Source organism: Phocoena phocoena, chromosome 7 (genome assembly GCF_963924675.1).
Source record: "Phocoena phocoena chromosome 7, mPhoPho1.1, whole genome shotgun sequence".
Lineage (NCBI taxonomy): Eukaryota > Metazoa > Chordata > Mammalia > Artiodactyla > Phocoenidae > Phocoena > Phocoena phocoena.
Window position 1 is genome coordinate 96038068 of NC_089225.1, and position 122971 is coordinate 96161038.

General features: G+C 41.6%; 3 protein-coding genes and 1 pseudogene across 7 annotated transcripts in view; 3 read left to right on the plus strand and 1 right to left on the minus strand.

Moving 5' to 3' along the window:
- CTDSP1 (CTD small phosphatase 1) overlaps positions 1-208 on the plus strand; it is a 7091-nt gene extending 6883 nt beyond the window's left edge. For all 5 annotated transcript variants that reach the window (XM_065880478.1, XM_065880475.1, XM_065880476.1 and 2 more), the window contains one exon: positions 80-208. In XM_065880478.1, the coding sequence (XP_065736550.1) occupies positions 80-208 (129 nt within the window). The remainder of the gene's footprint in view (positions 1-79) is intronic.
- An 8325-nt stretch (positions 209-8533) lies between these two features.
- VIL1 (villin 1) lies at positions 8534-34904 on the plus strand. The gene is made up of 20 exons (XM_065881092.1): positions 8534-8579; positions 13431-13516; positions 13852-13926; positions 14878-15074; positions 16473-16581; positions 16755-16865; positions 18652-18854; positions 18970-19048; positions 19271-19369; positions 20117-20270; positions 20838-20938; positions 21030-21167; positions 21770-21928; positions 22934-23113; positions 23699-23844; positions 24502-24646; positions 25078-25266; positions 26810-26878; positions 28214-28354; positions 33846-34904. The coding sequence occupies exons 2-20, from the start codon at positions 13442-13444 to the stop codon at positions 33957-33959; spliced, it is 2484 nt and encodes an 827-aa protein (XP_065737164.1). The 5' UTR covers positions 8534-8579; positions 13431-13441; the 3' UTR covers positions 33960-34904.
- A 4440-nt stretch (positions 34905-39344) lies between these two features.
- Positions 39345-117234, minus strand: USP37 (ubiquitin specific peptidase 37). Its single transcript, XM_065880301.1, has 23 exons — positions 117079-117234; positions 112211-112382; positions 107577-107677; positions 104729-104907; positions 104312-104389; positions 95822-95919; positions 94211-94295; positions 88259-88420; positions 83507-83638; positions 83224-83347; positions 77078-77268; positions 68232-68349; positions 66868-66947; positions 65281-65445; positions 63571-63636; positions 60666-60807; positions 59580-59835; positions 51420-51586; positions 48821-48881; positions 42345-42460; positions 40785-40854; positions 39949-40087; positions 39345-39432 (listed from the first exon to the last, which is right to left on the minus strand). Exons 1-23 carry the CDS (start codon positions 117232-117234, stop codon positions 39345-39347), a joined length of 2946 nt encoding a protein of 981 aa, XP_065736373.1.
- Positions 46164-47894, plus strand: LOC136125962 (ornithine aminotransferase, mitochondrial-like; annotated as a pseudogene).
- Positions 117235-122971: the final 5737 nt, after the last annotated feature.

Consider the following 122971-nt stretch of genomic DNA (forward strand, 5'->3'; position numbering starts at 1 on the left):
GTGGGTGCTCAGGACTGATCTGCACCTCCTGTGCTCAGGGCCGCCTGCCCCCCTCACCGCCCTACACCCATCTGCTTAGGTACCGGTGGCTTCGTGGTTTGACAACATGAGTGACACAGAGCTCCACGACCTCCTGCCTTTCTTCGAGCAGCTCAGCCGTGTGGATGACGTGTACTCAGTGCTCAGGCAGCCTCGGCCTGGCAGCTAGTGAGGTGCCATGGGGCCAGGACCTGCCCCTGACCGCACCTTCACCCCTCACACGCGGACTCTTCCTAAAGAAAACTCAGCGCCACGGGGAAGTGGGCGTCTCCCCCGCCAGCCCGGCCAGGCTGTGCAGGGGGCGGCAGGCTGCACCGAGGGCGACGAGTCCTGGGTCCCTGTGTCAGTGCCTTAGAACCTCCTCCTTCCTGGGGGGACCTGTGGGGCCCTGCGTGCCGCCTCCCTCCTTTCTCTCTCTCCTTTCTCTCTCTCTCTCTCTCTCTCTCTCTCTCTCTCTCTCTCTCTCTCTCTCTCTCTCTCTGCATGGCCATGTTTCTCTGCTGCCAAATTGGGTCCCTCGGGCCCTTCCAGTTCTGCCTGGGGGAGGGGCAGAGTTTTGCTGCCCCATGCCTTGGGCCCCCAGCCTGGGAACAGTGGACACCAAGTGCCTTGCATAGAGCCCTCTTCTCGGCCCAGTTTTCCCAGGGCCACGATCTGGGTCAGCTCTGCCTGGAACAGCCATCAGGTTGCAGCCATCTAGGCTGGTGGCAGAGGACCCAGTCTCCCCACCGCCTACCTTGGGACTGCTATAGCCTCCACCAATCTCTGCCTAGCAGGGCGGGGAGGGTAGAAGGTCTGTTACCACTTGTGAAGGGAGCAGGGTTCTGTCCTTCAAGACCCTAGAATCCAGCTTCTCCGGGCTCATCAGCACCTGAGGGCTGCTTCCCACATGGCCCAGGCTCCAACCTCTCACCTTGGCCCTGACCACCCCGAGGCCCTGGGGTTCGGTGCCCCAGCTCCAAGTGTGGAGGCATAGGCAGGATCCCTTTGCGGTGCCATATAAATATGTATATGTGTATATAGATTTTTAGGGGAAGGGGAGAGGGAAGGGTTGGGGTGGAGACACCCCTCCCTCACCCCTTTCCTGGACCCATAAACTGGGGGGAGGAGGGAAAGGATTTCTACATTTTTTAAACTGCTATTTTCTGAATGAAACGGGCTGGGCCAAAGGGCCCCAGGCCCTGTCCCTTGTCCCTCACACCCTTTTCAGCTCCGTTTATTCATACATTCAAAAAACATTTGTTGAGCACCTTTTCTGTGCCCAGCGCTATGCTAGGCCCACCACGGCGTGTGCGTGTGTGGGTCTCTACACCACCTAAGGGGTGCCTCCCCCACCCACCCCATACTTCACCGGTGCCTTTAGGGGATCTGTAGGAGGTGGGACCCTTCTTGCGGAGTTTGGGGGGCTCCAGGAAGCCTGGCCAAGCTGTCCCCCTCCCCTGTGCCAACCCACCCCTGCAGCCCTCTGCCTCGCGCCCTGCTGGCTGGGGGCAGCTCCCAGGATGTGCTGCCTTCCAGCTCTGAGTCCTTTGTCTGGAACCCCTCCCCCAAATGCTGGGTCTGGAGGTCAAGGCCTTGGGCTCTCCCCAGGGCCTGTCGGTTAAGGGGACCCACATACCAGTGCCAAGGGGGATGTCAGGTGGAGATGTCGTTACCCTTCCGCCCCCCCCCCCAGAGAGCTGGGGGTGGGAGGGAGGACAAGGTTGGTCTGAATCAGGTGACCTTCCCATCTAAGTGCCTTCTCTGTAACGGAGAGCCCCAAAGTGATGAGAACTAAAGAGAAAGCCAGACCCCCCTATCCTGACTCTGTGGTTATTGCGGGGGGGGGGGCGTGGATGTGCGGGGAGTCCCTTGAAGCCACACCTCGCTTCAGCAAACCCTTAGGAGCGACTGCAGTAGTAGTGGAGGGAAGGGCTGCCCTAAGCCCCCTGGGGCTTCAATGAAAGTGCGAGCTTTGAATGGATCTGAGTGCATCCGGCTGTGCTATTTAATTCTACCTCTTGGCCTCAGTTATCTAATCTGCAAAATGGAGACAGGCCCTCTACAGAATTGATTAAACGCCTGCACAGGGAGGACTCAGTATTATTAGCTCTAAAGCAAGCTGAAATGCGTCCCTAGGAGAGGCCCCTGGAAGGTATTCGGAGACGGGAGGGGTGTGATCTCCGCTCTGGAGCGGAGGGGAGGGGCTCATGAGGCCCCAGAGTGGGGAGGTGGGGTGCGGGACGAGTTAGGGGGAAGCCAAGTTCAGCTCCAAACGGAAGAACTTAGAACGCGGTTGATCCAGGCCGCGTGCGGGCGACCGAGGCGTCGCGGGCTGAGCCGCGCCGCCAGACGTGCTGGCAGGCTGAGGCGTCTGGGGAGGATGGGTGGGGTCGCGGGCTCGGTCTCGTTCACCTCCGCACCCACTCCGACCGCGGCCTCTCGCTACCCGCCGGCCGCACCCTCGCACGAGCCTCTGGCCCACTTCCTGCCTCCGCCCCTCCGGCCCTGGCAGCACTTCCTTTGCAAAACTGGGCAGCCCCAGGCCCTGGCAGGAAGTGCCTTCCCGGCCCGCCCTCTCCTGCTTCCCACGGTGGCCGCTAGAGGCCTCTCTCCTCGCGGACGCCCGGGGTCCCCAGGCCCGGGCCTCAGCTGCTCGCCCTCTGGGCGCACACACCCAGCCCTCTCCCCTACCCCGCCCGTGGCTGGAAAGATGAGGGCGGGCTTCATTCCCCCCTTTCCCGGGAGTGGGTAGCTTCTGGCTCCATCCCGCCCGCCCGGACAAACCCACTGGGGGGAAGGAAGGTCTGCCCCTCCCAAAGGTTGATCCCTGTTCCCGCAGCTCCACCTCCCCTACCCCTCCCACCCCCTCACACCCTTACCTTACCTTGTGGATCCCGCCTCAAGGCTGCCTGCTGGTGGCCCAGATGCTGATCTGCCCCCCAAGTCTCTGAGGGGATCTGCAGTGTGATACTGCCCCCTCCCCGCTGCTTTTCCCTGGCAGGAAAGTGTCACGAAGCATCCACCTGGGAAGAGAAGCCGCAGTACCCTCGCTCAGTGCCATCAGCTCCAGTTCCAGTCTGAGCGGAAGCCCCGGAGCCCTTGGCAGGGTGAATACAGAGTCCTCCCTGCCTCTGCCCTGACCCTGCTTGGGGTCCTGCACTATTTCCTGCTCTTCATGCAAACACTAGTCCCTACAGATTTGCATCCCACCAGAGAGTCGCCACAGCTCCCAACTTTGAACGAGACCACAGCCAGCCTTCCCCCGTCCCGCACCCCACACACTTCACCCACAGAGTTCAACACAGCTGCGTGTATCAGAGCTTACTTTGTACCAGGCACAGTGCCATCACTAGGCTGTGCCGCCGCTCTCAAAGAACTCACACCTTAGTGTGGAGAAAGACACCTGAACGGCCTGTCCAACACTGAAAGGCTGCAAATGCAGTGCAAGAGATAACACGGAGGGCAGGGGGCACAGGGGACACCTAGCCCCTCTGCGGCGGCCATGGCGGGGACTGGAAATCCTTCCCGCGGGAGTGAGGCTCAGAGGATTTGGGAAGGAGACGAGGTTCGGGTGAAGGTGGTCTGTGCGTGGAGGTACACCAGGAAAGGAAGCCAGAGCTTCAGATGGGCCACAGTAGGGAGCGTGGGAAGTGACAATTTTGGAATTGCACACAGTGGGGGAAGGATAGGAAATGACGCCGCAGAAAGCGGGAGCGAGGTATCGCAGATCTGTAGGCAGACCGAGGGAGTGGCCTTTGCATTGCGGGCAGTGGGTGCCATTGAGGGACACTGGGGGACACTGAACAAGAGAGGGGCCGACTCAAACCTGGCAGCTGCGCGTTGAAAGCTAAATCAGGGGTATGGGGACATAAGACTCTCCCTGAGGGGAGACCACAGCCGTGGTTCTGAAGACAGACGATGAAGACCTGAACTGAAGCTGAGGCAGAATGAAGAGAGAAGGACGAAGCGATGGATGTGACACAGGAGATGAACTTGGCAGGAAGCTGTGGCTTGTTGGCTCTGGGAGCATGGGTGGAGGGGAGGGAAGAAGGCAACCTGACTTCTGGCTTTGGAAACTTCAGCTGTGAGAATGTCTCTCACTGAGCCTGATGTGGGGCTCAGTTATTCACTATTTGCTTGTTACGCACACAGAGAACAGAAGGAACAGGCAGCATTTTTTGCACTTTTAGGAATTTCTGTGGTAGGTAAAATGTATATGCATATAACTTTGTATGCATATGTGTATTAATTTCATCCTTGTTGGTAATAGCAAAGCACTTGAAATAACTTCAGTGTCCAAAAATAAGGGACTAGTTAAATAAATGCCGCTGTATCTATAGCAGAGAATACTATATAGTGATGAAAAACAATGAGGTGAAACTATCCAAGCAGATATAGAATGATCGCCAAGGTAAACCAGTCAATGAAACAAAGCAAGATTCATAGCAATGGTGATGGTGTTTTCCCACTAACGAGAAATATAAAAGTAGACACAAATATATGTATATAATTTTGTATACTTCCATAGGGTACACAAGAAATGGGAATTGTGGCTAATTGTGGGGAGCAGAGCTGGGGGACTGGGTGGAGTCATTTAAGATGGGAGGGACACGGTTTATTATATATCTTTATATTTTGAATTATTTTACCAGGTACATTTATTAGTTTTTAAAAATCAAAATCGATTTAAATTAAAAACAGCTTTCTAAATATATTATCAAAGATAGAAATCACAAATTCCATTTCTTTCCTTCAAACAGTCATTGCATGCCTGCTCTGTACCAGGCACTAGGGTACAGCAGTGAGCAAAACAGACACTGTGGGAAAAACAGACATTAACAAAGTAATTACAAAATAATATCACAAAAGGAGAGGTAGAAAGTGGTAAATAATCTGAAACTTTTGTTCTGCCAGTGCCTGGAGATGACTTCTAATTGCCCCAAGATTACCCTAATATGACCTCTAATTGTAAGGAGGAAATGTGCCTTTAAGGTGGCAATATCTGGCAATCACCACCGTAATCAAGGGATCAGACTTCGCCATCACTCATGCTGAGACAACTTGACGTTATATACCTCCTGATGCCAGACAGTGTGAAGTACACAGCAACACTTTTGACCACGCTGCACAAAGTGTGGTCCACCGAATGGAACATCAGCACCATCTGGGAGCTTGATAGTAATGCAGAGTCTCAGGCCCCACTCCAGACCTATAGAATCAGAATCCGCACTTCAAATAGATTCCCCAGTGATTCTTAAGATGTTACAGTTGGAGAAACACTGTCCTTTTTCACATATTCTTGAAAAACTTGTTTAACCAGGACCTACCAAGCCTGTAGAGGTACTTTCAGTTTGTGGGAAATACAGGAGGAAGAGAAACAAATTTAAAAATACACAAAGAGGGGCTTCCCTGATGGCGCAGCGGTTGAGAATCCGCCTGCCAATGCAGGGGACATGGGTTCGAGCCCTGGTCTGGGAAGATCCCACATGCCGCGGAGCAACTAAGCCCGTGCGCCACAACTACTGAGCCCACATGCCACAACTACTGAAGTCTGCGCACCTAGAGCCCATGCTCTGCAACAAGGGAAGCCCGCGCACCGCAATGAAGACCCAACACAGCCAAAAATAAATAAATAAATTAATTAAATAAATTTTTAAAAAAATACACAAAGAAAGACAAATCCCAGTGTGAACACTACAAGACACTGCCCTTGACTCAGGTAAGCCCATGTCATAGAAAAAAGTAGCAGGACTCTTCTAGATTAAAAGATACTGAAGAGACATAACAATCAAAGGAAATGCATGATCTTGATTTGATCAAGAATCAATGAAACCAGGTGTTACAGTCCTCCTGTGGACAACTGGAGAAATCTGATTATGTATTTCATGGAAGATGATATTAGAAATAATTGTTAATGTTCTCAGTTGCAAAAATCGTATTACAATTATGAAGGAGATTGTTCTACTTCTTAAGAGATGTACGACAAATATTTTGAGCTGAAGTATAATAATATCTCCAACTTCCAAATATATCTATATAGCAAATGTTAATTCTTGAGTCCATGGGTGTTTATTATTATACTACCATACTATTATTTCTACTTTTCTATATGTTTGACATTTATCAAAATTAAGAAATTGGAAATAATTTTTAAAAACATATGTTCTCCTGACTTCCCTTGTGGTCCAGTGGTTGAGATTCCATGCCTGCACTGCAGGGAATGGAGTTCAATCCCCGGTTCAATCCTTGGTCGGGGAACTAAGATCCCGCATGCCAAAAAAAAAAAGTTCTACCCCAAAATTCTAAGGCTAAGTTAAAAGGCAAGCAATAAATTAGAGAAAACTATACCATAAATTGCAAGCAGGTTACCAACCTTAATACATTAAATATATAAACAACTCCAACAAATCAGTTAAAAATCCACAGAAGACATAACCTGTATATACATATTTAAGCTGTATCACTCGGCCTGCGGGATCTTAGTTCCCTGACCAGGGATTGAACCTGGCCCCAGCAGTGGAATCACCAAGTCCCAACCACTGGACCGCCAGTGAGTTCCCCAATAAATATATTATTTAATGGTCTATCTCACTGGTAATCAAAGAAATATAAATCGACACAAAGACAATTTTCTTTTGGACATTCAAACTGACAGAAATTTTCTTAAAAGCTGGAGTCCAGTACTGGGCAAACAGGCAAATGCCCGTAGTGCTGGTGCGACTATAAATTAATGCGATTTTTCTGGAAGGCAACTCGCCTGTTCACATCTTCAACCCAGCAATCCCACTTTTAGGAGTTTATCCTAAATAAATAATAATGGATACAATCTATTGGCAAAGATTTAGGAATAAGAATACTTATCACAGCATTCTTAGTAGTATCAAGTAATTGGATATAATTCGAAAGTCCAATGATGAGCTATTGCTTACATAAGCTATGCTATCTATCTAATGGGTTATCATGAGACAATTAAAGTGACACTGCCAATTAGCATGTAACATGTCACAGTAAAAAGGATATATATGAAGACCGATAGATGATAGATAGATATTATATACATATAGTACACACACAGCATATGTACTGGGCAATAACTTGAAAGAAATACTCCAAAATAAATTACCCAGATTTATCTCTGTAGTGGAATTATAAATGAGTTTTTCTTTTCCTTTTTGCCTGTCTGTATAATTGAGTGAACATATACTTTTTATTCACGCAAAAATGTGTTTTGTTGTGTTTTTCTGCGGTACAAGGGCCTCTCACTGTTGTGGCCTCTCCCGTTCCGGAGCACAGGCTCCGCTCTGGACGCGCGGAGCACAGGCTCCGGACGCGCAGGCTCAGCCGCCACGGCTCACGGGCCCAGCCGCTCCGCGGCATGTGGGATCTTCTCGGACTGGGGCACGAACCCGTGTCCCCTGCATCGGCAGGTGGACGCTCAACCAGTGCGTCACCAGGGAAGCCCTGTTTTTTAGAAACAAAATAGCACCTGCAGTGTGTTTATTCCTCTTATCAAACTGTGCGTGAGCTCACATACACACCTGCACTGGAAAAGAAAACTAAAGGAGAAAGCAGGGACACGAGGGGAGGGTGAGAAGCAGCATGGGTGGGGGGGGGGTGGCCAGGGCCAGTGAACAGTGTGCACACAAATGTACATTTGGTCTCTAGAACTCTTGGGAAGGTGTGGTCAGAGGAAGCAGCTGCCCTCACCCAGCCCACTTCTGCGCACCCTCATAAGGACCACAGTTCAGAGGTGACAGGAGAACTTCTGCAGCAGTGGAGGTTGGAGGCAGCTGCCCAGGGTGCTGAGTCGGTGGCAACACCGACCTTTGAGTGAGACCTGCTTCCTGAGGGGGCTGCGCTCCTTTCCCCTTCTGAGTGAGAAGCCCCCCAGGATCAGGTTCAGAAATGGAAGCTGTGGCTCCTGGGAGAGAGCAGCAGAGCAGAGTCCAAAGGCAACGGTTTATGGCGGCTCATAAAAACTCCAGGTGGAGCCAGCGCGTCTGAAGAGGGAGGCAAGAAGAGCACTGTGCCCCTCTGAGCGCGCGACCTCTAGGGGAGCCAGTGTCCCATATGTCCTGCAAGGGCCCTAAGTCTGAACACCTGGCCCTGAATCCCTGGGTCCAGGGCTCCTCCACCCCAGGGCCACTCCCCCAGGGAAGGAGGGAGGACGGCAGTGCCGGCTCCTCTGGGTGGAAGGCAGGAAGTGTCCAGGTGCCCCTATCTTTCCTGGCAGATGCTGTCCACCTGCATCCCATCCTGCCTGGGCCCTGGGCAGAAACGCATCCCATCCCTGGACACCTGCTCAGGAGCCAAGGGTGGGGCACCTTGGCTCTGGGCGTCAGGCGGTCGCTGGGCTCCTGGCTCCCAGGGACCTGGCGGGCACCTGCCTCCCCACCCCCTCACCCATCCTCTCTCTCTCTCTCTCTCTCTGTCTTCCCTTATATGGTGAAGGCAGTTCCTGGGGTGTGTGGGGGGGAAGGGACAAAGGTCGCTCTCCTGCAACCAGCCTGCCACAGCTCCCTGAGGTCTCCCAGGTGGCAGCTGCCTCCTCCAGACAGGTAAGGCCACCCTGTGGGGACACACGGGACCACAGGTGGTGGGAGAGGACAGAACGGGGTCCCCTGCTCCTGGCGGGTAGCCTGGGGCCTCCTGCAGCTCCTTGGCGCGGGTGTGAGGGAGGCTTCGTTCCCTGGAGAGTCTGGGAAGGGCAGGGAGCCCAGTGTGGCTTCCGGGGCCTCCAAGGGAAGAATTGTGCAGCTTCACCCCAGACAACTGCTCTTTCCGATCCCCACTTGCCTCCAGTCCCCACCCCACCTCAGGTGTCACCCATCCCCGCCCGACTGCCCTGGACTGAGGAGTATCTGGGGACTTCTAGATGTAAAACCCTCCAGTCCTGGGCAAACCGGGACTAGCTGGTCACCCTGACCTCACGCTCCCCCTAACCCCCGCGCCCACTGTCTCTTTGCTCATTTCTTCCTCATCTGAAACGGTTTCTTTCTCCGTGTCCCCATTCCCTTGACACTCCTGGGCCCTCAGGGCTCTCGTCTCCTGGATACTAGGGTGTGAACAACAGCCATCAGGGATTGAATGGGCAAAGGCAGAGAGGCGGCAGGGGACTGGGGGCAACAGGACCCTGGGCCCTGGTCCAGGCTCAGCCACCCTCGCATGCACCTCTGCCCCATCTCTCCTCCACCAGGACCCGTCCCGTTAGCCTCACCAGGCACTGTGGCTCCATTCAGCTAAAATGGGGTGGGGGGAGGTGGGAGCCAAGTCCAGGTCAGGATCTTGGGATGTACTGACCACCCACTTCCCAGGAAGCCTGTTCAGGCTCAGGGAGAGGCAGAGTGAGCAGGCTGGGGGCTGGGATATGTCCACTTCCTCTGCTCTCACGGGCCTAACAAAGCAGGAGGGTGTCCTTTGTTTGGGAACTGCCACATCTCTGTCCCGCTGAGAACTGCATGACTAAGAATGAGGAGCAGTGACAGCACTCTGGGGCTCTCTGGAGCCCCAACTCTGAGGACAACAAGGCAGCAGTTACTAAAGGAAAGATGGGACCTGGGGGCAGCAGGAGCCCTAACTCCCTCCACGGTCCCAAGAAGGGCCATCCCTTCTATTCTGCGGTTCAGTCTTTCAGCTTCAAGAGTATTTATTGAGCACCTACTATGTGCTAGGATCTGGGGGCTACAGACAAATGTGTCTAGGTCCTTGACCTTGGGGACCTCAGACTTATAAACAGATCCTCTCGTCATCATGTGGTCAGGGGTCCAAGAGAGGCATCCGGCCAGGATGCCTTGGAGTCCCTGAGGAGGGCTCTAGTCTAGCTTGAGGATTCCGGGAAGGTATCTTGGAAGAAATGAGACCTAAATTGAGTCAAGAAGAGCATGTGAGTGTTGGCCAAGTGAAGACAGGCGGCGAGGGCACTGGAAAAGAAAACTAAAGGAGGGACATGAGGGGAGGGTGAGAAGCAGCATGGGTGGGTGGGGGGTGGCCAGGGCCAGTGGACAGTGTGGTGTTACTAGAAGCAGAGAGAGGTGGGGGGGTGTTGAGGGCAGACTGGAAAGGCGTTCAGGTGGACAGAAGGGCCAGAGAGGGAGGGCTCCAGGCTGCTGCACCAATGGATGGCTTTGGGGTCTGAGAGTGTTGGTGCCCTTCCTCGAGGTGGGGACAGAGGAGAGAGGGGACCAGGAGTGAGGGGGGAGCCAGTGAATTCAAGCTGAGAGAGAAGACATCACATATCCAAACCCAGGGCTGTGCTGTCGGCATTGGGGCAGCATGGGACCCATATTCCTCCCAGCAGTTCAGGAGAGACTGGAGGCTGGGGAGGACCAGGGGGGTGGGCCAGAGGCATCTGCCCTGACCAACGTCGACAGGGCAGGAGCAGTTGGCAGGTGCCCTTGGAGCATGAGTCCCCCTCTCGGAGCTGCCCTCCCCAGAATGCCCTTCCTCACCCCTTCCCTACCCCTTCCCTGTTCAAGCTGCTGGAGGTTCCCAGTCCTGATTTTTCTCTAGGGAGGGAGAGCCCCAGCTTTTTCAAGCCCCTGCTTGCCAGAGTCTGCTTTGACGGACAAGAAGAGCCTCATCTTGTCTACCCTCTATTCCTCTTGCTGTTTCCTCCTAGACTCAGAGCATGTCTCTGTGGGACTTTAAATATTTATTTATTTATTTATTTAGTTGCACCGGGTCTTGGTTGAAGCAGGCTGGCTCCTTAGTTGTGGCTCCCGGGCTCCTTAGTTGTGGCACGTGAACTCTTAGTTGCGGCATGCATGTGGAATCTAGCTCCCTGACCAGGGATCTAATCCAGGCCCCCTGCATTGGGAGCATGGAGTCTTATCCATTGCACCACCAGGGAAGTCCCCCTGGTGGGACTTTAGAGATCACCTAGTTGTCGACCGCCCACCTCACAGATGAAGAAACACAACCATGTCTGTACAGCTAGTGAGGGTCAGTCTGTTTTGGTGAAAATAGGGATGTTGACGAAGGTGGTGGTTGAAATAAAACAGAAAACATTTTCCTCCTTTGTACCCAAATTGGTTCAACTGAACCAGGAGTCCTGGGAGCCCTGGGGTCTCTGTGGGTTGAGAAATACCTCATGGAAGAGGCCCTGGCCGACAGGAACATCAGACAGGACCCAGGCAGAAGGGCTCCTACATGTGCAGTGCTGGCTGTTGGCAGGTGGCCCTGATCTGCTGGAGGGGACGCTAATCAAAGGCTGGGCAGGGAGACCTTGCCCCCAGATTCCACAATGCCAGGGAGAGGGGGTCACCCTTCAGGACTTGGAAGAGGGAGTCTACCAGCAGTAAAAGACCAGGTCATTTTTCCAAGGGGTGACTCAGACTCCAGGTGCAAGGAGAGATTAGATAGATTCCAGCTGTCAGTGCACGGAGGTGGGGGCCACATGACCTTTCATTTATATTCACTGATTCAAGAAGCATTCATGGAGGGCAACTCCATGCAGGACTGGGTGGTAGGTTCGGTGGGGAATGGGGTGGCCTCCAGCCTGGGAGGGAGGGGCATGAAACCAGGGACAAAAACAACCGGGGACAAGTGGCTCTACTCCTTAGCTCATCAGTATCACTGGGGAGTTTTAAAAGCACCTATGCCCCGCCTCCCAAAAGGCAGAAAATAAAGTACCCAAGACTGGGCCCCACCCAGTCCTAATTAAATTAGAATCCCTGGGGATATGGATACATCCTAAGCATCGGAGCATCAGTGTTGTTTAAAATCTCCCTAGGGAGAACGGAGCGAGAAGCGTGCTTCTCAGGGACGAGACTGGCTTGCCAGCGCACTGATTCTTCTGAACTAACTTAAGATTTGCAATGCAGTGGGCGAACGTCCCGGTGTTTTTTGTTGTTGTTGTTTAGGTTCTAATTTGTCCCCTCTCCGGTCCTGATTACTGTACTCAGCAGATTTAGATGGCGTGGACTTGAAATAAAGCACCTTTGTGTTTAAAAAAAAAAAGCTCCCTAGGTGATTCTGATAAGCAGCTGGAGTGGAGAACACAGCTACAGGTCAAAGGAATAGAGCCACAACAGGTACCATAAAAGGAGACTGGGAGAGATTTCTTGCTGCTCAGTGGGTGGTTCACATTGGAAGGATTCACTCATTCATTCATCCATCCATCCACTCAATCACTTTAACCCACACGCCCAACCAACCACCCGACTACCCGCCCATTCATCCGTCTGCCCACGCACCCGCTCGGCAAAGTGTCAGCGGTGCTACATGCTGGTGACACAGTACCGAACAAACAGACACGGTCCCGCCCCATTTCGTGTGGGCTACCGGAACGGTAACTGCGGGGTGTCTGGAGCTAGCAAGAAACAGGAAGCTGCTGCATACACTTTTCTTTTCTTGTGGTAAAATACACAGAACATAAGATTTACCATTTTAACCACTTTAAAACATACAATTCAGTGACATTCAACACATTCACGGTGCTGCACAACCGCTACCACTATCTAGTTCCGGAATGTTTTCATCGTCCCAAATGGAAACGCCACGCCCACTAGGAGTCGCTCCCCATTCCTCCCTTCCTCCCAGCCCCTGACAACCACCAATCGCTCGCTGTCTCTATGGATTTGCCTGTTCTGGACATTTCATATAAATTCAATCATACAGAACCTGGCCTTTTGTGTCTGACTTTTTTCACTGGGCCTAAAGTATTCAAGGTTCATCCACGCTGTAGTGTGTATCATTTTTTTTCAGCTGAATACCATTCCATTGTGTGGATAGACCACCTTTTGTTGATCTGTTCATATGGACATTTGGATTGTTTCCACCTTTTGGCTATTGTGAATAGAGCAGCTGTGAATTTCGTGTACAGGTTTTTTTTGAACACCTGTTTTTTTCAGTTCTTTTGGGTGCGTACTGTTTGGGGCTAGATCAAGAAAGGCCTTGATTGCCAGGCTAAGGAGTGGGGGGAGACTTTTTGCAGCAGGTGACGCGGGCAGGTATTTAAACAAGAATGACAAGATCAGAGCTGGGTGAGAAGGCTGGAGGATGGGCCCCTGGCCAGTCAGGGCCCAGGGTGGGGAACCTCCCCCAGGTCCCTAAGCCCTGGCCTTGGGGCACTGTCGGGCTGGGCTGGAAGAGCAGCACTGAAACCGATGCAAGCCCAGGCCTTCTTTTTTTTTTTTTAATATTTATTTATTTATTTTTGGCTGCGTTGGATCTTCGTTGTGGTGCGTTGGCTTCTCCTCGCGGTGGCTTCTCTTGTTGCAGAGCACGGGCTCTAGGCACATGGGCTTCAGTAGTTGTGGCTCATGGGCTTAGTTGCTCCGCAGTATGTGGGATCTTCCCAGACCAGAACTTGAACCCGTGTGCCCAGCACTGGCAGGCGGATTCTTAACCACTGCGCCACCAGGGAAGCCCCCATGTCCTCTTCTTACTCTGACACCACTTCTCCCCAGGCTCATCCGCCATGACCAAACTGAGCACCCAGGTCAAAGGCTCCCTCAATGTCACCACGCCCGGGGTGAAGATATGGAGGATAGAGGTGAGGACCTGCCTGGGCACAAAGGGGGCTCTGCAGGACTGGGATGGACCAAGAGAAGGGAGAGCCCTGGGATTACTGACTGTCCTCCATCCTGCCCTGCTGGCATGCGAGCTGCTGGTGCCTGTCCCCACGTGCCATCCCCACCCCCTCCTCAGGCATCGGGCACATCCTCTTGCTCCTTTTCCTCCCCACCCTCCTCACATCCATTCACCTTGTCAGTTTCCTCATGCCCTCTTCCTCCTGGCCTTCCTTTCCTAACTCTCCATTTGGTTAAGGGAGGCAGGGAAGCTGGGGGTCCTCGGTGGTTGACCCTCTGACCTCCCTTCCCTCCCTAGGCCATGCAGATGGTGCCTGTTCCTTCCAGCACCTTCGGCAGCTTCTTCGATGGTGACTGCTACGTAGTCCTGGCTGTGAGTGGGGGATGGGCAGGGGAGGGGGCCGAGCAGAGAGCAAAGCTCACAGTAGCAACACAGAGAAAATTTGAGGCTGGGGGCAATGGGAACTGCCGCCTAACTTCACCCCAGGACAGCGTTCACTGGGTGTTCCCAGCCTAGAGGTAGCTCTGCAGGGTCAGAGATGTAAGAGGCTCTCCCTGCCCTTGGGCTGTGAGCTCCCAGCTGGGGTGACCATCTGTGGATTTACAGTCTTGGGGGATCTTCTGAACTGGTGGGATGTCACCCTACCTTGAGCCCATGTTCCCAAAATCCGTAGTCAACTTCATTTCACCTTCTCGGTTTCCTCCACATCCTGTATTGTTAACGCATTTGTACTTTTCCTTATATTGATTCACTTTTAAAATTTAAATCCATTTATTTAAAAACTTAATATCATTATCATGAATGGAACACAGTGTCCCGTGTCACAAACAGAAAGTAGCTATAAAATATTTCCATAATCAGGGACTTCCCTGTCGGTCCAGTGGTTAAGACTCTGCGCTTTCACTGCAGGGGGCGTGGGTTCGATCCCTGATCTGGGAACTAAGATCCTGCATGCCCGGTGGTGTGGCCAAAAAAAAAAAATTCCATAATCATTTCATATATACATTTCATTGTATACCACGCAATCACCTATCAGACCTCTGATGGCCTGTGCACATCACTTTGGGAAATGCTGTAGTCCAACCAAGTTATTTCCAAGGTGAGATGAGGAAGGCCCGGGTCGGGGAAGCCACTTGCCCCATGTCTCAGAGAGTCTGACAGAACTGGGGCCACGATGCAGGGCTGCTGACCACCAGTCCCATGAACTTCCCCCATGCCAAGCTCCCCTGTGGCCCAGGCCCCAAGAGCTTGTGAAGCAGGGAGGCACGGAGAGGGCTGTGGGAGCCCAGGGCCTCAGGTACACTGGATATGCCCTCTCCCTAGATCCACAAGACAGGCAGCAACCTGTCCTATGACATTCATTACTGGATCGGCCAGGACTCGTCCCAGGATGAGCAAGGGGCAGCTGCCATCTACACCACACAGATGGATGACTTTCTGAAGGGCCGGGCTGTCCAGCACCGCGAGGTCCAGGGCAACGAGAGCGAGACCTTCCGAGGCTACTTCAAGCAGGGCATTGTGTACGGAGGGGCGCGCTACAGGCTTGGGAATGGAATCAGGGCTGGGGAGGGACACCAAGGCTGGGGGGCAGACCTGGGGCTGGAAAGGGAGACTGAGGCTGTGTGGGGAGCCCATGAGAGAAATTTTTGTTCACCTTCCTAATCTTCCACCCCCATTTCTGCTGCTTCCCTGTCCTTGGTCTTCATCTCTCTGAGTGTGTCATTGGCTGCCCCGGAGGCCATTCTGAAATTCTGTAACTCTGCATACCATGAAGTTTTGTAAATCAACCCCTATTTGAATGTCCTGGAGAGCTCAGCACTAAAGGAGGCCCTCCAGGGCATCATATCAAGTCTCCCCACTGGCCAATGAGCATATGACTGCTCCTTCTTTCTCTGAAGAATTCTTTCACACTAAAATCCAGATTTCCAGCTTTTCTTGAAAAATCTGAAGTTCTGAACTCCCGGCTTTTCCCATGGAAACACACAGTCAGGAGCCAAGTTGCTACTGACCTGTAGGATAGGCCAGGATTTCTCCAGTTAGCCAGTCCCCACCCTTCCCTTTTGTCTTGCTCTCCTTCTTTCTACACTCACAGCAGCAGTCCACTCCTTTGAGCACTTGAGGTGGTACCTCTCCTGGCTTAAGTCTGCTTGGGCTGCCATAGCAAGATACAAAAAATACAAAAACCAAAAAATAGACTGGGTGGCTTAAACAAAAGAAATTAGTTTTCTCACAGTTCTAGAAGTTGGAAAGTCCAAGATGAAGGTGTCGGCTGATTTGATTGCTGGCGAGGGCTCTCTCCCTGGTTTGCAGATGGCCACCCTCTCACTGTGTCCTCACATGATGGAGTGTGAGCAAGCTCTCTAGTGTCACTTCTTATAAGGGCACTAACCAATCATGAGGTTCCCACCCTTATGACTTCACCTAGACCTCATCTAATCTATTACATCCCAAAGGCTCTGTCTCCAAATACCGTCACATCGAGGGCTAGGGCTTCAACATACGAGTTGGGAGGGGACACAATTCAGTCCATAGCATCTCCCCTCTTTCCTTCACTTCAGTCCCCTGTCCTTAGAGTCCTATCTGGTCCTTCCACATTACCACATTACCATGCACCCATCTTCGCAGGGCTCTCAACAGGGCAAAGACTAGGGTGAGGTGAGCGAGGCATCTAGGGTACAAACTCCAAAGAGGCACTCACTGCCAGGGTCATGCAAATTGAGGCAATAGACCGACCTTGCATGACCCTGAGAGTGAGTGCCTCCTTGGAGTCTGTGCCCGAGGTGCCTCCTGCACCTCCCTAGTCCCAGCCCCAGCCCTCAAATGTCCCCTGTGGCAACCAGGGACCCAAGATCTGGGAGGACGGAGACTGATCACACCTCCCAGCCCACTCCCTTGGGTCAGTTCACCCCTCTTCACAGGATCCGGAAAGGGGGTGTGGCTTCTGGCATGAAACAAGTGGAGACCAACTCCTATGACATCCAGCGGCTGCTACATGTCAAGGGCAAGAGGAATGTGGTGGCCAGAGAGGTGGGCATCAACCAGGGCCCTGGGCGTGGCCTCCTCCCCCTGCTCCCAGCCTGGGTGGAAAGCAGAGGCTGAGGAGGGGTGAGGGGCAGAGAAGGGGTGGGGAAGAGATGATGGGGGATGGGGGTGATGGATGGGGTCTGAGTGGGGTCTGCGCCTGTCCCATGGCTCTCCAGGTGGAGATGTCCTGGAAGAGTTTCAACTGTGGGGATGTTTTCCTCCTGGACCTCGGGAAGCTTATCATCCAGTGGAACGGGCCAGAGAGTAACCGCATGGAGAGACTCAGGGTAACCCTGCTGGTGCACCACCCCTCCCCACAAATCCCACCCTGCCCCGACCTGCTCCTGCACCCAGCACCCAGCCTCCCTCCCAGTCAAACTTGCCAGACCGCTGCCACACCCCAAGCAGCCCCCATTTCCCCAGGCATCTCTCCCCTGACTGTCCAGGTTACTGTGTTTGAAGGTGGATCTGAGTCTTCACGTGTATGGGGAGAGCTATGCATGTTGGAGTTCGCGTGTTTGTACCCTGACTGACCCACTCAGGCCTAATGAGTCCCTGCTGTGTGGCAGACCCTGTGCCAAGCATTGGGCATCTGGTGGTGAATGAAATGGGCAGCACCCTGCCCTGGCTCTGGCCTCCAGCTGGCTGTCCAGTGGAGAAGACAGACATGGGGGGCAATATTGGAGAAGTGAGGGGTGGGGAGTGTGGCGCTGGGGTCTCTGAGAGTTCTAAGAAGGCTTCTAGAGGGAGGCAGGAGAGAAGTGGCTGGCAGGGAACCTCCTAGCTCAGCCAGAGCACAAAATGAGGGCTTTGGGGGGCTTGGAGCAGAGGATGGGTGGGTCTCATAGGACATGTTATGTGGTCAGATGTCTGTGTCAGAGGGTTGAGTTTTGTTCTGAGTGTCCGGAAGGCCGTTGAAGGTCACCCTGACTATTTATTTTTTTGCGGTACGCGGGCCTCTCACTGTTGTGGCTTCTCCCGTTGCGGAGCACAGGCTCCGGACGCACAGGCCCAGCGGCCATGGCTCACGGGCTCAGGCGCTCCGCGGCATGTGGGATCCTCCCGGACCGGGGCACGAACCCATGTCCCCTGCATCGGCAGGCAGACTCTCAACCACTGCGCCACCAGAGAAGCCCCACCCTGACTTTTGAGAAGCGAGAGGGGGTGGAGGGTTTGAGGGCACACAGGGAGCCCCTCTGGCTGTCTGGGTGAGGAGCACAGCTGGGAAGGTGGAATCACGGGACTTGCGTGTCAGATTGGGGGTGACGAGAGGGGGCGAGGCAGACGTCAAAGGATGTGCTTTCTGTGGGGATGGATGAAGTCCCACTTCCTGAGATGGGAAGATCAAGAAGCAACAGAGTTGGGGAGAAAATCAAGAGTTCGGTTTGGGACATCTTAAAATGGGGCTATCATGGGAGTTGGAGAAATAGGATGAAAACAGAGGGCTGGGCAGGAGACAGATATGGACCTGAGTGCAGAAGCCTTGGGACTGGGAGAGAGGGCCTGATGGGGAGTGGAGAGAGAAGGGGACCTGGGTGGAAAGGCCAGTAACTGAGTAGTAGACGTTGGGCAGAGGAGGGTAAGCCAGCCCTGTGTGTGAGTGTGTGTTTGGACATCTGTGTGAACACGTGAGAGACTGCTGTGTGTGTGTGTGTGAGTGTGGATGTTTGGGCATATGTGTGAGTGCATACATGAGCCTGTGTGTGTGTGTGTGTGTGTGTGCACGGCTTTGGGGCAAAGAGACTGGGACTGTGATCTTCAGGGCTCACCTCTCATGCAAAACTGTGAAGTAAAATCACAAATTTCAAACAATGTCAAAAACGAAGGTCCCAGCAAGTCCCCTCCAGACCCTCTCCTGCCCAAGAGGAAACCTGCTCTTCCTGGGGTTTTTGCCTGGTTTCCTCACATGCACCTAAAAAGCCTGGTCCCCCATCAAAAGGGAAGGGCCGGGCAGGTGCCTCCCCCTTGGGGCTGCTGTAGGGGATGGGCTCTCCAAGTGTGGTTTGGGGTGGCAGACACTGCCCTGTCCCCTGCCCCCCGCCAGCCTTCACGGGTCCCGGGGCCTCCCTGCAGGGCATGACCCTGGCCAAGGAGATCCGAGACCAGGAGCGGGGTGGACGCACCTACGTGGGCATAGTGGACGGGGAGGATGAGAAGGCCTCGCCGCAGTTGATGGAGATCATGAACCACGTGCTGGGCCAGCGGAAGGAGCTGAAGGCCGCCATGCCTGACGCGGTGGTGGAGCCGGCACTCAAGGCCGCCCTCAAGTTGTACCAGTGAGTGCCCGGCTGCCTCTGGGCTCCTCTTGACCCTGGGGGGACTTCCTTGGGGAGGATTCCCCAGGCGAGGGCCCGGGACCCCCCTTGTCTATGCCGCACTTTTGTCCTGCAGTGTGTCTGACTCAGGGGGAAACGTGGTGGTCAGAGAAGTCGCCACATGGCCGCTCACGCAGGACCTGCTCAGTCACGAGGTGAGAGGGTCTGGAGGCCGCCCCCAGACCCAACTCCCATCACCCCCCTGCCTGCCGCCTGCCCACTCTCCCCCAAGTAGGAGAGGCGCCAGGGGCCTGGGGCGACTGTGGAGGAGGGGGTGGCGTGTGAGGGAAGGTGACCTCGTGTGCCTGCCGCTCCCCCAGCCCAGCACCGAGGGCGCCCTCAGGCTCTCACCCTGCGTCCTTCTCTCCCGCCTCCAGGACTGTTACATCTTGGACCAGGGGGGTCTGAAGGTCTACGTGTGGAAGGGGAAGAATTGCAATGCCCAGCAGAAGAGGGAAGCCATGAGCCAGGCACTGGTGGGCCTGGGCGTCAGGGAGGAGAACTTGGAGGAGAAGGCAGAGAAGCCGACTCCAGCAGGGAGAGGGCAGCGGGGTCAGGGCCATGCACAGCCCCAGGCAGAGGCCAGGGAAGGCTCCGAGCCTGATTTAGCTCCAGGGGGTGTGGGTATCTGCTTTGCAGCCATCTTGGCGGGTCTCTGCACGCTGCATAGCCAACCACCCGGCAACCTGGGGGGTCTCTGCAGAATGCGGGCTCCCACCTCCAGCTTGGCTGGGACAAGGGAGGGAGAAATGAAGGCTGGCCTTCCTACAGGTGGGGGTTGGGTCAGCATGGGGCTGAGGCCAAGTCAGAGTTTGGGGTCCCTGTAGGAGTTAGAGTCAGTAATTCTAACTGGCTTGGGGTCAGTGCTGGATTGGGGGTGGGGTTCAAGGTTGGAGATGGAGGCTGGGATCAGGTTTGGGTCAGATTTGACCTTGGGGTTGGGGTCAGAAGTGGGTTTTGAGGTTAGTAGTGGATTCAGGGTTGAGGTCAGAGCTAGGTTGGAGGTGGTGCCGAGTTTGGAGTCTGGTTTGGCCTTGGGGTGGGGGTCACAGCAGGGTTAGGTTTGGGGTCAGCTTGGGACTGTGGTAAGATTCTGGTTTGGGCTTGGGACTGGGGTAGATTAGTGGTTGGGTCTGGTTGGGGTTAGAGCCAGGCTTTGGCTTTCACTAGGGGGTGGGGACTGGGGGAGGGACACAGGCCCAGCCACCTCCTTCTCTTCCCAGAACTTTATCAAAGCGAAGCAGTACCCACCAAGCACGCAGGTGGTGGTGCAGAATGATGGGGCCGAGTCAGCCGTCTTTCAGCAGCTCTTCCAGAAGTGGACAGTGCCCAACCGGGCCTCAGGCCTGGGCAAAACCCATGCCGTGGGATCCGTGGGTGAGGGTTGGCCCGAGGCAGGGTGGGACCAGAAGCCGGGCGCGGGGCCCAGAGAGCACAGACCTGTCTCCTGCCCTCCTTCCTGAACACGCCTCTTGCATGTGCACTTTCACCCTGGCTGTGGACGCCCCAAGCGGGGTGGGGACACAAAGGGACTTGGAGAAACTCAAGGGTTGTCACAAAAAGGGAGCTGAGAACAGCCTGACTTTCATTTGGAGTGGGGTTGGGTCTCCCTGGAACCCAGAAAACTTTAGTCTCCCAGACAATATTTGCTGAGGGCAAGCTCCATGCCAGGCACCCGGGGGAGGAGAAAAGGGTTTTCCTTTCTCTGGCTGCTCTGGGAGGCCCCAGTGAAGCATGAGCCTTACTGGAGGGAGATATGGTTCTGTGTTATAACTCTGCCACTCTCTAGCTGCATGACCTTGGGTCAGCTACTGAATCTCTCTAGCCTCAGTTTCCTCATCTGTAAAATGGGTCTAAGAATTGTAGCTTCTGCTCAGGGCTGTTGTGAGAACCTGGGGGAACTCAGATGGTGACACTGGGTATCGTGATTCCCCCTCACTCCAGCTAGGGTGGAACAGGTGAAGTTTGATGCCACGTCCATGCACGTCCAGCCTCAGGTGGCTGCCCAGCAGAAGATGGTCGACGATGGGAGTGGGGAGGTGCAGGTATGGTGAGGGAGGAGGGTGGCCCGGGATGGGTGGGGTGGGGTTGGCAGAGCCTGTCCTGGACCTCACACTAGCCTGGTACCCACCCCAGGTATGGCGCATTGAGGACCTGGAGCTGGTGCCTGTGGATTCCAAGTGGCTCGGCCACTTCTATGGGGGCGACTGCTACCTGCTGCTCTACACCTACCTCATTGGCGAGAAGAAGCACTACCTGCTCTACATCTGGCAGGTCAAGCCCCACCCCACCCTGTCCAGAGCATAGCCAGCTCAGCTCCCCCTCCACTATACCCAGGCCAAGTGGCCATTGCGCTTGAATTGAATATCTCTGGTGATGGGGATTTTCACCCCTTTTCTATCTTGGAACTGCTTTGGCTGTGAGATCCCACTGACACTGAGTATCCCCACTCACAACCCTTTCCCCTTTTGATTCTCTGAGTCTCTCTTCCAACTCCTATTCCCTTTATCTGCTCTGACTGTGGGTTTCTATGTCCAGATGTGAGGGAGCAGGGAGAATGCTTGGGTGCTGGGGTTGAGTGGTGTGGTAGCCATAGTGTTTCCCTGAGAAAGGTGCAGTAAGCGGGAGAGGAGGTTTGGGGTCAAGGCGGGTCAAGGGTGGACTGGGGCTGGAAAGAGATTAAGTGTGGGGCTGGGATCAGAACTGAGGTCTGGGTCAGGTGGGGATTTCAGCTGTGTCCGGGGTGGGGCTTGGTGGGGAAGACAGTTGGTTTTGGGGCCGGGCAGACTTGGGGATGGAGTTGTGGCTAAGGCTGGGGACGGAGTCAGAATTGGGGGCTGTCCTCATCCTACCCTTTCCATCCTGCTCACCCCCAGGGCAGCCAGGCCAGCCAGGATGAAATCACAGCCTCGGCCTATCAAGCGGTCATTCTGGACCAGCAGTACAACAATGAACCAGTCCAGATCCTGGTCCCGATGGGCAAGGAATCACCTCACCTCATGTCCATCTTCAAAGGACGCATGGTGGTCTACCAGGTGTGGCTGCCGGACCGGGGTGCCTGGCAGTACCGGCAGCTGAGGCGGGGTGGGCCTCCAGGAGATGGGGAAGGGGACGTGTGGTGGGAGCGGGGCTAGGGTGAAGCCCATTCTCCCTAGGAGAGGACTGTTTGAGGCTCCATCATCTATGTGGAATGGTAATAGAAACAGCAATTCAGTATTTTTAAAAATCCGTTTGATAAACACTTAGCACATAACATACAAGTACTGTTTCTCTCTACACCCCTACTCCTTGGGCCCTCTCCATGAAAAAAGAAGTTACTGTGGCTGGATCTGCCTAACGATGGACCCGTCTTAAATGCACTGGCGCCTTCTGACATAATGAAATAGCCGTCTCTTGCATTCCTTTAAGCAATAATTTGGTTATTGAGCACTTACTAAGCATACAGCCCTCTGCAAAGCACCAAGGGGGAGAAAAATGCCATGCTAATGCTGTTTACCATCTTGCTGGGCAACCAGTGAACCAACAGGCCAAGGCACTGTGTGCTTAAATGCCAGAAATATGTTGCATTCAAAGGCAAGCACGCATACAGTAATCAGGGAATAAGCATAGAGTCCATGATGGAAAGGGGGTTTGGAGGAGGTCTTGACACTGGGGTCAGAGTTGAAGAGCTCAGCAGAGGTAAGACGAGGGCATGCGATGCAGGGGCACAGCCAGGACAAAGGCCCAGAGGAAGGGCGCCGTGGGGAACAGTGAGAAACTGGCCAAGCTGCATGGAGGGTTTGGAGAGAGCTGAGAGTGACTCTGGAAAGGAAGTCTCCACCTTCAACATCAAGGGCTGCGCTGAAAGCTGGGCTGTAGTCTGTAAGCCGGATGAAGGTTTCAGGCAGGGAAGCACCTGTGACCAAAGCAATGTTTTGGAAAGACTATAGTCTGGTGATGGGGTAGAGGACCAGGAGGGGCAGCAGACCCACCCAACCTCTGTCGCCCCTCTAATCCCCCATCACCTTTACTAAGTTACTCCTGCCCCTCTCTCCCTGCAGGGAGGCACCTCTCGGGCTAACAGCATGGAGCCTGTGCCCTCCACACGGCTGTTCCAGGTCCGGGGGGCCAGCATCAACAATACCAAGGCCTTTGAGGTCCCAGCCTGGGCCGCCTCCCTCAACTCCAATGACGTCTTCATCCTCAAGACCCAGTCTTGCTGCTACCTGTGGTGTGGGAAGGTGTGTGCAGGGTCCAGCGGCCTCCCCCTCCCCGCGTGCGTCTTGGCAGTCCCCCAGCCTCAGAGCAGCCTCCCCGTGTGGGTCAGGGCAGGGGCCTCTTGCCGGGTAGGCCCCGCTCTCAGGTCTCCCTGATGCCTCTAGCCCTGCCTCGCTCCTTCGCGGCGCTGGGTCTGGCCACCCTGATTCTCTGCCTCTGTGTCCGAGTAGGTCTCTCTCATTCCGTTTGTCTCTGGACACCCATGTCTGTCCCCGTGTTGCTCTGTCTTAATGCCTTGGGCTCTTTCACTCTCCCCATGCCTGTAGCTGCCTCCGCATTTATCTCTGTCAGGAGGACTCAGTCTCTTGGAGACTTCCTCCTGCCCAGTAGGAGTGCAGACTCTCTTGTCTCCTCTGCCATCCTTTGGAGCATCAAGGACAGAGGAGAGGTTGGGAGAACTGCCCCTGCCTGGGCCGTGTGCGTGGGCCCCTGATCCAGGAGAACCTCCCAGACCTGGGAGCTCTGGGCCAGTGAATGTGGTGGGAGGAGGGGGAGGCGTGGCACTGGAGATGGGCTCCCCCAGCACAGCCGACCCCCCCTTTTCCCAGGGCTGTAGTGGGGACGAGCGGGAAATGGCCAAGATGGTTGCTGACACCATCTCCCGGACCGAGAAACAAGTGGTGGTGGAAGGGCAGGAGCCGGCCAACTTCTGGATGGCCCTGGGCGGGAAGGCCCCCTATGCCAGCACCAAGAGGTAACTCCCAGGTCCCTCGACCGCCAGCTCACTTTGCAAGGCTGGAGAGCCTCCCGGCATCTCCACCCGCATGGCCCAGAGCCTGCAGCAGGTACGGATTGAGAACTCTGTGTGCCAGGCTCTCAGGGCTACCAGGTGAGTAAGGGGCAGCCCAGGCCCTTGGAGCCTCTCAGGCACTGGGGCTGTGTCTGTACTGCTTACCATGGAGTGTCGGGGGCCTGGTGGGGGTATTTCCACAGCCATAGGAGGCAGCTCAAAGAGAGGGGCAGGGCTATAGGTGTGCCCTTTGGGAAGAAGATGCCAGGGTCCCAGCAGCTCCTGTCCTTCCATGCTGCCACAGGACCCAGATGCTGAGGAACACAAGCTGTAAACTCTCTTTTTCTAAAGAAGGTCCATGATCCACTATTCCCCAGTTCAAAAGCAAAAGGGCATGTACTACAGTAGCAGCAGGAGGAATAGAGGGAAGATATCAGGAAGAACTTCCTAACAGAACTATAGAAGAGCCACTGAAATGTATGTCCTGGAAGATTGGTGTGAATTTCTCCCTTGGAGAGCTCCTGGACTCTTGGGAGGACGCGGGAACTTTTGTGTGATCAGAAGAAAGAGCCTCTTCCTAGGCGACAGGCTTTCCAACGTGATCTCCTCTCCACCTTGCAGGCTGCAGGAGGAAACCCTGGTCATCACTCCTCGGCTCTTTGAATGTTCCAACAAGACCGGGCGCTTCCTGGCCACAGAGATCCCTGACTTCAATCAGGATGACTTGGAAGAGGATGATGTGTTCCTGCTAGATGTCTGGGACCAGGTAGGTTTGAGGCCTGGGGACCTCCCTTCCCACCACCTCAGTCCCCAGAGCCAAGAAATAGTGGCTTTAGGGATGGGTAAGGTTTGACATTTTCTTGGCTCCCAGATACGTTCTCCCTGGGAGTGGTGTTATGAGCCCAAGAAAGAAGAAGGCAAGTAGAGAGGAACATGCCTAGAGGGACTGCAGGGCAGGATGTATTCTTCTCCCAAAGTCCAGTTCATTTCATGAGGCAAAGGAGTGTTTTTGAGGGTCTTAGGCTCTGGAGAGGCTGGGAGTCACACATCTGCAGAATATCTAAGTAGAGGGCATCTGTCCAACCTCCATTTTCAAGGCCTGATGAGGCCTGCCCAAGGCCAGGGGCCACTTCTGGACATCTGAGCCTGGGGGAGCCGAGGGAGGACAGGAAGGACTGACTCTGGGATGCTCCACAGGTGTTTTTCTGGATTGGAAAGAATGCCAATGAGGCCGAGAAGAAAGCTGCAGCCACCACGGTGCAGGAATACCTCAAGACCCACCCCAGCGGCCGGGACCCGGAGACCCTCATCATTGTGGTGAAGCAAGGACACGAGCCCCCCACATTCACGGGCTGGTTCCTGGCTTGGGATCCCTTCAAGTGGAGTGTGAGTGTCCCCAGCCCACCTGCTCCTTCCAGCCCAGTGCATCCTTCATGGCACATTGAGGGCAGGGTGGACTCCTGGCTTTTCTGTTCATTGTGATGGACGACCTGTGATATATCTGTCAAGGAGTTTGAGGAGACTTAGAATAAACAGTAAGGCTGCAGCAAGACCATTAAGGCCCCTGGTGAGGGAGAAGAAAGGAAATCTATCAAAAACCTAGGCTAATGACAGTGTCTTGCTTGTGCACTGGATTTAGCTGAAAGCTCTTGGACATTATTGGTAAGAGCTGTACTGATTATTTAAATGTAAATTAATTAAAATTTGCATTTAAATTGATTTCTTTAAAATTAAAGAATTGATTTCTCACTAAATTAATGAATTAAAGAATTAAAATTAAGGAACTGATTTCTTACTAGTCACATGTGGCTGGTGGGTACCATATTGGACAGCACAGAAAAAGAACATTTCCATCATCATTGCAGAAACGTCTATGGCACAGCATTGGTGGGTCCTCTGAACATGTCAGTTCTAAAGGAAAGTGTCTAAAGACGGATGTCTCCTGGCACTAAATTCTAAGGAAAATGGGTCCTATACGTGGTCCTTAGCTGAGGGACAGTGAATCAGATTTCCACAGGATTTCCTAAACTGGTCTCAGATAGAAGCAGCGGGCAGCTCCTCAAAACGGAACCCTAGTGAATGTTCTCTGAAGGACGGAGGAAGGCTAAGGTAGAATGAATGTTGGCCTGGTGGCTTTGGGTACTTGAAATTGACACAACAGATGAGATTAGGGAAACAAAGCTTAGATTAATTTCCTCAAATGTGTTTAAACAAATTCAGTGTTTGATGAGCTAAGTTTAGTCTTGATGATGGATTCAAACAAATCCCAAGGCGGCATACCTAGACGCCAGAACTTCTCAAATCCAGGTCAGTGTCCCAAGTCAACAACTCTGGCAGGTCTTCCCCCACCTCAGGTCTGTGTGGCGTCTCTCTCAGACTCATTCATTCACTCACTCAATCGTTTATTCATTCACTCATTCATTCAGTCAGCAGAACTGGAGCTCATAATGCGCCATGCTTGCTGCCAGGCCCTGGGGATGTGGAGATGGGGTTCCCCATGGAGCCAAGGTCCCCTTTACTCCCTTCACTCCTCCACGGTAGGGTCCCCTCCAGGCTCTGAGAGGAGCCCCTCCAGGGTTCTCCAGGACCCCTCAGTCCCCCAGAGCCTTCACAGTGTGGGCAGGGGTCTCAAGACTGTGTGCGGCTGCTTAGACCCCGAGGGTGGGGAAAAATCGTACTTTCCGTCCCCATGTTGGGCCAAGCAGGGCAAATAGCCCCCTGCCCCAGCCTGTTACCCGTCAGCCCTTCGTGCTCATCCTTACCATCCAACCGCCTTTTTCAGGGACGTCCTCCAGCCTCCCCCTGAGCTCCCTCATCTCCTTCTCACCCCCGGGCCCTAGGCCAGTCTTCTTTCAAAGCCTGAAGGAAAATGTTCTTCCGTCTCCTCTGCTGAGACCCAGGTCTAATTTGTTACTTACTTTACATGCAGAACGCCAAATCCTATGAGGCCCTGAAGGCGGAGCTTGGAAACTCTGGGGACTGGGGCCAGATCACTGCTGTGAGTACGGGGCAGTTGGCGGTGGCCATTGACAATGGTCAGACCCGTGAGAGCTGAGAAAGCTCCATGGAAGATGCCAGGGTCCTCTGCTTCCTTTCCATTGTTCCCTCCCACTTCTCCTAGAAGTTCTTCTTGCTGTTTAACTTCAATGGCTCTAGCTGTTTTGTCTCCTCCATTCCCTAGTGAAATGGTTCCCAAATTTTATCATGCTTAAGAGTCTGGGTGATGGGGAACTAGGGGATGGGGGAAGCTTATTAAAATGCAGATTCCAAGGTCCCACTTCCCGAAATTCTGGTTTGTAGAGTTGGGCTGAGACCCAGTAATATGTGTATTTTTCACAAAGGGCCCAGGTAATTCGAGGCAGGTAGTCCGCAGATCACACTTGGGGAAATAGTGATTTCTCTACTGTCATCACCCTGGGGATCCCTTCTCTGGGTAGAATAAACTTTTCCTTCGATGTTTCAGTTAGTTCACGGAAATGTGTTCCGCCAACAGGCCTAGGATGTGGAAATATGAAATCAAAGACGTTCACAGGCCTGTAGGGGAAACAAGACCACGTAGACTCTGCAGAAGTGTGTCCAGAGCATGAGAGCAATTTCCCAAGCACGCTGGGTTATCAGCAGATAACACGTGTGGCCCCTCAGCCTCACCCACAGGCTGGGAACCCTGTGGCACTCAATAAACCCTTCTTGGTTGACGAATAGTGCAGGCGGGAAAGCATAGATAGATAGGTCAAGGCTAAGTGAATTTACGGATGACGGTTTCACAACAGATAAGAGAAAGAGGGTCATAAATGTCCAAGGTAGACCTCGAACATTAGGGTAGCCATGGAGGAGTTCATAAGTCATAGAACAAAACAGTCATCTTACACCAACTGGCTTTGGCTGAATACAATCCGCCAACCTTTAGCTCATGGGTCCTGTCCAAAGTGCCATGTTTTTATGAGTGTGTGTGTATGCGTGTGGACAGTGGGAGGCACGGGTCATGGAAGCCTTCTTCTTCTTCTTTTTTTTTTTTTTTTTTTTTTGGTACGCGGGCCTCTCACTGTTGTGGCCTCTCCCATTGCGGAGCACAGGCTCCGGACACACAGGCTCAGTGGCCATGGCTCACGGGCCCAGCCGGTCCGCGGCATGTGGGATCTTCCCAGACTAGGGCACGAACCCGCGTCCCCTGCATCGGCAGGTGGACTCTCAACCACTGCACCACCAGGGAAGCCCCCATGGAGGGCCTCTTGAAGGAGGTCCCCTAGGGTCAGTGTTAACTTCAGAGAAAAAGGCAGCCTGGGAGGCAGCCACAAACCAGCTGAACTAACAGTGTTCTCCTTTTCTTCCCTAGGAGCTCACAAACCCTAAACTAGACGTGTTCAACGCTAACATCAATATCAGTTCTGGGCCTCTACCCATCTTCCCCCTGGAGCAGCTGGCGAACAAGCCTGTGGAGGAGCTTCCCGAGGGCGTGGATCCCAGCAGGAGGGAGGTGGGTCAGACTCTGAGAAGGAGGACGAATCTGATTTAGTGAGAGATCTCCTCCTGAAAGGTGAACGGGAATTATTCTGGCAGAGTGGCTTACTCTTGGAGAAGGGAACAGTATACACGAAGCCCAGAAGTAGGAAGTAAACACAGCTCGGGCGAAAGGACGAGGCGGCCAGAGCAGTGGGGTGTGTGGAGCTGGGGAGGGGTGGCTGATAGGGGGGCAGGGGACTGGGCAGTGCCTTCTACTCCAGGCTAGGGGTGGGCAGTGTCCATTCTAAAAGTCAAGGGGAACCATTATGGTGAAGCAGGGGAGTGGCAGTCAGGTTTACGCTTTTCAAAGACCACTCTAGTTGCTCAGTGAAGAATGGACTGGAAGGTGGCCAAAGCAGCGGCCACAAGTCAGGCTGAGAGGTAGACGGGGGCCTGGAATAGATGGTGGCAGGTGGAGATGGGGGTGGGTGGAGGGAAGGAGAAGGTTTAGGGAAATATTTCGGAGGGTAAGTCAACGACACTTGGTAACGACCGGATAAAGGTTGTGAGAGGGGAAAGTTGTGTCATTTTCTGAGATAAAAATCCTGGGTCAGACCCAGCTTAGAAGGGGACAGTCATGAGTTTAGTGGCAGCCATGTCGTTTGCAGCACCCAGGAGACATCCTGGTTGAAATACATGTTTGGTGGGCTGGCAATTCAGAGGAGCACCGGGGAGGAGACTCATTGGCACAGGGTCCATCAGGTAGCTGCAGCTGCTGTCTGTGTGGACCACTTGTGGGAGAGAGTTTGGCAAGAAGAGCTTGTTTAAAAAACTCATTTCTGGACTTCCCTGGTGGTCCAGTGGTTAAGACTTTGTGCTTCCACTGCATGGGGCACGAGTTTGATCCCTAGTGAAGGAAGTTCCGCATGCCATGCGGTGAGGCCAAAAAGAAGAAAAAAACAAAACCCACATTTCTAGTGTTCATTCCCACTTCATGAAGGTCTAAAATAGACTGCAAATCTAGCCTGAGAGGGTACTGAGAGAAGAGAAAATTTACTCTGTGTGTAATAAACCATAAAGAAGTCTTAGAGATAAATTAATGAATCTACAGAAGTAAGATGACTATTTTCTCCAGGAACATCTGTTATGGGTTTGGGCCCAATATATGCATAAGTGTATTGTTTCCAGAACATTGCATCCTGCCCGTCACCTTTAGAACCCTTTTATGCATTCTCTCCCACATCCACCCGTGTGTCCTCACTGTAAAATTGGGATGATCCCAATATCGTATAATATTATATTATTCATAATAATGTTACAAATATTATTATTTGCCCAGCCCCTGGCACATAGGAAGTGCTATATACTTGTAGGCTGTTATTATCATTGTTTGTTCTGCACCTGAGAAAACTCCGACCCAGAGCGGGGAAGTGACTTGCCTAATGTGATGTAACTAGTCAGTAGCAAAGTCAGAGCAAGAATCAGGTCTTCTGAGTCCCACTGTTACTGTCATATCATGTAGCACAGAAAAAGTATTTCTAAAGGGAAGGGCAGCCAACATTATTGAACCAGGTGATTAAAAGGGGGCTAAATATTGACAATATATTTTGTTGGTAAGGCTGTGCAGAAACATATATTATTCTGTTGGTGTGAGGGCAGAATGTTACAACCCCTGTAGAGGGGAATTGTGCAATATCTAACAAAGTTAAATATGCATTTACCTATTTTAAAACATGGAAGCTAAGTAGATCACTAATTTTGAATATAACAGAATCAAGACAACCCTGCCATGGTAGAAGCAGTCTAAAAAGTCTTAGATTCTGGGCTTCCCTGGTGGCGCAGTGGTTGAGAGTCCGCCTGCCGACGCAGGGGACACGGGCTCGTGCCCCGGTCCAGGAAGATACCACATGCCGCGGAGCAGCTGGGCCCATGGGCCCGCTGAGCCTGCGCGTCCGGAGCCTGTGCTCCGCAACGGGAGAGGCCACAGCAGTGAGAGGCCTGTGTACCGCAAAAAAAAAAAAAGAAAGTCTTAGATTCTTTTTAAAAAATCAGTTGCTGCCGATTTCTTTTTTAAATTGTGGGAGTAGTGTGGATTCTTGCAGCAGAGCTGTGGGCTCCATGCCAAGTGGGGAGAGTGGACAAGCTCTCTGGCTGCTCCAGACGTAGAGGCAGTAGCCATAGGGTAAGCTGTTTGAGTACCAATGAGTAAACCACAGAGAGGCGGATGTGGGCATGGGCGAGGCCAGTAATCAGCTGGTAGGACCGCAGGGTTCAAGAACAGGACCAGTGGAAAGATACGAGTCCACTGGGATGGGCAGTCCCTGCCCTCTAGCCTGGGGGTCAGAGTCCAAAAGTCTCAACCAAGCTGCGGAGCCAGCTTGGGTGGGACAGAGAGAGGGCACCTAAAGCACTTGCAGACCATCGAGACGGCAGCCACAGCTGTGAGGGACCTTCTTCCAAAACAAGGTGCTCCACTGCCCTGCCTGGGGGAGTGGGGAGGGCTCCCAGGAGCCTTGAGCCAAAAATGCCCAGAGGTGGGATGACAGGTTAGAAAACTGGGGCTTCAGATACACCTGAGCTTGAAATCCATCTACAGGTGTTTACCAAGAAGCTGTTCAGTTCAGGGCTCTCTGAGGGAGTCACAAAAGCATTCTCCAGGGCAATCCTACATAGCAGAACAGCCCGGATTGAAAAGAAACCCGTTGCTCTCACCCCGACTCTGTCCCCTTCTGGTGCCTGGGGGAGCAGAGATGGAGGTGGGAGATGTTCTTTTCTAACAATTTGAATTTGGGGTTCTTACTTGAGTATGCCTTGAGGATACTGGCCAGCTCCCAGAAGTTTCACTACTATATCATGTTTGAACTGGGAGCAGAGGTCATTTCAGTCTTATGGCTGAAGAGAACCAAGGTCTAGAAAGGTGACTCCCAGTCATGATTTTCAAACCAAGAGTGAAAAGGTAGAATTTCGCTGTCTAATCTTCTAGATTATCCACAGGACGAGAGAAGCTGGTACATGTCATTTACCCAAATATTTTGTTTTCCACTCAATAGCTAGGCAAAATTTGACTCTAAATTTGTTTTGTGGCTTTCCTAGCTTCTTTTCTTAGCATCTTTCCCCTCACCTCAGTTGTACCCCTGCTGCTACCTGCCACCATCTCTAAGCAAAACCTGTTCCCACAAAATAATGGCTGATGCATTCACGGTGGAATATAGAAGCCTGGTGAGGTTTAACCAGGAACATGTTGCCTTTTAACTAGGAACAAACCTAGAAGCCAAGAGAGATGAAGATAACTATAACGGTAAAATTCAGTCATCTGTGAGCACAGTGTATACTTTGCTGGTCTGGGAGGGAAAGATGACCTTTACAGGATCCCTGAAATCACTCAGGAAAGGGGGTGAGTGTGGTGCAGTGGAGCATGTATTGGGATCAGATGACCTTAACTTTCTTTCCCCCCCCTTTTTTTATTATGATGAAATATACATAATATAAAATTTACCATCTTAGCCATTTTTAAGTGTACAGCTCAGTGGCATTAATAAACACATTCACATCATTGTGCAACCATCAACCCTGCCCATCTCCAGAACTTTTTCATCTTCCCAAACTGAAACTCTGCAGCCATTAAACAACTCCCCCATCACCACTCCTCGCCCAGCCCCTGGCACCCACCATTCTGCTTTGTCTCTGTGGGTTTGGCTCCTCTAGGAACTGCATGTGAGTGGGCTCACACAGCATGTGTCTTTATGTGATGGGCTTATTTCACTCAGCACAGTATCCTCAAGGTTCACCCATGTTGTAGCAGGTGTCAGAATTTCCTTCTTTTTTAAGGCTGAATAATGTTCTGTTGTATTTATATACCACTTTTTGCTTATCTATTCATCTGTCAATGAACACTTGGGTTACCTCCACATTTTAGCTATTGGGAATAATGCTGCTATGAACATGGGTGTACAAATCTCTCTTCAAGATCCTGCTTTCAATTCCTTTGGGTTTATACAGAGAAGCAGATTGCTGGGTCATATGGTAATTCTTGAGGCATACCATACCGTTTTCCATAGTGGTTCCCAGCAATGCTCAAGGGTTTCAGTTTCTCTACATTCCTGCCAACACTACCGTTTTGTTTTTGTTTTGTAATAGCCATCCTAGTGACCATGAAGTGGTACCTCATTGCAGTTTTGGTTTTTGTTTCCCTAATGATTAGTGATGTTGAGTGTCTTTGCATGTGCTTATTGGCCATCTGTATGTTGTCTTTGGAGAAATGTCTAATTAAGTCCTTGTCCATTTAAAAAAAAATTTATTTTTGGCTGCATCATCAGAAAATAGTTGCAAGTCATCAGATATATGACTTGCAACTATTTTCTTCCATCTGTGTGTAGTCTTTTTTTTTCCCCAGGCATGTTTGTTTATTTATTTATTTATTTGCTGCACTGTACACCATGTGGGATCCTGGTTCCCCAACCAGGGATCGAACCCATGCCCCATGCGTTGGGAGCGCAGAGTCTTAACCACTGGACCAGCAGGGAAGTCCCTGTGTGTCGTCTTTTGATGCATAAAATTTAATTTTCATGAAGTCCACTTTTTTTTTCTTTTATTGTCTGTGCCTTTGGAGTCACATCTAAGAAATCACTTCCAAATTCAATGTCATGAAGTTTTTTTTTTTTAAATAAATTTAGTTACTGGGCTTCCCTGGTGGCGCAGTGGTTGAGAGTCTGCCTGCCGATGCAGGGGACACGGGTCCGTGCCCCGGTCTCGGAAGATCCCACATGCCGCGGAGCAGCTGGGCCCGTGAGCCATGGCCGCTGAGCCTGCGCATCCGGAGCCTGTGCTCCGCAACGGGAGAGGCCACAACAGTGAGAGGCCCGCGTATCGCAAAAACAAAAAAAATTTATTTATTTTTGGCTGCGTTGGGTCTTCGTTGCTGCATGCAGGCTTTCTCTAGTTGCGGCCAGTGGGGGCTATTCTTTGTTGGGGTGCGCGAGCTTCCCATTGTGGTGGCCTCTCCTGTTGTGGAGCACAGGCTCTAGGCGCGTGGGCTTCAGTAGTTGTGGCTCTCGGGCTCAGTAGTTGTGGCACATGGGCTTAGTTGCTCCACGGCATGTGGTATCTTCCTGGACCAGGGCTCGAACCCGTGTCCCCTGCACTGGCAGGCAGATTCTCAACCACCAGAGAAGCCCTCTCCCATTTTTATAGAGAGGAAAACTAAGACCTAGAAAGAGAAGCAACATTTTAACCAAGCTAAGTCAAATGTGGTAATTCTTATTTCAGGGTTAGTGTGAACTTGACCCTGGTCAAAAGAAAAGGAGCTCTATCTGCCTCATGTTGTTACCGTCCTTTTTCATTATGTTCCAAATTCAGGGTTCAAATTTCTTGGACCTCAAAATGCCACCTCCCCGCTTCCCATCCCTTTCCTGGCTCTCACATTGACTGTTTTTGCTCATTTGATTTCTGTACACACCTATATGACTCAACAAGTCGAACTCTGGCAAGAATGTGACCCTTGCCCTCTGGTTCCTCTCCTCTTCTAGAAGCACCTGTCTGTTGAGGATTTCACCAAGGCCTTGGGGATGACTCCTGCTGCCTTCTCTGCTCTGCCTCGATGGAAACAACAAAACCTCAAGAAAGAAAAAGGACTATTTTGAGAAGCAAGGGTAGCTGTGGTTTAAAGCAGTGCCCTACCCCGCTTGCAGAGCTTCATTTTGTTATTACTGGTATTAGTCCTATATTAATGGAAGTGAAAATTTACAGTTGCACCTGTGAGCAGCAGTCTGTGGCGATGCCAATTCTGTTTAGTAATCTACCTATTCCTCCAGAAAGATTATTCCTCCATAAGGAGCCTGTGGTGCCAATTTCAGCTCTGAAGGTGGTTGCATTTTTTTTTTTTATCCTGGGTGTTGCATTACTTTTAAACCATCCTGTTCCAGAGCTTTCCCTTCTTAGAAGAGCAGCCCAACACTTCATGGAAGAGCCTTCCCTAGGCTTTTATCGTGACTCATTTTTAATTATGGCAGGTGGGCTTAAGCATTTTGCAGTTTTGTATCTTTCCGAGAGCAATGGCTTTTCCTTTTCACATATACTTTTCTTACTGCCTTCCTAAGGGGACCCATTCTTTGAAAGAGTTGAATGGCCCAGGTGATGGCCCTATTTAGGAGGTTTCACAATACTCACTAACCAGTACCCAGCGAGAGCAACATACCCACTAGGCCTAGGCTTGAGGCCTAACAGCAAGTATGAAATGCAAATGCTATCTCACCCCCCTCTCTGGTACTCTTAATAATAAGGCAAAGGGAGAGCACAGTTAAGGCCCATGCTGGGTTTAAAACTGTTATCCAGAACCTCTGCAAAGCTTCACAGGCTCCTCAGATGAAATCCACCGGAGGCTGGTGCTGACTCAGCCATACCTGGTTTCCCATCTCATTCCCTTTAAGGTGTAACAGTGCGCTTGAAAGTCCAACTCAGAAGGCCAACAGAAGGTGATTTCCACAACTTCAACAACTGGTTAAGTGTCTGCAAGAATATGTCCTTTTCAGAAATAACAGTTGAACCAACACAAGGTTAATAAAGGCTTTAATTTCACACACAAAAAACTCTATGCATAATTTAAAAAGGAAACAAAAACCGTACAGGGTACAGAGGAACAGTTCTGCTAAAACACAGATAAAGTGCCGCTCCATACAAAACAACATAAAGAATCAGAATCAAAAGTCACTCTGAACACAAAGAAAATCACCTCACAAATAATGTGGCCAAAGCTGCCAACAAACCTAGTAGTGGCTCAACTAGGCAAAGTGTAGGAAGCTTACTTCTGTTCTCCTCTCCGTAGCATAAATAAACAACACTGACAATAGGCCAGAGAAGATGGGGATGGAAGGAAAAGAGAGGAAGGGAAACCTAAAGACGAGAGGTGTGTACAACCACTGTGTCTCACTCTTCCACCCATTCTGTTCTTGAAACAGACCACTTCAGATGACTGCTCTTCTGTTTTGGCATTGGACCTAACGAACTCCAGTCCTGATGCAGACCCTCATCCACTCTATTCTGACACCAGTGGACACGTCTCTACTTCAAACCTCTGCACTTTAAGTCCAAATTACTGAAATCAACTGCTTGTATTCATACTGGCACATTTTTTATTAAAAACTTCAAAACCTCAGACACATAGCACACATGGAAAGGAAAACACTAATTGTGTGTAAATATGATACAACAAAAGAGACTGCCTGAGGTTTAGTAATCAAAGCATGCCATAAAGAAGTCAGTGGTCGTGGTGAGACACCGCAAAAGAAACCTGTCACGAAACTCTCAAGGCCTAACAAACTATAGTTTTCCAATAAAATAAATATATATATATTTTCAGATGTTAATAAGACATTGATAGAGACAAAATTAGAATTTTGAAGTAATGCACTAGAAAGATATTAGAGGGCAGAAATCTGTTTAGTTTTTGTACACACTTAAAGAGCATTACTCGGTGTAAAGCAAGATGGGGAGGAGGAAAAAGATGTTTCTGTTTTGGGGGGGGACACTTTTATGTGACTTGCATCTAGTACTGGGTGTTGATTTTTCTAAAAATCTCCAGGTATACACAAGATCCACATGTACTTGGAGATCCAGCTCTGTTTCCCTGATTTAAAGCAAAAGGGCAAAAATGGTTGGATGACTAAGAGCATCCACTGTAGTCGATTTAGACAGAGAAGAAAGAGGAAAAAGGGTAATATTTTTATTTGTTTTAATATTATCTCTGTTCAGTAGATCACAAATGAGTTTACAAACTACCTTTTTCTCCTGTATGTTTTCAACGCCCATGCTCTCTCTACACTCAGAATGCTCCACTACATATGAGATACTGCCAAGAATCTCTTTAATTTAGGTGTTTCCGACTATTTTTCATTATACAACTAGCTGTACATGTGTAGAGCTATATTTATAGAGTTACATAATGGTAACTGCAATATGGAAGAATAGGTAAATTCATGAATTCACTTGCTGAGGTTTTAATTCTTAAAGTTTCTCTTTTAGAAGAATTTTATACTTGATCAAGGAGAGAAATAAAGAAATGTCTAGTCTAGTATTTGCCTCCCAGAGTTAATAAACTGATCTTTAAGTATCACTGCATACTTCTTAAAATGTAAACACATTTACATTTGTTATTGAGCCATTAAGTTAGGCCTGAAATTAACAGACCATGGCAAGTAAACAAGTAGCTCTTGGAATCAAAATATAAATAGAAGAATAATTCATGGACTTGCTTCTTATTCTATCCTGCTGAAACAGAACTTCTGAGTCTGTACACATAAATATATTCCCTACAAAACAGAATCTATCTCCTTATAGGCCTAAATTATAGTCAGGGCTTCTAAAGTGATAGCAGCACCTGGCACATGCAACTTTCCAATCCTCTGTAATAATATTAGGTGATAATAATCAACAAGTTTTAGTTTAGCTTTCCCTTCCAAAAAATTCCAATTAAGATCAGTTGTGTGTAGAACTAAGAACTGTCAAGTTCCAATTCAAAGTCATTTAAAGTAACATATTTGGTATTTTCAACAGGAATATTAGTTATTGTGCAAGCTGCCTGGAACTGAAGCTCTCTGTCCCTATCCAACTTGTCCCTTTCGGGCACCAACATGCCAAATGCCCCATTCCCCAATTCTGAGCAAACTGCACAAAAAATATTATCTACTTGTAATTTTTAAATATATACAGTCAGCTCAAAAAAACAACAAACTCCATCAACATGGTCCAGCTGAACTCTCCACGTATAGTCATTAATCCTTCACTGAACCAAAATGAGAAATTAACTCTGTAGTGAAAGGGGTAATAGTTGAAGGAGTGAAGGGAGAGAGGAAGGCTGACCAGGCCAAAACAATGGACAGACATCAAGGAAATATCAAGTCCCAAACTTGCAAGTATATGAGCAGTGACATAATTCATCTACTTTTTTCAACTAATAATTCCTGCCTAAGACATGAAGAGCAAATCAAATTAGGTTCAAGCCAAGTGTACTTCTAAACCATACACACACACACAAGCTATGAAAAGCAAGTCAAACGAGGGTACTTCATGGGCAACCTAGGCTTATGGCATTACATCTATTTGTTTAAATGCCCTAAATGCACCCACTCATGTCAAATCATCCCAATCATTTTTAACAGCATCTCTCAAAAGCTCTCAAATACAGACACAGAGAAGTAATAAACAGCTAAAGAATTTGATTATCACTTCACTCACATATGAGAAAACCAGTTATTTCCAAGAAAAAAATAAAATGGCTCCCAAGTGGAAATAAACAAAAACTTAAAAGCTAGTTTTTTAAACAAGTATTTTCCTCTGCTCTATACTACTCCTGCATATCCTACCACCGTACCACTTTGGAAGGTTCACTACCTTAACAGGTAGGTAAATGGTAGGAGACAAAGCTTTTATCAGTAGTTAAGCAAAAGTGCTGGGGCCATTTACAATTCAAAGATTCAATATTTTAGAATAGGTTACTATGTCAGAACACACCCAAGTTTCAAGAGTAGGGCTGGAGCTCTCTTAAGGCAATCTTCCAGAAAAAATGTTACATCTTCTGTGATGTTGGACTTAAAAATGAAAGAAAATGCTGAAGGTTTCATTTTGCTATACTTAACTCTGTGTGATCCTAATGATTCCAGGGCTCACAAAATTATTTTAGGAACAAAATTCTACTCTCAAACTCATTCTTTATATGGTTTCACAAGCTGCTTAACCAAGCTGGTTATGTCAGCTGAGTGACTAACACAGCACTTAATGTTGAGCCCATTTAACCTCAACTCAAAGCACCTAAAAAGTAAGATAATTATGCACCTTTGTTATTTGTTAGTTCTTGGAATTACTTAAACCAATCATATTTTAATTCTCATCCTGTTTTAAGGGCAAAGCCGGACAGCAAATTGTTATATGTTTAAGCTTTATCCTATAGCTCATGTGCTTAATTTCACCCTTGAAGCAGGGCTTTCAGCTTTAGTGGCCCAGAGTTTCAGCTTTAACACAAGAATACTCCTCCTGACCTCTCTATGTATGGGAGACAGATGCTAGCATTCTTCATATTCTCTAGGTAATCTTGCAGGGGAGCCCCAGTTGGGACAGCATCACTTTCCTACCTCTTAAAGTTTTGGCTGCAGTCTGTTAGGGTAGTGCTTTCTCCATGGAAGAATGACACAGAAGAAAAATAAAAGATTCTATCTTCACCATGGTAATAATATAGATGATATACAATGAAAATACTGTGTGAAGGAACCTCTTTAAAGGAAATACAAAGTGTACAATGAATACCAAATGTGGGAACATAACACATTCCAAAGCACCAACAATCCATTTCTTGGGACTGCATGTAAACAGCAAAAGCATTACGAATCCATGAAATAATTTTTTTAAAAAAGCTCCTCAAGTCAGGTGGCAGAAATGTCCCTCCTTTGTCAGGAGGACAAACTGTCATTAGTGTAACATGGAGAGCTGGCTTTCCAGTGAACTTTACCAATAGGAAACACACATGAAAGATTACAGACGTGAGTGAAACTACTCAAGGAACATAAAAGCTAAATACCAAATGATATGTATATCTTCACACATTTTTCAGGTGAATGGACTCTTTGACAATTTCATTTAGTCTCCAAACTGCTGTGTTATTAATTCTGAGCAGGCATACTCTGGTGGGCTATCCTAACTCTTTAAGGCTCCATTCATTCCACATATATGTGTGTGTATGTGTGTGTGTGTATACATATATATATATTTACAACATGTATTCCTAAGACAAAAGGAAGTGCCACTCTCGTAGGAGAAAAAAAGGATAATCAGCTACAGATGTGAGACCAAAGTTTCCATAAAACAATTAATATGGAGCGTTCCGCAGAATTGCAATTTTCGTCTTTTGGTTTGGCCCTGAGCTATTTGTTGCTCCCGCATCAAGTAGAGTTCTAAATTTTCCTCGGGCAGAGGAAAGAGAAGTGGGTGGCAGTAAGAGAGAATATGCAGTGCACACTGCCAACCCAGGAGTTTGTTCCTCATGAAGCCTGACGAGTGGTCTTTCCCACTTCCATGCTAAGTGCCTGAGAGGTCTTTTCTGTTTCCAGCAGCTCATCAAAGATCTCCCTTAAAATAAAACAAATAAAAAGTTAAATAGGAAATTCAGTGAACAGAGACAGAGGATAGACAGAAAATAAACATTGATAAAGGCTGCATAATCCCATGATGCCTAAATTTTATTAAATAAGCAGCTCATTCATTTTATTACCATCTTAACCCCATGTGCCGATTCTTAAAAATACTTAGGGAGGAATGGCAATAGCTAGCTTTGATAGAAATGCTATGTAGTTCCTATCCATGTAACTCAGATCTTCTAGCTGATACAATGAGAGACCAAAAAGTTTTATGACAGGACAGCTTCCATCATAAAAAGATCTTAAGTTCTATACCTAGATTCTACTGTGTGAGTTAAGAGAAAAAAATATTTTGGAAATATCAAGACATGAGCCCTAAGCAAAGACAATAAATATCATAAATCTCAACCAATTAACTGATGGGAACATTTTATCCTTAAAGAAAATTAAAAAAAAAGAATTCAAGTGATTTTTAGCCCACGGCTTCAGATCAGGCAAAGTTTCTTACTTGTGCATATAAAAGAAGATGTAACCACTTCGATCTCGATCACTCTGCACAGAAGCCTCTTGGATTTTAGATACCTCTAGGTCATTATAAGTAAACCAAGCCTGCTTCTTAATGTCGTACACATCACTAATGTAATGACCTGAAATAAATAAAATCTTAAAATTAAGGTTATTTACTTTTTTTAAAACGTATTGAAGGGGCTTCCCTGGTGGTGCAGTAGTTAAGAATCCTCCTGCCAGTGCAGGGGACACGGGTTCGAGCCCTGGTCTGGGAAGATGCCACATGCTGTGGAGCAACTAAGCCCGTGCACCACAACTACTGAGCCCGTGTGCCACAACTACTGAAGCTCGCGCACCTAGAGCCCACACTCCACAACAAGAGAAGCCACTGCAATGAGAAGCCCGCGCACCGCACCGAAGAGTAGCCCCTGCTCGCTGCATTAGAGAAAGCCCGTGCACAGCAACGGAGACCCAACACAACCAAAACTAAATAAATAAAATAATAAATAAATTTAAAAATATATATATTGACTTTTTCTCAGGGACAGGAAGCTTCAGAAAGAGAAACAGCCAACCCCATTTCACCTTACTATACCAGGACAACTTTTTTGATAAATATGTTTTGTTTAGGGACATTTGGGTCACAGGTGAATAGAGAAATCAAAACAGTTGTACCTATTAACACAATTCACACTTAGTGTGATCAAATAAAAGATTTCAAAGTTTTTCTTGATGCGTTTAACTTACACCTCACAAAGCTAGGCTCAGAGCAACCCAATAAGGAGTAAATGCTGGCTAGTCCATTTATAAAATGCTGAAATCTTAATGTCCATTTACCTGAAGAAGAAGTGCTACCAATGTGACTGACAACACTGATGAGCCGATAGGAATGAGGAAGATTTCCTGTCTGGAAAACAAAAGTGGGTATGACTTTCAACTCTTCATCTGAATACAAGCAAAACACGAATTTTAAATTTATTATCAAAGCTGACATGGCAAAGTTTCAATGCGTGGGGGGTTAGACTCAATTAAAAAACCCACTGTTAAAAAAAAAAAAAAACAAAAAAACCCAGTGGTCAGTATTGTTCATATCCTTTGACCCAAGAATTCTACTCCCCAAGAATTTATCTTAATAATGCAAAAGAAGGAAACAGTATATATGTATATAATTATTCACTGTAGCATTATCCATAATAATGAAAATTTGGAACTAACAATACGCTCAGTAATAGTTAAATGGTTACTGGTATATCAACTCAGTACAGTATCATTCAGTTATTTAAAGAAAAAATATGTGGGTCAGCAACATGTTAACTTGTTTTTCAAACTTACATGAAAACACATAACTATAGCTCTATAAAATAGATATGTTAATGGCTAAGTACTGAAAAACAAAATGGAAAAAATGAAAAGAGTTGCTGTGTTGCTGTAGGGATTATGGATGAACTTTTACATTTTAAATATTTTTTGAAATGCTATTAAAATATTATTAGCAGAAAAGTAAAACAAAACTGAAAAGTGATATTCATGGACTTCAGGCAGCACTATAAGATATAATTTTGGGAAGAAATATAGCTATAGGTAAGCCAGAGCATTAAAATGTTCAAAAACTTTGATGCTGTAATTTATTTCTGGGAATTTCCTTAAAGAAGAAAATCCTAATATAGAAAACACTACAATCATATACAGTTCCTCTATATTTATTATAATGAAAAAAAAACAACTTAAATGCTCAATGTTAACTAAAAATTAAATAAAATAAATAGCATGTTCATTGATGGAATACAGTATAGCCATTAAAAATAAAATGCTTATAGTCTTTAACAAGTAGGATAAAAACTGTACTTATTCTATGACTTTAAAAGCATACTTGGGGTACTTTGGGGTAGGGATGATAAAAGAATATATCAAATGCTAACAGTAGTTGTGTTAGAATAGTGGGATCCTGGGTAATTAAAATTACAAAAAATTTGGAAAATGGGGAAAAAGCAATTATTTAGAGTAAAAACATATTTCAAGTGCTCTAGTTAATGTCATCAACAGTTTTTATTGAGTAACAATCAACTATTTTTAGTATTTAACCTTAAAGATAAAATAGTTTCAGTAGAACTGAAGGTGATTTAATATACATACGACTTTGAGAACTATTACTAAGTTATTACCTAACATGCACATAAGGTGATCAGGATGTGTGGTTTTGTTTTTTTCATTTTGTTTTGAATCTTCTGTGTAAGAAATGAGGAGCAAAGGCCAAGAGAAAGTGAAGACCATTTGATGGCTGCCAAAGGGGCAGAAGGGGACCTGCAATGGACACTGACAGTGGGGCTTTTGAAGATAAGGAACAACAGGAGTAGTACTGACCTACTTGACCTACAAAGGGAATATAACATCACCCACCTCAGCATTTCTTTTCAGTTCCTCAGCTTCAGCTTCTGTATACTCCATATCTAAAACATCCTCATTTCCAGAGTCCTCATCAGAGCCCACTGAATCCAGAAAAGAGTTGTTAAACTCTGAAGAACACAAAGACAAAGTCTTGTAAAAGTTCTTGGAAGAGACACAAAGAGATACGATTGGGAAGGTACAAAACAGCTTGAAGTACACATTTTATCATTCTAAGAAACATAAAACATATTATTATTAGGGTTCCAATTCACCCAGCTTACTCTAGGGAATAAAAATTCAGGCACCAGTTATCTGTAAAAGAAATGTTCCCTTTTGTTTTAAATATATTTATATGAAAGGGGATAATACTCTTTTAAGAAAGGAATAAAACTGACAAAAAAATTACAGATAATCCAATTTCACTGAATTCTCTATTATATAAACTATATGTTAGATTTGACACACTTGGTGTATACTACAGGTGCCACCAGCAAACATAAATTATCTGACAGAAGAGAGACCATAAGAAGATCAACATCCTTTCATTTTCTTCAACATTAAATCATACTCTGAAATTTAACAAAAATAATGGAAATCCAACCTTAAACTCCTAAGTTTTACCTAGAATACTAAACAAACAAATTCAAGGTCCAATTTTTCTTTTTAATAATGTGTTTCCACTGGAAGAATCCATCTTTACTAATGGCTTCAAATAAAGAATCCCAGGAGCATCTGTGCATAAATGACTCTTTGTTTTATAGAGTTGTTTAAAAGACATGAACACTTAAGAATGGGAAGAACAGGAAGAGACTACAGTATCAAAATTCTGGACTCTGGAATATAGAGGGGTGACTGACTTAGCAGACCTAAGAAAGTCAAACCTAAGCCAGTAATGGAAAAGTTGAGAACCAATCCAATTTATATTACAGAGTCCTCAAAAGACATACAACTTGGAAATAGCAGGTACCTCTAAAACTGGAGGCTAAGAAGAGGATAAAAATAAGGATTAGGTGGGGCTTCCCTGGTGGTGCGGTGGTTGAGAATCCACCTGCCAATGCAGGGGATATGGGTTCATTCCCTGGTCTGAGAAGATCCCACATGCTGTGGAGCAACTAAGCCTGTGCGCCACAACTACTGAGCCTGCGCTCTAGAGCCTGCGAGCCACAGCTACTGAGCCCACGTGCCTAGAGTCCGTGCTCCGCAAACAAGAGAAGCCACTACTATGAGAAGCCCGCACACTGCAACGAAGAGTAGCCCCTGCTCTCTGCGGCTAGAGAAAGCCCTCGCACAGCAATGAAGACCCAACACAGCCAAAATTAAAAATAAATAAATTAATTAAAAAAAAAAAAAGCATTAGGTGAAAGCTGTTTGAGTTACAGACTCCTAGATCCACTTCCCCTTACTTCATGCTGCTGGGCAATGACAGAAGTCAGCAGCTTTGCTCTCTGGAGAGTTGGTAAAACAGTCTCTGGATTGGAGGATTCCAGGCACAGGGGAGTACCATACTGAAGACAGGGGAGTAGGTGACAGTGTGCATATTGAAAGATGAATATAACTCCCATCCCCACCCCCAGCCCTATGCCTATACTTGGCTTCTAGAACTCTGGCAGCCACATCTTTTACCTGTAGTCAAGGGCAAGAGACTAGAAAACTTTCTTTAGGAATCTTACCAGCCCAAGGGAAGGCCTAAAATATTAACATCATCCCCCAAACAGTAAATCCCTGTAAAACTCAAAGTTGACAAGTCCTAGCTATTCATATACTCAGAGCTTCCAATCATCTTTTTAGTCCCCTACTCTTCTTCTTTTTTTACATCTTTATTGGCGTATAATTGCTTTACAATGGTGTGTTAGTTTCTGCTAGTCCCCTACTCTTAATCATGAGCCGACAGCCAAGGATTACTAGATAACTGAAAAAAGACTCTAACAAGGAATATAAAGACCATAATAAACACACAGGACAGAGCAATCTGGAGAAAAGAGAATCTATTCAGGGAGATGGAAATGTCAAATAAACAAAAAAATGAACGATATTTAATATCCTCAGAGAGTTGAGATGGTATTACTTCTCTGAAAACCCCCACCCCAAAATGTTATAAAAAAGTAACAATCACAAAAACCAGTTCTTGAAAATTAGAAGTATGATAGAAATAAAATACTAAAAAAAAGTTTGGAGTTGGTGATAATGTCAGAAACTTCCCAGGCAGTACAGCAGAATAACAAAAAAATGGAAAACAGAAGAGATGAGAAAATTCAGAGGATCAGACTAAGACGTCTGAATAACAGGAGTTTCAAAAAGTGAAAAGAGAGGAAGTAGAATGAAGGACATCAGTGAAAATTTCTTAGAATTGAAGGACAAAAGTTTCTAGATTAAAATAATCCTCTAAGTGCCCAGCAGAAATGGATGAAACAGACACACATCAAGGCACATCACTGTGAAACTTAATCACAATGGAAACAAAGAGAAGATCCTATAAGCTTTCAGGAAAAAAAGATGTCACATCAGAATAAAGAACAGCTTTAGACTTCTCATACAGCAACCCAGCAAACAAGACTTTTGTCATTGCCCAGCAGCATGAAGGTGGGGGGAAACAATGCTTTTACAATGATTGTAAACCCGGAATTCTATATTCAGACCAACTATCAGTCAAATACTGGGGCAGAATGAAACTTTCAAGTCCTCCAAAAAATCTAAGTCACATCCCCTCTTCTTCAAGAAAACTACTGGGGGGCTTCCCTGGTGGCGCAGGGGTTGAGAGTCCGCCTGCCGATGCAGGAGACACGGGTTCGTGCCCTGGTCCGGGAAGATCCCACATGTCGGGGAGCGGCTGGGCCCGTGAGCCATGGCCGCTGAGCCTGCGCGTCCGGAGCCTGTGCTCCGCAATGGGAGAGGCCACAACAGTGAGAGGCCCGTGTAACGCAAAAAAAAAAAAAAAAAAAAAAAACTACTGGGGATGCTCTCCATCAAAGCATAAGTACACAAAGGATGAGAAAAGAGTCATACAGGAAATGGGAGATTCAAACAAAAGAGCGAATCAGAGGGAATCCCCTGGAGAATGGTTAGGGAGATCTCAGGATATCTGCGCACGGATGTAGAGGGCAACCAGTCCAGACTGGAACAATATGACTTGAGACAGCCATTCATCACCATCATTGTACCATCTTTTAAATCTGAGGACAGAATGCCTAGGTGAGCCTAGCTTGAATTCTTCTTTGTAACTGTCTCAACCATCTGCCAGTGAAACGCTTGCTCTCTCCACCATGCCCTGGTGTCTAGATCAGCCTAGAACACTCATTTTATACCAGCAAAGTGTTTTGCTTTAATCTATTTCTCACAGCCAGAGAAAGACCAGAGTGATCTTAGAAAATACAGTTAGCTCACTTCCCGTGACTACCTGTCCTGGTAGACTTCCAGCACATGGTCCATAAATTAGTTCTGCCAAATCCCCTGACTATGGTGAACCTTACGCTTTTGAATACTCATTCACGACTTTGCTCACTGGCTTCCCCAGAGTGAGCTCTTATAAATTCACGGGGAAACTGAAGTCACATTATCTTCTCCTAGCAGTCTTAACAGTGGCAGTATTGCTCTGTCATACAGGTGGATTACAGATAGACTGTCCTTGCTATTTCACTTTTCAAAATTAAAAAAATATATTGTTTAGGGCAGCTGTTCAGTTGATGCCACGTGTCCTGAGCTGGTCTTGGAGGTGCTGCCAGGAGTTACTGGACCCTGTGAAGACCATCCCTGGATCTTGGGTTAAAAATCTGTATTCTAATCTGAACTGTGGGAAGAAGGGATGGTTGGTGATATTCCTACTTGAAGGACATCATGTTTTCCAGACTCACACATGTGCAGACTGTTGCTGTCCTTCACCGTGGAATTCATTCTTCAGTGGCTTCTGCTATTGGGTTGGCCAAAAAGTTTGCAAGATGGTACGGAAAAACTCGAATGAACTTTTTGACCAACCCAATAACATCTGCTGCAATTAAAAACACAGTCCAAGGCCCTCCATCCTCTTATTACATTTTTGAATGGGAATCTAAATATGGTGCCCACAACTACCACCCTTTACCTGTAGCCCTGGAGAGAGGAAAAGGTATTTACATATGGGATGTAGAAGGCAGAAAATATTTTGACTTTCTGAGTGCTTACAGTGCTATCAACCAAGGGCACTGTCATCCAAAGACTGAATGCTTCGAAAAGTCAGGTGGATAAAGTGACCTTAACGTCTAGAGCTTTCTACAACAACATGCCTGGTGAATACAAAGAGTATGTTACTAGGGCTTCCCTGGTGGCACAGTGGTTGAGAATCCGTCTGCCAATGCAGGGGGAAATGGGTTTAAGCCCTGTTCCGGGAAGATCCCATATGCCGTGGAGCAACTAAGCCCATGTGCCACAACTACTGAGCCTGCGCTCTAGAGCCCGCGAGCCACAACTACTGAAGCCTACGTGCCACAACTCTGAGGCCCGTACACCTAGAGCCTGTGCTCCACAACAAGAGAAGCCACCGCAATGAGAAGCCCACGCTCTGCAACAGAGTAGCCCCCGCTCGTTGCAACTGAAGAAAGCCCGAGTCCAGCAACAAAGACCCAACGCAGACAAAAAAAAAAAAAAAAAAAAAGAGTATGTTACTAAACTTTTGAACTACTACGAAGTTCTTCCTATGATTACAGGAGTGGAGGCTGGAGACAGTGCTTGCAAACTTGCTCGGAGATGGGGATATACTACTGAGAAGGGTATCCCAAAGATTGTTTTTTGCAGCCAGAAACTTTTGGGGTAGAACATTGTCTGCAATCTCCAGGTTCCACACACCCAACCAGTTACAATGGTTTTGGACCATTTATGTCAGGTTTTGAAATCACTCCATATAATGATCTGCCTGTTCTTGAGTGTGCACTTCAGGATCCAAATGTTGTGGCGTTCGTGGTGGAACCAACTCAGGGTGAAACAGGCGTTGTTCTGGATCCAGGCTACCTTGTGGGTGTGCAAGAGCTCTAAACCCAGCACCAGGCTCTGTTTATTGCTGATGAAATACAGACAGGATTGGCCAGAACTGGTAGATGGCTGGCTATTGATCACGAAAATGTCAGACCTGATACAGTTCTTCTAGGAAAGGCACTTTCTGGTGGTTTATACCCTGTATCCACAGTGTTGTATAATGATGAAATAATGTTGACCATTAAACCAGGGGAACATGGTTCTATGTACGGTGGCAATCCACTAGGCTGCCAAGTGTCCATCACAGCCCTTGAGGTTTCGGAAGAAGAAAACCTTGCTGAAAAATGCAGACAAATGGGTATCATCTTGAGAAATGAACGCATGAAGCTACCTTCTGATATTGTAACTGCTGTAAGAGGAAAAGGATTATTAAATGCTATTGTTATTAGAGAAACCAAAGACTGTGATGCTTGGAAGGTATGTCTGTGACTTCGAGATAATGGACTTCTGGACAAGCCAACCCATGGTGATATCATCAGGTTTGCACCTCCGCTTGTGATCAAGGAGGAGGAGATTCTGGAGGCCGTGGACATCATTAACAAGAACATCTTGCCTTTCTGAGGGTGGTGACAGTTTTCAGTGGCGCCTGGTAGCCAGCTGGAGACAGGCCGTCAGTTGACATCCTGTAAAAAGCTCTGCGTTTCTGTGCTTAATGCAGGCATATTCCACTCTCTCGTGGCAAGGGCTTTTAAAAATATATGTTTTCAGTTCATACATAATAGAATGACACTTATAAATGTGCAGTGTGCTGTGTAACATGACTAAAAGAATGTCCTGGCATCTTATATTCTATTAAGTGGTTTTGTGTGTGTGTGTGCTTTCTAAGGTGAGATGCCTCTCTCTCTATAGAAAGCCTTTTAATCAAGCCCCTCAGCATAATTTATATATGTTTTAATAATTTCCTTGCTGGTAAAAATGTTTGTATTTGAAAAAGTTATATGAGGGTATTACACAGAAGACTTGCTTAACCTTATAAAGTTGAATCATAATCACCGAATTTTAGGAAGGATTAATGGTTAAGTTTACATAAAATCTACTAGATTTAAGTAAATTCCATATTGGCCAGCACCAGGATGTACTCTATGAATGTCATTATTTTGAATTAAGAATTAATGTTTAACATTTCCAGATTATGTTTTAAGTGTTTGATATAATTTGTAAAAAGTGTTTATTTTCAGTGTTTCTTTAACTTTAAAATAAAGCTCATATTTAAAATGTCAAAGAAGTATTGTTTAGGAATATGAATATGCATGGTAACATTATTATTTTTTAAATGTAAGCTAATGATGAATACAAATTTTAGAATGGTGGTTTCCTTTGGGAGGGAGGGAAGGGAAGGCGTATACAGGTAACTTCTAAGGTTCTATATCTTTACCTGGGAGGTGTTCAAATTTGTTACTGTTATTAAAAATAACAAAAACATTTTATATGCTCTTCTGTGTGTGATACATTTCAGCATATTAAAAAAATGTAATTAATCTCCATACCTTGAAGACTTAACTCCGTAGCTCTTTTGAGGTCATCATCTTCTTTCTGTTCCCAAGCCTCCTAAAGGGATAAGAACAAAACTAAGGTATTTAAAGAAGTATTGATTAAACTTATTTAATGAGGATAAAATCCACTGCTCTGAAAGTATTTGCTAATGTTTTTTATAATCTTATGGATGTTTGGAACATGACCTCTTGAGGATGTGGAGATGTTCTTTACTTTTTCCAACACTGTCTTCCTAAAACAAAAACCTGGGGGTTAAAAAGGCTTAAATGCTATCTTTTCTAGTTAGTGATGCTTAGCTTGCCAACCAAAAGCCATTCAATGTGACATTATGATTAATCCCTTTTCTTCTAACATGTATGAGATACCCGGAACATAGCAGATACTTAGTGAATAGCTCTCTTTTCTTCCCCTGATTTACAGGATTTGCCAAGTTCCTTGGTATAAATACTCCTACCATGGCCAATTTTAAGCTACCAATGTGACTATGAATGCAGATTTGGGAAGTATGTATAGTGGGCTCTCCTAAGCTGACAGGAAGCTGGCTCTAGCACAGACCCTATGCCTATGACATCAAGATAAACAATATTGGGCTTCCCTGGTGGCACAGTGGTTGGGAGTTCGCCTGCCAAAGCAGGGGACACGGATTCGTGCCCCGGTCTGGGAAGATCCTGCATGCCGTGGAGCGGCTGGGCCCGTGAGCCATGGCCGTTGAGCCTGCACGTCCGGAGCCTGTGCTCCACAACGGGAGAGGCCCCGCGTACCGCAAAAAAAAAAAAAAAAAAGATAAACAATATTTCCGCAACATATTATTCACAGATTTCTATTTTTGTTAAAGAAACCATAAACACGTAAAAGAAGCTTGGTAAATACTAAATGAATGCTGCTGACTGTTGCTTTTCTAATACATACGAGGTTTTCTTAGGAAAAAATTGTACCTCTGAAAATGTCTCAACTAGATGACTCATTATAAAAGGAATAGGAAAATGTTTACTACAAAAAAAAATTTCCCTCTCATTTTCAGAGAAAAGATAACTTACAAAGGATGCATGAGTAAAAAAAAAATTGTTTTATCTCAATTCTAGACTTGTTGTTAAAGTTACTTAAAGGTATAAGAAGCTTAGAATGAGCTATTCTGCATTATAGTCCTGGGAGCAATAATACTGTGTTCAAGAAAGTTACAGAGGTGATCTCTAAGAGGAAATATGATTACTTAAATTTATCCAAGTATATAAAGTCTATGCTGAAACAAGAAGGTAAAGGACTCTCTTTTAGTAATTAATAGAATGATGCAGGTATACCAAACTAAAGAAACTTCATCTCATGATACTATCCTCATATCTGAGAAAAATAAGATAGTTTTAAATGGGTCAGCTGACAAGAAAAATATGTCTTTTGTCTAAGAAAAGGAGGGTTGCTGAATTTTTTCTTTTTCTGCACTATAAGGAACTATTGTTAAGAAACCAAACCATGGCCTTTTACACTAAGTTTTCTATAACAAATGATTACTATATGTTATTTGTAAGATAGTTTGACATATACACATCTTGATGACAAGGCAACCAGGGAGGTACTTCTTATAAATATCAATAAAAGGATACAGAACAGGTGGCTCTGAAATAGTTTTAAAGCAGGAGTTCTCAACCTTGGCTGCACATTAGAACCACTGGGGGAAGTTTTTTTTTTTTTAAAAAAACCCTTATTAAAAAAAAAAGAAGAAATCTGGATGCCAGACCACACTCCAGATCAATTACATCAGAATTTCTGAGGGGCACAACAACCCAGGCATCCGTATTTTTTTTAAAGCTCCCTAGATAATATTAATGTGCAGTTTAAATTAAGGCCCAATATTCTAGTGACATTAGATTTCTTAATCTGATATTTGCAAACACTAAAATTGTGCATTCATTCTAGGGAGTCTTGGCAAATTTTTATTACTAACATGTATTGTATAGGATTAGATAACCATCAAAATATCACCTTTTAGTCAGATACCTCAGCTGACTGCAACAGTGCAAATCAACCAGCTTTGGCAAATATAAGCATAAAGAACTAAAAATTGAAGAACAGACAACTACATAAAGAAAAGAGCAGAAAAATGTTAGTCTATGACTAAAATCTAAAAATTCAGACAATATTCCTGAGAATTTTATGTTCAAATAATTCATAGGAAAGGATTCATATTGTGAGAAAATGACCAAAACAAACATTTTGCCTTAAAATATTAATGATAAAATCATCATGGTATATCGGCTGTTTCAACTGCTTGCAAAATAAAGTTGGACTAGGGATGATCTCTAACAACTCGTCTTGCTTTAGTGTGCAATAAATTATAGTAATAGGAGGTAACCAACAAGACATTTTGTTGCATTTAGGTTTTTTGAAAAAAAAAAGGACCAATGTTTCTGTGTCAAACCCAAGGCAAAAGCCCCAAACAAGTTTACTTTGTTTTGGTGGCTCAGTGGTTCACCGTATGTAAATCACCTGGAATAATGCCTGACACATAGTGCTTAACAAATGTTTTTTACTATTATTATTGTTCTATTTCTTGGAAAAGATAGGTATGGAGAAAGTAGCAATATAAATATCTCTTACTTGCTCTTGAAGGCTCTGAGCCAATGCCTGCTGAAGTTCTTGTTCCTCCCTTTCACGCTCCATATCATACTGCTGGAGCCAATCAACCTCTCCTTGAGATCCTTCTGGAGTTTTGTTTTCTTTATTCTCATCACAGTCTTTAGTTATCTCGGTAAAACTGGCAGGATCTGAGGAAGCAGAACATAACATAACTGGGATATCCTCTTATAAACTGAACTCTCTGCACTAGAGTGGCATGCACTGTTCAAAGAGTAATGTATCCTAACCTCAGACATACCTGCTTGGGACACACAATCTCACCTTACTACATATCTAGATCAGGGTTTCTCAATCTCAGCACTATTGACATTTTGGGTGGGATAATTTTTTGTTTGGTGCGGGGAGAAGGGCTGCCCTGTACGCTGTATAGTGTTTAGCGATATTCCTGACCCCTACCTACTACATGCCAGTAGCAACCCCACACTACCCAGTTGTGACAACCAAAAGTGACATTGTCATATGTCTCCTGGGGGACAAAACTGCCCTTGGTTGAGAAACACTGACCTACAGCAATGGTTCTGAAACTTAAGCAATCATCAGAAACACTATGGTTAAGGATGGAGAAGAATAAATAGCCATATTCAAAGGTCATGTCACATGACCAAGTACTAGGAATAAAGTATTGTTTAGGGTAAATGAAGTAAGAATTAGGATAGAATACTTAAGCTAAATACTGAGATTTTCCCATTTATTACACTGTATGTCATATGAGCGTTTTTACATTAATTATCAAATGAGCCTTGAACATATTCTAAATCAAAAGAGCTACATAAAATATATAATAAACATCTCATGTACCATACAAGTATATGACAACATATATGTTTAAAACATTCATCCAAGGAGGTAGGAAAAAATATTAACCTTTTATTTCTTTCTGTTCATTCTCAATTTCTAGATTATGGCTAGCTGGAATAATAATATTATTATTATAAATATTATTATTATTATAAATAATATAGGCATAATTTTGTTCTGGTTATCTGAATTTCATTATTTTTAATATAGGTAAGAGTGGGGAGAAGAGGAAGGAACTTCCTTCCCTCCCTCCCTTCTCAAACACTTTACCAAAGCAAAAATTTTCGTCTTAGTAAGTTAAGGAAGTTCTCATAAAAAGAATTCAACTGGTTAACAAGAACTACCTTTACAGATTTATTTCACATGGATTGTTTTAAAATTACTAAGTGCTCTTTACCTGCCCCAATACTGCACTGTAACCATTTAGATGGCAGATGATTTTCCATAGCACAGACAACTCTGAAGCTTACCACATCTTGGTTTTAGACTCTAAGTCAGCAACTAGTCATCATTTTTTAATTGAACTGATTTGCTGACTGAGTATTTATCATTGAAACTAATTCTGAATGTTCATTAAAAGAGGAAAAGAAACTCAGGATATTATTAAGTGCAAAAAGCAGTACAATTCCAATTAAAAAAAATTATACTCCTCCATTCTTGGAGAATGTAATTTTCCATAGCCTCCAAGGGGCAGCTCTGAGGCGTATAAGGTCCCACCTGTCCCTCTGGCCTTAGCTTACTGGACCAGGAATGAATACCTGAAAGAATCAACCAATCAGACCACTTCTGGAAATTTGGAACCCTGATATTCAAAGTTATTTGATGTTGAGCGTTTCAAGTGGAAGAAAGATTGGGGAGTTGAGGCTGCTATTTTAGGGCATAAGATGAGCATTATTACTTTTATTATCAAAACATACTCATAAAAAGAAGATGACAGAGGCACAATTTTTCTTAACCAATAATTTTCAGCACTCAATGTACCAATGTACCTCACACAATCCTAGAATTACACTAGCAATTAATCCATGTGATAGAAAACAGATGTAAGAAAGTTTACTTTAAGATGCTAAAAATCAATATACATCTGTCTTCAGGACAAGATTATCAGATGGATACAAAAAAAACATTTCAGATCTAGGAACAAATATGACCATGAAATAAAAAACACAGAGGGGAACCATGTGTTAAAACACTAACATTCTTATACTAAATATATCATCTGCTGCTTCTCCCACCCCAAATGAAAGCTGCTCCTTTCCTACATTCTATATTTCAGTCACTGAGATCACTGTCCACCCAGCTTAGTTGTTATTTTTTTTTTTTGAAGATAGAAACCTGGGAGTCATTTTGACTTCTCATTTATCCCTTCATATTACATAAATCGTTATTTCCTAATTATCTTTCGAATCCATCAACTGTTTTTCTTTCTTTCTTTTTTTAAAAATATTTATTTATTTATTTGGCTGCGCTGGGTCTTAGTTGTGGCACGTGGGATCTTTTTTTTAGTTGCGGCATGCAGGATCTAGTTTCCTGACCAGGGATCGAACCTGGGCCCCCTGCACTGGGAATGCAGAGTCTTAACCACTGGACCACCAGGGAAGTCCCAACTGTTTTTCTTTTCAATGCCAAAACCTTGGCTTAGGGCACCATTAACTTTTGGTCTGGACTACTGCAATAACTGCCTAACAGGTCTCACAAGATACTTAGGTTCTTCTCTAATTTATGTGCTACACTGCAGCCAGAAATGATCTTTTTCAAATATAAATCTTTATCAAATACTTTTTCGCTTAAAATTATCCAGTAACTTCCTAATGCTTTTGAAATAAAAGTCCAAACTCCTAAACATGGTTTTAGGCCATGTAAAAACTGGAGACTGCATAATTCTCTAGTCTCAACTTTTTGCTTTTCCCCCTCAACACTATGTTCCAGCCATGCAGATCATTCTGAACTTCTGTAGGTCCACTAACTTACCATGGCCTTTCTCATGTCTGGGCCTTTGCATACACTCTTCCCCTCCCTTTGACTAACAGTAAAACCTTACTTAACCAGTATTCCTTCCCCTCCTCAGTTGATTCATGAGACAACCAATCTGATGAGCCCCAAATATTTATTGAGAATCTACTATATGCCAGGCACTGCTAAAGAAGATGGGGATATAGTGATAATTAGGGCAAGATGGCCCTTGCCCTGAAGGCGCTTAAGTGCAAAGCTTCTGAGATGAAAATGAGCTTAGCATGAGGGACACAGAGAGAATGCTAGTATGGCTAAAACAGAAGAGTGAAAGAGGGGGAAAGTAAAGATAGACCATGGTGAGAAGCTTGGATTAAGTGTAATAGGAAATCACAAGTTTTAAGCAGAAGGGTGACCGTGTGATTTAAGCTTCAGAAAGATTATGTTGGCTGGTTTGTTCATGAAAGAAGGTCTGTAGTAGGGCAAGAGTGACGGAAGAGACATTAGGAATCAACTGTAGTGGACCAGGTGAGAGATGGAAGGCTAGAGTTACAGCTATGAAGATGTTGATAAATGATTAAATTCAGGATATATTTCGGAGGTAGAGCAGACTAGACTTACTGATGGACTGAATATAAGGTGTGAAGTAAAAAAATCAAGGGAGGGCTTCCCTGGTGGCGCAGTGGTTGAGAGTCCGCCTGCCGATGTAGGGGACGCGGGTTCGTGCCCCGGTCCGGGAAGATCCCACGTGCCACACAGCGGCTAGGCTCGTGAGCCATGGCAGCTGAGCCTGCGCGTCCGGAGCCTGTGCTCCGCGACGGGAGAGGCCACAACAGTGAGAGGCCCGCGTACCGCAAAATAAAAAAAAAAAAAAAAAAAAAAAAAAAATCAAGGGAGACATATTTTTTGACCTGAGTCAAAAAATGGTAGATGGTAGTACCATTTGCTGATATGGGGCAGGGTTATGGGGGGGCGGGGGGCAGTTAAAAATTAGACAGCCAAATGGACATTTCAAGTAGGCATTTACATGTGTAAGTTTAAAGCTCAGGGGAGAGATCCGGGCTAGGGATATGAATTTGATATCTCATCAGTATGTGAGGTTATGGTAATGTCTGAGATCACTCAGGGAGAGAACTATAGGAAAAAAGACAGCTAAGGACAGTGTCCTGGGAATACTCCAACAGTTAGAGGTCTGATGAGGGAAGCAAAAAACAAAACCATAAACCCTGGAATGAACAGTTGGTTTAGTAGGAAGAAAAAACCATGGCAAGAATAGTTTATAGAAAAAAGTTTATAAAGCTTTAAATGTTAAGGAGGGAGTGATGGATTGTATGAAAATTGCTAATGCAAACTTTATAAAGACCATTTCAGTGGAGTGGTGGGGATGAAAGCCCACTTGGAGAGGGTTGACAAGAGAATGGGAGATGGTAAGAAAGTAGAGGGAATGAGTAAAACAACTCTTTCAAAGGATTTTTCTGGGAAGGGAGCAAAGAAAGGGAGCAGTGGCTAGAGGGAAACACAAGGTCATGAGAGTTTTAAAAAGATGGGTGATATTAAGGCACAGCAGGAATAATTTAGAAGAGGGAAGACCTGATGCAGAAGAGAAAGAGTATCATTTCAAGAGGGAAAGTCTTTAGAAGGCACAAGTAGATGAGATCTTGGATATGAATGGACGGATTGGCCTTAAATAAGAAGAGGGACACTTCCTCCATAACAAAGGTGAAGGCAGAGTTTTCATCTGACTGCATCTATTTTCTTTGAAAGGTATACAGCTAAGTTATGTGCCTAGAGCATGTGTGGAAGGAGAACTACAGATCTGAGAAAGACATGGAGACCAAGAAAAGAAATTTACTAAGGAACTATAACAGAACTGACTAGTAGCATGTAGTGCCCATGTAAGAGCGTAGTCATGATTTTGAGGAAAGTATAGTCAGCACAGTTTGGGGACTTTTCTCCAGCAATCTTCAGCTGCTTGGGTGTAGGCATGGAATAAGAAGCTGGTTGAACTGGGAGATGGGACTTTGTTAGGCGATTGAGAGAAGAAAACAGAGGAAAGAGATAAAAGTACCAAAATATGGCATATAGGCTGTGGAGGGAAGTGGTGACAAGAGGGAGGTGATGAATAGCAAAAAGTAGAAGACAATGGATTGGAAGTCTTAATGAGATCAAGTAATTGCTGAAATAAGAATATGATATTAGGTGAGCTAGGGGGAGAGAAGGGTTAGAGAAGGATATTTGAAATTAAGATTTCAAAGGTGGTACATTTATTGATGATGACAAAGTCTAGGGAAGTGGTTCTCAAACTTCAGCATGCATCAGAATCAACTGGAATCAAAACACAGAATGCTGAGTCCCACATCCAGAGTTTCTCACTCAGTAGGTGTGCAGTGGGGTCAAGAATGGCATTTCCAGCAAGTTCCTACATGATACTGATGGCCTGGGGACACACTTTGAGAACTACTGGTTTAGGGTATGAGTTTTGGCAGTTATCAAGATGGGGTAGAAGAAAAGTTCTTTGGAAATAAGATTAGGAATTGAGAAACAAGGCTGTTGAAATGGTCATTTATGAGGATGCTGAAAGCCCTAAGAATGCTGATGGGCATGGAGTGACTGGACAGTAAAAGAGAGCTACAGACAGAAATAATAGGTGGCAAAGTCTGAAGTCACATACCAAAGGAGCTGGGGTTTTTGTAGGATGAAAGAAGACAAGCAGTTGGAAATGGCAATGAGCAACAAGGAAAAAACCATCTCCAGGCTCTGAAGTTTTAGGGTATGGGGAAAAAAACCCAGCTTATACTTAAAAGAATAGTAGGACAATCCATAATGGGAGTCTTTCAAAGAAAAATTGGCCTGACTAGAGACTAAAGGGACCTAACAACCAAATGCAGGGGGTAAGCTTTGGGTTCTAGATTTTTTAAAAAGTGTAAAAAATATTTTGGAGATAACTGGGTAAATGTGTATGTGGGCTCTATATTAGAACTATATATGGAATTACTGTTAATATTCTTAGGTATGACAATTGTTATATAGGAAAATTTCCGTGTACTTAGGAGAGTCAGGCTGAAGTATTTTAGGGTGAAGTATTATGATACCTGCAACCTCAAATGGTTCCATTAAGAGTGTGTGTGTGTGTGTGTGTGTGTGTGTGTGTGTGTGTGTGCACGCACGCACGCGCAATCTCTAAAGATGGCCTCCAATGAACCATGCCTACAGGTATTCTAACTGTGTGGTCCACCTCACAGTGAATCTGGGCAGGTCCTGTGAGTGCTTTAACGAAATGTGGTGGAACTGATTCTGTCCCAATTTTGAGCCTATACATTAAGGAGGCCTGGCAGCAGCCTCTTTTGTGCTTTTGGGAGCCCTGAGCTATCATGTAAGAAGTTTGGCTACCATGCTGAAGAGGCCAAACAGGAAGGGAGAGGCCCTGAGATTACATGAAGAGATGAAAAGCTGAGGAGAAGAGGGGAAGGGAGATGGCCAGGGAGAGGGGACCAGAAGAACAGAGAGGATATCTAGCCAGCTCAGCTGACCCTTCTAACCAACACAACCCATGTGCCAAGGTGAGCCATCTTGGATGTTGTAGTGCAGTTAAACCCCAGCCAACATCACATAGAGCAGAAAAAACTAGCAGCTAAGACCAGTCAATCCACAGTAATGAGATATTAAAATTACTGTTGTTGTAAAGCACTAATTTTGGGGTAACTGCTGCACAACTACACATACACACCGGGGCAGTGTGGAAGGGAGAGAAAAAAATGTGACAAAATGTTAATGAACTAGGTGAAGGGTATAAAAGTGTGTATTGTTTTATTCTTCAATTTCTCTCTGGATTTGAAACTTTCACAATAAAACCTTATGGAGGGTTTGATCACATTTCATCGTTCCTTAGAATTATTATTGATTTTTAAAGTATGACAATGATATGGAGGATAGGTTTTTGTAAAAAGAGTTCTTATCTTTTAGTGATACTGAAATCCTTACTGATGAAATGATCTAGTATCTAGGATTCACTTCCAAGGGCAGTGATTATAAGTTTAGTAAGAGAAGGGGACTTCATAAGGGTACTTGCATCAAGAGGTAAAAAAAGGTGTAAAGAAAAAAGAAAAAAAAGGAAACATCTATATACAAAAATCATCAGCTTTTTGTTTCCAGTTAAATTGAGGAAATACTCTTATTTTACTTGCACATAAACTAATTCAAAACTGAGGAGGCCCTAACAATCCCAAGAATACAGAAAATAATTTTGTGATACACTACTATTCTCTTCATCTCCAAAATCCTAGGCTTGATATACGGAAACACGTTAGCTAGCCACCTAGATACAGATACTAAAGATACAGATACTAAAGATATCAGGAGAAAATATTAGACTTGGCCCCAGGAAAAGGAAGTGAAATTTTTCTACTTAAAAAATCTTAAAATACCCACTGTGCAAGGCAAGGAGGCTCAGCTCTGTTGTTTGAAGTGATAGCTTGAGAAATAACAAAATATGAGTAAAAATTACCACAAAAATAATTTTTATCTGTATAGCACTTTACATAATATGTATATACTATCTAACATTCTACCCACAACTATCTGAAGTATGTCCGGTAGATTCCCCATACAGAGGTAAGAAAACTGAGTATCAAAGAGGTTAAATTACCTATTTAGAAATTTATAACTAGTAGGTGGTATAGCTAAGACTAGACACCCTCTTAGTTCAGTGGTCTTGCCACCATTATGAAGGGATGAACCCAAAGAAGAATGGAGAACTTAAATTATCTATACATTAAAACTTGGTATAAGTTCAGATATACAAAAATGAAGAATTACACAAATTTCTGAGAGCAGTGGTGTGAAAAAAGTGACCAAAAACTGACACATTTTTTTTTTTTTTTGAGGTACGCGGGCCTCTCACTGTTGTGGCCTCTCCCGTTGCGGAGCACAGGCTTCGGACGCACAGGCTCAGTGGCCACGGCTCACGGGCCCAGCAGCAGCCATGGCTCACGGGCCCAGCCGCTCTGCGGCATGTGGGATCTTCCTGGACCGGGGCACGAACCCGTGTCCCCTGCATCGGCAGGCGGACTCTCAACCACTGCGCCACCAGGGAAGCCCTGACACAAACATTTTTTAAATGCACAAGAATACTAACTTTTCTTTTGATGTACACCTAAAGGGACATGGCATACTTTACCACTAGCCTCTGGATACTAACTCACAATATTTGCTTCTCATTTTTTTAAACTGTTAGAAAAAAAAAAAAAGCACAAAAATATTAGCTCTGTTATTCAGATCTATCTCACCTCCCATTATGTAGAAGTCATTTGTTACTATAAAGCTTTGGAACACAGTTGTGCCTGTTTAACAGATGTTTATTTTCATTAAACCTACCGGGCTCTGTGACTGTTTTTGGCTTCTCAGTTTCCACAGGGTCTGGATTTTCAGGCATTTCTTGAATATCGTCTTCTGCAAATCCGGTATCAGGGCTGCTGGTTGGTTTATCATCATCTTCATGACTGAGAGATGGTGAAGCTTCTCTTTTACTTATCTCTAAAACAGCTGCTAGAAGCTCTTCTTCACTCATTCCGTCAAATCCTGAGTTTTCCAATTCAGACTTACCAGGTTCTAGTCTGCAAGATTTTGAATCCTGAAGAATAGAGTTGCTTTTAGAAGAAACTGGAATGCCTACAAATATAGCAATCTTGGAGTTTAAAGTGATAGGGACTCCCCTGGTGGCACAGTGGTTAAGAATCCACCTGCCAACGCAGGGGACACGTGTTCGAGCCCTGGTCCGGGGAGATCCCACATGCTGCAGATCAACTAAGCCTGTGCAACACAAGTACTGAGCCTGCGCTCTAGAGCCCATGCACCATAACTACTGAAGCCCGCGCGCCTAGAGCCCCGTGCTCCGCAACAAGAGAAGCCACCGCAATGAGAAGCCCACGCACCGCAACAAAGAGTAGCCCCTCCTGGCTGAAACTAGAGAAAGCCCGCGCACAGCAACAAGGAAGGAACGGACGGAGGGAGGGAGGGAAGGAAGGAAGGAAGAAAGAAATCTTGCCATTTGTGACATCACTGAAGGACCCTGAGGGAAATAAGTTACACAAAGACAAATAATGTATGATCTCACTTACATGTGGAATCTAAAAAACAAACAAACAAAAAAACTAAGCTCACAGATACAGAGAACACATTGGTTGTTACCAGAGGTGGGGGCTAGGGAGTGAGTGAAATGGGTGAAGGGGCAAAAAGGTATAAACTTCCAGTTATAAAATAAATAAGTCACAGGGATGTAATGTACAGTATGGTGACTACAGTTAATAATATCATACTGCATACTGAAAGGTGCTAAGAGTACATCTGAAAAATCCTCATTCACAAGAAATGATCCATCCTGTGTATTTATTAAGTTTGCTGATGCTGGTTATGAAAGGCATTTGTTTGGACAGTCAGATATTTTGGTGAGAAATTACTTACCTTTTCCAGGTCTTCCTGCTGCTGTTCACTGCCTGACATTTCACAAAGTCTCTGGCTAAGGGCCACAGAGCGTTTAAGCTCATCTTCACTGTCTGAATCAAGGCATAAAGCCAAGGAATTCTTGGATTTGAAGGTGAAATTCCTGTAATTTAAGAAAAACGAACAAACAAAAAAACCCTATGTAAGTCTGACAAATAAACATTTGTCCTTGTTATTTTTTTGAAGTATAAATATCAATTAAAACAAAAAGCTTTTCCATTATGGAGAATGATTTAACAGAGAAAAAAAGATATATGAAAAGAGGTATATTTAAGAATTACCTTTGCCCTACTCCAAAAGAGCCATGCTTTGAAAATCAGACAACTCTTATGCTATTATATATTATCAGTAAACCAATCACTTTGTGCCTTTTTTCTTTTAATGATCAACTCCAAAGAAGTTTGTTACTGGCTTTATAAAGCAAGTACCTTACTGAATGCATGCAGACATAGCAATGAATACATTTTTGACAAGAGAGTGCATGAGGACTAATTTTTGCTCTTTTAAATTATAATCCATGTACTTTGAAATTAACAGTAACATTCCACTTATCCATTTATATGTAGGTCCAACTTCTGGCAACCTCTACCTTGTAGAACACAGGAACTTAAAAGTAAAAAAAACAAAACAAAAAAAACGCCTCTGAGGAAGGCAGCAGTTTCGAAGCCCATGAACTTTACTCTTCGGGCAGGGACCTTATTTCCCCAGGAAATAGTGTATAAAATAATGTAGCAAGTTCATCAAGAAATGAGAGCTAAGAAATGAGAGAGAATAACCACAAAAAGGGCAATAAAGAACTATAAAGTAATTTAAGTTAAAGGTAAACTGTCTTATAAGAATTAAGAGCCTCTGAGGGCATTATCACATTAAAACACAGTGCAATAACTGATATTTACAATGCCGATTTTAAGTAATTACAACATACTTAAATTATCTGCAGCGTATTTTATTTAATATAAGGAATTCTGTAAGCTTACAGAGATATAACCATCTAAAATGGTTAAAACATTTTAAAGATTACAATTAAAAAGGCAATTTTTATAAGGACAAGCTTCAGTTATATAAAAATTCATTTATTTGGAATATCAAATATTATTCTTCAATGATACCAGATAAGTAAGGTGTTACTGTGTTGTCTTCTAAGTGAGCTGAAAATAAACTAAAGGAAAAAGTGGTAAAGGTCAAAAAGCACAAATTTTCTTTGATGAAGGTTAACATAAATTCATATGCTGTACTAAAAAAAAAAAAATGTAAAATGGAAATAGGAAAATGCAATAATCTAAATGTGAAAACTGTAAATAAACATGTAGAATGATGGCACCAAGAAATAAGAGGCCACAATGGAAATCAGGAGGATTGCATAGCAACGTAGATCAAAGAAAAGAGGCAAGTGGTCAGTGATAAACCCAACCATAGTCTTTGGCTGAGAGCAGCCAGGATATCACTGCACTTCAGTCTGAACACTTGAATAGCCTCCCAATATGTGTTCAAAAAGGGTTAATATAACTTAGAAATAGCCAATTAGCTATCTTAATTCTTCATTTCTGATTTCATGCTCACCAAGCAAAACTGAACATATTGATTTATTTATCCATGTAAATACTTTGCTGAAGAAGGGTGACACCTGGCTACTAATATACCAGGGTCAAATGTGACAAAGGACATTATAGAAGAACCAATGGTATTCTGGTTCATGGCTCAGCCTCTTTTAAGTTTGATCGGCATGACAGGTCTTCTAGGGCCTAATCATCCTTTATTGACCAACTCTCAAATTCTCATAGCAGTAAGACCCTGGAGAACAGATTGACCATGCCAAGTATAATGATGCCCAATGAAACCATCTCTTTCTTGAAGCTATAGTGATTTGGTACATAAAGAGTGCATTCCATTAATAGTTACTATATTCACAGAAGGCAGCTTGCCTGTAGTAAGGAAAAATATTCATCCTGTAAATGCATCACTTGCTCACTTTCTAAGCAGCCAAGTGGTATTGCTCATTTGTATCTTGAGAACGGGCAAGAGTATTCATATCGGTACCATTTCAGATTTCTAGTCAGTTAGTCATCTGGTTTTAATTGCACTGAAAAATAATTAACAGGAGGAAAAGAAAATAGCAATTCCCAAATGTCATTTTATGGTTATATAAGCCCCCCAAAAGCCCTTAAACAACAAAAGTGTCTCTTTTCTAAAAGTACTTTGGGACATCAAATTTTTAGAAAAACTAATTTTAAAGACAAATGACAAAGAAGTCATTTAGAAATGTCTAATCAGGAACTGTGGTTCTAGTCAAATCACAGAGGAGGTATATTAAAAAAAAAAAGTATTTGTTTCCTTCTTGGACAAACTTTTGGTCTTAAGCAAAAAACATTTGTAGAATAGCTACATTCTAATGTGTATTTGTTTTCCTGTCCCCTTTCAGAATAGCTCCAGCTCAGTGTCTAAGACAATAAGTCCCACACTGGCTAGCAACAGGTGAAAAGATATTTTGGAATCTCCATGTGTATATTTGAAGAATGGTGCTTTTTATACCAGTAGGGGTTATTTTAACCCTTCAATCCTTAAAATCCCTCATCATTAGTCAATTTCTAGAGTTGTAGGATGAAAATATTACATACAACAGATGATTTAAGAAGTTTTAAAACAAAATTTTGAGAGAACCATCTGAACTTGATTCAGTGTTAAAAACTTGATACTCACTAAATTACAGTTTAAAGCATATTCAGGAAAATTCCAAAGTACAGTAATGCAGAGCAATTATCATGCAAAAAGAGAAACAATAAGAAAAGGGGAAGGGATAATCTTGGAAATCAGGGTAAGCCAAATCCTTAAAAATACAAATTTTGGGTACACAAGAAATATAACTCACTTTGAAGGTGTAGAAGGGCTGGTGATGCAGGAATTCACCATTTGAGAGGCTTTCAATGGTCTAGAACTATCAGAAAATTAGAAAATATATATGTATACAATTACTATTACTAAAAATATATTTAACTTATTAAATGAATTATTCTGTATTATAGTCCCTTATATATCCTCTTGAAAAGCAAACAATTATAATACTTTTAAACTAACAATAGAGGCCAAAAGAGAAAACAAAATACTTTCTCTAGGCTCTTCCTTATCTAATGATCTAAATAAACAACATTGAAAACGAAGTCAAATACAATATAAAGAGAACTTGGGAAATTCTCTTTGTCTCAGTTCTTTTAAGCAATAAAGTAACAATAGCTCTCATTTATTGAGGACTTACTAGATGTCAGGCACTGTAGTAAGAACTCTTGTGTATTACCTCATTTAATGTTCACAACTACCCTGTTATTTTCCCTACAGACAGGTCAAGGAATTTGTTCAAAATCTTAAAGCTATCATATCACTGAGTCAGAGAGCCTGGTTTCAGGCCTGTGATCATTAAACAGCCTTGGCTAATGGTTTGAAAGTACTGCCAGAAAGAATACTAGCTCCACCAGTAGAGGGCAGTTTCCATCAAGCAAAAACATCTATTCTAATGAAAGGCCATAAGAGAAAAATCCAGAAACACTGATTCTCTGGGAACATGTTGTTATTGATTTATTGAGGCCTTTAGTGTAAACGTACATGATGTAGAATATATTTCAATTATTAATCCAAGGGGAATAATTTTTACAAAACTTCATTAATTCATGTTAGCAAATGTTCATTTGCTTTCTGTAATGTCTATTATTCCATGTCAATGAAGAGACCTGGCTCTTCCAGTTACTAACTGTATGAGCTTAAGAAAAATCACTTAATTTCCTTGGATCTCCTCTGTAAAATTAAGAAAGACAAAAATCTCTAAAATCCCTTTCACCTCTAAAGCTCTAGAACTTTATGATTATACCAAACTAGTGTTCAAGTATAAAAAAGAACTACAATATATGGCTCCAAAGTAATGCAAGTACGCAGAAGAAAGAGCAACATTTAGAGAAGTCTTAAGGTTTTCCTGGCATTCATGATGATGCAAAATAGAATGTAAAAGTTACTTCTTTTCTCAAGGAAAAATTTCGAGGAGCCATTGAAGTTCTTTGCTCAAACTGGTAATAATACATTTATGAAGACACAATCTATTTTGGGGGTCCCAGCATAATATTTAATGTACTGTTTCTCAAGTTTGCATACTCCAGAGTCAGCAGAGGCATTTGTTAAAAAATATTGATTCCCCAGCCCTATATCAGATTTGCTGAAACAGAACTTCTAAGGAACAAACACAGGAATCAGTATTTTTAGCATTCAAGTGACTCTTATGATCATGCAAATTTGGTTTATATTCCCCAAATGTATCAAACTATCTTCTAGTGATCTAAAAGAGTAAGGAGCACTCCCGGAAAAGGTAATTTATTATGAAAGGCAATTAATATATGTTGAAAGTTTTTGTTTAAGCATTTTATTCAATTACTTAAATCAGGTAAAACTTAGCACAAAGTCCCAAAATAAAGCAAAATAAAAATCTCCTTCTTGGTCTGATTTTACCTGGAGTCATGTTATGTAGTTCAGTCATTCTTTTGATCAGATACTAAAAGCCTTTCTACTTCAAAAGGGAAAGAAATTCTCAAGGACTTACATTGCCATTTGTGCACTCCAACCAAGGTTGAAGGGTGGTTTTGTATTTTCAGTGCAATGAGACGAGAGGGTCAGGTATCTTGGAATGATGACTTGCTGCCCAATCTTGTTGTTAAGTGAGAGAGCAACATTGAAGCTATATCGTTTCAAATGAAGAATGAGGATCCTGAAAAACAGGAGATGATAACATTATTAGTTTATACATAATAGAGGTAGCTCTCTTACAGGTAAGAAGAGATCACTGTAACTAACCATGTTAGACAGCTTTTGATTTAAAGACTACATTAGGCTGAACTAAAGATCTGTCAAAGAACATTTACTGAATACTTGCCACGTGCTAGGCATTTTGCTAGGTACTACGAATAAAAATAAAAATAAAACACAGGCATTGGGTAGATATTAATTGGGAGGTCTCAGTAAAATAATGTTCCTAGAAAAAAAATCAAAACACATCAGACAAGAAAACTAATTTTAGAATACTGGTATTGATAATGGATCAAATCCCTAAATTATTTATTTCAATGTTATATAGTTTACCAAAAAATGGATGTTATATAACGACAAATGGTAATTTAAAGTGTTAAACAGGACCTCCCTGGTGGCGTAGTGGTTAAGAATCGCCTGCTAATGCAGGGGACATGGGTTTGAGCCCTGGTTCGGGAAGATCCCACATGCCGCGGAGCAACTAAGCCCATGCGCCACAACTAATAAGCCTGGGCTCTAGAGCCCACGAGCCACAACTACTGAAGCCTGCGCACCTAGAGCCCGTGCTCCGCAACAAGAGAAGCCACGGCAATGAGAAGCCTGCTCACTGCAACTAGAGAAAGCCTGCACACAGCAATGAAGACCCAACACAGTCAAAAATAAATAAATTTATTAAAATAAATAAATCAAGTGTTAAACAGCCCTTATGTTTGATGGTGAAAATTAATTTTTTTAAGATGACTTTTGACAAGAACTATTCTTATTTCAGTAGCACATTCTCTAGAGAAAGGTAAGAGAGAAATGAAAAGTTTTCTCCACTTATAAAAAAGTTCTATATGGGCTTCCCTGGTGGCACAGTGGTTGAGAGTCCGCCTGCCGATGTAGGGGACAAGGGTTCGTGCTCCAGTCTGGGAGGATCCCACATGCCGCGGAGCGGCTGTGCCCGTGAGCCATGGCCGCTGAGCCTGCGCGTCCGGAGCCTGTGCTCCGCAATGGGAGAGGCCACAACAGTGAGAGGCCCGCGTACCGCAAAAAAAAAAAAAAAAAAAAAGTTCTATAAAATGTACATGCACAACAAATTATAATTGAGTGTTACACATTACTGAATTAAAAATTTACTAGTAAGTCCCCATTATTATTCCAAAGTCTCATCAGCCTCGTTCTCTTGTTGCCATCTTCTTGGGACTCTCAGGTTCCTTCTCTTCTTCAACTTTCCAAATCTTCTTCCTTTCTTATACAAGAGAATTGTAGCTTTCCATTCTCTACCCTCTTCATATCTCAGCTTTGCTGACCTTCTTTACCAATCCATCTGATAAGCCTCACTTATTCAGTAATATTTGTAAGTACTTTAAAGAAGAAAAATTGAAGAGCCAATTAATTTTACCTGGGTAGCCTGTTAAATTTGTGCCTGACAAGAGCACATTTCCCACCACACTTCTCACAGGAATACTCAAGTTCTTCTGCCTGTAAAAAGACAAGAGGGAAAAATAAAGTATAAAGTTGAATTAGCACTGCCCCATTAAATACTATTTTCTCTAGTCATACTAGTTCAGTGGAATGACAACTCCGACCAGTTTAAATTTTGTGTCTAGAATCATAAGCTTTACTAAATTAAGACCTAATCCTCAAAATATAGTTATAATATCATGCCCTGTTTCAGAATTCCTAATTTCCTTTTTTTTACCAAGGAAACATCTCAATTTATGACAGTAACTAAACTATAGTAGCAGATTCTCAACCTTTTCCCCATGGATACACAAGAACCACTGCCAAGAGTATATCCAGATTTTAACATTTGGCCATAGCAGAGATAAGATCACCTTCAGGTTAGGCGGAGTTCCTGGTCTGTTAGGTGTAACTCTACCCCTTTCTTATAATGGAACTCAATCTTCTGGTGACAGCCCACTAAGAACAACTGCTCTAAAAGGACCAAAGTTTGGGGTGGATATCATTACCTAGAGAAAACTGAAACAAGAAATCCTTAAAAAATGGGGGTAAAGATACACAGGAAAAGCTTCAAATTCTATGATAATAACAGGAATAGTAAGGAATGACTAAAACAAAAAGAAAAGCAGAATATTTATCCTTGGGTGGAGCTGAATATTCATCATTTCAAGAACAGAGGTCTTTTTTTTTTTTTAAATCTTAGGATGACAACCCTGCCCATTTGCTACAACAAAATAAGAACCACTATTATACAGATGGCAAACTGCCATCAATTATAAGGACTGCTACACAACATGTCCAATTATGCCCCAGAAACTTTCTGAATATCTGTAACAGTATAACACAAATGCAAATATTTATCTATAGCTCTGAATAAACATGACTTGTCCTTTCTGTTTCTAACATGGTACATATAACCTAAGGAGAAGCAAAAAGTATTTTTTTTCATTCCTCAGATCTTAGTATACTAACTTAGATAGTGTCTCCAATTTTGACTCACATTACCCAATTTTAGCATATGTCACTTCATATTATTTGTTTATAAACAAATGCTTCTAAGGTTGTCTAAAACACTTGCTGTTGAGTTAGATGTATAATCTACTTGAGCAATTAATTTTCATCTACAATCAGTTAACAACCATATTTACCAAGCTCCTAAAAAATACTATTTATAAATATTTCTCATTTGTTTCCCCTGCAACTATTTTGTCAAAACTCCGCCTTAAATAAACCAACTTCAAATACAATTATCTATGATATATAAAATTTAGTTATGTGGAAATACCAAAAGATATTATTTACCCTAAAGAAAAGATCAAGGGAATCTTGAATTGAACGAGGAGGGAGTGGCTTTTTCCTTCGAGGAAGGTCAATGGAGAGGTCATTAAACTGTTCTCTTTTGGGAATAATCTCTCCACATCTGTAAAAATAAAAGACAAATATAAGAATTTAGAAGCCTAACTGTGCAATATAAAATAAATACAAATATACTTCAGAAACACTGCTCCCCCACTGAACTTATCAGGTACTGAGAGACCATGACTAGGCATGAGAAATAAACATTTAAAACTTTTCTCATGCTTACTTTAACCCTTATTAAATCCATACAGGTAAAATATCAATTGAAAGTGTTTAAGTACTTTCTTAAAATGCTAAATTTAAAATTTTTATACTTTCCAAAAAACCCCCAAACTTTAAAACACTGAAGTATAATATATATATATAGAAAAGTGAACCAGTCAAAGTTGTATAGCTTGATGAATTATCAGTTAACACACACATGTAATCACCACTCAACTCAAGAAATAGAACACTATGAACTCCCTCCCTATAAGCCCCCTCACATGCCTCTTCCCAATCACTATCCCTTTCTTACTTCCAAAAGATAACTATTATCCTGACTTCCAACACAACAGTTGAGTTTTGGTTTTTTATCCAATCTGCCACTCTATGTCTTTTGATTGGAGCATGCAGTCCATTGACATTTAAGGTAATTATTGATAGATATGTATATATTGCCATTTTAAGCCTTATTTTCCAGTTGATTCTGTTTCTTCTTTGTTCCTTTCTTTTTCTTTTTGTGGCTTGATAATTTCCTTTTATTTTATGCTTGTGTTTTCTTCTTTTTGATTTTTGTGAATCTATTGTGTTTTTGATTTGTGGTCACCCTGCTTTTTGAGTATGTTAACCCCTTCCTATATCTACTTGCTTTATTTATTTATTTATTTTAAAAAATTTATTTATTTTGGCTGTGCCCAGTCTTAGTTGCAGCACACTGGATCTTCATTGCAGCATGTCAACTCTTAGTTGCAGCATGCATGTGGGATCTAGTTCCCCAACCAGGGATCGAACCTGGGCCCCCGGCACTGGGAGTGCAGAGTCTTACCCACTGGACCACCAGGGAAGTCCCTCTACTTGCTTTAGACTGATAGTCATACAGGCTCAAACACATTCTAAAAAATGGAACTGTCAGCCATAAAAAAAGAACGAAATAATGCTATTTGCAGCAACACGGATGCAACTAAAGATTATCATACTAAGTGAAGTAAGTCAGAAAGAGAAAGACAAATACCATATGATATCACTTATATGTGGAATCTAAAATATGACACAAATGAACCTATCTATGAAACAGAAACAGAATCACGGACATAGATAACAGACTGGTGGTTGCCAAGGGGGAGGGGGCTGGGGGGAAGGATAGTGTGGGAGGTTGGGGTTAGCAGATGTAAGCTACTATATATAGAATGGATAAACAAGGTCCCACTGTATACAGCACAGGGGACTACAGTCAATATCCTATGATAAACCATAATGAAAAAGAATATAAAAAAACAATGTATGTATGTATAACTGAATCACTTTGCTGTACAGCAGAAATTAACACAACACTGTAAAATAACTATACTTCAGTAAAAAAATATACAAACAGCTCATACAGCTCAATATCAAAAAAACAAACAACCAATCAAAAAATGGGCAGAAGACCTAAAGAGACATTCCTCCAAAGAAGACACAAAGATGGCCAAAAGGCACATGAAAAGATGCTCAACATCGCTAATTATCAGAGAAATGCAAATCAAAACTACAATGAGGTATCACCTCACACTGGTCAGAATGGCCATCATCAAAAAGTCTACGAATAATAAATGCTGCAGGGGGTGTGGAGAAACAGGAACCCTCCTACACTATTTGTGGGAATGTAAACTGCTGCAGCCAGTATGCAGAACAGTATGCAGGTTCCTTAAAAAACTAAAAATAGGGCTATCATGTGATCTTGTGATCCCACTCCTGGCCATATATCCAGAGAAAACCATAATTCGAAAAGATACACGTACCCCAATGTTCACTGCAGCACTATTTACAATACCCAAGACATGGAAGCAACCTAAGTGTCCCCTGGCAGATGAATAAATAAAGATGTTGGGTATCTATACAATGGAATACTACTCAGCCATTAAAAAAAGAAATAACGCCATTTGCAGCAACGTAGATGGACCTAGGTTTAATCATACCAAGTGAAGTAAGCCAGACAAAAACAAATATCATATGATATCACTTATATGTGGAATCTAGAAGAACAAAAAGGATACAGATGAATTTATTTCCAAAACAGAAAGACTCACAGACACAAAAAACAAACTTATGGTTACCAAAGGGGAAAGGGGTGTGGGGGGAGGGATAAATTAGGAGGCTGGGATTAACATATACACACTACTATGTATAAAACAGATAACCAACAAGGACCTACTATATAGCACAGGGAACTATACCCAATATTATGTAATAATCTATAAGGAAAAAGAATCTGTAAAAGAATATACACATATAACTGAATCACTATGTTATACACCTGAAACTTACATGATACTGATACTGTAAATAACTATACTTCAATAAAAAATGTTTTAAAAAATAGTTGAGTTTTACCTTTTCTGAACCTTACATAAATGGAACCATACAGAATGTTTTCTTTTAACTAGCTTCTTTTGTTCAACATGATTTTAAGATTCAACCATGCTTGTTGCAAATGGCTATAGCCCATTTTTTCATTGTTGCCTAGTATTAAGCTGTATGAGCATGCCACAATTTTTCCATATTGATGGACATCTGGACTATTTCCAGTTTTTGACTAAATGAACAATGTGTCAAATTGAAAATACTATGTGTTCTCAGTAAACATGTGTAGGCAGCTCTGTTTGGTAGCAGAATTGTTTGGTCATTGGATACATTTTATAGAATTTCAGAAAATGGGCTCAGAGATCAAAACATCATATTCAATTTACCTGGAAGCCAACTTATTTCTTTTACTTAGTTATAGTTGACTGTTTTTCATTTTGTCTGCATTATCAGCATTGTTAGTAATATTCATTTTCCTGCCCCAGTTCTCTATTGCAACAGTTGAACACTAGGGACTGTAAGAATACATCTGTTCTTCATTAAATAAACATTTATTGAGTGCTTCTCTCCTAGGCAGAATTCTAAGATGACCCTTGCCCTTCCTTGTATAATTCTATCCCCTTTGAGTGTGGGAGGACTGTGATTATGATGAGCTATCACTCCCATGATGATGTTACTTTACATGGCAAAAGGGATTTTGTAGATATAATTAATGTTACTAATCTTAACTGTAGAGTTCATCAAAAAGGAGATTATCTGAATGGTTGAGGCCTTATTACATGAACTCTTTAAATCTGGGTCTAGAGGTCTCAAACAGAGGAAGTCACAGATTAGAAGTCAGAGACATGCACTGCTGGCCTAAAGAAAGCAAATAGCACTGTTGTGAACTTCCTATAGAGGCCACAAGGCAAGAAACAATAGGCAACCTTTAGGAAATGAGTTGCCCCAGCCAACAGCTAACAAAAAAATGGGGACCTTAGTACTACAACTGAAAGGAACTAAATTCTGCTCACAACCTTAATGAGCTTAGAAGGGGACTGACTCCAGCCAACACCTTGATTTCAGCTTTCTGATACCTGAGCAAAGAACTCAGCCATACCCTGCCTAGACTTCTGACCTACAGAACTGAGTTAAGTGGATGTTGTTTTAAGCTGCTAAGTTTGGGACAATTTGTTATGCATCACTGAATATGTCTCCTATATGCTGAAACTGTTCTCGGCACTGGGGTTGTAGCAGAGAACAAACCAAGACAAAAATATGTCCCCTCATGAAGCTTTCATTATACTGGAGAAGAGATACAATAAAAATACATACATAAGTAAAATATATAGTATGCTAGGTAAGTGTTAAAGAAGAAAAAGAAAGTATAGAAGAGGGAAGCAAAAGATGAGAGTAGATGGCTGGAATTTTAGATATGGTAGCAAGAAAATGCCTCACTGAGCAAGTGATTTTTACATAAAGATATGGAGAAGGGAGGGCACTAGCTATGTGATAATATGGGGAAAGAGAAACAGTAAGTGAAAAGGCCGTGAGGTACCAGGATCCTGGCATTTTAAAATTTTATTTATTTATTTATTTATTTATTTGCTGTACGCGGGCCTCTCACTGTTGTGGCCTCTCCCATTGTGGAGCACAGGCTCCGGACGTGCAGGCTCAGCGGCCATGGCTCACGGGCCCAGCCGCTCCGCGGCATGTGGGATCTTCCTGGATCGGGGTACGAACCTGCATCCCCTGCATCGGCAGGCGGACTCTTAACCACTGTGCCACCAGGGAAGCCCTGGCATTTTTTTTAAAAAGCAAGAAGGACTTCCCTGGTGGCACAGTTGTTAAGAATCTGTCTGCCAGCACTATTTACAATAGCCAGGACATGGAAGGAACCTAAATGTCCATCGACAGAAGAACAGATAAAGAAGATGTGGCACATATATACAATGGAATATTACTCAGCCATAAAAAAGAATGAAATAATGCCATTTGCAGCAACATGGATGCACCTAGAGACTGTCATATTGAGTGAAATAAGTCAGACAGAAAAAGACAAATATCATATGATATTGCTTATATGTGGAATCTGAAAAATACGGTACAAATGAAGCTATTTACAAAACAGAAATAGAGTCACATATGCAGAAAACAAACTTATGGTAACCAATGGGGAAAAGTCGGGGGGGATAAGTTGGGAGATTGGGATTTACATATACACACTACTATATAAAACAGATAACTAGTAAGAACCTACTATATAGCACAGGGAACTCTACTCAATACACTGTAATGACCTATATGGGAATAGAATCAAAAGAGAGTGGATGTATGTATATGTATAACTGATACACTTTGCTGTATGGCAGAAACTAACAAAACACTGTATATCAACTATACTCTAATAAAAGTTAATTTAAAAAAGAAAAAAAAAAAGAATCTGTCTGCCAATGCAGGGGACACGGGTTCAACCCCTGGTCTGGGAAGATCCCACGTGCCATGAAGCAACTAAGCCCGTGTGCCACAACTACTGAGGCTGCGCTCTAGAGCCCATGAGCCACAACTACTGAAGCCCGTGTGCCTAGAGCCTGTACTCCACAACAAGAAGCCACCACAATGAGAAGCCCACACACCACAATGAAGTGTAGCCCCCACTCACCACAACTAGAGAAAGCCCATGCGCAGCCACGAAGACCCAATGCAGCCATAAATAAATAAACAAAAAACAAATAAATAAAAAACAAACAAATAAAGCAAGAAAGCTAGTTTGGTTCGAACAGAATGAGCAAGGGGAAACAGTGATAAGAGATGAAGTAAGAGAGTTAACTGGGAGAGAGGGGTTGCTGAAAGGCAAATCTTATGGAGTTTTGTAGATCATAGCAAGAATTTCAGCTTTTATTTTAAGGGTTATGAGCAGAGGACCGACATGAACTAACGTCCATTTTAAATGGATCACTTTGGCTAATGTGTTTAAAATAGACTACAGAGAGACAAGGGCAGAAACACAGTGATCAGTCAGAAGGTATTGCAACAATCCAGTCAAGAGATGATGGTGGTTTGGACCACAGCGGTGTCAGTGGAGGTAGTAAAAAGAGGTCAGATTCTGGTTGTATTTTTAAGGAAAAGCTCAAAGGATTTGCTGACATATGGGATGCAGGGGTGCAAGAGAAAGAAAAGAAAACTTAAGAAATACACCACACTGTTGTACTGATAAACTCTAAGTACTGAACTGTCATTACTGAGATAGGGAAGACTGCAGAAGGAGGTTTTATGGGGGATTATTAAGTACTTAGTTTTAGATGTTTTAAGTTCTTTAAATGGAGAATTCATACAAATTCTTCATATTCAAGAATATATTACTAATATATTGAAATGGCTTATAACCATCGAAAACCAGTCAATCTAAACTATAACAGTTTAAAAAAATTAAGTACATTTGGCAAACAGGTCAAACTAACTTACAGCCAGATGGGACAGAGGCTAAACATGGAAAATTACAATTCAGGGATAAGGTGTATAGAATCTTCCTTCAGCCAGAAACTATTTTATCTTTAAAGAGTTGTCTTAAAGAAAATGACTAATAAAGAAACTAAGGCAAGGCCTTCGAGGAGGTAGTTGTACTGCTGCTGCAGCCCCAGAGAACCTTGTTACCTCCTGGACTTGCCAACTCTTGGGTCACTGTTCAGTCTGGATGCCTGGCATTCAGCTTCATGCTTACACACTGTGAGCCAGGTCACTTCATGCACTGGTACACACACCTCAACTGCACACCCAATATTTGGGTGCTGCATAACTGGAATGGCTGACTGATGCTGTTGGCCCAGTGAAGCAGGCATCACTTTGACATAGCTTTCTTTCTTCCTGTGATGCCTGTGGCCATTTCTACCACAGGCAACAGAAATTTTCCTATCAAAAAAAACTTGGTTGACACCCCACAGTTAAATGAAATATTAACAGTGACAAACTGCTTCTCTCTCTGACTTGAACAAATTTTGTTTGGAAAGTGCATTAGAAGAAACGGAGGGATGGCTATCATACTGTGGGCTCTCTAGCTTTTGCAAGACGATGAACTGTATTACTAAGACCCAGACCTTTTCTTTAAAAAATAATTTATCGGGCTTCCCTGGTGGCGCAGTGGTTGAGAGTCCACCTGCCGATGCAGGGGATACGGGTTCGTGCTGCGGTCCGGGAAGATCCCACATGCCGCGGAGCGGCTGGGCCGGTGAGCGCCATGGCCGCTGAGCCTGCACGTCTGGAGCCTGTGCTCCGCAACGGGAGAGGCCACAACAGTGAGAGGCCCGCGTACCGCAAAAAAAAAAAAAAAAAAAAAAATTTATCCACTAGGGGGAAAAAAAAACACTGAAGAAACCATGAAGATAAAAAATGTCACAGATTAATGATGCAAAACTACTGTCTTGTAGTGTCCATGTGAATGTTCAAAATTCTAGTAAAAAATACTAGTGTCATAGCTGGAAGAGACCTCAGTGAACACTATCATTTTGAGCAGCCTAAGAAAAATAAATAAAGGGGACTTCCCTGGTGGTGCAGTGGTTAAGAATCTGCCTGCCGTGCAGGTGACATGGGTTCGATCCCTGGTCCGGGAAGATCCCACATGCCAGGGGCAACTAAGTCTGTGTGCCACAACTACTCAGCCTGTGCTCTAGAGCCCACGAGCCACAACTACTGAGCCCATGTGCCACAACTACTGAAGCTGGTGCACCTAGAGCCCAAGCTCTGCAACAAGAGAAGCCACTGCAATGAGAAGCCCGCACAGTGCAAGGAAGAGTAGCTCCTGCTCACTGCAACTAGAGAAAGCCCGTGCACAGCAATGAAGACCCAATGCAGCCAAAAAATAAATAAAAATTAAAGAAAAAAGAAAAATAAATAAATATGAAAGACAGAGAATGAAGGACATCATATGGCTAAATTTCCTAAAGAAAATTCCAGAATAAATGGAAGAGAAGCAGTGTGTAGAGAATAGTTTTTCTGAGCTGAAAAAAATCCCAAATCTTCAGATGAAAAAGCCCCATCATGTTAAATGCAAAATGCATGAAAAAGGGTCAATACCTAGATATAAATTAGTGAAACTCTGAATTTCAAAAATTAAGAATATCACAGATTTTCAGGAAGGAAAAGATTATCAACAAAATCAGACTTCTTCTAAGTGTCAGAGTAACAGGATATGATGGGACAGTATATGTAGTATGTTGAGGGGGAAGGCTGTGTCTCACTTAATAATTCTGTATTAAGTCATGTGTGAAAGCCACAGAATTAATTCTCATTTATATGTGGACTCTGAAGAATTCCACTCTCTGAAAAAAAATGTATTCAGAGATGTACTACTGATAAATGGAAGATTAATCAAAATAGAACTTTTTAATGTCAAGTACCTGGTAGAGAGTTCTGATAATGAGTATGGAAATTAACTAAATGTAGAAGGTAAATCTCAATAGTTAATGTAAACATGGTTAAAAAGCACTGCAAAAATTAAAAATAATCCACATTTTAATGTATCTTGTAAAAAAAAAAACCAACCCATTTTTTATAAAAACAATTTGGTTCAACAAAATAAGCAACTAATAGGAGGGAGTCTTTTCAGGGGAAAAAAGACGAGGGCTTCCCTGGTGGTGCAGTAGTTAAGAATTTGCCTGCCAATCCTGGGGACATGGGTTCGAGCCCTGACCTGGGAAGATCCCACACACTGCAGAGCAACTAAGCCCATGCGCCACAACTACTGAGCCTGAGCTCTAGAGCCTGCAAGACACAACTACTGAATTCCGCACGCCTAGAGCCCGTGCTCCGCAAAAACAGAAGCCACCGCAGTGAGAAACCTGTGCACCACGATGAAGAGCAGTCCCTGCTCGCCGCAACTAGAGAAAGCCCGCGAGCAGCAACAAAGATCCAACTCAACCAAAAATAAATAAATAAATTAATAATAATAAAAAAAAGATGAACAAGTATTCTCGAAGAGCTTGATTTTCCACACAGTGATTAAAAGGAAAAAAACCACACACACAGTAACACACACTCAAAAGGCAGAGCAAAATTAACCATTTAGTCAGCACTAAAGCATTTGACAAACTAAGTTCACTTTAGTTCTCACCCCACCAAGCATTCTTATAGATGATAAAGACACTGAACAAAGATATTTATACTCATGTATCCCCATGACACAGGAATGAAGATAAGAATTAAAACCTAGAAGAGTTGTAGTCACTTGCTGTAAAGAATTAAAAGGGAAAAGAGTTCTCTTAGAGCCTACTTACGCTTTACAGATGATGGAGTGCTGAACTTCAAACTCCAAATTACTAATAACAGGGCAAGTGTATACTCTAGTAGCTGAAATATCTGGTGAATTTTCTTCTCCAGGAACAGGTTCAGTCTTCCAGGTTTTATTTAATTTTTCCATATCCTCTTTCAGCTGGTCTAAGCACTGACTTAAAAATTCATGAGCGTCCTAAGAAGGCATAATATCCTTAATAAGGTCAAAACATTTCTTGCCACAACAACAGCTTATTAACACTGTGATCTACGCGAGTAAAGCACTTGCAAGTCAAAAACACGTGTGGAAAAAGGCCAGATTTACTCTAATGATTTTGCGGTACATATTTTGTGGAAACAAAACAAAACGACAAACGACATATTTTATATTCCTAAGTTAGATTAGCATAACTAATAAATGAATCACTCCTTCATTTTTTTTTTTAAAATAGAGTGATTTTTCTAAAATAGCCTTTGTAGCTAAAATAGTCCAAGGTCCTACACTGGCAAACCACATCTATATTATTAATATATGATAAAATACACAGAAGAGTCATACTGAACCTTACCAGAAGTCCTCAGGTTTTCCAACCTGTGATGAACACACATACACAAATCTCATTTTAAAATAAAATTGGGTAACACACTAAAATCATTTCAATTTTCCCTATCTCTAAGGTGTTTAAAAACAATTAGACCAGCCTCATAGATAGCTTCATCCACCAGAGAACAGACAGCAGAAGCAAGAAGAACTACAATCCTGCAGCCTGTGGAACAAAAACCACATTCACAAAAAGATAGACAAGATGAAAAGGCAGAGGGCTATGTACCAGATGAAAGAACAAGATAAAACCCCAGAAAAACAGCTAAATGAAGTGGAGATAGGCAACCTTCCAGAAAAAGAATTCAGAATAATGACAGTGAAGATGATCCAGGACCTCAGAAAAAGAATGGAGGCAAAGATTGAGAAGATGCAAGAAATGTTTAACAAAGATCTAGAAGAATTAAAGAACAAACAAACAGATGAACAATACAATAAGTGAAATGAAAAATACCCTAGAAGGAATCAATAGCAGAATAACTGAGGCAGAAGAACGGATAAGTGACCTGGAAGACAGAATGGTAGAATTCACTGCTGCGGAACAGAATCAAGAAAAATGAATGAAAAGAAATGAAGACAGCCTAAGAGACCTCTGGGACAACATTAAACACAACAACATTCACATTATAGGGGTCCAAGAAGGAGAAGAGATAGAGAAAGGATGTGAGAAAATATTTGAAGAGATTATGGTCAAAAACTTCCCTAACATGGGAAAGGAAATAGCCACCTAAATCCAGGAAGTGTAGACAGTCCCATACAGGATAAACCCAAGGAGAAACACACTGAGACACATAGTAATCAAGCTGGCAAAAATTTAAGACAAAGAAAAATTTCTGAGAGCACCAAGGGAAAAATGACAAATAACATACAAGGGAACTCCCATAAGGTTAACAGCTGATTTCTCAGCAGAAACTCTACAAGCCAGAAGGGAGTGGCATGATATACTTAAAGTGATGAAACGAAAGAACCTATAACCAAGATTACTCTACCCAGCCAGGATCTCATTCAGATTTGATGGAGAAATCAAAAGCTTTACAGACAAGCAAAAGCAAATGCTAAGAGAATTCAGCACCACCAAACCAGCTCTACAACAAATGCTAAAGGAACTTCTCTAAGTGGGAAATACAAGAGAGGAAAAGGACCTACAAAAACAAACCCAAAACAATTAAGAAAATGGTAATAGGAACATACATATCGATAATTATCTTAAACGTGAATGGATTAAATGCTCCAACCAAAAGACACAGGCTTGCTGAATGTATACAAAAACAAGACACACATATATGCTGTCTACACGAGACCCACTTCAGACCTAGGGACACATACAGACTGAAAGTGAGGGGATGGAAAAAGATATTCCATGCAAATGGAAATCAAAAGAAAGCTGGAGTAGCAATACTCATATCAGATAAAATAGACTTTAAAATAAAGAATGTTACAAGAGACAAGGAAGGACACTATGTAATGATCAAGGGATCAATCCAAGAAGAAGATATAACAATTATAAATATATATGCACCCAACATAGGAGCACCTCAATACATAAGGCAACTGCTAACAGCTATAAAAGAGGAAATCAACAGTAACACAATAATAGTGGGGGAGTTTTAACACCTCACTTACACCAATGGACAGATCATCCAAACAGAAAATTAATAAGGGCCACAAGCTTTAAATGACACAATAGACCAGATAGATTTAATTGATATTTATAGGACATTCCATCCAAAAACAGCAGATTACACTTTCTTCTCAAGTGCGCACAGAACATTCTCCAGGATAGATCACATCTTGGGTCACAAATAAAGCCTCAGTAAATTTAAGACAAGTGAAATCATATCAAGCATCTTTTCTGACCACAACGCTATGAGATTAGAAATCAATTACAGGGGAAAAAACACAAACACATGGAAATTAAACAATACATTACTAAATAACCAAGAGATCACTGAAAAAAATCAAAGAGGAAATCAAAAAATACCTAGAGACAAATGACAATGTAAACACGACGATCCAAAACCTACAGGATGTGGCAAAAGCAGTTCTAAGAGGGAAGTTTATAGCTATACAAACCTACCTCAAGAAACAAGAAAAATCTCAAATAAACAATCTAACCTTACACCTAAAGGAACTAGAGAAAGAAGAGCAAACAAAACCCAAAGTTAGCAGAAGGAAAGAAATCATAAAGATCAGAGCAGAAATAAATGAAATAGAAACAAAGAAAACAATAGCAAAGATCAATAAAACTAAAAGCTGGTTCTTTGAGAAGATAAACAAAATTGATAAACCATTAGCCAGACTCATCAAGAAAAAGAGGGAGAGGACTCAAATCAATAAAATTAGAAATGAAAAAGGAGAATTTACAACAGACACTGCAGAAATGCAAAGCATCCTAAGAGACTACTACAAGCAACTCTATGCCAATAAAATGGACAACCTGGAAGAAATGGACAAATTCTTAGAAAGGTATAACCTTCCAAAACTGAACCAGGAAGAAATAGAAAATATGAACAGACCAATCACAAGTAATGAAATTGAAACTGTGATTAAAAATCTTCCAACAAATAAAAGTCCAGGACCAGATGGCTTCGCAGGTGAATTCTATCAAACATTTAGAGAAGAGCTAACACCCATCCTTCTCAAACTCTTCTAAAAAACTGCAGAGGAAGGAACACTCCCAAACTCATTCTATAAGCCCACCATCATCCTGATACCAAAACCAGACAAAGATACTACAAAAAAAGAAAACTGCAGACCAATATCACTGATGAATATAGATACAAAAATTCTCAACAAAATACTAGCAAACAGAAGCCAACAGCACATTAAAAGGATTATATACCATGATCAAGTGGGATTTATCTCAGGGATGCGAGGATTCTTCAATATACGCAAATCAATCAATGTGATACACCATATTAACAAACTGAAGAAGAAAAACCATATGATCATCTCAATAGATGCAGAAAAGCTTCTGACAAAATTTAACACCCATTTATGATAAAAACTCTCCAGAAAGTGGGCATAGAGGGAACCTACCTCAACATAATAAAGGCCAAATTATGACAAACCCGCAGCAAATATCATTCTCAATGGTGAAAAACTGAAAGCGTTTCCTCTAAGATCAGGAACAACACAAGGATATCCACTCTCGCCACTATTATTCAACATAGTTTTGGAAGTCCTAGCCACGGCAATCAGAGAAGAAAAAGAAATAAAAGGAATACAAATTGGAAAAGGAGAAGTAAAACGGTCACTCTTTGCAGATGACATGATACTAGACATAGGGAATCCTAAAGATGCCACCAGAAAACTACTAGAGCTAATCAGTGAATTTGGGAAAGTTGCAGGATACAAACTTAATGCACAGAAATCTCCTGCATTCCTATACACTAATGATGAAAAATCTGAAAGAGAAATTAAGGAAACACTCCCATTTACCACTGCAATAAAAAGTATAAAATACCTAAGAATAGGGCTTCCCTGGTGGCGCAGTGGTTGAGAATCTGCCAGCCAATGCAGGGGACACGGGTTCGAGCCCTGGTCCAGGAAGATCCCACATGCGGCAGAGCAACTAAGCCCATGCGCCACAACTACTGAGCATGTGCTCTAGAGCCTGTGAGCCACAACTACTGAGACTGCATGCTGCAACTACTGAAGCCCGCACTCCTAGAGCCCGTGCTCCACAACGAGAGAAGCCACCACAATAAGAAGCCTGCACACTGCAACAAAGACCCAACACAGCCAAAAATAAATAAATTAAATAAATAAATTAAAAAACAAAACAAAACCTAGGAATAAACCTACCTAGGGAGACAAAAGACCTTTATGTAGAAAACCGTAAGACACTGATGAAAGAAATTAAAGTTGATACCAACAGATGGAGAGACATACCATGTTCTTGGATCAGAAGAATCAATATTGTGAAAATGACCATACTACCCAAAGCAATCTACAGATTCAATGCAATCCCTATCAAATTACCAATGGCATTTTTTACAGAGCTAGAACAAAAAATCTTAAAATGTGTATGGAGACAGAAAAGACCCCAAACAGCTAAAGCAGTCTTGAGGGAAAAAAACGGAGCTGGAGGAATCAGACTCCCTGACTTCAGACTATACTACAAAGCTACAGTAATCAAGACAATATAGTACTGGCACAAAAACAGAAATATAGATCAATGGAACAAGATAGAAAGCCCAGAGATAAACCCACACACCTATGGTCAACTAATCTAGGACAAAGGAGGCAAGGATATACAATGGAGAAAAGACAGTCTCTTCAATAAATGGTGCTGGGAAAACTGGACAGCTACATGTAAAAGAATGAAATTAGAACACTCCCTAACACCATACACAAAAGTAAACTCAAAATGGATTAGAGACCTAAATGTAAGACCGGACACTATAAAGCTCTTAGAGGAAAACATAGGAAGAACACTCTTTGCCATAAATCACAGCAACATCTTTTTTGATCCACCTCCTAGAGTAATGGAAATAAAAACAAAAATAAACAAATGGGACCTAATGAAACTTAAAAGCTTTTGCACAGCAAAGGAAACTGTAAACAAGACGAAAAGACAACCCTCAGAATGGGAGAAAATATTTGCCAACGAATCAACGGACAAAGGATTAATCTCCAAAATATATAAACAGCTCATGCAGCTCAATATTAAAAAAACAAACAACCCAATCCAAAAATGGGCAGAAAACCTAAATAGACATTTCTCCAAAGAAGACATAAAAATGGCCAGGAAGCATATGAAAAGCTGCTCAACATCCCTAATTATTAGAGAAATGCAAATCAAAACTACAATGAGGTACCACCTCACACCAGTTAGAATGGGCAGCATCAGAAAATCTACAAACAACAAATGCTGGAGAGGGTGTGAAGAAAAGGCAACCCTCTTGCACTGTTGGTGGGAATGTAAATTGATACAGCCACTATGGAGAACAGTATGGACGTTCCTTAAAAAACTAAAAATAGAATTACCATACGACCCAGCAATCCCACCACTGGGCATATACCCAGAGAAAACCATAATTGAAAAAGACACAAGCACCCCAATGTTCATTGCAGCACTATTTACAATAGCCAGGTCATGGAAGCAACCTAAATGCCCTTCGACAGACAAATGGATAAAGAAGATGTGGTACATATATACAATGGAATATTACTCAGCCATAAAAAGGAATGAAATTGGGTCATTTGTAGAGATGTGGATGGACCTACAGACTGTCATACAGAGTGAAGTCCAAAAGAGAAAAACAAATATCATATATTAACGCATATATGTGGAACCTAGAAAAATGGTACAAATGAACCAGTTTACAGGGCAGAAATTGAGACACAGATGTAGAGAACAAACAAATGGACACCAAGCAGGGAAAGTGGCAGGGGGTGGTGGTGCGATGAAATGGGAGATTGGGATTGACATGTATACACTGATGTATATAAAATGGATGACTAATAAGAACCTGCTGTATAAAAAAATAAATAAAAATCAAAAAAAAAAAGAAATAGAAAAAAATAAAAACAATTAGTACTCACATTCTGCATATAACCAGAGAATCTCTCTGCTGTAGCTGAAATGGCATTTTTAACCTTCTTGAGTAAATCTTTTTTCGTCTCTGAATTACAGATATCTTTTTTAACAAGCAAGTGTGCAAAGCGCCTGGTAAAAGAGACAAGTTTAGCAGGTTTTACAAAACACTGGATGGTATTATATTTTAAGGACTGCTAACAATGGCACATAAAATTTTAAGTGTCTAATACTCCATTATTCTATAATAAATAAGGTAAAAAGGTTACTCAGTAAGTACATAACAGTTACCTGATGAGTGCGTTGAGTGGAATTTTCTTCCATGGGATACCTTGCTTGAGCAAGTCATTTGCAAATGACTGGAGTGAAAACAGAGACTGTAAAATAGCATTCATATAGCAGGTATTTCCCAAATTGGAGAAGCTGAAAATGAAGGAAATAGTACTTTTGAAGACAACAGTAGTTCCTGAAGTATGTTCATCTGAGCAGGGGTTCTCCACTATAGCATGCATCAGAATCACCTGGAGGGTTTGTTAAAATACATATTGCTGGGCCCCAACTCCAGAGTTTCTGATTCTGTAGGTCTGGACAGGGAAGGTGCAAAAAATGTGCACTTCTAACAGGATCCCAGTTGATACTGATGCAGTATAACATTAATATAACTTAGTTTCATCTCAAGGAAAATTATACATTTTCAAATGAATGCCAAAAAGGACTGGGGACTTACCCAGAATATATATATGCTTAATGAGTACCGCCAAACATTATTCCAAAGTACATATTTAAAAAAAACTTTTGTTTGGAAATATTCTCAAACTTTCAGAAAAGTTGCACAGAATAATATTCTTTACCTAGATTCACCAATTGTTAACCCTTTTGTACTCTGTGCTTTATCATTTAACACCTCTCTCTATACATTTTTCCTGAACCATCTGAGAACAGGCTGCATAGATCATACCCATTTAGTTCTAAACACTTCAGGGTTTATTTCAAAAGAACGAGAACATTCTCTTATATAACCAGAGTACAGTTACAAGCATTATAAAATTTAATGCTAACATAATACTCTTATCTAATATACCTTCTTTAATCCAATTTTGTCAATTGACCCCATGTTTCTTCACAGCATTTTTTTCTCCCTAAGCACAAGATTCAGTCCAGGATAACATAATGCATTTAGTTTTCATGTCTCTTTAGTTTTCTTCAATCTGGAATAATTCTTACATTTGGACTCAACTCTGTCATGTTGTTATAATTTTACTTATCTATTTGGTGTGTTTTAGAAATATTTCTTTTGGTATTAAGAAAGGCTTTTTTTTAAGTGGTTATATCTGTATTTGTACTTTTTTATAGTGCTCATAACCCTTGTTTTTTAAGCTTTTTTTTTTTTTTACTATCTAGTCTGTCCATTTTAAATAGTACTCTTCCCTGTAACCAGTAAATAGCCCCTTCCCTGTAACCAGTGCTGCAAACAACCAAGATCCAGACCTATATTCAATATCTAGAAACTTAGTATTTGAATTTCTCTTTCTGAGAGTGATTTTTTTCTGTGCTTCATCTAAGTCTTTTACTCCTATATATTCTTTTTTCATGAAATCTCTTAAGCCTCTTGTCCCTGACTCTCAGCACCCACAGGCTTAAAGTGGTGGGAAACAGGAACACTGCTAGAATCTGCTTTGCTTCTCTACCTAGAAAGCAGTTTAAAGGTGATGGTATTCTTTGTCTCCTAGAATGCTAAAGGTTATATGTGTTTTTCTTTGAACTCCTCATACTTTTTATGTTTTGTGGGGGATTTGTGAGGAATACTGGAATTAGGTAGCCTCCATTATCCTCTAGACTTGGCAGTTTTCTACTCGGTATTTTTATTTGTTTGTTTTTTAAGGAGTCCTTAGTCCTGGGTATTTAGCTTACTTGAAATACTGCACTCAAATTCCTGCAAGGAGTCTGAAAAAAGGAAAGTTGGGTACAGGTAGTATACAGAAATTAAAGAAACACTGGAGGTAGAGAGGGAGCCTGGAGCACCAAGGGTAACTCAAGGATATCAAAGGACTCAGAAGGATATGAATGACAGAGACCAAAAATACACTATAAAATACACAGGAGGAGGCACTAAGAAGATGGGCCAAGTAAGATCAAGGTAGATAGAAATAAGATATGGATGAAAAATGGTCACAAAATAGGACAGACTAATATAAAAACGTTGTCTGGTAAGGAAGCAGCAAGATAATAATTTGAGGCAGAACAATTAGAGTGAAGAAGAAAGGAAATTAAGAATTAAACTGGAAGGTAAACATTTTAGAAGACAAGGCAAAAAAGAAGAGGCTCAGAGAAGAACAGTTAAGTAGAGAAGAAAGTGAAATGTTTTCACTACAAGTTTTATGTTTTTTTCTGCTAAACTATGAGGCAAATAAACTACTATGGATAAACCAAACTGGCAGACACCAGTCACTCAAGTAAAAAGGTAATCCGAAAGCTGGGGAAAAACAGTAATCTGAGTGAGATTAAAAACAAAAAAGCTGGTAGGTTTTGGGAAAGCAATGTGGTAAGAGCAATCAAAAATTTCAAAGTGCCTCTCTTAGTCTTTACAATTCTATTTCCAAGAATTTTTCCTATAGAAAAGTTCTAACAAATATTAAAAACACATGTGTATATAAATGTTCGTTTTAGCCTGGATTATAATTGGAAAAAAGGGGAATCTAAATGCACACTAACATGGTTAAAGGTTATGTACTAGCATAAGAAGATGCCCATAATTAATGTGGGGTAGAAAGAAATCAGGGAACAGAGAAGTAATATAGCATAGTGATTAAGAATGCAAGTGAACATGGTGATCATTTTGAAATGTACAGAAATATTGAATCACTATGTTGTGCACCAGTACTAACATAGTGTTGTAGGTCACTTATAGTTCAAAAACAAATAAATAAACAAACAAACTCACAGAAAAGATCAAATTTGTGGTTACTGGATGTGGGGAGTAGGGGAAGGGGGAACTGGATGAATGTGGTGAAAAGGTACAAACTTCCAGTTATCAGATAAATAATTATAGGAATATAATGTACAACATGATTAATATAATTAACACTGCTATATGTTATATAGGAGAGTTGTTAAGAGAGTAAATCCTAAGAGTTCTTAAGGATTCTTGAGAAAGGAAAAAATATTTTTTCTAGGGAACTCTCCTACACTGTTGGTGGGAATGTAAATTGGTGCAGCCACTGTGAAAAACAGCATGGAGGTTCCTCAGAAAACTAAAAATAGAATTACCATATGATCCAGCAATCCCAATCCTGGGCATATATCCAGACAAAACTATAATTCAAAAAGATACATAAACCCCTATGTTCATAGCAGCAACTATTCACAACAGGCAAGACATGGAAACAAACTAAAATGTCCATCGACAGATAAATGGATAAAGAAGATGTGGTATATATACACAATGGAATATTACTTGGCCATAAAAAAGAATGAAATAATGCCATATGCAGCAACATGGATGCAACTAGGTATTACCATACTAACTGAAGTAAGTCAGAAAGAGAAAGACAAATACCATATGATATCACTTATATGAGGAATCTAAAATATGACACAAATGAACCTATCTATGAAACAGAAACAGAACCACAGACATAGATAACAGACTGCTGGTTGCCAAGGGAAAGGGGGCTGGGGGGAGGGAAAGAGTGGGAGATTGGGGTTAGCAGATGTAAGCTATTATATATAGAATGGATAAACAACAAGGTCCTACTGTATAGCACAGATAACTATATTCAAGAGCCTATGATAGTATGATAGGGCTTCCCTGGTGGCACAGTGATTAAGAATCCACCTGCCAAGGCAGGGGACATGGGTTCGTGCCCTGGTCTGGCAAGATCCCACATGCCATGGAGCAACTAAGCCCGTGCGCCACAACTACTGAGCCTGCGCTCTAGAGCCTCCAAGCCACAACTACTGAACCCGTGTGCCACAACTACTGAAGCCCGCACGCCTAGAGCCCATGCTCCACATCAACAAAAGCCACTGCAATGAGAAGCCTGCGCACCTCAACGAAGAGTAGCCCCCCGCTCACAACTAGAGAAAGCCCACGTGCAGCAACGAAGACCCAACACAGCCAAAAATAAATAAATTAAATAAATTAAAAAAAAATAGCCTATGATAAACCATCATGGAAAAGATATTAAAAAAAACAATGTATATATATGTATAACTGAATCAGTTTGCTGTATAGCAGAAATTAACACAACATTGTAAATCAACTACACTTCAATTAAAAAAATATTTTTTTTCTTTTGTTTTATATCTATATAAGATGATGGATATTCACTAAACTTATTGTGGTAATCATTTCATGATGTATGTAAGTCAAATCATTATGCTGTACAATTTAAACTTACACAGTGCTGTACATCAATTATATCTCAATAAAATTGTAAGGAAAAAAATACAAGTGCAGTCCAACTGCCTAGATTTACTACTGCTGTACTACAACACCTCAAGTAAGTTAATTAACTTCTCTAAGGCTTAGTTACGTCATCTATAAAAACAGATTTTTTAATACGTCTAGCTCAGAGATCTACTGCGATGATTTAAAGAAAAAAATTCATTTAAATGCTTAGCACAGTCTCTGGCACATAACAAACACTTTAGATAAAGCTGCTATTATTATTATAGTTATTATACCATGGTCTCATTTTTGGGTGTTTAATAAGAATATAAGCATGAAGGGGCTGGGAAGGATATAAATAAAATTAATGTTGAAGTATCTCAGGAGATGACGTGTATGGGACTTAAGAATATGCACTTTCTGCTTTATGACAAATGTTTATATATATATGCATATATATTTTTTCAAAGTTTGAAAATTAGAGGCCACATAATGGACTGAATTTTATGGATGTGATAAATCTTTATAATAAGTGAGCAAATATTTGAGAACTAAATTAATATGACTCCTTTAATCATTTTTTTATACCAAGTAAAACATACTTCAGTTGAATCACTTTATAAAAAGAAAGCAAAATAGAAGAATTTACCTACCCCTGCAGTTGCTGCTGCTGGTGAGAGGAAAGGGGCACTCTTGGTTTGTTCCAGCCAGTGTAATCCTGGTTACACCTCAGTTTTTTAACAGAAAGAGGAGCTGGCTGAGGAAGAAATCCCAAACTTCTTTTGGCAGAGGGAGTTTGGCTTGAAATATTAGTCCTATAAAAAAGAAAAAAAGAAGAAGCATAACAATTTTGAATGTTACTTTTTTCCCCTAGTAGATTCAGAGAAGTCAAGGTCTAGGGGAAAAAAATCCTAAATTTGAGGAAATATCAGTAATAATGATCACCTGGGAGAAAATTTCACAAATGTAAATCAGCAAATCTGTTGATAGGGAGCTGAAGGCTCCCTACTGTACCTACATAACCTATAATCAAAATAATCCAAGTTAATGGCTTGAGAAAAGCCATAAGTTTTACTTCTTTATTCACTTTTATCCACTTAATGACTATCATACATTAGTTTACCTAGTCTTGAAAACATTTAGGCAGTGAACTTTTTCCAGTTAGACAACAAATATTCTTACCCTATCTCCTTGAGAACTTACTCTAATTTATATGCTTAGCAGTGAAAATGGTAGGAGTATTTTCATTTAAAGTTTTCCTAGATAGTGACTGTTTTCCAAAAAGGCTGTACTAATTTATATTTCCATCAGTAGTGAATTTCCCTTTCTTTACATGGTCTCCATTACATTATTATCACTCTAATGAGTGAAACATGATCTCATTGTTATTTTGTTTTATATTTTCCTGATTACTACCAAAGTTGAACATATCAATCTTTTCTTTATGGTTTCAATTTCTGTGTCTTAAGAATCACTCGCTAGGGACGTCCCTGGTGGTGCAGTGGATAAGAATCTGCCTTCCAATGCAGGGGACATGGGTTCAAGCCCTGGTCTGTGAAGATCCCACAGGCCGCAGAGCAACTAAGCCCGTGCACCACAACTACTGAGCCTGCAAGCCACAACTACTGAGCCCACGTGCCACAACTACTGAAGCCCGCATGCCTAAAGCCCATGCTCCTCAACAAGAGAAGCCATCGCAATGAGAAGCCTGCACCGCAACTAAGAGTAGCCTCCACTCGCCACAACTAGAGAAAGCCTGCACACAGCAACAAAGACCCATTGCAGCCAAAAATAAATGAATAAATTTTTTTAAAAAAGGAATCATTCTGTAATGTAAGGTCAGAGAAATGTTTTCCTATATTTTCTTTTAAAAGTTTAAAATCTTGTTTTCCCTCCTACTCAGGTCTTCAAGCTGTTTGGACATTTACTTTTTGCATCTTGTAAAGCAGGAATTAGGATTTACTTTTTTATAAGGAAAAACCAAGTGCCCCCAAACAACTTATTGTCTGCCTAGGCCATCTGTTAGCCAGTGTCTGGTTTTTTACTCAAGAAAAAAAAATTGTGAAATAGAATACAGAAAAATATATAAAAATCAAATGTGTAACACTGTGGTACAAGATGTTGATACTGAGGGAAGTTTTATGTGTGAGGGAGGATGGGGGGTATTAGGTACACTTTGCACTTTCTGTTCAATTTTGCTGTGAACCTAAAACTGCTCTAGAAAGAAAAGTTTATTAATTAAAAATCAAGCGTGGAGCTTAACAATATTTTTATAAAGCAAACACATGTAAACAACCATTAATGTCAAAAACCTCCAAGTACCCCTTCCCAGTCACAACCCCATGCCTCTACCCTAAAAGTTACCATTAGCTTTCTATCAGTTTTATTTCTTACTATGTACTCCTACATATTGTAGTTTGGACAATGAAAGGTATATCTGTTTTCATCCTTTTGCTTTCAACCTTTCTCCATCTTTATACTGTAGTAGTCTTTTAAACAGCACATGGATTATTATTCTTCCTTTAAAATCCAGTCTTTCTCTTTAACTGAAATATTTAGTGTATTTATATTTAATGTCATTACTGATTTAGGTTAATAACTCAAAATCTTTGCCTACTAATTCTATCATATGTGTCATTTCTGAGTATTTATTAATTTTTCTCTTCTTATGAGTTATATTTTCCTGTTTGTAAGCTTAGTAATATTTTCTTGGATGTCAGACATTGTGAATTTTATCTTGTGGGGTGCTGTGTATTTTTTATTTCTATAAACATTCTCAAATTTTGTTCTGGGATGTGCTGAGGTTACCAGGAAACAGTTTGATCTTTTTCGATCTTGCTTTTAAGGTTTGTCATGTGGGAAAAGAGCAGCAATTCGTCTAGGGATAGTTTTTCCTCACTAATGAGGTAAGACCTTTCTTAGGCATTCAAACTGCTGCTATTAGGAACAGGAACTATGCCTGGCTTTAGGTATACTCCAAGTATTATTCCCTTACATCCTTTTGGGTGGTTCTTCCCCTGGCCTTGACTAGTTTCCTCACCTGCATATGCTGCTCAGCACTCAAAATGAATACTCAAGGGGACCCTCTGCAGATCTCTGCAGTTCCTTCTCTGTGCAGCTTTCCCCTCTGGTACTCTACTCAGTGAATTCTAGCTGCCCTTGGCCTCCCTGGACTCCTAGCTCCAGTTCTTCAACTCAGGAAGAGCACAGGGCTGGCTCTGCATGGTTCCCCCTCCTTGTGTAGCAACCTGGAAACTTTGACTAGGAAGCAAGCTGAGGCAGTCATAAGCTTAATTTGTTTCCCATCTCTCAGGGATCACTGTCCTTCACTGACTCATGTCCGATGTCTCAAGATCCATTGTTTCATACAGTTTGCCCAGGTTCTTAGTTGTTTCATGAAGGAGGGTAATCTGGTCCCTGTTATTCCATCTTGGCCAGAAGTGGAAGTCACCTTTAACTTTTTAATATGTCTATGTTAACTGTGGCCTCCTCTCAAACAAAAAATGAACTTAAAATGTTTTAATTTCCCTGTACTTTTCTCCACTCCTTTATTTCTTCTTATTGTATAATATTTTATTAATTTTTTGTTTTTAATTCTATCATCATCATTTTATAAAAACCATCAAAATGTATTTAGATGCATAGAATAAGCCTGGAAGGATATTAGTAACAGTAGTTGCCTCTTGAAAGAAAATGAACAAGCAGGAGTTAGGAGAGATTTATTTTTCACTGTATGCACCCTGAAACTTTTGAAGTTTCTACCATATGCCCTTATTACTTATACAAAAGAATAAATTTTAAAGGTATTTAATTTTTAAATATGCTTAACATTTTTTTTGCTCACTGATTTTTCTTACTTCTACTCCTTTTGTTCAGTATTCTCCTTGCTAAATAAATCCTGTCTTTGTATATCTAAAACCAGCAATTTTTTAGAAGTTGTTTTCATCTTTTTTTTTTTTTTTTGCGGTACACGGGCCTCTCACTGTTGTGGCCTTTCCCCTTGTGGAGCACAGGCTCCAGATGCACAGGCTCAGCAGCCATGGCTCACGGGCCCAGCCGCTCCGCGGCATGTGAGATCCTCCCGGATCAGGGCACGAACCCGTGTCCCTTGCATCGGCAGGCGGACTCTTAACCACCGCGCCACAAGGGAAGCCCTGTTTTCATCTTTTGAACTTAATAAACATGTCGTTCTTTTTTCTTTTTTTTTGGCTGCACGGTGCAGCATGCGGAACTTCCCTGACCAGTGGTCGAAACTGTGCCCCCTGCATTGGAAGCACGGAGTCCTTCTTTTTTTAATTAATTAATTTAATTATTTTATTTTTGGCTGCCTTGAGTCTTCGTTGCTGCGTGCAGGCTTTTTCTAGTTGTGGCGAGCGGGGGCTACTCTTCGTTGTGGTGCACCAGCTTCTCATTGCGGTGGCTTCTCTTGTGTGGAGCATGGGCTCTAGGCATGTGGGCTTCAGTAGTTGGAAGCAAGGAGTCTTAACCACTGGACCACCAGGGAAGTTCTGTCTGCATTCTTTTTTTTTTTTTTTTTTTTTTGCAGTTCACGGGCCTCTCACTGCTGTGGCCTCTCCTGCTGCGGAGCACAGGCTCCGGACGCACAGGCTCAGCGGCCATGGCTCAGGGGCCCAACCGCTCCGCGGCATGTGGGATCTTCCCGGACCGGGGCATGAACCCATGTCCCCTGCATCTGCAGGCGGGCTCTCAACCATTGCGCCACCAGGGAAGCCCCTGTCTGCATTCTTGAATTAAAATTTAGCTGGATATGGAATTCCTTGATATTATTACTCCAGTGTCTTCTGTTCCTATTGTTGCTAATGTCAGTTTTCCTTTTATAGACAATATTTTTCTTTCTCTTAGCTTTTAAAATTTCTTTACCCATCATCTTCTACAATGTGGATTTTAAAAAAATATATTGGCTGTTTGGCATTTGTTGAGGCATTTCAATGTGGACTTCCATCATTTTCACCCATTCTTTCTTTGACAAATTCCTTGCCTTTATTCTCCAGTCTTTTTCTTTTTTTTCCAAAATGCTATTAAGACATGGAGGGTAGACCAAGGAGCCCAACATAATTCTCTTAATTTCATTTACATTTACCATCTCCTCTCTGTGCTACATCCCATGATCATGCATTTTTGATGTGTTTAGTAGCTGTATCAGTCTGGACCTCTAACCTGCATAGGACTTTATATCAGGGGTTCAGAATTCTTGCCCCTATGCAGGTAACACTACAGCAGATGCCAATCATTGCAATTCCCAGTTTTGGGTTTGCTCTCTGTTTAGGGAGCATCAGGCAAGCAGCATATTTATGGTTCCAAACTCAGGTAGTTACACAGAAGTGTTGCGCCTTGGTTTACTAGCACAGAGAACAGTTTTAGATACCCAGCTTCACGTAGCTTCATATAAGAAATCAAATTCTAGTCTGGGGTCATGTTCAGTTCCCAATCTCATGCTGGTTTTGAAGACCCAGCCCTAAATACTTGACTCCAGTCTGTGTTTTGTAAGTGCTTTATGGCTTCAGCCTTTACTCAGTATTAGTTTGCTCACCAATCTGGAAATTTTCACCTTATCCTTGAGTGCAGCTTTGCATTAAAAGAAATTTTTATTTCCTCAATCATTCCTAGGTGCAATGAATATTCTCATTCTATTATTTTGAGAAGAAATTTGTATTGTATTTAATAAATTACTTGAAAACCAAATTTAGTTCTTTTTTTTTTCAACTTAGCTTCCTTTAAGATTCTTCTAATAAGCAGAAATGTCAAGCTTCCTCTGCCTTAAATTCAAAAAACTTATTTACCACTGCAGTCATAAAGTACTTGACAGATACCACCCAAGGTTAAATATACCTAAATATACAATATCAAATTCTTTATTTCGCCTTAATCATTTAATACAAATAATCCAGATGTCTTTATCACTTTGAATTAAATTCTAGTAAAAAACAAAATATGACTTAATAGGTCATTACACATCGTATCTATTATACACCATTACCCTCACTTTTTATCATTATCATTGCCCCTCTGAGCAGCATTCCATGATCACACCTCTTTGACAAGTGCTTAGCAGCTGCCTTACATATTCATACCCAATAAACCTCGAAAAATTTAATCTATATCTCTAGAATCAGCAATTAAATTTCTGACTAGCCTTTTCCAGTTAAAGATACCTACTAATGTGAAACTTTTGCTTTTTAAAGAAAATGCCTTAACTTTTGGTAGGTAGCTTAACAAATACACAGGCAACAAAGGCAATTTTAAAATGCCCCAAAGGACAGATCATACGTTCATCACTTGGAACAATGGAAAATACACTGGTCTAGTATCTGATCACACTGCCAGTCATAACCTGTGGCCTCAGTACAAATCTTCCTACACATCAGTTTATTCTTGTGTTGAAAAACATAAAAAATAAGAGTTTGAACTAAAACATTTCTAGAGTAGTTTCTAACTAAAATGTCATGAATCTATAATTCTCATCAATTTTGTTACTTTAAATTAGGGTATTCATTTACAGCACAATGCACAGCCCATCCCATCATTTAATATTCTGAAGAAGAAAGCTCTTCAAGTTCTTCACAAGGTATATAACCAATGCATACCTGTCTAGGTTAGTGCTGCCAGGAGAGTAGTCCTTGGATGCAGCTCTGCTACCATAAAAAGATGATGACTGCAAAGGTAAAAGCCCTAAAAAATGAACAGACACAGGAAACGTTTAATTCCTAAATCAACCATTCAAGTTCATTTAATAATAAAATTATGCATTGGGCCTGTTTATATTTAAATTCTTTTATTCCCCTTCTTTTCATCAAAATAATACATATATACACATGTTAAAAGATCAAACACTGTGGAAAACATTATAACAGGTCATAAAAGAATACTCTCCAGCCCTAAAGCTCCACAAATTTTGCTTCCAATTTCTAACCATGTTTTGAAACTTAGTTTTTCTGATTTCCTCCATAACATTAAATAATGTTTCTATAATTTCTTGATTTATTTATTTTTAAACAATATCAGCTGACTCCCTTTTTGAAAAATTAGAAATAATTTCTTACTTATATCACCCCTACTCTTGTTCTCCTCTCTCCAACCAATTACCAGTCGTGTTATTTATTTATTTTTTGGCCGTGCCACGTGGCTTGCAGGATCTTAGTTCCATGACCAGGGATTGAACCTGGGCCCACAGCAGTAAAAGCACCGAGTCCTAACCACTGGACTGCCAGGGAACTCCCCATCAATTCTGTTATTTTAGTTCTACTGATTAACTTTGCAACTTTAACACACTTAAACTTTCTACATTTTATTCCATGAACCTTTTTATCACTTGACCGTTTACTTCCTTCTCTCTCTCCTCTTCTACATCAACTTTTGTAAGACGTACCTTAACTTCAACAGTATTAAGGATCATTACATCTTTAAGTATTCTGTTTTCTAACTATAGGTTGATTGCAAAAACTTAAAACCAATAAGTGGAGTTTACATAATGTATTATTATTTCAGAGATAAGAATTATATTAGAGATACTTCTTTCTGTAGGAGTCCAATGTTACAACTCTGAACCACTAAAAGGAGACCGTTCCTAGAGTCCTGATCAAATGAATTCTCGTAAACTCCTAAATTATCAAAATCATGCCGTATTTTAGCTTGCTTCAATTTAATTTCAAGTTGAACACAGTATTCAAATCAATACCAGATACTTGAGTTTTTAAGGAGTTTAGAGGATCAGAGAGATATGTTAAGTATAGGAAACACTAATAAAAATTCAGGGACAGTCTAACTTTTAGTTTTTGTAAAAACAAGGAACAAATGAACTTAAACAACTGCTTCAGGCAATAATTTCAAGATCTTCTGGAACTTCTAATAAGTAGCAACACTGATGAACTTTAATTTCAACCGCTTTAACTCCTTGGATTCATTCCATGGTTCAGGTACTTTGACAATGAAATAATTTAATTCTAGGTAGTTAAACAGGGGAAAAGGCAAAGCTTAAATTACTTGCAAGCAAAATAAAAATTCCCTTATAGTTCTAATATTTTAAAAAATATTTTAGCCAAGTACTAGATACAAATTGGTACCTGATAACTAGTACTGAATTACACAGTATTCCTGAATAATGTAGAGAAATATGCCCCAGTTTAGGTTTCTATTTCTAGTCTAATACAATCCATCATACAATAAATGAGTATCTTATAAAAAGACCAAATACTTACCTGATGTCCTATTCTCTTCTGACTGTTTCAAACTCAGCTGCTTCTCTCTACTGCTGGTTAAATACTTTCTTGAGGGATCTGTCATAGCCTTGTTGTTCCTACAGTTAATAATTTAATTCAAATATATATATGTATGAGAATGCAATTCTTAATTTTAAATAGTTGTCATTAAAAATCTACATTTCAATTGCCAAATTCATTGATTTGCTGGAAGTTAGGTTACAAGGTGTCAAAGCCTTAAGCAAATGAGGATCATAAAAATAAGCTTTCATTACCTAATCAAAAGCCAATTTAATCCATAACCCTGGTAATTAGGCAAAAATGAAGGAGTATTTTCTTTATACAAAAGTCAAACCAGAGACAGCAATATTATATAGGTTTTCTTAGCCGAAAGCAAGGCCTGATGAAATGATTCAGCTACTAAGACCAAAAGAATCAAGAACTAAGCTAAAAAAATTAAAATTAAAAAAAATTTTAAATAAATAAAATTTTTTAAAAAGTAAACAATTCAAGCTTGATACTGAATAGGTTTAAAAAGTAAAACAGGACTTCCCTGGTGGCACAGTGGTTAGGAATCTGCCTGCCAACACAGGGCACATGGGTTCGATTCCTGGTCCAGGAAGATCCCACATGCCACAGAGCAACTAAGCCCGTGTGCCACAACTACTGAAGCCCACGTGCCTAGAGCCCGTGCACGCAAGGAAGAGTAGCCCCCGCTCAACGCAACTATAGAAAGCCTGCATGCAGCAACGAAGACCCAACGCAGCCAAAACTAAATAAATACATTTATATATATATATATATATATAAGAAAAGTAAAACAAAATCCAAAATGTTCTTATAGTTTATGTAATTTGAAATACTATTTACTAAATGTCAACATTTCAATTCACAGTGATTAAACAATTTTAAGTTCATGAACACAAAATTAAAATTTCTTAAGCCCCCTTTCCCCCCTCTATTATTCCCAAATACCTGGACCTATATTAAGTAGAGTGGGTCCATTCAGAAACATGCTCATGCTTTGATTAAAAGTGCTAATTTTAGGAGAACCATCATGAATAAAGCCTGTAAGCAGACAATGTAGACGCTCCACCCAGATTCCCTCTGGCCCCATTTTTGTGTCCTCTCGTCCACACCAATTTAGGTATTTTTTGTTTGTTTTCAATTTTTTTTTATATTGGAGTATAGTTGATTAACAATGGTGTGTTACTTTCAGGTGTACTGCAAAGTGATTCAGTTATACATATACGCATATCTATTCTTTTTCAAGTTCTTCAATTTAGGGTTGTTTTTTTTTAAAATTTTTTGATAGCCTATACCTAGGGTTCTTCTTCACAGGATTGCCCTCAAGCTACTACAGAGACTTTGCCTGCACTCTCAGAGAGTCACAAGTAAGGTCAGGTGCTAAAGTATAGAAGCTCAGCTCCCCTGCCTTGGATTAGAACAGTTTTAAGGTGAAATTTATATAACAGATTTTTCTCTCTGGGATTAGGATGAATCCTAACCTCTGCATTTTTCTGCTCAGAGATCAGATTTCTGTCTGAGATCACACACATTCTTTGTTTCTTGCACTTCAATATCTTGCTTCCCCCACTCCCTTCCTGGGTATCCCCTGGGAATAATTCCTAAATAAATCACTTGCACACTACCCTCTATTTCAGGGTTTGTTTCTGGGGAACTTGATCTACAACAGTTAGTTCTAGAAGTGGGTCTAGGAAGCATACTGTCTAAGGACAGGATTCTGGAATTGGATCGATTGTTTGGCAATGGTAACAGAAATTCCATTCCTGGTGGTAAAATTTTTGGTATCCTATAGTGTTACACCACCAAGATTTTTCATATGTAGTGAACAACCTGGATAAAGTAGAAGAGAATATGGCTCATGCAATCTCTCCAGCATTTGAAAAATGTGGTAGAATGCACAATGGATCGTTAGGGTTATAGAGATGTTCTAAAACTGGATTATGCTGATAGTTGCACAACTCAATAAATTTACCAAAAATACAGAATTATACATTTAAGACAGGTGAATTTTATGGTGTGTAAACTGTACCTCAATAAAGCTGTTTAAAAAATGTCCCAAATTATTCCCTTCCTTGTACCCAAGTCCCCTATTAAGAAATGCAATCTATTTCCCCAACCCTTAATGAGGCTGGCCTTGTGATTTCCTTTTCCCAAACGAATGTGACAGACATAACAGCACATAAGTCCTGATGCTAAGGCTAAAGGCACCCTGCAAATTTCCACTCATTCTCTTGGAACCCTACCACTGCTTTGTGAATAATTCCAGGGTAACCTGCCAGGTGACAAAAGAAAACATGGCCAATCTCCCTCATCACCCCAAGCACTAGACAGCCAATGGCCAGTCATACAAGTAATGCCACCTTGGACCAGCCAACCCTTAGCCAACCTACCAACTGACCATGGATGCATGAGAAAATGAGAGAATCCAGCCACAACTGGCCAAGCCAGACCCAGATAAACAGAACCACTCAAGTGACCACTGACCCGTAAGCGATAATAGTTACTATTTTAAGTATCTTGTTATACAACACTAGATACCTGATACAGTGATATGGGGTAAATAATAATCATAAAGACTGTGAGTCATCAAGGGACTATGCAACCAGAGCAAGCCATCATGAGCTGGGTGCTATCATACCCACAAAGCTGTAAGATCAGGAAGTTACAGCAGTAATCCATCATAAAATGTGAGTGGTATATCCAAGCAAATAGGAATAGATAATGAGAACAGCCCTATGAGCATTCTGGTGACCAGCTGGAAGAAGAGGAAAAAACCTGTGCCTGGTTCATGGATGGATCATCTTCGTACATTGGTACAAGCTGAAAATGAACTGTTGCTGCACTGTAGCCCCACTAAGGCACTGCCCCAGAACACAGGAGGTAAGACAAAATCCTACACTGCGCAGTTTGAGAAATGCACCTCATTAACCACTTTGTGTGGAGAGAAAAGTGGGTCAATGGACCCCTGGATGGTGGCAAATGGTTTGGATGGATAGTCAGGGGCCTGGAAGGAATAAGACTGGAAGATCAGGGAGAAATGATTTATGGAAGAGGTTTATGGATAGTCATATAGAAGTATGTACAGGGCTTCCCTCGTGGCGCAGTGGTTGAGAGTCTGCCTGCCGATGCAGGGGACACGGGTTCGTGCCCTGGTCCGGGAAGACCCCACATGCCACGGAGCGGCTGGGCCCGTGAGCCATGGCCACTGGGCCTCTGCGTCCGGAGCCTCTGCTCCGTGGCGGGAGAGGCCACAGCAGTGAGGGGCCCGAGTACTGCAAAAAAAAAAAAAAAGAAGTATGTACAAAGGGTGAAGATCTGTTTCACATGTTAATGCTCACCAGAGAACTCCACTAAAGACACATTAAGTCTCTTAATGTCTCCACTTAAGAAACAATCATGCAGGGTAACTTGTCCAGGAGATGCCATTCAATTTCTGTACTCAGCCATCCAAGTATTTCTACAAAAGGGCCCATGAATAACAGCCATGGTGGCAGAGATAAAAGCTCTGAATGCACCCTACAATAGGGGCTCCCCTTCAATAAGGCTGGTTTAGCTACTGATGCTGCTGAATGTCCAACTGGTCAGCAGCAGAGGCTGATCCCCAGCCCGTGATTGAGTACTATCCTTTAAGGAAATCAACCAGTCATTTGGTGATAAGTTGATTACATTAGACACCTTCCATCCCAGAAAGAGTAGCAATTAATTCTGGTTGGAATTGGCATATATTTTAGGTTTGCTTTTGCCTTTCCTGCCCACAGTGCCTTGGCTGCACTGCTATCTGAGGACTCATAAGAGTATATGATTTATTAACATGAAATCTCACATAACACCATCCTGGAACGAGAAACCCACTTTATACAAAAGAAAAGGAGGTACAATAAGGGCATATGACCAAAGGCTCCATTGGTCCTACCACATACCATATTACCTCAAATCTGATGGCCAACAGCCTTTAAAGGTACAGCTTACAGATGATCTCATTAGGAACTGGGTGCCCTTCAAGACACAATATATAGCACAAACCAACAAGCCATTACATTTATAGAGAATACATGGGTCTGCAAACCAAGAAGTAGAAGTAGGAATGCCCCCACTAAATATCACTCTTGAGCTTCTTGTCCCCTCAATTTAGATTCTGTGGGTCTAGAGGTCCTGGTTTCCAGAGTGGGGACTTTTTCAACAGGGGGACAGGAAGAGTCCCATTTAATCTAAAGCTATGGCTGCTACCTACTCATTTGGGGCTTCTCATGCTGGCAGATCAACAGGCAAAGAAAGGAGTTACCATACTGTAACTGACTTTGATTATTATAAGGGGCAGGGTTGCTGCTATATAATGAGGGCAGGAAGAATATGTTTGGAATAAAGGAAATTCACCAGGGAATCCTTAGTGCTCTCATGCTCAGTTTTAACTCTGAATGGGCAATTATAGCAATCATAACCTGAGAAGTACACAGTGACCAGGGGCTCAGCCCCCTCAGAGAAGAAGATCTCAGTCATACCACCAGGCAAACCATTAAGACCAGAAGAAGTGTTAGTGGAAAATGCAGTGAATCTAGAATGGATGGTAGAAGTAGATAATAATATCAGTTATAGCCTCAAGGCTATTTGTAGCAATAAGGACAAAAAGAACTGCAGCTCATCCCACTAACCCTCCTTTCTTTAATATTCTCACCCAGAAATTGAAAAGCATCAATGTGAAGAATCTATAATAAGATGGAATGAACTTAATAGTGATGCTCTATCAGAGCCCCCTCAGATCGCTGTTTATACTTCTCACGCATCTAGACTATTATGTCTTCAACTGCCAGTACGTGCAGTTCTTCAGAAGACTGCCTTTGGGCTATTTCAAATATTTTACGCATCTAGGCAGAGCCAAAAGCCCCAAGGCAGCTGTTAACCAAAAACAGTGCAGTATGGAAATATGAAAGCCCATCTTCCTTACTTCTAGTTGAAAGAAGCCCAGACCTCCTGCTGGATCAAGATGAGGCACACTCTCTGTGGGACTTTTTTTTTTTTTTTTCTGTGGGACTTTTATCTAAGGTGACATCCTTAGTTGGCTTCTTCCCCTTCCCAGTCCTGCTTTCCTTACTCTGTTACTGGTCTCGCCTATGAGTACTTCCTTAATAAGGCGCTTGCAGAAGTATGTTCATCTAGAGCCTGCTTCTAGGAAGTCCAAACTTTAAAAAATTTAATTGTGATGGTATAAAAAGTATTATTAGCCCAGAACAAGGATTAGAAATTTAGGGTTCATCAGACAACTCAAAGTGGAACAACTGAGACTTCCCCAAAGTGTGGTGAATAAGGTGGACTGGCATGCAAAGTCCATTACTACCACCTTTCAGTGTACCTCCCTGTTCTACAGAAGCCAGAAAGCTAAAAAACTACATTTCCAAGTTAGTGTTTAAGATTTAAGGTAAATTACATATACTTGTGCAAGATATGGGAAATGGAAATAGGGAGAGGTCATGTGTTCTGCTACTTCTGGTGGTTAACAACAACGTGAGGGTATCTAGTTTTCCTGTAGAGGATTTCCGCATTTGGCAGTGGCAGCACAGTTCTAGAGATAGATAACAGTTTTCATGCCAGCTTCCAATTCAGCTGTTCACTTCATGACAGCCAGGAGCATCTTTGGTGACCTGATCTGGGGCATGGCTCTCAAAATCATTCCTGAAAGCTTAACCTAGAGTCTACATTTTCAGCTTTCCTAATGATTCTGTAAGCCATTTAATGCTCTCTGTATGGAAATACCTTTGTGTGTAAACTAGCTAGAGTGAATTTTGTTCCCTACAACTGGACTCCAAATACACAAATTTTGTTACTAGAAGTGGGATGCTACCATAACAAACCTATAATATGCAGAACTAGCTCAGTAGGAAGGTAGAGGGTAAGAACACAGATATTACAGACTGGAAAGCTGGTGACTATTGTTATATTTCAGCAAAATATTTACAGAACTGTTGTCTGTAATGTCTTGGGAGGCAGACCTCAAAGGAAAAGGTTGAGACAATTAAGAACACTGGTCTTTCTTACTGCTTTCAGTAAGGTTCTATTCAGGACAGATAAATCTGGGCAAGAACTAGCCAGCTTGCAATCAAGGATGAAAAGGAATACATTTCTCTGTGCCAATGGCCTAGAATTAAAATTGTGTGGTAACTTGAGACCATATGGGACTAAAAAAATCCAACTGCTTCTAATTCTCAAATTGACGCAATGATAAGAGGTAACTGGAGAAGTAGTTTTGTGAAAAACTGATGTTAATATTAGGGAAAACTGTGTGAGGGGTATACAGGTACATTTTATACTATCTTTGCAACTTTCCTGTAAATCTAGAATTATTCCAAAATTTAAAAATTTATTAAAAGAACCAAAATAACAACAAAAATATTGGCCCTAATTCTTTCTCAAGCCTATAAAAGCCTGCTTGTTCTACCTTTAAAGAAACTTCTAGACTTCTAAAGCTTACAGATTTCTAACTTCCAGAACTACACCAGCATGACTTAGGCTACAAAAGCTGAATGGCTCCAAAGAACATAGTCTTCAAAACCCCCTTCAGCTATGGCCTTGAAAGATAACAGACAAAAGAAATCAATCAAAGGGCAAAGCCAGGAGTCCTATGGAGTAAAATGAGCAAGTGTTTCTCCCAGAGGATAGGACAGAGACTGCTCCATGGGCTAATGAAGAACTTATTCCACTGCTTTACTGTCTTCACAATTTCTGCCTAACAAGATTTTATCTCTGCTATAGACCAATGACTCCTCAGTTTCCTATTCTTATCTTTTCTAAACGGTAACTTTTATTGTGGTTATCCTGTGCCTACTCCAGCAATGTATAATGAATGATATGCGTATGGAGATGAAGTGAGGAATGCAGATTAACCTGCCTCTTAGTTTTTACGTGTCAGACCATGAGGCGCATGGTCCAAGGCACACCTGGACCTTATGGAGAGAACTGCACATAACCCAGAGATCCTGGACTCTGAGCTGGATACAATGACTAAATGAGACATGGAGGTTGTCTCCAGCAGGGTGAAGGTATGAGTACTCTATATACGGGAAGAATGATAAACAGAGGTAATTCTGTGGCTAGAAGAGTAAATATGGCAGACTGTTAGTTGTCCCCAAATAACCATTGTAGTCTTCTGCCATAATAGTAGAAGTTGGGCTAGGCATTTCCCAGACCTTCTCATAACTTGATATAACCACATGACTAAGTTCCAGCCAATGTGATATGTACAACAGTGGTGTGTACAATTTTCAGCCTACACAAGAGCAGTATGCCCTCCCTTTGCTCCTTTCCTCCTTCCCAATAGGAATACAGACATGAGAGTGGAGGCTGAAGCTATCCTGGTTCATAAAATGGAAGCTACTTATTAAGAATGGCAGTTCAAGAAGATAGAAGGAACTTGAGTCCATGGTCATTGTAGTTTAAGATACCACACCAGTCTTATCACCTACCTAGATTTTTGTATCTGTTACAGCAACAGAACCAAGAACCCAATTACTATATAAAGTTTCTTTATCTTTTTCACAACTCCTTTCTGGTGACCCTTTGATCTCGAACACCAGTTAACTGAATAGCAACTGATTTCTGTTAAGGTATTACCTGGCAACTGTGTAATAAGTTTTCTCTCCCAAAAGACAGACAGACAGACAAACAAACAAAACCCACAACCCACCCATTATGAGGAAGAGAACTGTGAGCTGGTGACTATCCTATTACAGGTATGCCCTCTTGTTCAATATAAAAAATAGCTCCAAAAGATTGATGCTCCTTGCCTAGAACCTATGCAAGGTTTTATTTTTTTATTTTATTGGAGTATAATTGCTTTACAATGTTGTGTTAGTTTCTGTTGTACAATGAAGTGAATCAGCTATATGTATACCTATATCCCCTCCCTCTTGGACTTCCCTCCCAGCCCCCCATCCCACCCATCTAGGTCATCACAGAGCACCAAGCTGAGCTCCCTGTGCTGTACAGCAGGTTCCCATCAGCTATCTATTTCACACATGGTAGTGTATTTATGTCAAACCTAATCTCCCAATTCGTCCCACTCTCCCCTTCCCCCACTGTGTCCACATGTCTACCTAAGCTAACTTTTCACATGAATAAGGTAAAAAAAAATTTTTACAGGTAAAGGGAAGAGAGAAGGAAGGGGGTCCATGCTAAAAGAGCAGCCAACAAGAAACACTTATCTAGAGTTCTTCAGCTCTATCCTTCTTCTAAGTGCTACAAATAAAAAAAGCTAGGATGGGAAAAGTGCACGGAAATGACCAAAGCAGTACTAATGGCCAAACCCTCTCCCTATTGAGCCCACAACCTACTGTCACCAAAATACTCTAAATCCTGTTCTTCTATCTTTGGGATTCCCATAAACTGAACACCATCCCAATCTTCTCTAGTGGTTGCAATTACCAATATAAGAAACACTGATATAGTGCCATAAAAGTTCTTAAAGCGACTTACGACGATGAATCATTTTCTTTAGGGTAATCTTCATTCAGCTCTGAGCCAGATGATAGCATTCTTTTCCTCTTTTCAGTCCTATAAAGAACAGAGGAAAAACGTTATTTTTAAAAAGTTGTAATTCATACTATTAAAAAGTATAAACCAACATACTCAAGAACAAGAACCGTGACTACTGCTATCTAATTCTCTACACCACATTTAAATTAATATACTGTGTATCTGCAAGCTCTATATGTGTCACTAACATAAATCACAAGACAAATACTAATTATCTCCAAAAAACACACTTCACACTTTCTTCTTGTAACTGGAAAAATCTTCTTTTTCTCAAATTATTGGTCTTTCTAAAAGGCCTGAAAAACATTTATAAACAGGCAGAGCTAATGACTAAGAAAGAAAAAAAGTCTTTCATACCTATTTTCTAATAACCCTGATCTAAGAGGTGTGGATGTAGATGTCAAAGAGGGAACTGTCCGGGTAGCAGTTACTCCACTTCCTGCTGCGGCCTTAATCGATCCTCTACCTGGATTACCAAGAACTTTTCGAAATGGAATATCATCTTTAGTTTCCAAACTTCCTCTTTTTGAAGAGACCTATAAGAATAAAGTTTAACACAGCCAGTTCTTCAAATTAATTGGCATACTTTTAGACCGGTGATCCTCATATAGGGAACTTTTAAAAAATACCCACAACTGGAGACCCAACTCCAGAGATTCTAGCCTATCTGGTATGGGGGTGAGGCCCATTCATCAGCACTTTTTTTAAAGCACTCTAGGTGATTCTAATTTACGGTCAGTGTCAGAAATTAAGCTTGACGCATATTTTCCTATAGTATTCTTGTAAACTTACAAATTCCACAGCATTCCTGGAAGCAGAAAGGAATTTGTTTCGAATTACTGATTAAAAAAAAAGGACTCACATACACAAGACAAGGTTCTAGTGACCAGCATGAAAACACATCTTTAGGGAAAAAAATCCAATTTTGATCATTTAAAGTGACATAAATGTGAGAAAAAGGAGCAATAATGACATTTGGTTGCCACAATTTAAATGCCAAGTCATATGTACAGCATATGACTTTTGAGGGGGTTCTAGTTTGGAGAAATGAAACAAATATATATAACAATGGCGAGACTGAAAGTGAAATAGAGCCTACTGGCAGAAGATGAATCAAAGAATCTACCCCCAAAACACATTAAAAACATTCAGAGTTAATGCACACTTTACACATATTAGTTGGGAAACAGTGGTTTTGACCAGCATTCTGCCAGTTAAGTTTTATAACTCTACATTAAGAGCTATGTGATTATCTCTATGGAAAATATTGCCAATTACCTTCTACAGAATTACAATCTTAGAAGAAGAAAGAAAAAAATCTCTGAGGTCATCTGGATGAACGATTTAAAAGTTAAATTTATTTTCAAATGGGTAAATCATTCTCAAGATTCAAAAAAAATAAAAATACTATTATAAAAGCCATATACTGAGAAGTCTCATTATCACCCCAATGCCATTCACCCAGTTCTTCCACTTCCCATCCTCCTACACCTTATAAGTATTCTATTGTTTTTTTATGCAAATGAAAATCAATATTTTATTCTTGTTATACAAACAGTAGCATACTATATGCATACTGTTTTGCATATTTTTCAACCTTTTTTGACCATGACCCCATAGCGAGAAATATTTACATCACAACATATTACACATACACATAAATAAAACCAGAAGTTTCAGAAACCAATACTTTTCCTTACTATGTATAATACCTTCTCTATTGTTTTCTCCTCTATTCCTTTTTTACTTAATGCTAGTCACAATCCACAAAATTGATTTTATAATCTCACTAATGGGAATCATTATTTGTGGAAGTATATTTGCTTCTGCTAGATGTAATGTTAACATCTGCTAGATGTTAACACTTATAGTTTAAATATTCTAACACGTTAAATTTCTACCTGTAAATGGATCAATCTCCAAGTAATTATAATGAGTGAAAAACCCAGACAAAAAAAATTATACACTGATCCCATTTATATAAAACTCTAGAAAATGCAAAGTAATCTAGAGTGACACAGAGCAATTCACTTGTGGCTTAGGGATAGGGGCCAGACAGGGAGCTAGAGAGAAGGATTACAAAGGGGGATGAAGAAGCTTTTAAGGGTTATAGCTATGTTCACTAGGTTATGGTGATGATTTTTGCGGGTATGTACATAAGTCAAAAATGTATCAAATTGCACACTTTAAATATGTGCAATTTACTGCATATCAATCGTATCTCAATTAAAATGTAAAAAAAACAAAAAACCCCCAACTTGTAAAAGGAAATTAACAAAAATGAAATCTTATTCATTGATTGCTTAGTCCAGTAAATGGTTTAAGTAATCAATCTATCTGCACAGCCAAACAGAATTCATGCTTTTACTTACAGGGGAGCTTCAAAGTTTCTTTTCACACCTGGTTTACCTTTGTTAAGACAAATTAAAAGAGACACAGGACTGCTAAGCTGCAATAGTGCACAGTAAGTCTCATGGCTGGCTGAATATTTATGAAAGAAAAACTGTTTAAAAACCAAACAGGGGCTTCCCTGGTGGCGCAGTGGTTGAAAGTCCACCTGCCGATGCAGGGAACACAGGTTCGTGCCCCGGTCTGGGAAGATCCCACATGCCGCGGAGCAGCTAGGCCCGTGAGCCATGGCCGCTGAGCCTGCGCGTCCGGAGCCTGTGCTCCACAACGGGAGAAGCCACAACAGTGAGAGGCCCGTGTACCGCAAAAAAAAAAAAAGCAAACAGAAGACCCAACAACAGTCTGGTATCATATAGTATAGAGGCAAAGTTCATAATGTAGAACAGACCCAAAACGCATCAAATAATAGCAGCAAACATTTATGGGGTTGTTAGTATACGGTATCACGGGCTAAGCACTTTTACAACATGCATTATCTCATAACAACCCTTAAAATATTATTGCTGTCTTAATTTTACAGATGGGTACTAAGGCTCAGGGTACCTTAAGGAACTTCTCCAATGACCTACAGCTAGTAAGTGGCAGCACCAAGTCTCAAACCCACATCTAACTTCAAAGCTATGTTCTTAAAAATTACACTGTGGTAAATTTCAGATATGTGGAAAGTACCCTTGAGATAACGCAAGAATTACTAGACATTACAGTCTAAATTCTACTTCCTGCAACTACGTTATAGAATGTCTATCTAAGATTATCTTTTTTTAAAAAAAAGCTAAAACGATTCAAATAAACATACCTGATTGTCTGAGTAAGAGAGCTGCCTGTTGGTTTCCTTCTGTGAGGTCCTGCTGCCCAGAATAGCTCCAAAACTACCAGAACCCTGAGAAGGTTTCATGGCTGGTGGGAAAAAAAAAAATCTCAAATCACTTACTTTAATAAAGAGATATGTCATTATTATTATTTAATCTTGAGGAAACAGAAACAGGAAAAATAAAAAAAATCAAAGTGCTTATCTGACAGAAATTAATTCTGATATATACAGTAACTAAAATTTAGAACTAGGATCAAGCAAAAAATTAAATAACAATGCAAAAATCTGGAAACATGTATTGATAATAGAAGGGTAAGTTTTTAAATGCAAAAAGAAAATGCTAGACATTCTCCTATATAAATATTTGGTAATTAACACTATAGAAAAGTTAGTCACTGTGTATCTATGGCGTGAACATGGACACTGGATGCTAAGGACATGTGTCAGAACCAGTGACTGATATACTTCCAGTAATGTATATGCCAAAACATTCTCTGTAAGTTCAGCAGACTAAATGGCTTCTATTCTAAAGAAATCAATGCTAGTTTAAAGAACATGCAAAGTAATGTATAAATATGAATTTTTATATACTTTAAAAAGTATTTTGGGTTTCCCTGGTGGTGCAGTGGTTGAGTCTGCCTGCTGACGCAGGGGACACGGGTTGGTGCCCTGGTCTGGGAAGATCCCACATGCCGCGGAGCGGCTGGGCCCGTGAGCCATGGCTGCTGAGCCTGCACGTCCGGAGCCTGTGCTCCGCAACAGGAGAGGCCACAACAGTGAGAGGCCCGCGTACCGCAAAAAAAAAAAAAAAAGTATTTTAAGGGAATTCCCTGGCAGTCCAGTGGTGGTTAGGACTCTGTGCTTCCACTGCTGGGGGCTGGGGTTCAATCTCTGGTCGGGGAACTAAGATCCCACAAGCTGTGGCGTGGCCCTTCCCCCCTCCAAAAAAGTATTTTATATTTTAATTTTATTAATTTCTCACTGATGATCATTTGGAATGTTTTAATTTAAAAACATTGCAAATAATGCTGAACATCCTTTTACATATCTTCTTGCACTAATGGAACAACTTTCATAGGATAAAACTCTTTAGAAAGAGAATGTTGTTGTAAAGGATGTACAATTTTAAACTAAATTGATACTATCACTATTCCTCAAAAAAAAAAAAATCTCGGGACTTCCCTGGTGGCACTGTGGTTGGGAATCCACCTGCCAATGCGGGGGGAAATGGGCTCAAGCCCTGGTCTGGGAAGATCCCACATACTGCAGAGTAGCTGGGCCCATGTGTCACAACTACTGAGTCTGCGCTCTAGAGCCTACAGGCCACAACTATTGAGCCCGAGTGCCAGAACTGCTGAAGCCTGTGCACCTGGAGCCCATGCTCCGCAACGGGAGAGGCCACCGCAATGAGAAGCCCGCGCGCAGCAACGGAGAGTGGCCCCTGCTCACCGCTACTAGGGGGAGCCTGCGCGCAACAAAGACCCAAGGCAGCCAAAAATAAATAAATAAATGTATTAAAAAAAAAAAATCTCTAAGCTCCTACCAAGTATATGAGAGTATCTTGCCTCCCCTCACACTACTGCCAATGTGACAGTAAGAATCTGAATTTAATTACTGGTGAAGTTGAGAATTTTTTCGTGTTTATGGGCCACCTGTTTTTCTTCCTGAATTTCCTATATGTCCATTTCTCTACTGAATTGTCTTTTTTCTTACTGATTTGGAAAGTCAGTATTTATATATTAGCAATATTAACTCTGTCACTGTGGCTAAAGTTTTCTTCGTTTTTTCTTTTTTCCTTGTCACAGAGATCACTTAAATTTTTTACACAGTCCAAGTTATTAATCTTTTCCTTTATTTATTTTAAAAATTTATTTATTTATTTTTATTTTTGGCTGCGTTGGGTCTTCATTGTTGTGTGCGGGCTTCCCTCTAGTGGCAAGCGGGGGCTACTCTTGGTTGCAGTGCACAGGCTTCTCATTGCAGTGGCTTCTCTTGTTGCGGAGCAAGGGCTCTAGGTGCAAGGGCTTGAGTAGTTGTGGCATGTGGGCTCTAGAGCGCAGGCTCAGTAGTTGTGGCGCACGGGCTTAGTTGCTCCGCGGAATACGGGATCTTCCTGGACCAGGGCTTGAACCCGTGTCCCCTGCATTGGCAGGCGGATTCTCAACCACTGCGCCCCCAGGGAAGCCCTCTTTTCCTTTATTGATTCTGGTTTTATGTCATACTCAGAAAGGTTTTTTCCATCCATATATTATGTTAAAATCCATTCTACCCTTCTAATAATACTTGTATCACCTTTTTTTTACATTCAAATCTTTGATCAATGTAAAATCTATTTAGGTGAAGGAGTAAGATAAGGATCCAGTTTTATTATCTTCTTAAATGGTTAGCTGGTTGTCCTATTTATAGACAACAATGTTCATCTAATATTAGTCTTTTTCCCATTCATTTCAAACAGCACATATTATACTTTAAATGTTTCACACTTTTCAAAGTATTTTTATATTCATTAGCTTACTCTAGTCTGTAAAGTACATATTATCACTTTTGGGCAGCTAAGGCAACTTAAACCTAAAGATAAAAACAACTTGCCTAAGAGTACAGAGTCCACAGCTAGCCACTCTAAAAGCAGTAATGACTTACTGAGTGCCTATCATGTGCCAGTCATGCTTTACATTAATGAGCTCTAATTTTTTATTAAGCACTGAAATTAAGGTGATAAAACATTCATTTTAGAGATGAGGAAACTGAAACTCAGTTATTAAGGGAGCTGCCCAAAACCACACAGGAAATAACAAGTAGAGCTAGGATTCAAACCCAAACCTGTTTAGGTCCAAAGCTCATGTTTTTCCATTATGCCATGTTGTTCAGACTCAAACTTGGGCCCCAGTCTACTGTGCTTTCCACTCTAATGCGTTTATTTATTTATTTATTTTTAAAATTAATTAATTTAAAAATTTTTGGCTACATTGGGTCTTCGTTGCTGTGCGTGGGCTTTCTCTAGTTGTGGTGAGCAGGGACTACTCTTCACTGCAGTGCGCGGGCTTCTCATCGCAGTGGCTTCTCTTGTTGTGGAGCGTGGGCTCTAGGTGCGTGGGCTTCAGTAGTTGTGGCGCGCGGGCTCTAGAGCTCAGGCTCAGTACTTGTGTCGCACAGGCTTAGTTGCTCCGCGGCATGTAGGATCTTCCCAGACCAGGGATAGATCCTGTGTACCCTGCATTGGCAGGCGGATTCGTAACCACTGCACCACCAGGGAAGTCCCCTCTAATGCATTTAGAGACATGCTTTCCTTACACTCATCAATTCTTAAAACAGTGATTCAATTAATATGATGGAATAAAACAAATATAGAAATACAGACATAATCCCTGATATATTCTAAACTTTCAAATGGTACTCAATTCCTTGATTCTAAAATTCAATATTTAGAAGACTGACATAGTTCAGATTTGGTAACATGAACACATAATGAATAGAAACCAAATGGCAAACAACCATAAAAAATTTTTTAAACAAGAAAATAGTGTGTGAAATAGAGGTATTAATTAAATCCAAGCAAGGCAGCATTGCTACATCTTCATTTTTTAAATGTTTTTAATGTGTTATATTTAAGTTAAAAAGCTCAAAAGTTTGTCAACTGTAAAATATCAGTAATAACAAACTACTGATGATGATAAAGCTGGAAACTAACAATAATAGTGGAAAACTCATTTTAAGCAACAGATTATTCCTCATTTTAAGCAACAGATTATTCCTAAAAATTATTCCAGATTATTTCTAAAAATTATTCCAGATGCCTATAAATATATATTTTTTAAAAATCAAAACATTTTAAATGAAAGGGGTTGGAGGAGGTAGGGGAATCTTCTCATACTGTGTGATTTTCTATAGTACCTTCTGTTTTCATAGCAAGAATAAAACCTCAGAATAAGTTTCATATAAAAAAGTAAGTATATAAGATTTATGTAACAAGGTAAGTTTTCCCAATTGTAATTTAAATCCTACTGCTTTTCTAGACACACTCTTTCGTGGAATCTTTAGGGTGTTCTACATATAAGATCATGTCATCTGAGAACAAAGATAAATTTACTTCTTCCTTTCCAATTTTATTTCTTTTTCTTGCCTAAGTGCTCTGGCTAGGACTTCCAGTACTATGTTGAATAGAATGGGTAACAGAGGGTATCCTTTCCTGTTCCTGATCTCAGCGGAAAACCTTTCAGTTTTCCATCATCGAGCTATCTGCTGTTCATATAAGGCATTTATTATGTTGAGGTAAGGTAGTTTCCTTTAATTCCTACTTTGCTGAGTGTTTCTATCATGAAAGAATGTTAAATTTTATCAGACACTTTTTCTGCATCAAGATGATCATGTGGTTTTTGTCCTCCATTCTGCTAATTTGAAAAATCACATTGATAGATTTTTTCATATCTTGAACTATTCTTGTATTTCAGAAATAAATCCCGCTTGGTCATGGTGTATAATTCTTTTAATGTGCTGTTGAATTAGGTCTACTAGTATTCTGTTGAAAATTTTTGCATCAATATTCATGAGGAATACTGGTCTACTACCTAGTAATATTTTTATAACTGCTAATGTCAGACCCTGGGAGGATTAGTGCTCACCTGCATTAAGTCTGTTTTGATGAACTGCATCTAGAAACAACCTCATTTCCTCTGCATCCTTACTTGGTACTTTATCAATAGACAAGAAGCTGTTATCTTGTAGAGTTAACATTAGGCGGCTTTGTTTTGCTCCACTGGGTCGAAGCACCACATTTTTAATGTTATGACTTAGCTGATCAACACAAAAGGAAAAGTATCATTAAAAACGAATTATAATGAAGCAGAAAAAGTTGTATAATGAATACTAAACTTTATACTTTCTAAGTTACACATTTCTTACTTTTTCCCATATTAATTTAGTTGTGTTTTTTTTCCCCCCAACCAAAAAGAGTTTCCATTTTTGACACAATTTAAATCAAAGATTTCACTTCTAGGAGAGGCAAACACATACTATTAAATTTTTACACAGTAATCCTAACACTCTTGATTTTTTTGGTAGGAAACTGCATATTTTCAAGTATAGTTATAAAGTTATAAAAACTAATAAGTTAATTTACAGAGCCTTGATGGTTATACCATCACCAGTTTAGAAAGCCATATTGGATTAGAGGCTTTTTCTTTCTTTCTTTTTTTTTTTTAAACAAAAGCTTATAAAATATCTAGCAAGTGGTTTAAGCAGCTGTAATATAAAAGGATATACTAATCCAGACTGTAATCCTCAAAAGAATTCCACTTCTCAAAAACACATCAACATAAACCTTTACCAGCACTAGAACATTCTTTTTTTCTTTTTTAACTGTCTAAGCAAGGTTCATTTAACTTTCAATCACAAAGATCATAAGTACCCTGGAACTCCCTTAGCTTACTTCTCCCACTCCCCAGAACTGGTTCAATAACTTGTCTTACACTCTTCCAGACTCTGGGTATGTGCTATTAAGTGGTAACTTTTGTTTTCTCTTGGTTGAAATTTTTCCAAGACTAAACTAATAAATCTTGCACTTTTTTAATATAAATAATTCCTGCCAACCGGGCATCCTTATTCTCTAACACTCCCCCTCAGCAGGCATATTACAGAGGTTTCTAAAGCTGCCTTTTGCTGAAGAGATAGCCTCTGAACAGCATAAAGAAAGAAGTAATAGCTTTTCACAATTTTTTTAAATTAGGGAGAACTGACCTTTGACAATTTTTAGATAAGAATGAAAAATGAGTATTACCAGCCTTAATTTATTTATTTCAAACTTAAATGACATTTTTTAAGCTTCAAAGTTGGTCTTAAATTCATGTCCTTGAGTAGAAATTCTATCATAAAACACAATAACTAGTTTCAGATGCTTTAACTCCAAAATATTTAAATCAGCAGTTTACTGTGCAAAAAGGAAAAGAGACTGCATAAAACCATTATTTCAGTCAATATGAGAATAATCTTGAACTTTATCATTTCAACAACTGAAAAATCCTAGCTAGTCATACAATTTTAGTTACTACCCATATGGTGAGGCCACTCAGCCTTTTCTCTAAGTCCAGATCTCTGCTGGAGCTCCAGTTTTTTTTACCAAATGCCTAGTAGATAACACTATCTGAATGCCTGACACCGCAGAAAACTCATCTCTCCCAATCCTCATGCCCCAATTCTTCCCCTCTGTCCCCTATCAAAGAGAAGATGAAAGGGACTGCCATCCACTCAAACCTAGGAATCTCCCCAGACTCTTTTCTCTCTCACCCCCCAAATCTAATGAATTAAATCTTCTTGAAATCTCTTCAAATCTACCCTTTCCTCCACTTGCTTCTCCCACTGTCTTTTCCTTCGCTCAGGACTCATTTCTCATCTAAACTCTCACAATAACCTCTTACACGTCCTTATTCTCCCACTAGCTCTTGAAACAAAGTCATCCGCCTAGCTGTCAAATAAATTTAAACTTAAGATTCTTGGCTCCTTAGTATCTAAGTTCCCATTAGTATGACAAACAAGATGCTTCAAGATCTGGTTCCTATCTAGCTCTTCAGCCTCTACTTCTGCCATTCACTCCCTACTGTGCATTTATTTTAAAATAATTTTCTGGTTCCCTGAGTGTTGACTCACACTAGCATGTTTGTCCATTACAGAAATCACCTCCACCTTACCTCCACTGTGTCTGGCAAATTCCTATCTATCCTCTAAATCCTCAGAGCACAAAACACTTCCTTCTTTGTGTTACCTCAGTATCTCTGAGATAATTTTACAGCTGAGAATGTATCTGGTTACTCTTAAGTTTGAGAAGAAAAGTGTCTTATTCAGCTCTGTATTCTTAGCCCTTAGCACAGTACCCACCACGGTAATCTGTAGGTGGTTGACAAATGAATGCTGAATGCAAATTCATCTAGAACTGAGATGAAGGTGTAATCACAGGTAGATTCCTCATGCTTCTAAAGATCTATGTTTGTTTAAGTATTTAAATATTTACTCAGTGCTAATTTGGGATGAGGACTGAAAGACTGAACCTCTATTTGAAAAAAATCTTTCTTTCATTGAGATGGGCAATTAGTAGATATATACACGTGGTAGAAACTAGCGTTTCTATTACCCATGTCACCACCTCCAATCTACTTAAGAATATCTTTGATACATAAAATCATAATCAATGTATTTCCATAGTTTAAAAGCAAAGATAAATAGAAATTTTACTTCAGCTCTGGTTCTCAAGCATAAAGTTTTATAAATTGTTCTTCAAAAGAGTACTTTAGAAAGAATATTATACTTTTATATAATCTAATTAACAAATATAGCATTTTTAAGTGCAGAAAAATGTAGGTAAGACATTAAATTCAACTCTTATCAACACAAGTAGTTCTTGGCTGCACAAGACAGAAGTGAAAACAACATAACTATCTTTTGCAGTGAAAAAATAATGAGATCCTTCAAAAGTTAACCGTTAGAAGAAAACAGCTGTAAGGATGACCTTGAATAATCATCCTTGAACGGTCTATACCACAACCTTTGGCAGGATTATTTATGAAGAAGTAATTAAGAAGACACTAATGAGTCTTATTAAAAGCTAACACTAAAAAAAAAAACGAAATTGAGTTATTTGTAGTGAGGTGGATGGACCTAGAGTCTGTCATACAGAGTGAAAGTAAGTCAGAAAGAGAAAAACAAATACCATATGCTAACACATATATATGGAATCTTAAAAAAAAAAAAAATGGTACTGATGAACCTAGCTGCAGGGCAGGAATAAAGACGCAGACATAGTAAATGGACTTGAGGACACAGGGTGGGAGGGTGAAGCTGGGGTGAAGTGAGAGTAAGCATCAACATGTATACACTACCGAATGTAAAATAGTTAGCTAGTGGGAAGCAGCAGCATAGCACAGGGAGATCTGCTCGGTGCTTTGCGATGACCTAGAGGGGTGGGATAGGGAGGATGGGAGGGAGGCTCAAGAGGGAGGGCATATGGGGACATGTGTGTGCATATGGCTGATTCGCTTTGTTGTGCAACAGGTTGTAAATGTGGATTTTTTCCTCACATAAGAATATTATCTAATCCTTTATAAGATGTTATCAAGTGTATTGTCTCACTATTATTTTGTGTTAGTCAGTTACCTGGGTTAATTACATATTACACAAAATTCACTTCTTTATAGCTGCCTTCCATTTTACTACGTAATGGTATACATCATCTCATCTTACAGCAGTATTAGGAATTCATTTGCTAGCTCTTTCTCTCTAATCCAACCTCTGCACAGTGGAATGGTGCTTAGGACCCTCACCAGAAGATGTGCAGCAGCAAAGCTGAGTTTTGTTTTTGTTGGTATAGTCAGTTAGCTAGTTTATCAATGTTTATTGAGGGCCCACTATACACCCACCACTGTGCTAGGTTCTGGAACTAACCAGAAAGATAAAACCTAGACCTTCAAGGTATTCATCTTCTAGGCCAGACATGGAACAGAAGCCATACTGAGCCAGGGCTCTCTTAGGTGGCCGACACTTAACTGACTAATCTGCGGTCTCCATTCCCTCTGCAAATGTAAAGACAAGGTCCACAACATGCTGCGTGATCACAGCCAGTAGTGGCTACTCTAGCAGGCCTGCACCCTGCCACTCTCACCAGTGGAGTTGTCTGCTCACCAAAAGTCAATCTGTTTGTTCCCAAAGCTATTTATGCTAGTTCTTCCTATCATTGTAATTACACAATTTAATTAAAGTTACTTAAAGTAAAGAAATATGAGTGCAAAAGAGATAAGTTGTTTCTATAAGATCCACGTTGAATGTCTGGGAAAGGCACATTAGAGGTGAGTTACTAAAAATGTACTGTCGACTTAGGTGTGGGAGACCCAACTGCAAAACATCATTAAATCTGGAAAAATCTGATTGCCTCACAAAATGTCTTTAAGATCTCACTCCACTTTAAAGAAACTGAGACAAAATGACTGTGAAACCCTTGGACGTGTGGTGTGGCTTATATGAAAAGTAGGATGCAAAGCACTAATGGGAGGCCCTAAACTCAAAAGACAGGACTTGGCCCTAAATCAAAAACTTGAGGGATGTTTTAAGTTAAAGGCTTAAGGAATGATTCAAAAAAAAAAAAAAAAGCTAACACTAAATGGTGATGAATTTATCATATATGTTGAGGGGGGAAAAATAACTGAAGTTATCCTAATGTGGTTTTAAACATAGCTTAGATAGATAGTATCCAAACTCAGTTCCTTTCAGCTTCCTCCCACCAGTTTTCTTTTCAATAATGGTGACTACTTCCTACTCTTTATTATACACCATCAACCATTTTGCTGAATAATTTATAATATATATACCTAATAGTATTAGTGTCCTGGAAATAAGAAGCAAGAAATAGTAATCTAGGAGGGCTACCATGATACTTAGTATGGCACAGAACAGCTATTCACTAAAGGATGTGATTGAAGATCTATTCCAAATCAAAAGTTGGTAATACCTGAAATATCCTTGGAATTCCTCCAGTATTGTAGTGAACTACTAGGCTGACTTTATTCTCTTTTTCCACAACTTCAAAGGATCCTTCTTTCCATTTTGTAATCCCAGTCTGCATACTTCGAATTCTGATAGGACCATGTATCTTCAGAGGAGACATATTTTCTTTAAAAATAAATTGCTTCTAGCCAAATTAAAAAGAAAAAAATATACCTTCACCTGACAGATTCTAAGGAAGAAAAATAAAATAAAATAATAAGTTACAATTTACTAGTGATTAAAACAAGAGTTTGAAAGAGAACATTTAATGAACCATCTTATGTCCTTTTCTCCATTTCAATAAACTACCTCTTACTAAGTATCCTCAAAGGCTTTGGTTAGCTGGATGGCACAGGTAAGAAAAACAAATGAAGCAGTCACTGACATTCAGTGACTGAATTTACCCACCTTTTATTTTTTCTGCACATGTTCTCTCCTTTGCCGTGTACCCGTGTCCATCAGTGCCTAAATTTTGCATTTTGTACCATTAACAGCCATACTACTGCCACGAAAGGCAAGACAATCAGGAATACTAAAGATTCCATTCTCAGTGAGTGCCCATGGCAATATGAGCAACTTTTACCTTCCTTCATGATGTTAAAGGATCTTGAATTTCAAATATAAGTAAAAAAATATTTTCAGTCAGCTGACTGCATTTGTTAGAATTGAGTTCCTAGCAAAACATCAAATCATATCACCAAATAATTCTTTCTACCAGTTGGTAGTCTATACATATCCATATGTGAATAAATAATAAATAACTGTGAGAATAATGAGTAATTGAGAGGATAATCAAATTAGTTTAAATGAATAAATAATTGTGAGAATAATCAAATTAGTTTAACCTAAAGAATTATATTACTTCAGAAAATCATTTATTCTCTAGGGAAAACAGCCTAACCAAAAAAAAAAAAAACCCTGTTCCTAAGATCCACCTACCATTTATGCTTAATATTACCATCCTTGGAAAGAATATTTACCAATTTTATCTTTGACAAATATTCAAATTTCCCAAGTGAACTTCTGATACTTACAGAAATGATAGAATGTCTAAGACTCTTCAAACCAGCTTACCAGATGTCAGCAAGTAAATACAATTACAGTAACAGCAAAAAATGTTATCAAATAGTGCGTGTGTTACACACATACACATATATGCAATCATCTAAAATTAAAACAAAACTTATACTGTAGCCTTCAAATCTCTAAAAACATTGCCTTTAATACAGATTCTTGCTTATAATTTAATAAATTAAAAATCATTAAACTTTGCCTCTGCCTAAACAGCTCAACTAGAAAAGCTAAAAGTAGTAGTATAAGTACAAAGGAAAAGCATACTAGATCTAGATATCAAGAGCCAGCTCTGTCACTTACTAATTTGTAACTTACCTTTCCTAACAACTAGTTTTCTCAACTGTAAAACAGGAATATGAAAATGCTATAGTGTTGCAATATTAAATGAAATGACACACATTAAGCACTCAACAGGCAGCAGCTTCAATATGAATGGAATTACTGTCCACTTTCTGAATTTATTCCTTGTCTGCAACACCTCTTTATCCAAAGATCCCAGACAAATAACTTGTTAACAAGGGTCACCAACTCACTGCCTATAGAGGCCAGGTAGGTGACACAAATGATTTAGGCAGGCAGAATATGAAAACTGCTACTCAAATCTAGCCGGTTTTGCCATGTAGAAAGTGAACCTAGCATTGCCAGATCATCTAATTCTTCAAGAAAATGACATCCAAATTTTCTGTCAACTGCCCATTTTAAATTGTGGGCAATGAATTCAAACTTATATTTTAAAGCCACAAATCAAACAAAACCCACCTGTAGGTAGAATACAGCCTGGGGAATCCTAGTTCGAGGCCTCTAGGTGCTGTACATCAAACAGCTAAGAATAACTTTAAAGAGAGATAGGAAAACACTTTGAATAGTTAAAGGTATTATGCGTTGTAAGTCCTCTACTATATTACTCACTCATCTCATCAAATTTTTTGAGTGCCTAATTGTGGCCAGATTCAGATAGTATAATTGGCTGGGTGTATGAATCCATCAAAGTAATAGAGGCCACTACTGTTTACAGACCTGTTAATGTGACATTTTGCTCAAACTAGTAACTACAAAATCTGGGCCAGCAATGTGTTTGTAATGCTTTTTTTTTTACAATTAATAATTTGGTGCTTCATCATTTAGATACAGCCTTGAGATTTTTTCCACTCTGTCTCTCAGCACTGTCAAGAATATGTGGCCCCTCTCCTACTCCAGTTGCCCATGCCAGAAACATGAGTTATCTTTGACTTCTCTCTTGATGATTATTGGTATTGGACTGGAAATGGAAGGTAAGGTTGTCATTTCTACTTCCATATACCTTCCAGAGATCTTTATAGTGAACTTCAGGTCAAATCACATCACTCTCTTCAATATCATTCAACAGCTCCCCAATGCCCTCACAATTAAATCTAGATTCATTAACATGGCATAAACACTCTTCATGATCCAGGCCCTGCTTACCTCTCTATCCCCAACAAACCCTCCAAATCCAGCCATCTGAACTACCTACAATTTCCCTAAAAAAGGCATATGTTCTCAAGCCACTGTACCTTTGCACACACTGCGGTCTACCTCTGCAGGATTTTTACCTACTCTCTCCATCCCCCACCACCCCCCTTTTTTTCTTCTCCTGGCTATAAAATCAAAACTCAATTTAGAAATTATTTTCTCTAAGAAGGCTTTCCTAGCTATCTTTCACTTTTTCTCTCACCCCATATCCACACTGACAGCATTGAATGCTTTTCTCTTCTGTTGTACCCTGTGCTTACCTCTAGTAGAGCATTTACCATATTGTATTATAAACTGTCTATTTACCTCTTTGTCTCTCTCTAGCTAGACTTTGCTGTTTGAAGACAGGGAATATGTTCTTTAATCTTTGCATCCCCACCAGGACAGTGTCTGGCACACAAGAAACAAACTCATTATTCAAGAATAATGAACAAATCAGCACTATCAACTTTATTCGATTTACTGTTAAAATATACAGCAGCAGATACCAGAACCATAAATCCCTTTTATATGGCTGATATAGGATTATGTTTACTAAGCTCTCTACAAGAGTATCACTCTGCACTGTATACCTCCTCTTCTGAATACTACATATAGGCTTTTTCTATGTGCAACTGTATACCTCCTCTTCTGAATACTACATATAGGCTTTTTCTATGTGCATCTGAATTTCTCCTAAATGCAAAGCTGTCCACATATCTTGTAAAGATTCAATGAGAGAAAAATCATTTATGAAAAACAAGAATATGCAGTTACAGAATGCTAAAACAAAAAACATTAGTAAACTTGCCTAAACTGGGATTCATATAATTTATTGTTCAATGAAGAAACTCCACTTAAAGAAAGAGGTTTATCAAATTACCTCATCTTTCCTTATGTCAGGGTGCCAAATTAAAAGCGAATAACATAAAACCCAATTATCTTAGTGCTTTCCTTAAAGACCAAAACACAAGTAAGGACATTGACCTTGAATTCCTCCAACAAAAACATATTTTTAAAAATTAGATTATTTAACAAGATTTGGAGGTGAAGATATGAAAGTTCAATAAAAAAACTTTATTGATTACTTCTGTTTCCCTCTATATAATTCTCTCTATATGTAATACATGATTTCTCTAGATATAATTCTCAAACATTTTGATGCAGAGTTTTGGTTTGTATAAAATTTTACATCAGATGTTGAACATTTTCTTAACCATTTCTACTAGCAATCTCTGTTCTACGAGAAAAAATCTAAAAGGTACAGGACATAAAATTGGCAGAATCAATGAGATTTTTTCTTAATGCCTCAAGCTAGTCCATTATCTGCTCTTGCACTAAATGAATTAACTATATTTACTTTTGTACACTGATCATATTATCAGGGTTTGTCCTACCTGGTTAAGAGAAAGAACACTAAGTTTCCTTTTTGGTATCTAGCATGATCCAGTAACAGTTAAACTTTCTATGAACCTAGGACAAAGACAAGGTTTCACTGAACTCTGTAATGCTAATTCACTATCAAAGCAATATTAGGAAAACAAAGTACAAGGAAAACCAATTATTCTTTAAGTACATCCAAAGAGATTCCCCATTCCCTAAATTTCTTCACTATTGTTAAAATTACTGTTCAATTTTGAGCAGTCTATGAAAGCTCAATCAACCACACTGGCAAAAATGTTTCTATACCCTCTACAGTTATTTAAATGCTCATATTTTAGGTACTTCTTTGAAAACATTCTTATCCGGAGGGTATTCTGTGGTTTATGAAAGCATGCTAAAGCACAAAACTCTTACTACAAAATAGAAGAAAACTGTCAATTCTTGCCAGTTTGCATACTCTTGGAAACATATAACCAAAATAAAAACATTACTTACTTTTCAGTGACTTTTACTGAAAAACCCTATGTAATAACAATTCACCTTTATTCTGATCCTTGTGCCAAAGGCAATGCGCTCTTCTTGGGGAACTACTCATATTCTGCAGCTATGCCAGTTCTCCGGGAGCCATCAACTCAGCTAAAGAAAATGTAAGTGTGCCTTTTTTTAAAAAAATTCATTTACAAAATTAAAATTTTTATACAATTTTATACAACAAAATTTTGTTACAAAATTTTATACAACAAAAATTAACCCTTTGACTACTTAAAAACCACAAATTACTTTATAGAAAACATTTAATGCTCAAGATACACATATACACACATACACATAATCAACAGAACTCTAGGGATATATCTGCTGTGGAAAACGAGGGACTCCAGGAGCACGCACCTTCATCAATTTGTGTCTTGTTTAATTTACTCCTGCTACATTTTGAAACTAAGAAGGCAATGAAAAAAAGAATATATCCTTTGTTGACTTTATAAACATTGTTACATAACTGGATGTCTTAAATCTTAAAATACCACTTCCATGATGTGTTGATACAAATTTCAAAAGGTGGGTAAACTTGGCTTTTACTTTTCTTTCAAAACTATCTTCATGGGCTTGTTTCCCAAATTTAGGCCTCTCAAAGCCTCAACTTTCCCTGAAGCTCTACCCAAACATTTCTCACTGCCTTCTTGAATACTGTAACGTCAACTTTAAACTCCTTTGTTCACTTGGTAAAAAAATCATTTATTGAGCTACTCCAATCTGTTGGCACTGTGTTAGGGATACACATGTGAACATGACACAGTCCACGCCCTCTTTAAGAGACTCCCCAGACTTCCCTGCATTTGTCCTTCCACTGTCATTCAGACAAAAAGATCTTAGCATCAGCTTTAACCTCATTCTCATTTATCTAAAACAGTCTTTCCATCACTACTACCCTAATTCAGAAATGCATCACTTTGCCATTCTTCCCACCTAATATTTATTATGCAACATTTACTAAGCACAGTACTAAGCACCATACATGCAATATCTCATAATCGTCACAATAATCCTAAAGGATGGGGATTATTGGTATCTCTATTTTACAAATGAGGAAGCTGAGGCTTAGAGAGATCAGGTAATTTATGCATGGTTACAGAGTCAGTAAGAGACAAAACTAAGTCTAGCACCAGAAGCCATGTTTTTAACCACTACCTTATTGCATCCCCAATGATTTGTAGCAACCACTTTCCAGTCTCCATTCTCTCAAGATTTTTCTATCCAATAAATCCTTTACCCTATAATACCCTTTCTAAAGGACTATTCTTTTTTATCTCTTACCAACTAAAGTGTGTCTCCTTAACTTTCTCTCTAAAGGGGGCAGGGGGAGGGTGGAGGGGCCCTGTCTTATTTTCTTTTGTACTCCCAACAAAATAACAGGCACTTAGTAAATGCGA

Excerpts from the sequence above, each read along its gene's own strand:
- VIL1 (XM_065881092.1), top strand. The coding sequence starts at position 13,442 with ATGACCAAACTGAGCACCCAGGTCAAAGGCTCCCTCAATGTCACCACG. Across the intron at positions 16,582-16,754 it reads GGAATGTGGTGGCCAGAGAG|GTGGAGATGTCCTGGAAGAG; the intron begins GTGGGCATCAAC and ends ATGGCTCTCCAG. Across the intron at positions 21,929-22,933 it reads GACGCATGGTGGTCTACCAG|GGAGGCACCTCTCGGGCTAA; the intron begins GTGTGGCTGCCG and ends CTCTCCCTGCAG.
- USP37 (XM_065880301.1), bottom strand. The coding sequence starts at position 117,234 with ATGTCTCCTCTGAAGATACATGGTCCTATCAGAATTCGAAGTATGCAG. Across the intron at positions 68,350-77,077 it reads CACTCCATCATCTGTAAAGC|ATGTGGAGAGATTATTCCCA; the intron begins GTAAGTAGGCTC and ends TTATTTTTACAG. Across the intron at positions 65,446-66,867 it reads AAATTTAACAGGCTACCCAG|GATCCTCATTCTTCATTTGA; the intron begins GTAAAATTAATT and ends CCTGTTTTTCAG.